Source organism: Mustelus asterias, chromosome 21, assembly GCF_964213995.1.
Source record: "Mustelus asterias chromosome 21, sMusAst1.hap1.1, whole genome shotgun sequence".
Taxonomy (NCBI): Eukaryota; Metazoa; Chordata; class Chondrichthyes; order Carcharhiniformes; family Triakidae; genus Mustelus; species Mustelus asterias.
In genome coordinates this window covers 79,078,702-79,222,880 of record NC_135821.1, presented here as the reverse complement: position 1 = coordinate 79,222,880, position 144,179 = coordinate 79,078,702, and the positions used below count along the sequence as shown (strand labels likewise).

Sequence of the window (144,179 nt, the reverse complement as noted above, 5' to 3'; positions counted from 1 at the left end):
TCTGGATTCACCAATTAGGAAGGACCACCAGAAGACAGGACTTAAATGTGGGCTTTGATTCACCTCCTCTTACTAAGTTCAGGGAAGGCGGTGGCGTAGAGTATTGTCACTAGACTAGAATCCAGAGACCCAGGGTAATGCTCTGGGGATCTGAGTTCAAATCCTACCACGGCAGATGGTGAAATTTGAATTAAATAAAAATCTGGAATTAAAAAATTTAGGGATGGCCATGAAATCATTATCGATTGTTGGAAAAACCCATCTGGTTCACTGATGTCCTTTAGGGAAGGAAATCTGCCGTCCTTACCCGGTCTGTCCCACATGTGCCACAGCAATGTGGTTGACTCTTAAATGCCTCTGAAACTCAGTTCAGGAGCAATTAGGGATGGGTAACAAGTGTTGGCCCAGCCAGCGAAGCCCACATCCCCTGAACAAATAAAATAAAAATCTGATGGAGCAGGTAACTAGGCCACGAAGTCTGAAAAAGACAAATGGAATCATTTTTAGAAATAATGGTTACAGGGAACTTTGGATTGCAAGACTCTGGTTACTACTATGTTTGCACCATGGGGCTAGAATCCTTCCATCATTCTGGGTGTGTACCTCTGTTAAAATCCAGGGAACTTTGGCCCCGTGCCAATTGCAGGAGGCTGGAGGAGGTGCGCTTTGAACTTGCTTCACTTGAACGGCCTGGGCAGAAACATCAGAGTCTACGGACAGAATTTTACCGTCCCGCCCACTACGGGAATCAAAACGGGCGAGTGGCGGACCGTGGAAAGGTCCATTGACCTCGGGCAGGGTTTTATGGTTTTGGGAAGAGCGAGGCCATAAAATCCCGCCCGATATTGAACACAAAATCTAAGATTTAAATCTAATTTTACAGATTTTTGTGGGACAGGAACAGTGAAGCTCAAGGAAGCACAGTGGATTCCAGCCTCAATAAATAACAATGATAAAAGGTCAGTGAATCTCATGTTCTGTGATGTCACAATGACCTGGCTCCGAGTCTCTGTTACTAAGGTGATTGCTAAGAAACAATTATGTTTTTCATTCAGAATCTTTGATACTTATTGGAACATTGCTGTCCCATTGGCGCACTGTCGGTTTCAAATCTTGTGAGGTTTATCTGACTCTTAATCAGTCAATCATTTTTTCACTTAACAATTTAGCATTTACACTGTGCAGCAGGTAAGCTGAACAAAAATTAAACAGAAAAGGAATTTTTTTTCCCCAAAAAGGGGTAAGAACGTAGAACTCCTTATGGAGTGGTTCAACATTTAAAGGGAATCGAAAGCAGCAGGGATAGAGGGTTACAGTAAATAAAAGCAAATTATTCAGATGCTGGAATCTGAAATAAAAACAAAATGCTGGAAAACTCCGCAGCTCTGACAGCATCTGTGGACAGAAAGAAACAGTTAATATTTCGAGTCCAAATGACTCTGCAAAGCACTGAAGCAGAGTCATATTGGACTCAAAATGTTAACTCTGTTTCTCTCTCCACAGATGCTGCCAGATCAGCTGAGTTTTTCCAACATTTTCTGTTTTTTCAGAAGGTTATAGTGATAGGGTTAGATGAGGTCAGTGAGGAGGCTTATGTGGAGCATTACCATTGACCATTTGGGCTGAATGGTCTGTTTCTGTGCTTTATTCTACACAATAATCTAACTCCACTTTATACATTGTGAGTATTTCCTGTTTGTATTTCTTTTGTTACATTTCTGGTGCAAAATATGACTTCCTTGAACAAAATGATGTGGGTGGGAGGGGTGATCTTGAGCCCAATTCCTCCGCGGGAATGATTCCGTGAAACCCTGGAAGTTGCAGATCTCGCCGGTAGCAGAGGCTGGACTGTGTGAAAATGAACAAAGATGAACAAATTCCCCCAACATGTTTGACAGTCAGTTCACTGTGTGCTTTTAACTCATCATCATTGCACAAGGAGTCAGAAAGATTCAATTGGTCAAGCTATCCACCGAACTGGTATATTTGGTCCTCTTGTTAAGTTGTCATTATTTCTGGTGGGGGGGAATTTCCCACCTTTAAGATACTGCATTTGTGATAGGTCCAAGTTGAGAAAATTCAATAAATTCTTCTTCCTCTATCAATTGCACCAGAGAAATTTGAGAGGCATTCCCCTCAACTCCGCCACCTCTCCCCCCCCCCCCCCCCCCCTCCTCCATCTCCATCTCCATCTCCTGACATTTTATTCAGGGATATGAGTCAGTACCTCTGATATTTCATCCAAGTAACCATTACAGCCGCACGCAGAGTGTTAGCAGGCTGTTGAATCATACCGTGCATCACACCCACATCCCATTCCGTCCTCACCCCAGTTACAGTAAGGATCCCTAGATAACAGTTCTGAGTGGGAACGTTGATTGCCCTCCCAGGTACCACAATGAATAGTGAGAAAGGTTTTATGTGTTTGACTCATTCTCCACCCCCCACACCCAGTGATATTGCCTTTGTAGATTTTTATAGGCCATTTGCTCTGTGTTAATATGTGATGGCATCCACATTGGTGGATTCATGGTGCAATGTAGTGATGTTATAACTGGGAAATTAAGTATATCTTTTGGAGAAAAGAAGGTTGAGAGGAGAATTGATTGAGGTATTCAAAATCCTGAGAAAAGTAGACAGAGAGAAACTGTTCCCACTCCTGGCCTGGAGAAGCCACAATTTTAAAGTAATTGGTAAAAGAAGCAAAAGCAACACAAGTTAAAACATTTTCACACAGCCAGTGGTTAAGGTCGGGAATGCGCTGCCTAAGAGTGTAGCGGAGGCAGGTTCAATCGAGGTTTCCAAAAAGGGAATTCAGATTGTTATCTGGGAAGGAAGAATGTGCTGGGTTATGGGGAGAAGGCAAGAGAATGGCACAAAGTGAATTGCTCATTTGAAGAGCGAGTGCAGACACGATGGGCCAAATTCTGCACTATAACTATTCTGTAATTTTTAAACAATGTAAATGCAGCATAGATTTACCCTTGACGTAATAAAAAGCTAATGTCGCCATAGTCCCAGGTGACCATAGTCTGCCTGGTGGTGATTTAAACTGAGGATCACCACACCTCAGGCGAGGGACAAGGTTGAGAAGGCGGGGCCTTCACAAATAACCTCAGCGGGTCCAGGAATTGAACCCGTGCTTTTGGCATCGCTAACGAGCTGCCCAACCAACTGAGCGAAACCGACTTGACGTAATATGTTGGCCGGGATTCTCCCAAGAAAAGTCTAAGTGCCGATTTTGCGTAAAAGCAGGAGTAACTGCCGTTGGTTTTTTCAGCGGGAGTTTCAAAATGAATCTCCCACACTCTGCGCTGCAGAGCGCCTCAGCGGGAGTCACACAGAAATTCAGGGGGTGGGATCTATTCCCGCTGGAGAGGCCGGCAGCATAGCGCTGAGCGGGCCACTGCGCATGTGCTAATCTGTTAGTGCTGAGAACAGCGTGTATGCAGTAGCCCCGCACTGCCGTCCTCCTGATCACTGGCCAGCTCCATGAACCCCATCGCTGGCTTGTAGAGCCCCCCCAGCCACGATCACCAGGCTCCCGGATGTCTCCGGGCCAGCCCCTTTCCCCCTTCCCCGGCAGTCCCGACCCCCGCTCCCCCACCCCGATGGTCAGCCCCAATCAGCTTTTTCCCTCCTTCTGCCACTGATCCTTTTGCAGAGTGGCAGTGGGACCCCCAACGATCGACCCCCATAGACCCCGCCCCTGAATAGGCCCCACCCCCTCTCGCCCTGCCCCATGCCCAGTGGGCAGTGCCAAGATGCCCCTTGAGCAGTGTCAGGGGGCACCCTCCCCTTACCCCCAAACTCCTGGGGCGGCCTCTATGGCCTTCTTTCACTCCAATAGGGTTGGTTCCCCGTTAGTGGGGAGCTGTTGTAAACCCCACTGGAGTGAATCACTCCTGGAGGCCGGGAGAGGTGGGAGGAAAAAGACTAGCGGCCTTCAGACTTCAGTCCCGGACCTGCTAATCAGATTTAAATATTCAAATCAGCTCCGCGCCGATTTCCGGCACAGAGCTGTCAATGCCAGAAATCCGGGGCCCGGAGATACACGGAGGCCATGGCGCCCAGTGGGAAGCCCGCTAAACAGCCTCCGCTGATGTCTGCTGGCTGGGAGAATCATTGTGCATGAATAATGCTAAATTATATAAGGAATAATGGATGATTGTGAGTTTATGGGGCTCGAAACATCTTGAGATTTCAAATAATATCATGGACAAAAGGAGGAAACAATTTATAATCTGGACATTGGGAGGGGATTACTGTCTCAGAAAAACTCTTCTTCCCTCCAGGTTTTTTAAAAGAATGACTGAGGATTCTGCGGATTCGGAACTTCAAGCTGAGCCAGTGGCATTGAACCCAGAGATCAAATCCCTCCCCACGGATTGTGAAGTACCTTCAGTACGTACAAAAGTGAGGAAAGGTATAGAACAGACTAAAAAATACACACGTGAGGTAAATGATTCAAAAACATTTAGTTTATATATATTTAGAATAATAAAGCAAAGTTTCTAGCTTTCTCATTGCAAGAAATAATCTTGAACCTTTATTTGGTATTGGATTTTCTGCTGGAATCAGTGTTGCCTGGAGTGATCCCAGCCAATAAATAAATAATTCACTATTCCATCCCATTTCTATATCGGATCCTAGATTTATCACCTATTCAATGTTTTTCTTTCTATCTCTTTGATCATATAACGATGCTTAATCTGCAATAATTCTGGAAATTCACAATAACCCATAAACTTTAGTGTTTAATATGCCCTAAAGAAGCAACCATTTGTTTCTATGACGATAAACTATCTTCTCTAATGTAGAAATGTTTACATTTCTTCCATAAATCTTTGTTTTTTTGCAAATCTGTCACATTCATAACTCTTAGGAGAAGCAGACGATACCATGACATCGGGAAAACAACACCATTTTCACAAGTCAGATAAATACGTGACTCTGTGTATAAACAAAGATGGATGGATTTCCCTCTGCATCTGAAATCAGCTCAGCTGCCGAGGTGAATAAACCAAAATCCTGTCACTTGCTGTTTCTGCCCAACTTCAATTTATGTTCCCTTCCTTATCCAGCTGTGATCAGCACTTACTTTCCTGACTGCTGGATTCTAAAGTTAGTGTGAGCACAAGGTCCAGAACAAAAGGCCACTCCCCTCCCATCTGCCCCAGTTACTCAGCTTCCTGTGTTTGTAACGTAGAGTCTGATGATGGGTAAGGGGTAGCAATATCACCCTCGAGGCAGAATGTCTAGTCGAAGCTTCCTCTCCCATGCAGGCCCCTATGTCATTCCCAATCCGTGCTAAAGCTGCAAGACCTTAAACTGTGAGATCTTTCCACACTTTTCAAATTGTCACAACAGAACTACTGGGATTTTATGGGCAGACACTGGAGGACTTGATCTCTGAAGTAGATATCTCCCTGCAAATTGTTAGGAACCATTTCAGAAACTCCAAGGTTTATTACGAAGTCAGCCTAGATCCCAACTATTATTGATTTTGGCATTAGTGTGAGCTTAAGGTGAAGTGATCAGATTCCGTGCTGATTGGCTTTATTCCGAAGTCTCTGAGTCCCAGACTTGGGGTCTTGCTGCTTCTTCTGCAGTAGTTGTTCCCAGGTTACTGCAGCCGGTGTCTCCAAATCTCCTTGAGCAGATATTGCTGGCACTGATTATGCTTCGGATCATGTTCTCACACGACAGGTACTAATCAATCAATGTCCCTTTGGTCACGAATGCTGAAGAGTCGTGCCTCTGTCAGGGGTTGTAATTCTCTCGGGAACATGGCACACAGGGTTCTGTATTCAGTCGCTGTCTGTTCAAAGGCATAACAATAGTCACCGTCCAATGAACTCCCATGCTTGCTCTATGGCTGCACATCCTGTTCTTTGCTGCTCTCACAGTCCTTAGACTGAGTTAGCCATTTAACCATCAGGCTTTGCTGTTGTCTTCATTTTGTTGGTGCCTTTATGGATACCCATCAGGCTACAGTGTGGTGGTGAGAGTGAGTGAGAAGCCTGACACAAGGGGCAGGATTTTTCTCCCTCTCCGTGGTGTGTTTGGTGGCAGCAGGAGGTGGCCACTCGCTGGTGATGGTCCTGCTGTTGTCAATGGAATTTCCTGTTGAATGCTGGGAAACCTGTGGTTGGGGTGTGCCATCGGCAGCACCATAGATGCCATCGGCCAGAACCGGAGCAAGATTTTGGCAAGGATGTAAGGCACACTCACACTCACTCCCACACACACTCATTCAGTCACTCACTCACTCCCACACATACTCACTCAGTCACTCACTCCCACACACACTCACTCCCACGCACTCACTCACTCCCACGCACACTCACTCAATCACTCACTCCCACACACTCACTCAGTCACTCACTCACTCCCACACACACTCATTCAGTCACTCACTTACTCACTTCCTCACGCACTCACTCAGTCACTCACTCACTCCCACACACACTCATTCAGTCACTCACTCACTCACACACACCCTCAGTCACTCGCTCCCACACACTCACTCAGTCACTCAGTCACTCCCACACACACTCATTCAGTCACTCACTCACTTACTCACTTCCTCACGCACTCACTCAGTCACTCACTCACTCACTCCCACAAACATTCACTCACTCACTGCCACACTCAGTCATTCACTCACTCCCACACACACTCACTCAGTCACTCCCACACACACTCACTCAGTCACACACTCACTCAGTCACTCACTCACACTCCCACACACACTCACTCAGTCACTCACTCACTCACACACTCACTCAGTCACTCACTCTCTCCCACACACTCATTCACTCACTCACTCATTCCTACACGCACTCACTCAGTCACTCCCACATGCACTCACTCAGTCACTCACTCACTCCCACACACACTCACTCACCCACTCCCACACACACTCACACACTCATTCAGTCACTCACTCACTCCCACACACACTCACTCACTCACTCCCACACACACTCAGTCACTCACTCCCACACACACTCACACACTCACTCAGTCACTCACTCTCTCCCACACACTCATTCACTCACTCACTCATTCCTACACGCACTCACTCAGTCACTCCCACACGCACTCACTCAGTCACTCACTCACTCCCACACACACTCACTCACTCACTCCCACACACACTCACACACTCACTCAGTCACTCACTCACTCCCACACACACTCACTCACCCACTCCCACATAGTCACCACAGCACCATTTCCTCCCCAGGCTCATGAAACTTCGCCCTTCTCAGGCCTGATGTGACCTCATCCTCCCTGGGTCACCAAAACTGTGCGCTCCATGTGCTGGATGTACCTGACATCCCTGGTTGCAGCCCCATAATACCCTGGACAAGCCTGATTGACATCAGAGCAGGCACCTAAGTAATGTTCCCATTCATTACAAGAAGAGGAGAAGCTGGAAGCACTCAGCAGGTCTGGCAGCATCTACCAGGAGAGAAACATAGACTCTTGGTCGGAACTGAAAGGGGGAAGAGTGTTAGAGCTAGAGAAACTGCAACAAAAAGCAGCAACTTTAAGAACAAATGGCAGATTGCCTGTTGTTGGGGAGGAGGGGTGTATTGAGATAATACATTTATGAAATATTTTTTAAAAAGAGAAGAAGCTGGAGGAGATAAGTTAAAATCTAAAGTTGCTGAACTCACCATTGAGTCATTAACTGTGTTTCTCTCCTGATAGACCCTGACACACCTGCTGACATTTTCCAGCATTTTCCGTTGTTGTTTCAGATTCCAGCATCCAGCGTTTTGCTATTTTTAACATCTATTTTTTCCTTTCTCTTTCTACAGAAATGCATTGAATGCAGCAACTGTAAAGGGAACAGTCAGCACTTGAAGAGAAATTACCAGGGAAATAGTGAACAAACTCCAGCAATTAAGTCCTGCAGGTATTTCATTATAAGATGGAAAGCAGCAGAGAGATCTTTGTAAGGACAGGGTCATACTCACACTAACCCGTCACCTTTCAGATTAATTATTCTGAACAACTCAATGTTTCCTTTCTGTAAATAATTTTTTTCCCCATTTTTAATGAGGTCACTTTTAGGTATTATAACAAAAAACTGAAACAAAAAACAATATTCACCTTTTTCTCTGGTGCGGAAAAATAATTTCGAGAAGAGAAATTAAGTGATGTAACGTTAGTCCAAAACTGGACTTAAGTTCAAAACCATTTTAGACAGAAGCTGCTTAACTTCTCCAACAGCTGCAAGGGACTGATGTGGAATTCACTTTGATAACCTTAACCTACTGAACATGGACCCACTGTACAAAAGTGCCCATCTTTCGACGCACATTCTCAAATTGGGCAATTCTCATAGAATAGAATCATAGAATCCCCGCAGTGCAGAAGGAGGTCATTCGGCCCATCAAGTCTGCACCGATCACAATCCCACCCAGGCCCTATCCCCGTGACCCCACACATTTACCCTGCTAGTTTCCCTGACACAAAGGGGCAATTTAATATGGCCAATCAACCTAACCAGCACATCTTTGGACTGTGGGAGGAAATCAGAGCACCCGGAGGAAACCCACGCAGACACGGGAAGAATGTGCAAACTCCACACAGACAGTGACCCAAGGCTGGAATTGAACGCTCTGAGGCTAACCACTGTGCCACCGTGTTGCCCTAATTCTCACAGAAAACGTTACAGGTGCTGCCATAGGAAATAGGAAAACATATGCTGGCACAGAGCTGATCTTCAGTGCTCAGAGTTAAGGCACATTATTCAGTTCAATATATCCCTGGTGATCATTTCTCATTATTGGTATGTGGCAGCAATGTGAATGAAAAATATAATTTGCCATTAGTTGACAGTAGCCATTGGTCCAATATTATATAAGATCCTGAGGACTCTTGACAGGGTGGATGTGGAGAGGACATCTCCTCTTGTGGGAGAATCCAGAACTAGGGGTCACTGTTTAAAAATAAGGGGTCACCCATTTAAAATGGAGATGAGGCAATTTTATTCCTCTCAGAGGGTCACGAGTCTTGGGACCTCTCTTTCTGGAGAAGTGGTAGAAACAGAGTCTTTGAATATTTTTAAGGCAGAAGCAGATAGATTCTTGGTGAACAAGGAGGGTGACAGGTTATTGAGAATAGGCGGGATGCATGATTGAGGTTACTATCAGATCAGACATGATCTTATGAAATGGCCGAGCAGCCTCGAGGGACCGAATAGCCTACTCCTGCTCCTTGTTCATATAATAAAGTCATAAAGTCATAGAGATTTGTAGCATGGAAATAGGCCCTTCGGCCCAACTTGTCCATGCTGCGTTTTTTTTTTAAACCCCTAAGCTAGTCCCAATTGCCCGCATTTGGCCCATATCCCTCTACACCCATCGTACCCATGTAACTATCTAAACGCCTTTTAAAAGACAAAATTGTACCCACCTCTACGACTACCTCTGGCAACTTGTTCTAGATACCACCCTCTGTGTGAAAAAATTGGCCGTCTGGACACTTTTGTATCTCTCCCCTCGCACCTTAAACCCATGCCCTTTAGTTTTAGATGCCCCTACCTTTGGGAAAAGATATTGACTTTCTAGCTGATCTATGCCCCTCATTATTTTATTTCATGTGACTGTAACAAGGAATAGTGTAACAATGATAAATTCCTCCAAAGATATTTTACTAGGTATTATAAGTAGAAGAAACATGAATTTAAGGAGGAGGCTTGTTGAATGTAAAATCCCTACAGTGCAGAAGGAGGCCATTTGGCCCATCGAGTCAGCACCAACTCTCTGACAGAGCATCTTATCCAGGCCCTGTCCCTATTACCCCATGTATTTACCCCACTAAACCCCCTAACCTACACATCTTGGGACACTAATGGGCAATTTAGCATGGCCAAACCACCTAACCTGCACATTTTTGGACTGTGGGAGGAAACCGGAGCATCCGGAGGAAACCCACGCAGACATGGGGAGAATGTGCAAACTCCACAGACAGTGCTGACCACTGTGCCACCGTGCTGCTTGAATATTGTCTTCCCATAAAGGACTATTACAAGTGTTTACATTCACCTGAATCCACGACATTTGAACCGTTGCAAGTTTCTATTCACAAAAGTTTATCATATTTACATCTGATTGTCTCAAAGTTTTAAATTATTAAACATCAGCAAATCACCAGTAAACTAGACAAGTACAATCCAATCAGCAGCAAGCAGGAGTGAAAGCAAGTTCCAAAGGTTTTGAGTTTAAATTTGTCAGTCAGTAAGATCTGTCGATAAAGTAAATGAATCATTCACACTGATCAAAACTTCGTTCGGAAATCCTCTCAGCCATCTTCTTAAATTCTTCACAAAGCTGAAAAGGAGATTTGTAACAATGATAAAAACATAAAAAGTTAGAAGAAAATAATAGAGCTTTCCTGTATTTGAAGCTTAAACAATGATTTTGTGGGATCTCTGTATCTTTCTGACAAGAGGGCAAACCTCAGGCTTAAGGGATGATCCTTTAAAACAGAGATGAGGAGGAATTTCTTCAGCCAGAGAGTGGTGAATCTGTGGAACTCTTTGCCGCAGAAGGCTGTGGAGGCCGGGTCATTGAGCATCTTCAAGACAGAGATAGATAGGTTCTTGATTAGAAATCATAGAAACCCTACAGTGCAGAAGGAGGCCATTCGGCCCATCGAGTCTGCACCGACCACAATCCCACCCAGCCCTACCCCCACATATTTACCCGCTAATCCCTCTAACCTACGCATTTTAGGATTCTAAGGGGCAATAGGCCAATCAACCTAACCCGCACATCTTTGGACTGTGGGAGGAAACCAGAGCACCCGGAGGAAACCCACGCAGACACGAGGAGAATGTGCAAACTCCACACAGACAGTGACCCGAGCCGGGAATCGAACCCGGGACCCTGGAGCTGTGAAGCAGCAGTGCTAACCACTGTGCTACCGTGCCCCCCCAGTTGCAATAAGGGGATCAGGGGTTATGGGGAAAAGGCAGGAGAATGGGGATGAGAAAAATATCAGCCATGATTGAATAGCAGAGCAGACTCGATGGGCCGAGTGGCCAAATTCTGCTCCTATGTCTTATGGTCTTATGGACAAACTCATAAATTCACAGATTTCCCAGAACTTTCAATCAGCTGAAGGAATGACTGAAAATCCCAGGAAGGCCTGAATCTGTGCACTCAGAGTCTGGCCAAGATAAGCTATGATGTGGAGATGCCGGCGTTGGACTGGGAAGTTTAACAACACCAGGTTAAAGTCCAACAGGTTTATTTGGTAGCAAAAGCCACAAGCTTTCGGAGTCTTGAGCCCCTTCTTCAGGTGAGTGGGAATTCTGTTCACAAACAGGGCATATAAAGACACAAACTCAATCTACAGAATAATGGTTGGAATGCGAATACTTACAGCTAATCAAGTCTTTAAGGTACAAACAATGTGAGTGGAGGGAGCATTAAGACAGGTTAAAGAGATGTGTATTGTCTCCAGACAGGACAGCCAGTGAGACTCTGCAGGTCCAGGCAAGCTGTGGGGATTACAGATAATGTGACATGAACCCAATATCCCGGTTGAGGCCGTCCTCATGTGTGCGGAACTTGGCTATCAGTTTCTGCTCAGCGACTCTGCACCGTCGTGTTCGTGAAGGCCGCCTTGGAGAACGCTTACCCGAATATCAGAGGCCGAATGCCCGTGACCGCTGAAGTGCTCCCCAACAGGAAGAGAACAGTCTTGCCTGGTGATTGTCGAGCGGTGTTCATTCATCCGTTGTCGCAGCGTCTGCATGGTTTCCCCAATGTACCATGCCTTGAGACATCCTTTCCTGCAGCGTATCAGGTAGACAACGTTGGCCGAGTTGCAAGAGTATGTACCGTGTACCTGGTGGATGGTGTTCTCACGTGAGATGATGGCATCTGTGTTGATGATCCGGCACGTCTTGCAGAGGTTGCTGTGGCAGGGTTGTGTGGTGTCGTGGTCTGTTTGTGAACAGAATTCCCACTCACCCGAAGAAGGGACTTAAGGCTCCGAAAGCTTGTGTGGCTTTTGCTATCAAATAAACCTGTTGGACTTTAACCTGGTGTTACAAGATAAGCTATCACAGTAATTAATTTTATTTTCCTAAAGATTTTAAACTTTAATACTTTATTGAGGTAAGTTTTCATAGGAAAACTATTTTCACAGGGTGTTTTTCTTACAGGAAGACAAAGGCAGAATCGTGAATTTTTTTTCAAAAAAGTTTCAAAGTGTCTTCTATTGGAGACAGAATTTGACATTCTGTTGTTGTAAATCAGTGGCCCTAATAACACTTGGCACATTATATAACCTAGTGCTTTTGCCATTACAGAACTGTGTCCCTCCTTTTCACATGGCCAACATTGTGGGAGAATATATTTATCATAAAACTATAACAGGAATAGAATAAATAGAGGAATAGTAAAATTGATATTTTGCTTAACAACAATGTGCTTATGAATAAAGTGATAGTATAAGCCATGTTTTACATTTTCCCAGCGAGGATCGACTCATCGATAAGAGACCTAGCCCAACAAATGGAAGAAAATGTTCTAAGAAGACCATGAACTATGATGATGGTAGGTGTGTGTGCACAATCCAATGAAGTTACCCGCCCTAAATCAGCTGCAGATATTCACAAAGAGCTGATAATATGGAATGGACCCAATGCAAAGGGCAGCAGGAAATAGGACACAGCTGCAGCTCCTAAAGACAGCACCTGCTTAGTGGGCGAACGGTATTGTTGTGCACAGTCAAAGAGGTCGCTGAAGCAAGGGGCTCGTCTGCCCCACTTCCTGGGGGTTGCTTCTTTCGAGGTCCCCATGCCAGAAAGGCAATAAAGGTTGTTCCTGATGAATGCCAGTTTATCTTCCCATGTTAATATTGCGTTCAGGTTGCTGGGCAGGTGACGGTTGAATTGGATTAATAGGGTATCTGCCATAAGATACCCTATTAATAGGGTATCTTATGGCTGATAAGAAAACCTGGAAACAGATGTGAAAATAACCTTAGCCAGCATTGCACAACATCAAATTATCCCCCCCACTAACTGTGCACCTTTCATCATATTGACTGAGAATGGCTGCATGGTCCCTGGAAAGAGGTTCTTCATAGGCATTGCCTGCATTCACACACCACAGCGAATTAAACTTCATTACCAGTGAAAATGTGTTCTGTGAACGTTTGGAAAGGTAACCCCACAAAGCAAGCCTAACATGTCACTAACGCACATGCGGCACAATGCAGGGTGACCTGGAGGTTCCCATTAGTCTGTGCGCAGCATCTCATTACTGCTGCTGGCAGGGCAAAGCTGTTAATAACAAAAGAATGTGGAGCTGAATTAGAGGAGAACTCTTGCTGTTCAACCCCCTCACACAGTATGAGTGTTCTTCACTGAATAGAGAGGATCTGGGCCACGGGGAGATGGAAAGCTCCACGATCAGGAAAGTACCATTCTTCTCTTGTGACCTTTCTTCCCCTTGTCCCATACACTCACCCATTCACACACACGCATTGCAGCAAAACATTGTGCACTCAAAATTGACCAATAATCAACTTTTTTTTTAGCCACCACACTAATACATGGTGCTTTTATTTCTATAGGTGTGCGAAAAAAGGCAGCACCTCTCAACACTCAGTGTCACTCACTCTATCCATAGCAAGCGGCAGAACAGATGCACCCAGCCACGTCACTGATTGGAGTACAGCCTGTTCAGATGGACACTTCTCTATCGGCCCTGGCATCACTTTTCACTGTGAGCCACAACCTTTGTATTGCGTGATTTCTGTTAAATTAATCACAGGGAGGCTGAAATAAATTTCTTCAGTTTGGACAGTTGTTACAGAAAAACTCTTTGGTCTAGAGTTTCCACTTGGTGGTTTGTTTGGTCACAATTCCCTGATATCAGCGTAAACGGTGCAAAAAGAATCACTGAATGTCAGGTGCAGATTCGTGCAAATCAAGGCAGCATCGTCCTTTGCACGGATTGAAAAATATTGTCCACCCACACGATTGGCCATCAGGCATTTCTGCAAATTGTGTTTGTTTGCAGATTTTCAAAGAGGCTCCAAAAAATTAAGCTGTAGCTTTTGGGTGGAGGAACTCTAACAGGCAAGTTTTCAAAAGTTAGAACGGTTTTTTAATTCACAAAGGACCTGGGTATTGTGTTCCAATCTAAAGAGAAAATATTTTGGTGTATATTTTTGAAAGCCTGACATGGAATGTATATGGCAAAAAACAAGAGTATTGAGGCAGCTCAGAGTGGAACATGTGCCAGAATGTTACCGCCCCGCCCACCACGGGAATCAGAGCGGGCGAGGGACGGACAATGGAAAGGTCCGTTAACCTCAGGTGGGATTTTACGGTTTCAGGGCGAGCGAGGCTGTAAATTCCCGCCCAGGCTGTCTGGAGAAAATTTAAATTCTATTGCACTTCCAGCAATGTACAATTTGAAATGTTTTGGAACGTACTTCTACTTTGTGAATAAAATACAGTTTGGGGGAAGAGAGTAACGGCAGATTCAGGAGGAATAACTGAACCCATTGGTGAAAATGGAGAGAGAAAATGAACCAAACAGAACATGGGCAGCAGTGTGGTTTAGGTTTACAACCATTGGAATGTGTGTAGCTCACTGCACCTTGATTGACTGACAGCGGCAATGCAGCAACTCTGAGCTTTGCCCCAGAACTTGCCTTGCTCAGGGGTCTGTTCACAGGTTGATCCAGGGACTTGATCCTCAACCGCAGAGTGTGGCAGGCACTACCATCAGGTCCCCCCAGTCACCAAGCTCATGTAACCACCAGCCCTGGGGATGTTCTTACCCTGGTGCCTGTGACAAACAGGAGGTGGGTTCCAAACTGAGACTGGAGAACTTTGTTCCCAATCCATGTTCCTGTGTCGGAGCCAAGTCAGTGTGTAGGTTAAGTTCCCAGTTATACCTCTGCTCTGTGCAGCACTGGCGGTCTGTCACTGCACTGGCGGTCTGTCACTGCACTGGCGGTCTGTCTCTGCACTGGCGGTCTGTCACTGCACTGGTGGTCTGTCCCTGCACTGGCGGTCTGTCACTGCACTGGCGGTCTGTCTCTGCACTGGTGGTCTGTCACTGCACTGACAGTCTGTCACTGCACTGGCGGTCTGTCCCTGCACTGGCAGTCTGTCACTGCACTGGCGGTCTGTCACTGCACTGGCAGTCTGTCCCTGCACTGGCGGTCTGTCACTGCACTGGCGGCCTGTCACTGCACTGGCGGTCTGTCACTGCACTGGCAGTCTGTCCCTGCACTGGCGGTCTGTCACTGCACTGGCGGCCTGTCACTGCACTGGTGGTCTGTCACTGCACTGACAGTCTGTCACTGCACTGGCGGTCTGTCCCTGCACTGGCAGTCTGTCACTGCACTGGCGGTCTGTCACTGCACTGGCAGTCTGTCCCTGCACTGGCGGTCTGTCACTGCACTGGCGGCCTGTCACTGCACTGGTGGTCTGTCACTGCACTGGCAGTCTGTCCCTGCACTGGCGGTCTGTCACTGCACTGGTGGCCTGTCACTGCACTGGTGGTCTGTCACTGCACTGGCGGTCTGTCACTGCACTGGCAGTCTGTCAGTGCAGCAACATAAAGAGACTGTCTGCCTGAGAAATGTTTGAAGGGGGAAGGAACTCAGTTGATTTGAAGTCCAGGTGGAATCAGTGATTGTGGGAGTAGCGGAGCGGTAGCAATGCATGGTCTCAGTATTGATGCTGCTCTGGTTCCAGCTAATGAACTCTCAATATGCATCCTTTCAGAGAGGCAGATCCAGAGTGGAATGCAGGAGTCCAGAAAGCACAGCCCTCCAGTCACTATTGGTACCTTAAGGCAGTCACTCGTCACCTGTGAGTTTGAACAGTAAGAGTTAGCAGACTGTTTGACTATGCAGAACACCAGAGTTGGACCTCAATCTGTCCTCACCCAGCGTTCCAGCAAGTGGGAATAAGCAGCAATCAAAGCTTGAACTCAGAGTATATTGGTTATGGAACCGGGACATTCTGGTCTGTCTTTGGCCATTGCAACATCAGGAGATAGTATCATTTCTGTGGTTCTGAATGACATTTTTCCATTTCCTCACAGATTCTGAGCTTCAGTCTGATAACGGGCATTGCAAAGTACATCAAATCAGATGTTACAACTGTGGCCGTAGAAAGAGTAAGCAAGAGGATGAGTGTTGTGGGGATAGAGGCAGTCACAGTAATCGCTGTGCCAAAGACAGAACAGACGAACACTACTTGGACTCCAGGATAAATGATATTCCCTCAAAGCACCTTCAAGAAAGGAGGTTAGTCATAAGTTAATGATATAAAAATATAAACTAAAGTCTTAAAAATCCAATCATTTGTTTCCCAACTGCAAATCAATTTCCTTGTTGGACCAAGCTATTCCCATGGCGACATCATCACATAACATCCCAGTTATGAAACCACTTTTGTCTCTGAGTCACAAGGTTCCAGGTTCAATTCCCACTCTTGTCCCACAATAAACAAGACTGGCGCTCCAGCACAGTGCCTAGGGAACGTTTCATTGTCAGAGTTGCTGTATTTTGAATCAGATATTAAAATAAAGCCCCATCTGCCTGCTCAGGTGGATGTAAAAAATTCCCATGGCACTACTTTGAAGAAGAACAGATTATCTGGTCATGATGACATTGCTGTTTGTGGGATCTTGCTGTGCACACAAATGGCTGCCACATTTCCAGCACAACAGTAACTACACTTCAGAAAATTCCTCACTGGCTATAATCAGGTGGTAGTCGTGATGTGGAGATGCCGGTGTTGGACTGGGGTAAACACAGTAAGAAGTTTAACAACACCAGGTTAAAGTCCAACAGGTTTATTTGGTAGCAAAAGCCACACAAGCGGGCGATCTGCCCAGTGACACCCAACGGGTGAACTGCCCAGTGACACCCAACGGGTGAACTGCCCAGTGACCTCCAAGGGGTGATCTGCCCAGTGACACCCGGCGGGTGAATTGCCCAGTGACACCCAGTGGGTGATCTGCCCAGTGACACCCAGTGGGTGATCTGCCCAGTTACACCCAATGGGTGAGGCCAAAGGTCCAATACCCAGGAGCACTCACACACTCAGGAACTCACTTCTGGGTCAGTGTATATTGTAACTGGATTATTGAAAGATCCGAGATCCAGGTGACTCACTCTGCCTCACACGGCCACTGATGGATGTCACCAATGGCTACATTGATGGAGGGCAGCTCTGCCCCAGTGCAGGAACAATGTCCTGGACCAAGGTCACCATAGCGACCGCCAACCTGCCAGTGTTCACCTCAGTGCGTTGGCATGCCAACACCATCATCTTAGGCTGAATGCGGACAGAATCCTCCAGTCTGAGGAGTACAGTTGACATCACTTCTTGGTATTCCTGGGATTGTCGTTGCAGCTCCAGCTGATTTAGGAGTGAGTCTGGAAGGTTGTTATCAGACCCGGACTCAGCAGAATCATGGCCTCCAGCTGCCCTCCGAGTCCTGGTGACTCGGAAGTCCCTGCTGTGGATCAGATTGTGACCCCAAGGCTGCTCTAGAACACGGTCTCACTGAGGTGTGTGTCACTGGGCTGGTGGAGGGTGTGGATGAGTCCGAGCTCTGCGATGGATCTCCTGCTGTGTGTCCGACCCCTGGTTCCTGATTCGAGGCGTCCTCGAGACTGGAGCTGAGGGTCTGGTTTGTGGATGTCCTCAGGATCTTTCCAGAGGGGCCAATGAAAGAAAGGAAAGGTTATTCATACATGGCAGGTGACTCTGAAGCAGGACAAGGCGCTCCCAGTGTGGCTGTCTGAGGGATGAGTTGGTGTAGAACCCTCACTTGGGTTTGTGCCCTCACCTCGCTGTCAACACGGGGACGGTCAGTGTCCTCTCCGGCCAGCTCTATGGCTCGGTGTTTGAACTGAGAGGAGCTTGATTTGCGGCACTCCCCCGCCCACCCCTCCCTGCCCCACCCTCGCCCCACCCCTTGTCCCGGCCTGGGATCTCTCCCTGTGATTGCGTGTGAGCTTGGCCTGGATAAAGACAGAGGGAGAGAGTGTGTGCAGGACGCATGCCAGGGCAGATGATAAAGATGGCTGGTGTGTGTGTGGGCAGTGAGTGGAGCCATGGACAGGAAGGGGATGTGATTTCCAGAGCAGGTGAGTCCAGATGGAGGTGTGAACGTTTGTGAGAGAGTGAATGCTGATGTCCCTTAAACTGACTGTGAATGAGAGCCCTGTGAGTGTGCAAGGGGCTGGGCGAGTGTGCGAGGGGCTGGGCGGGTGTGCGAGGGGCTGTGCGGGTGTGTGAGGGGCTGGGCGGGTGTGCGAGGGGCTGGGCAGGTGTGTGAGGGGCTGGGCAGGTGTGCGAGGGGCTGGGCGGGTGTGCGAGGGGCTGGGCGGGTGTGCGAGGGGCTGGGCGAGTGTGCGAGGGGCTGGGCGAGTGTGCGAGGGGCTGGGCGAGTGTGTGAGGGGCTGGGCGGGTGTGCGAGGGGCTGGGTGGGTGTGCGAGGGGCTGGGCGAGTGTGTGAGGGGCTGGGCGAGTGTGCAAGGGGCTGGGCGAGTGTGCGATGTGATAGTTGACTTACCCTCATGGCACGGATGAGATCATCCGTCCTCCTTCTGCACCATGTTGGCACTGCCCACCGCTGCCACTGCCTCTCAAGCCGAATTGGTCACTTGCTGGATGTCCTGCGGGCAGTGAGGGTTAAAGGTCAATGCGGTTGCACCCAGCAGGGGCTCTCGTGAGGCACCACTGAATTTTGGGTCTTTCTGGGTTTTGGAAGTGTGTCTTTCAGAGGAGCAGCCCTGGGCATTGAGAACGCTGCGTGACTGCACTGCTGGAGTGAGGAGGCGGTGAGCTGATGGAGGGGCGGGCACATCAGAGGCCACACCCCCAGTAAATGTTCCCGTGCGTGCATAATTAAATTGTTGTGCAGTGGATGATTTAATGCAAAAACCCGTCATAGCGGCCGGCGGGTAGAGCATTTGCTGAAATCTTGCTGCCGTTTACACCGGTGGTATCTTATGGTCCCGCCAACAGCATACCCCTGCTGTGGGTTTCCCGGCAGTGAGGGGAGCGGTCAGAGGGAAACCCCGTTGACAGTGGCGGCACCATAAGAACCTGCCGCCAGCGAGTGACGCGCTGCCTCCCACTGCCGCAAAATAATCCGCAGAGAGGGAAAAAATCCCACCCACCGTTTTTCACGCCGGCTTCCGCACTCTGGGGGAAAAGCCACCCTCCGTGTGTACATAACAAACCCATTCATATATTCATCAACACCAGCAGCAGAGTATTGCTTGTTTGTGGGATCTTGCTGTGCATAAATTGCCTGCCAGGTTTTTTCACAAAACAGCAGGTGGCTCCATTTGAAGAAGTAATCCATCTGTGGGAGAACATTTTGGGACACCTGGAAATTCGAAAGAATATTTATTTTTCTTTCATCAGATTTCCTCTCATCTCAAAACATTTAATGTTTCAATCAGTTTCTAAATCTGTCCGCTGTGTGCGATCCGATATGTGCAGCCAGGCATCGCCCTCCTTGCTGCTTACCCCCTCTTTTCCATTGTGACTTTGCAGCAATGCATTGGATCGAGAATGCGGTATCCTGGATACACAAACAAACTGAGAGCAAGGTCGGTGAAGAATAAACAAGCTGTGATTAGTGACGTGGCCACTTGAACCAGTTGAAATATTTTGATATAAAATAGCAAATGCAGGGCACGGTCTGAAAAACAAACATATAATTTGGTAAAGTCGGATATCAGGCAGTAACTCGGTGAGGGAGAAGGACAGGGGGTCAAACACATTGTCCCAATTGGATATAGGGTGAAAGTACACCCCTCCTTCGCATTCCTTGGGAAATTCCAATCTCACTGAAAACAAGCAAATATTTAAAAGGATCATAGAATCTCTACAGTGTAGAAGGCAGCCATTTGGCCCATCGAGTCTGCTCCGACAGAGCATCCTACCCAGGCTCTATCCCTAACCCTACATATTGACCCTGCTAATCCCCCTAACCTACACATCTTGGGACACTTATGGGCAATCTAACCTGCACATCTTTGGACTGTGAGAGGAAACCAGAGCACCCGGAGGAAACCCACACAGACACGGGGAGAACGTGCAGGCTCCACAGTCACCCGAGGCTGGTATTGAACCAAGGTTCCTGGCACTGTGAGGCAGCAGTGCCAACCACTGTGCCACCGTGCCACCCAGAGGTACCTTATCTGCATCCTACCTTGATGGTTATTTTGTTAGCAGTATTTCTAAATTTTCCAGTGTGGATTTGATCTGCTTGGAACCAGATTAAGATTTTCCAAATTATTTCTACTTGGGCAAGAGGTTTTTTTTTCCGTAGCCTATTTATTTATCATTGTTATATTCCACTTTTCTAGTCTCTTTGCTTGGAATAACGCAACTCCGGAGAGCCAGACCGGCCGAGCTTGGATAAGAGAAAGCTCTTTGATTCTTCCCTACGATTGGGAGGATGACTGTGAAATGATTGACTGGATAATTGACCAGTATGTGCAGGAGGATAACAGCATTTCCGCCTTCTACAAGGGCAAGATCATTCGAAACTTAAAGGATGCTTTGGGAATCACGTCTGTAGCTGCGAACTCTGAAAATCTCCCAAAAAGACTCCAAAACCACTTGCTGGATACAAACATCCCAGATATCCTGAAGGTAGTCAGCCAATCAATTATTTTCCTCATTCAAATTTAAATACAATGCGAAACTGTTCACCCTTTCCAGTTTCCTTATCTTGTCCTCTGCAGTTGATGTCAAGATTTTGTTTCACCCCCACATGTTACAGCTGCTGTCTGTAATCTAAATGTCCACTTGTCTCGTGTGACTCTGGATAAGGAATGGTAATGGACCAATTAACAGTCAGCATTTTCTCAGCCAAACTTCATCCTACTCTTGTTTAGTGTCAATAGATAAACACTTCCCAACAATACTCACTGGATAATGAGTAGCAGCAGGATCTCGAGTGGTTTATTTTCCCCTGTAACAGCTCCTGTCAACTCTCCCACACCTATTACAACTCCAGCCAAGACCAGCTAACTCTGAACAGAGTGGTTTGGGCAGAGACCTTCCCATTACCCAATAACACTGCAGTCAACAATTAAACCACAGGGGAACTTTACAAATTCATTTTCAACTTTGCATTAGGCAATGCCATCTGAAGTCTGAAGCTCTGATGGCCAAATCAAATACATGGTAAATTTTAGTCAAATAGAATTTTAGAAGAAATATAATTCTTGGGGCATTGAAAGCCACAGTGTATTTGGACATTGGCTTTTCACCTGAAGGTTTGCACTTCTGCCTCACAGCGCAAGGGACACGGGTTCGATTCCAGTTTGCCCTGTGTCTGTGTGGGTTTCTTCCGGGTGCTCCGGTTTCCTCCCCAGTCGAAAGATGTACAGGTTAGGTGGATTGGCCATGAAAAATGGTTAGACTGTTGCCTCACAGCGCCAGGGACCCGGGCTCAGTTCCCGCCTCGGGTCACTGTCTGTGTGGACTTTGCACGTTCTCTCCGTGTCCACGTGGGTTTCCTCCGGGTGCTCCGGTTTCCTCCCACAGTCCAAAGATGTGCGGGTTAGGTTGATTGGCCATGCTAAATTGGCCCTAGTGTCAGGGGGAATTAGCAGGGTAAATATGTGGGGTCATGGGGATAGGGCCTGGGTGGGATTGTGGTCGATGCTGACTTGATGGACCGAATGGCCTCCTTCTGGACTGTATGGATTCTATGCTTCTGTGAAAATGCGCAGGGTTATGGGAATAAGGTGGAGGGGTGGGCCTGGAAAGGATGCTCTTTTAGAAAGTCAGTGCAGACTTGATGGGCTAAATGGCCTCCTTCATTGCTGGAATTCTATGAATCCAAGTTTCAGCTCTGAGGAACTTTGCAAATGTACATATTATGGTTGTCACCTTTTTACCCGTCTGAAGCATAGCTGGGCTCTGGCAGTGGTAAGGGGGATGCGATGGGGGAATGGGGGACACGGGGTGGCATGTACCGATATACTCCACAGAGACACCTAGTCAGCATCAAAACAGAAACTGCTGGAAATATTCAGCGGACCGGGTAGTGTCTGTGGAGAGAGGAACTGAGTTAACACTCGGTTCCAATGAAAGGTTCAGCATTTTCTGTTTTTATTTCAGATTTCCAGCCAGCACAGTTTCTGCTTTTTGATTAGTTACTCTGATTATACTGGTAACTATGGAAACAAGTTCTTCGCTTCTTTCTTGAAAAGAGGCCTGAACAATCCACCACCACTCTCCTCCGCCTGGCTCAATTCGTTCTATCTCTCAACAACTTCTCCTTTAACTCATCCCACTTTCTCCAAATCAAAGGTGTAGCAATGGGTACCCGCATGGGTCCTAGCTACGCTTGTCTATTTATGGGGTATGTGGAACATTCCTTGTTCCAGTCCTACCTCGGCCCCCTCCCACAACTCCTTTACTGGAACATCGATGACTATTTTGGTGCCGCTTCATGCTTTTGTCCAGACCTCCAAAAATTCATCAACTTTGCTTCCAGTTTCCACCCCTCCATCGCCTTCACCTGGTCCATCTCAGACACTTCTCTTCCTTGACCTTTCTGTCTCCATTTCCGGCAATAGACTATCTACCAATATCCACTACAAGCCCACTGACTCCCACAGCTATCTGGACTACAGCTCTTCACACCCTACATCCTGTCAGGACTCCAATCCTTTCTCTCAGCTTCTTCGCTTCCGTCGCATTTGTTCCGATGATGCCACTTTCCAAAGTGATGCTTCTAATATGTGCTCCTTTTTCCCACAACCGTGGTTTCCCACCTACAGTTGTCAACACGGCCCTCAACAGCGTGCAGTCCATCTCCTGCGCCACAACCCTCACCCCCTCCCCTCCCTCCCTCCCAGAAAAAGGATAGAGTCCCCCTTGTTCTCACATTTCACCCCACCAGTCTCCGCATGAAAAGCATAATCCTCCGCCATTTTCACCAACTCCAGCGTGATGCCACCAAACACATCTACACTTCACTCCCTCTGTCAGCATTCCGCAGAGACCGTTCCCTCTGGGATAATCTAATCCACTCCTCCACTACACCCAACACCTCTCCCATCACCCATGGCATCTTCCCATGCAATCACATAAGGTGTAACACCTGTCCCTTTACCTCTTCCATGCTCACCATCCAAGGTCCAAAACACTCATTCCAGGTTTCGCAGTGTTTCACTTGAACTCTTTCAATTTGGTGGATTGTATTCGCTGCTCCCAATGTGATCTCTTCTATATCGGAGAGACCAAGCGTAGACAGGGTGATCGCTTTGCTGAGCACCTTCGGTCTGTGCGCAATCAGGACCCTGACCTTCCGGTTTCTTGTCATTTTAACACACGATCCTGCTCCCATGCCCACATGTCTGTCCTTGTCCTGCTGCAATGTTCTGCAGCTTTATAGGACCCTGGTTAGACCCCACTTGGAGTACTGCGCGCAGTTCTGGTCACCTCATTACAGGAAAGATGTTGAAGCCATTGAAAGGGTGCAGAGGAGATTTACAAGGATGTTGCCTGGATTGGGGGGCATGCCTTATGAGGATAGGTTGAGGGAGCTTGGTCTCTTCTCCCTGGAGAGACGAAGGATGAGAGGTGACCTGATAGAGGTTTACAAGATGTTGAGAGGTCTGGATAGGGTAGACTCCCAGAGGCTATTTCCAAGGGCTGAAATGGTTGCTACGAGAGGACACAGGTTTAAGGTGCTGGGGGGTAGGTACAGAGGAGATGTCAGGGGTAAGTTTTTCACTCAGAGGGTGGTGGGTGAGTGGAATCGGCTGACGTCGGTGGTGGTGGAGGCAAACTCGTTGGGGTCTTTTAAGAGACTTCTGGATGAGTACATGGGATTTAATGGGATTGAGGGCTATAGATAGGCCTAGAGGTGGGGATGTGATCGGCGCAACTTGTGGGCCGAAGGGCCTGTTTGTGCTGTGGCTTTCTATGTTCTATGTTCTATGTTCCTGTGAAGCTCAACACAAACTGGAGGAACAGCATCTCATCTTCCGGCTCAGCACTTTACAGCCTTCCGGCCTCAACATCGAATTCAACAACTTCAGATGATTAGCTCTACTCCACCTCCACCCCTTTGTTTTCATTCTATTTAATTTTTTATTGTTCTCTACCTTTTATTTCTTCATTGTCTTTATTTTTCTTCCCCCGCCATTCTTTCCCCCTATTTTATCCCCCCTTTCCTTACCTTTTCTCCCCCCTCCCTCCCCTTTCCCCTTTTTCTCAATGTTACCCCTCTCCCACCCAATCTTCATCTGTCACAGTCTGTCACAGTTTACCCTCTGATTTCAGCTTCTCTGCCATTTGGCCATTGCACCCGCAGTAATTTGCTTTTAACTATGGAAACAAGTTTACTTGAAATTATTTTTAAGCTTTTAGTATATGCTGTCTGACATGTTTCACACTGAGATCCTGTTGCTGCTCATTATAGAATCACAGAATCACTGAATTATTACAGCCCAAAAGGAGGCCATTCAGCCCATTGTGTCTGCACCAACTCCCTGAATGAACATTTCGCTTCATTCCATTCTCCTGCCTTCTTCCCATAACCCTGTACATCTTATCCTCAGGTCATATCTAATAATGGAGACAGAAGGCTGAGAGGAGATTTAATAGAGGTAAACCATGAGGGGTCAGGACAGAATAGAGAGGAAAATCTGTTCCCACCCGTGAAAGGCCCAAGAATGGGAGAGTGCACAGATTTAAAGTAATTAGTAAAAGATGTTTCTTCAGAAGGAACTCTTCAAAATGCAGCTAATGAAAATACAACAAAACTTACTCCAACTTATAAATCAAAGAAAGGATTTAATAAAGAAACATCATTACTCCAAACTTGGGGCCTCGTCCTGGGCCACTCCAAGCTTCCCACAATTCTACACAGTTCCTTATTTATAGTGGGTCAGCTGACAATTACATCACTCTGCAATTGGTTCCATGGTTTACTGGGTGAGCTGACCCTGACATCTTGTTCCTATTGGTCACATTACATCCAATCAAAGTTGTCACTGGTTACATTCTAACAAAAGAAGCAAAAGTGACAAGAAAATGATTCAGTGACTATTATTGTAAAGTGTTTAACTATTGACATTAAACAAGAATAGGATGAAGTTACTCAGTGGCGATCAGTGGACAATGCATGGTCTTAACTCAAAACTGTCTAGAAATAGCAAAGATTAGAATCATAGAAACCCTACAGTGCAGAAGGAGGCCATTCGGCCCATCGAGTCTGCACCGACCACAATCCCACCCAGGCCCTACCCCCACATATTTTACCCGCTAATCCCTCTAACCTACACATCCCAGGACTCAAAGGGGCAATTTTTTAACCTGGCCAATCAACCTAACCTGCACATCTTTGGACTGTGGGAGGAAACCGGAGCACCCGGAGGAAACCCACGCAGACACGAGGAGAATGTGCAAACTCCACACAGACAGTGACCCGAGCCAGGAATCGAACCCGGGACCCTGGAGCTGTGAAGCAGCAGTGCTAACCACTGTGCTACCGTGCCGCCCTTAGAGTGGAGGAGGTGGTTGTGTCGTGGTATTGTCACTGGTAATAATAATCTAGTAGACCCAGGGTAATGCTCTGGGGTTTGGGTTCAAATCCCACTACGGCAGATGGTGAAATTTGAATCCAATAAAAATCTGGAATTAAAAATCTAATGATGACCATGAAACCATTGTTGATTGTGGTAAAAACCCATCTGGTTCACTAATGTTCTTTAGGGAAGGAAACCTGCCGGCCTTACCTGGTCTGGCCAACATGTGATTCCAGACCCACAGCTTTTAAATGTCCTCAGAAAAAGTCAAGTGAAGCCACTCAGTTCAGGGGCAACTAGGGATGGGCAATCAATGCTGACCCAGCCAGTGACGCCCACATCAGCTGAATAAATAAAAATAAAGTTTGGCGGGGACAATACTGACCGTTAATTGGCCATCACCTGTCATTATCCAGTGTCAAGTGCCAACCAGTGCTGGGGCAGTGCCAGGGGCATGTCCCTTTCCCCCAGGGGCAATACGCACCCCCAGAGGGATCCCTTCGACAGCTTCATGTCTGGGTGAACCTGTTGAAAATACGGCGAGGGAGAAGTTATGGGGGGGGGGCTAATTATTATATTAAAATGTATGTAAATACATTGAAATGAGGTTCTCGCACTTTGTGGGTGGAACCTTGCAACATCCTTGGTGAGGAGTGGGGAAAATCACGGAACGCAATCTCTCTGGAATTGCAGCCTGCGTCACCATTCTGACAGTGAACGCAAGCTGAAAATCGCACCTACGTGTAACTGATGTAGTCTAGCAAAGACTAAAGGGCACAGTTAATATGTCAGACAGCGTCGGAACTCTTCCACCTATACTAAAAGCTTAGAATAATCTCAGATAAGCTTGTTTCCATAGTGACTGTCTGCAGATTATCAGACACTAAACTGATGGAATTGAAGTCAGCTCTGGTCTTTTCATGATGTGATCTGTGAAGAGTTTCAGAACCCTTCACAGGGACCTTTGAATCCTGTGGAATGGCTGCTTCATTTACAAAGCTGATATCAACGGCCCACCTTGAGCTGAGCTGGGTACAGTCTGCTCTGCTTGCTCTGCTGCTCTGTGGCTGCTGTTGATATTCACAGACTGCGAGAATGATTCTGAATTTCTGACAATCTGACCTGATGGACAGAAGAGGAAGAAAATTCATAATGTTTTATTATAACTATATATATATTATATTTCATCTCAGAGTGCTCCTCTGATGAGAAACATTATTACCATGACACAAAAAACAAATAAAATCAGAAATCCAAATGTGAGCAAATGTTATCTTGTCGCTCAAAGTTGGTTTTGTTCAGATGCTTGCTGTTTAGTGAATAATAATATAATCAAATTAAGTATTTAGTAAAAACTATTATTTATTTATGAATGTCACAAGTAACACTGCAATAAAGTTACTGTGAAAATCCACTAGTCGCCACAGTCCGGTGCCTGTTTGGGCGCACTGAGGGAGAATTTAGCACGGTCAATGCACCTAACCAGCACGTTTCTGGATGCCTATATGCCTTGCTCAGGCTTTTGATTGATTTATAATTTTTTAACATGTTACAAGTACATAAACTTACAAAGCAGATTGCTTTGACTGTGAAAAATGATGCTGAAAAAGGTGGTGTAATATTCAAATTTACAGCAAAACCGAGACAAGTCTAATTCAATTTAGTTTGATCAAAGAGGAAATTGAACATCAGTTTTAATCAAGGCAAATCGAAGCTTAATCGTTACTTGTTATAAGACCTCAGTCTGTCACTTCTCTACCTCACTGCGTTACTGCACCATGTTAATGATTTCCTCATTGCCTTTCCTGTAGCTGTGTTCTGAATCAACTGTGACAGATAGCCAGCCACCTGAAGAAGTCTCAGATACAGAATCCCTGAAGCCCCTAAGCTCCAGCCCTCCATCTCCTTGTAGCAGCGCCCCTTCAATCCTGCACACTGTTAGTGAAACAGTCCAGTCTGAGGAAGGCAGCCAGCCAGGTACAGGAGCAAATCAACACGAGTTTATCAGTCGATACCCACAGCTGTGTCTTCCACATACTAATGCTTTCAGCTTGTAAAATGTACAGTAACTAACTGCACTTTTCATGATGGAAAATTTCATGTCAAAACATTATTGTTAAAGTTACACGTTAGGAATTCCCACTCTGCTGCCCATCACATCCGATGCAAATTCCTGTGTCAAATGTTTTAAGAAACTACAAAGGAACATGCAGATAAATGATGCCCAAGGAATAGAAAACCCGAACTGACCTTCTCACCTACAAAGCCACATTTCTGATCTCTAGCCAGAATAGCTACTAACCTTTGAATGAACCCATCCAAACGAGGTTGTGACCATCCTGGGACAGATTTCTCCCAGCTACAGAACAATATATATCGGGTGATTGTAAACAATTGGCCACATTATTTATCTGACCTTTATTCAGAGCAGGGGGAATTCAGAACAAGAGGAAAAGGCAGTAAGGAGAATAAGGAAAGTGATAGGCAGAGAAATCAAGGGCCAGAGTCAGATAAGGACAGAGCAAAAAATAGTAGGAAAGGGAGAAGAAATGTTAAAAGTGCCCACATTAAGGTTTTGTATGTGAATGCTCGGAGCATTCGGAACAAAATGGAGGAATTAGTTACACAGATAAATATAAAAGGGTATGATATAGTTGGCATTACGGAGACATGGCTCCAAGGATGGGAACGAAACATTGAGGGCTATTCAGAGTTTAAGAAGGACGGACAGAAAGGAAAAGGTGATGGAGTTGCATTGTTGATCAAAGACGATATTGATACGATATTGAGGAAAGATATTCGCATAGATGATGTGGAATCTGTATGGGGCGAGTTAAGAAACAACAAGGGACAAAAAACATTGGTGGGGGTGATATACAGAACACCAAACTGCAGTGGTAATGTTGGGAAAAGGATTCGACAGGAAATCAGAGATGCCTGTGTTAAAGGAAATCTGTGATTATGGGCTTCAGTCTTCATATTTGCTTCAGTCTTCACAAAGGAAGACATGAATAATGTACCAGAAGTTCTGCGAGAAACAAGTTTTAGTGAGGAGCTGAAGGAAATCCTCATTAGTAGAAAAATGGTTTTGGGGAAATTGATGGGATTGAAGGTGGATAAATCTCCAGGTCCTGATAATCTTCAACCCAGAGTAACTTAAGGAAGTGGCTCTGGAAATAGTCGATCCATTGGTGGTTAGATAAGGACACCAAAACTGCTACAACATTCCAGGTGTTGCTTCATCAACGCCCTATATAATTTCAGCAAAACATCCCTATCCCTATACTCAAATCCTCTCACTATGAAGGCAACATACCATTTGCCTTCTTTACTGCCTGCTGTACCTGTGCGCTTACTTTCAGCGACTGATGCACGAGAACTCCAAGGTTTCACTGAGTGTCCAACTCTCTCAATTTACACCCATTCAAATAATAATCCGCCTTCCTATCATTGCTACCAAAGCGGATAACCTCACATTTATCCACATTATACTGCATCTGCCATGCAGTTGCCCACTCACTCAGCCTGTTCAAATCATGCTGAAGCATCTCTGCATCCTCCTCACAGCTCACCCTCCCACCCAACTTTGTATCATCTGCAAATGTGGAGATAAAACATTCAGTTCCCTCTTCCAAATCATTATTATATAATGTGAACAGTTGGGGTCCTAGCTCAGATCCCTGTGGAACCCCACTAGTCACTGACTGCCAATCAGAAAAAGACCCATTTATGCCAACTCTTTGCTTCCTATCTGCCAACCAGCTTTTGCTCCACCTCAAGACACTACCCGCAATCCCATGTGCTTTAACTTTACATCGTAGTCTGTTATGTGAGACCTTGTTGAAAGCCTTCTGAAAGTTTAAATATATCACATCCACTGATTCTCCTTGGTCAACTCTACTAGTTACATCCTTACATCAGAACATAGGTCAAAAAGGATTGCGGGGCAGAGGTAGAATGCCGAGGAGGGGGCTGCAGAGCAGGGGCAGGATGCCAGGGGAGGGGGGGGGGTGCTGGGCAGGGGCAGAATGCTAGGGAGGGGGGGGTGCCGGGCAGGGGCAGAATGCTGGGGAAGGGGCAGGGGGAATAGGAAGAAAAGAATCAATTAGATGACGAGCAGAGGCAGTTAAGCCATGGATAATAACTCAATAATTCATGTTATGCTTTGCTATTTCCCCAGGCGAGAAAGACCAACCTTGCAAAGAGAATGCTGAAGTGCGCAACTAGACAAAGCACTTTTAATTATCAGCAAAACAGTACGTTCCCAGGTAAAGAGATAGAGTTTTACCCTGATAATGATTTGACAATTAGGACTTGATTATCCTTAGAATTGGATTTCAGTAGAATCACCTTTAATAATAAACATTTTGCAGAATCACAAGTGTGTTGCACAGGAATCTGAAAACCACACAGTTTTTAAAAAATATTTCACTGAATGTGGGCCAATATTTACTGCTGATCCTTTATTGTCTTGAGAAGGTGGTGATCTTCCTTCTTGAACTGCTGCAGTTTCTGAGGTGTAGGTACACCCTTGGCACTGTTAAGAATGGAGTTCCAGGATTTTGACCCAGTGACAGTGAAGGAACGGTGATATATTTCCAAGTCAGGATGGTGAGTGACTTGGAGGGGAACCTCCAGGTGTGGTGTTCCCAGGTACCTGCTACCCTTGTCCTTCCAGATGGTAGCGGTCATGGGTTAGGTGCTGCCTAAGGAAAGATGGATATGTGTGTCTGAGCCTCCTTTGGTGTGTGGTCAATTTAAAGGACCAACAGTAGACTTTTGTGGCTTTACGATTAAAGAAGGTTATTTATTCATACGAGGCTACACCCTTCATCAATTGCTCAGCACTCACTCACACGTGCATGCATGTACACACACAAGAACACAGGCACACAGACATACATGCACAAACACACAGACACATAAAAATACAGATGCATATGTGCACACACTCGCCTGCATGTTCACGTACTTACAAGCACTCATGCGAGTTGTAGTTTGGATGAGTTCAGATAACTGGAGTCATAGAACATAGAACATAGAACATTACAGCGCAGAACAGGCCCTTCGGCCCACGATGTTGCACCGACCAGTTAAAAAAAAAAAAAACTGTGACCCTCCAACCTAAACCAATTTCTTTTCGTCCATGAACCTATCTACGGATCTCTTAAACGCCCCCAAACTAGGCGCATTTACTACTGATGCTGGCAGGGCATTCCAATCCCTCACCACCCTCTGGGTAAAGAACCTACCCCTGACATCGGTTCTATAACTACCCCCCCTCAATTTAAAGCCATGCCCCCTCGTGCTGGATTTCTCCATCAGAGGAAAAAGGCTATCACTATCCACCCTATCTAAACCTCTAATCATCTTATATGTTTCAATAAGATCCCCTCTTAGCCGCCGCCTTTCCAGCGAAAACAATCCCAAATCCCTCAGCCTCTCCTCATAGGATCTCCCCTCCATACCAGGCAACATCCTGGTAAACCTCCTCTGCACCCTCTCCAAAGCCTCCACATCCTTCCTGTAATGTGGGGACCAGAACTGCACACAGTACTCCAAGTGCGGCCGCACCAGAGTTGTGTACAGTTGCAACATAACGCTACGACTCCTAAATTCAATCCCCCTACCAATAAACGCCAAGACACCATATGCCTTCTTAACAACCTTATCTACTTGATTCCCAACTTTCAGGGATCTATGCACACATACACCTAGATCCCTCTGCTCCTCCACACTATTCAAAGTCCTCCCGTTAGCCCTATACTCAACACATCTGTTATTCCTACCAAAGTGAATTACCTCACACTTCTCCGCATTAAACTCCATCCGCCACCTCTCGGCCCAACTTTGCAACCTGTCTAAGTCTTCCTGCAAACTACGACACCCTTCCTCACTGTCTACCACACCACCGACTTTGGTGTCATCAGCAAATTTGCTAATCCACCCAACTATACCCTCATCCAGATCATTAATAAATATTACAAACAGCAGTGGCCCCAAAACAGATCCCTGAGGTACACCACTTGTAACCGCACTCCATGATGAATATTTACTATCAACCACCACCCTCTGTTTCCTATCCGCTAGCCAATTCCTGATCCAATTTCCTAGATCACCCCCAATCCCATACATCTGCATTTTCTGCAGAAGCCTACCATGGTGAACCTTATCAAACGCCTTACTAAAATCCATATATACCACGTCCACTGCCTTGCCCCCATCCACCTCCTTGGTCACTTTCTCAAAAAACTCAATAAGGTTAGTAAGGCACGACCTACCTGCCACAAAACCATGCTGACTATCACCTATCAATTCATTACTCTCCAAATAACTATAAATCCTATCCCTTATAATTTTTTCCAACATCTTGCCGACAACAGAAGTGAGACTCACCGGTCTATAATTCCCGGGGAAGTCTCTGTTCCCCTTCTTAAACAATGGGACAACATTCGCTAACCTCCAATCTTCTGGTACTATACCAGAGGCCAACGACGACCTGAAGATCAGAGCCAGAGGCTCTGCAATCACTTCTCTTGCCTCCCAGAGAATCCTTGGATAAATCCCATCCGGACCAGGGGATTTATCTATTTTCAGACCCTCCAGAATATCCTGCACATCCTCCTTATCAACTGTAATACTGTCTATTCTACTCCCTTGCAACCCAGTGTCCTCCTCAGCTATATTCATGTCCCCTTGCGTGAACACCGAAGAGAAATATTGGTTCAATGCTTCACCAATCTCCTCCGGTTCCACACATAACTTCCCTCTGCCATCTATAACTGGCCCTAAACTTGCCCTAACCAACCTTCTGTTCTTGACATACCTATAGAACGCCTTAGGATTCTCTTTAACCCTATCCGCCAAAGTCTTCTCATGTCCCCTTTTAGCCCTTCTAAGCTCGCTCTTCAACTCCCTCTTAGCCAATCTAAAGCTTTCTAGTGCACTACCCGAGTGCTCACGTCTCATCCGAACATAAGCCTCCTTTTTCTTTTTAACCAACAAAGAAACTTTTTTGGTGCACCACGGTTCCCTAGCCCTACCAATTCCTCCTTGCCTGACAGGGACATACCTATCACAGACTCGCAGTAGCTGCTCCTTGAAAAAACTCCACATGTCGGACGTTCCCAGTCCCTGTAATCTCCTAGTCCAACCTATGTTTCCTAATTCTCTCCTAATAGCCTCATAATTACCCTTCCCCCAGCTAAAACCACTGGCCCGAGGTTCATGCCTATCCCTTTCCATCACTAAGGTGAACGTAACCGAATTGTGGTCACTATCACCAAAATGCACACCAACTTCCAAGTCTAGCACCTGGTCTGGCTCATTTCCCAGCACCAGATCCAATATAGCCTCACCTCTAGTTGGCCTGTCTACATACTGAGTCAAAAAACCTTCCTGCACGCTTTGAACAAAAACTGACCCCTCTAACGAGCTAGAGCTATAACAATTCCAGTCAATATTAGTCAAGTTAAAATCCCCCATAACAATTGCCCTATTACTTTCACTCCTAAGCAGGATTGACTCCGCAATCCTTTCCTCAACCTCTCTAGAACTTTTAGGAGGTCTATAAAAGACTCCCAACAGGGTGACCTCTCCTCTCCTATTTCTAATCTCCGCCCATACTACCTCAACAGATAAGTCCTCATCAAACCTCCTCTCTGACACTGTGATACAATCTCTGACCAATAATGCTACCCCTCCCCCTCTTCTACCTCCTTCCCTACTTCGACTAAAACATTTGAACCCCGGGACCTGCAGCATCCATTCCTGCCCCTGCTCTATCCATGTCTCTGAAATAGCCACAACATCGAAGTCCCAGGTACTGATCCACGCTGCAAGTTCACCCACTTTATTGCGAATACTCCTGGCATTGAAGTATACACATTTCAAACCCTGCTCCACCCCACCTCTGCAATGCCGTGCATTGCAGTCCCCATCCATGCATCCCTCACTTTTAGCCCCACTACTCAGGATCCCTCCCCCCCCCCGAATCAGTTTAAACCTCCTTGCATGGCCTTAGCAAATTTACCCCCCAGGATATTGGTCCCCTTCTGATTAAGGTGTAGACCATCCTTCTCATAGAGGTCACACCTTCCCCAGTACGAGCCCCAATTGCTTAAGTACCTGAACCCCTCCCTCCTGCACCATCCCCTCAGCCATGAATTCAAACCTTCCCTCTCCCTATTCCTCTCTAAACTATCCCGTGGTACAGGCAAGAGTCCAGAGATAACCACTCTGTCAGTCTTGGCCTTTAGTTTCCACCCCAACTCCATAAATCCCTGCCTAATATCCCCTTCCCCTATCCTCCCTATGTCGTGTGTCCCCACATGTACAATAACTTGTGGTTTATCTCCCTCCCCCCTAAGAATCCTGAATACCCTGTCAGACACATCCCGGACCCCAGCCCCTGGTAGGCAACACACCAACCCTGAGTCCCTACCTTTAGTTCCGACCCTCCTATCTGTCCCCTTAATTGTGGAGTCCCCAATCACAAGGCCCAGTCTTTTACAGCCCCTAACCACCTGAGCTTTCTCACTCGGCTCACCCCCAGAGATCTGCTCTCTATGCTCAGTTGATTCCTCCTCAACTGTAGCCTCCAGCACCGAAAACCTATTATGGAGGGGAACCGCCCCAGGGGATTGTCTTCCCGATTGCTTCTTACCCCTCCTCCTGGCATTGACCCAAGCCTCATTTCTAGGAGTTACTATTTCTCTATAACTCCTATCAACTTCCACCTCCGCCTCCCGAATTATGCGGAGTTCCTCTACCTCCCCCTCCAGCTCCTTTACACGCTCCTCCAGAAGCTGCAATCTAATGCACTTCTTACAACTAAAATCTCCTGAAACACTACTGGATTTCCTCACCACATACATCCCACAGGAGATGCAGCATACTGCCTGAACTGCCATCCCTGAAGCCATTACCAGCAAGAAAAAAAAAAAAAAACAACTTCCCCACACTTCCCCAACTGTCACACTCTACTGCAGCCCGAGCAGCACTCCCTCACTGAGACACCAACTGTCACTCTCCACTGCAGCCCGAGCAGCACTCCCTCACTGAGACACCAACTGTCACTCTCCACTGCAGCCCGAGCAACACTCCCTCACTGAGACACCAACTGTCACACTCTACTGCAGCCCGAGCAACACTCCCTCACTGAGACACCAACTGTCACACTCTACTGCAGCCCGAGCAACACTCCCTCACTGAGACACCAACTGTCACTCTCCACTGCAGCCCGAGCAACACTCCCTCACTGAGACACCAACTGTCAGGTATCAGAATTACTGCAGAATTCCCCCAAAAAACAATGATTGTTCAGCAAATCATGGCGTGAGGCACTTGTAGCTTTAATATCAGGAGGTCTAGTTTCTTTACAGGTGAATTTTGATTTAAGAAGCTAAGGAGTCTTTTTGAAGATGTTATTGCCTATTCTTAAAAGACAAAGATCGCACTCCCTTTTCTGCAGCTATTCGCAGGAATTCTACCACCCTGCCTGTCACGGGAATCGGAGCGGGCAAGGGGCGGACAATGGAAAGGTCCATTGGCTGCAGGTGGGATTTTCCGGTCTCAGGTCGAGCTAGGCTGTAAAATTCCATCCATTGTGTCTTTCGGGGTCTCCTGCAGACTGTCCAAATCTCTCTCTGGATCACTCTCTGAGTCCATCGCCAGCACTATGTAATAGGAGATAGATGGTGGTCTTTCACACTTAACTTTGATATAACTGCCATATTCTCACTAGCTGTGTTTTGTTAAATTGCAAACTTGGGGAGTCGAGAGGTCCATTGCTTTAGTGTTTGGAGTGAACTTCGAATAACGTCAGGTTTGAATGACACAAAGGGGTGCTGTCTCGGCATGTCCATTCCGGGAGAAGACACCCACCCAGGGTGAATCAATTAGAACTTTCCGGAAGCTTTAGATAGTCTGTGTAATATAAGCAAAAGTCACTTGACTGGTGGTAGTCATCTTTGCCACCTTGTGAGTGCCAATTTTAAAATGTACAAGAAAGTTCCAGAAGCTTCCACAGGAATGCATTCCTGTTTGAAGTTATTGATGTGACACTCCATCACTGGGCATAACACCAACGTATCGTTATCCTTTGCCTGGTATTGGGCAATGCTTTCAAATCATTGGAAATTACGCCAGAAAACGTCTCTGAGGAATGGACAGAAATATAACAGGAAGCCCAATGTTTTGCCTCTGCTCACCCAAAGCTACAACAGAAACTCCCCAGTGTAACTCAAGGGAAAATTCTTCTGAGTCGTGTTAATGGAAAACTTTTTTTTTCTGAGACTCTGTGCTTACTCAAGTAATGATTAAATAGTCCAACCTTTACTCTGTACTCCCTGATGAATATGAATGAAAGGGTTTTTCCCAATCAGAATATTCATAAAATAAATACACAATGCAGATTTTAAATAAGAAGTTTAATTTGCCACACTGAACTCCACAGCTGTGCTGTAATACCGGGTGATAGTGAACATGGAAGATCAGATTGTAATTAAGTGCATTTGTAGCATTTTGATCAGAGTTTTATGAAAGAGACAGTAATCGTGTTATAATGTTTAATAAAGAAGAAACTGCTATTAACATTGCGGTATTCCTTCTCATTTTTATCCAAAGCTTGCACTAATCTCTGGAAAGGTTGCAGTCTCTCCAAGCAATTCATTGTTTTAAAAACCAAAATCTTATTTTCTTGTGGTAATTCATTTGGTCACTGTCATAAAATCAGACAAAGGATCAGAGTGAGTCAATCCTTTTGAAGCAATGAAATGTCTGCAAAATAACAGCAAACAAAATAGCATCGCATCATTTGATATTTTATATCTTTCTGTTCTTTCCACAGGGGAAACAAATCCAACACTCCGACATTTATCTGTGACACCGAGAGTGTTAGAAACACCATAATGTGCTAAATCTTACAGCAATTTAGAAATTGAAAATCTCCAACAAAATATTCTGCTGTAACAGCCAAGCTTTTACTTTAAGAAGTGTTGGAAATTAAAACTTCAACATATTCAGATTATTGTGAGAGGATATACATCTGTGAAATTCTTATTTCTAAGCTATTAATTTTTGACAGGTATCAAAGCAGTTTTTTTTAAATCTCTTGTGAAACTTTTCTTTATAGTGTTATGATTTCAGTCGGGACCAGTAATGTTTTTAGCTTTAGTTTAGATTCTGAAAACCCAGGTATTATCAAAAAGAATGGTTTAAACAAAAGAATTTCAGAAACAGAAAAATCAAAGAACATGAACTGGAACAGCTCCATGTTATCTTAAAAAGTCGGTCATTTTAAAGATGATAAAAATAAAGTGAACAGAATTACTTATACTCTAAATCAAATATATTAACCCCACTTTCCATCTACATCCATTTTACTTACACGCCAAAATCATCAACTCAGTTATCAAGAGACCAGGCGATAAACCTGCCACTTCTTGATAACTAACTGAGAAGGGCTGATATTTCTTGGACCTTCCTTTCACTTCCAGCAAGGTTGTCCCTTCAAATCTTCTCCGACCATCCGAAGGTTGCAAGCTCCCCATTCAGTATAGCAACGTTTTTAGGTTTTAGTGTCTTAAACGTAGCCACCTCGGGAAAGAACTCTCCTGGTTCTGATATTTATTAACTCTGGGAGTTTTGCAACAGAAACTCCCTCTCTTCCCTCAGCTTGGTTATACCCGAAATTCAACTCGCTGTTAGTAGATCTTCAGCTAAAACAGGAGTTTAAATTTTTTTCGCCTACACCGAGGGCAGACTTTTCCCATCCCACCTGCCATGGGAATCGTAGTGGGTGGGACACGGATCATGCAACGGTCTGTTGACCTCAGGTGGGATTTTGTGGCCTTGGGGGGAGCTCGGCCAGAAAATCCCACCCCTAGAATTTCAACTGAAAAGAATGTTTCCTTCACCCAGTTTGTTCTGAATTCTAAAACTTATCTGCATGAACCCAGAACAATACCCCTAGAACTAACTTATGTTGACTTTTTTTCCAATATTTCCTGGGCAACCTGGTCGCATGATCGTTCACTTTAAGCCAGAGGCTGTTTAGCAGAAATCAGATCCTTTAGAAACTTAGCTCTTAAGGGGACTATCACTCCAAGATAAGATAACTGTTTTTCCCCAAAGACATATGGGCCGTCACAATGTTGTTTTGCATTGATTGCAAAAGCCTCTGACACACCCATTCTATCTTCTCTGACAGCCGCATTTTTACAGTCAGAGGTTAATTTTCACACACAATATACGGGCAGCTGTATCTATGCTGTTCTGAAAATGATGTCTGCATGTCTATGAGCAAAGCAGACTGAATTCATGAGGTGACTAGAATAACATGAAGATGGGAAAGAAGGAGTGAATAATTTATTAATATCACCAAACTGCCCCATGATTGAGATCTGTCAACTCTATACAATAATCCAACCAGAACCTTTGTGGTGTGTACGATTCCAGAGCACAACTTCCTGTACTCATTTGATGTCTTTTTCACAGAAAATTCTCTTAAGATTATTTTATAAGGGGAAGAATATGAAACTAAAATGGAGATGGAAATATTTTATCACATCAGGTAACGCACTGAGATAGCACAGTCATCAACTTCATTTGTCCACAAGAACCACATATTTACAAATGACAAACTGAAGGATCAATTGACTGTTCAGAGTGAGGTGATGAGAGAACCTAATAGACTGCAACAGAATCACTGAACATCATCTCGAGGAGACTTCAGCCAATTTCTGATAACTTGATATAGGCAAACCGCAAGATAAAGACAAAAGGCACACACAATTATTATCTCATCCCTTTTAGCTTTGACAAAGGGTCATCTGGACTCAAAACATCAGTTCTTTTCTCTCCTTACAGATGCTGCCAGACCTGCTGAGATTTTCCAGCATTTTCTCTTTTGGTTTCAGATTCGAGCATCCGCAGTAATTTGCTTTTATCATCTCATCCCTTCCTTGTTGGTATATCTGTAAAAATGTTACAGATTTTCTAAGTGGCCAGAATAAGTTCTGTCAAAGCTTATTCATAGAATCCCTACAGTGCAGAAGGAGGCCATTCGGCCCATCAAGTCTGCAATGACCACAATCCCACCCAGGCTCTATTTCCATAACCCCACATATTTACCCTGTTATTCCCCCTGACACTAAGGGTCAATTTATCATGGCCAATCAACCTAACCCGCACATCTTTGGAGTGTGGGAGGAAACCGGAGCACCCGGAGGAAACCCACGCAGACATGGGGAGAATGTGCAAACTCCGCACAGACAGTCACCTGAGGTTGGAATTGAACCTGGGTCCCTGGCGCTGTGAGGCAGCAGTGCTAACCACTGTGCCACCATGTCACCCACTGTGCCGTTTTATTTTAATGTGGAAAATGAATAGTAAAGACCAATGGGTATTCTTATTTCTGAAATATTACTCATAAAATAAAACATTACTACAGAAAAAGGAAACACAGGCACTGATGGCCTTTGGACTTTCACCTCTGGACATGAATTTGGATTCAGTACCTTCAATCTGCTCACTGTAAAAAATTTAAAAGGAAATTAATTTTGGAAATCTCAATTTAGTTTCCATCAATTGCTGCTCTGTGGTGTAACTTCTCCCAAAGTTTTATTAATTAAGGTGACCCAGGTTGGGTTTAATGTGTGTTACTGGGGGACAGAGCTTTACTCCACGTCATCCACATGATACTTCACTGAGGAAAGTGATTTTGCTAATGACAGATACAGAAAGACACCTGCCTTTGGACTTCCGTACAACAGTTTCCGGGGAAGGATTTATCCTCAAACAGCAGAACATAGAACATAGAACAGTACAGCACAGAACAGGCCCGTGGGCCCACGATGTTGTGCCGAGCTTTATCTGAAACCAAGATCAAGCTATCCCACTCCCTATCATCCTGGTGTGCTCCATGTGCCTATCCAATAACCGCTTAAATGTTCCTAAAGTGTCTGACTCCACTATCACTGCAGGCAGTCCATTCCACACCCCAACCACTCTCTGCGTAAAGAACCTACCTCTGATATCCTTGCTATATCTCCCACCATGAACCCTATAGTTATGCCCCCTTGTAATAGCTCCATCCACCCGAGGAAATAGTCTTTGAACGTTCACTTTATCTATCCCCTTCATCATTTTATAAACCTCTATTAAGTCTCCCCTCAGCCTCCTCCGCTCCAGAGAGAACAGCCCTAGCTCCCTCAACCTTTCCTCATACGATCTACCCTCCAAACCAGGCAGCATCCTGGTAAATCTCCTCTGCACTCTTTCCAGCGCTTCCACATCCTTCTTATAGTGAGGTGACCAGAACTGCACACAATATTCCAAATGTGGTCTCACCAAGGTCCTGTACAGTTGCAGCATAACCCCACGGCTCTTAAACTCCAACCCCCTGTTAATAAAAGCCAACACACCATAGGCCTTCTTCACAGCTCTATCCACTTGAGTGGCAACCTTTAGAGATCTGTGGATATGGACCCCAAGATCTCTCTGTTCCTCCACAGTCTTCAGAACCCTACCTTTGACCCTGTAATCCACATTTAAATTAGTCCTACCAAAATGAATCACCTCACATTTATCAGGGTTAAACTCCATTTGCCATTTTTCAGCCCAGCTTTGCATCCTATCTATGTCTCTTTGCAGCCTACAACAGCCCTCCACCTCATCCACTACTCCACCAATCTTGGTGTCATCAGCAAATTTACTGATCCACCCTTCAGCCCCCTCCTCTAAGTCATTAATAAAAATCACAAAGAGCAGAGGACCAAGCACTCATCCCTGCGGCACTCCGTTAGCAACCTGCCTCCAATCCAAACATTTTCCATCCACCACCACCCTCTGTTTTCGATCAGACAGCCAGTTACCTATCCAATCGGCCAACTTTCCCTCTATCCCACACCTCCTCACTTTCATCATAAGCCGACCATGGGGGACCTTATCAAAGAACAAAAACAAAAAAGAGCAAAGAAAATTACAGCACAGGAACAGGCCCTTCGGCCCTCCAAGCCTGCACCGACCATGCTGCCCGACTTAACTAAAACCCCTCCACCCTTCTGGGGACCCATATCCCTCTATTCACATCCTATTCATGTATTTGTGAAGACCCCCCTTAAAAGTCACTGTCGTATCTGCTTCCACTACCTCCTCCGGCAGCAAGTTCCAGGCACCCACCAGCCTCTGTGCAAAAAACGTGCCTTGTACATCTCCTTTAAACTTTGGCCCTCGCACCTTAAACCAGTGCCCCCTAGTAATTGACTTCCACCCTGGGAAAAAGCTTCTGACTATTCAACTTCAGAGAAATAGTCTCTGGGAGATCCCAGTCTCCAGGCCTCAGAGACTCAGAGCTATTTCTTCTTTCTACAGCTCCCAAAAAACAGCTGAGCCAGGTTTCTCTCTGTGAGCTTAGTCCCACCCAGTCAATCAACCCAATCAAACCCCACTCTGCAAAACCCCAGGGGAAGACACTAAAATAACAGCAGCATTTGGCCAAATTAAAACAAACATTCAAGCAATTAAGACCAATTATGCTGCTGCAGTAACAACAGGATCCAGACAAAATGGCACTGATAATAAAACAAACTGCTGAAACAGATCCTGCACAAGAAACATGACCCAAATACATTTCTTAAAGGCACAACATCGTCACAAACTTTACACTTGAAACAGAGTCTAGAACTTAAATGGGTTGTAAAATGGCATCCAACTGTGTCCCCACTGGGTGGGATCAGCTATAATGACCTTTCATTCTTTTGAAACAATCTCTCTCACCTTAAAAGGGCATGATATTTCAGCTTAAAAAAGGAAGAAGAAACTTTAAATTCTGTAATCCAATTGGTAGAGAATACATGAATGTGATTCCAAAATAAACACAGAAGCTGCTGTATTATCAATAATTAATATTATCAATTATCATTGTTAATAATTATGAATAATCATTGTTATCGATAAAGCTGTGATACAATAATGCTATCTATTAATCAGGACACAGATTGGAAATAAAGCTTATAACCTGTTAACCAAGACTCCTGTAAATTTTTAATGAATTAGGTTTGGTGATGGGAATCAAGATCAGCGTGTTATCAAACAATTGGAAGATGTGTGAAAAGAATCTTTTGGTACAAATATGCCTCATGTAGCCTTTCACTGGTTTATTTTCTATAGGAACCTAACTACACAATGCCAGCAGAATGTAAGATCTGGGGCTGTTACATTCTGCCACCATTCCAAAGGGATTTGCTCCATTTCGAAGTGCATCACTCTTATTTTCACACAGCAAAAGCTTTGAATAAAATAGATAGTCTCTCCCCTAATATGACACTCAACCAAACAGACCTGCCTTGACATAATTTGTTTGGTTTGATCACAAACAACCCCAACATCCTCTTCCCATATCTCCATGGTAACCAACATCTTGGGATCCGACAACAACAAAGATTTGTCTATTTCTCAGATCACCTGAGGATGCTTAGACCACTAGGATGCCATTAGCAGAATGTCAGTTCAACCCTTATGATGATCTGATATAAATTCCAGATGTGAGCTCTCTGGTGCATTTTTACACAAAATTAAAGCACAACACTTGTGTGATACTCCCCTGCAAACCGAAACTAAACAGCCCTGAATGGAAATTGAAAGCAAATTCTATGATTCTATTTGAATGCATTCAGTTTTGGGACATGGATTGGAGCAGAATGTTGTCCATGTGGGGAATGGGTTACAATTACAACCCTCATTTAATAAATCTCCTTACTCGGGAATGGGAATGTTTCAGAACTCTTTAGAACATAGAACATAGAACAGTACAGCACAGAACAGGCCCTTTGGCCCACGATGTTGTGCCGAGCTTTATCTGAAACCAAGATCAAGCTATCCCACTCCCTATCATCCTGGTGTGCTCCATGTGCCTATCCAATAACCGCTTAAATGTTTCGAAAGTGTCTGACTCCACTATCCCTGCAGGCAGTCCATTCCACACCCCAACCACTCTCTGCGTAAAGAACCTACCTCTGATATCCGTCCTGTATCTCCCACCACGAACCCTATAGTTATGCCCCCTTGTAATAGCTCCATCCACCCGAGGAAATAGTCTTTGAACGTTCACTCTATCTATCCCCTTCATCATTTTATACACCTCTATTAAGTCTCCCCTCAGCCTCCTCCGCTCCAGAGAGAACAGCCCTAGCTCCCTCAACCTTTCCTCATATGACCTACCCTCCAAACCAGGCAGCATCCTGGTAAATCTCCTCTGCACTCTTTCCAGCGCTTCCACATCCTTCTTATAGTGAGGTGACCAGAACTGCACACAATATTCCAAATGTGGTCTCACCAAGGTCCTGTACAGTTGCAGCATAACCCCACGGCTCTTAAACTCCAACCCCCTGTTAATAAAAGCTAACACACTATAGGCCTTCTTCACAGCTCTATCCACTTGACTGGCAACCTTTAGAGATCTGTGGATATGGACCCCAAGATCTCTCTGTTCCTCCACAGTCTTCAGAACCCTACCTTTGACCCTGTAATCCACATTTAAATTTGTCCTACCAAAATGAATCACCTCACATTTATCAGGGTTAAACTCCATTTGCCATTTTTCAGCCCAGCTTTGCATCCTATCTATGTCTCTTTGCAGCCTACAACAGCCCTCCACCTCATCCACTACTCCACCAATCTTGGTGTCATCAGCAAATTTACTGATCCACCCTTCAGCCCCCTCCTCTAAGTCATTAATAAAAATCACAAAGAGCAGAGGACCAAGCACTGATCCCTGCGGCACACCGCTAGCAACCTGCCTCCAATCCGAAAATTTTCCATCCACCACCACCCTCTGTCTTCGATCAGACAGCCAGTTACCTATCCAATCGGCCAACTTTCCCTCTATCCCACACCTCCTCACTTTCATCATAAGCCGACCATGGGGGACCTTATCAAATGCCTTACTAAAATCCATGTATATGACATCAACTGCCCTACCTTCATCAACACACTTAGTTACCTCCTCAAAAAATTCAATCAAATTTGTGAGGCACGACTTGCCCTTCACGAATCCGTGCTGACTATCTCGGATTAATTCGCATCTTTCTAAATGGTCGTAAATCCCATCCCTAAGGACCCTTTCCATCAATTTACCAACCACCGAAGTAAGACTAACCGGTCTATAATTACCAGGGTCATTTCTATTCCCTTTCTTAAACAGAGGAACAACATTCGCCATTCTCCAGTCCTCTGGCACCATCCCCGTGGACAGCGAGGACCCAAAGATCAACGCCAAAGGCTCTGCAATCTCATCCCTTGCCTCCCACAGAATCCTAGGATACATTTCATCAGGCCCAGGGGACTTATCGACCTTCAGTTTATTCAAAACTGCCAAGACATCCTCCCTCCGAACATCTATTTCCTCCAGCCTATTAGCCTGTAACACCTTTGATTTAGAAGCTTGTAACCAAACAATAGGTGTAAATTTATCTTAATGACTTGAGCTACATTCTACTGGCAGCACAACACACAAAGCAACCATTGATGGAAACAGCACCATGGAAACCAAGGTAGCTTTGCATAGCACAGTCACTCAGGCAGTCCATAACTTTAGCAGCGATTGAAGTGTGCAATAAAGGGGACAAAAGCAGGTCTTAACTTTGGAAAATGGCCTCAACGGGTATTACCCTAGCCCCACAGGCAAAGAATGTGGTGGTCTTTAAGAATGGAGATCCTTTCTTTACTGGAAGAAAGCTTGTAGTCAACCAGAGGCAGATTCTAACTTTTGAATCTTTTTTGAATGAAGTAACAAATAACATCGATGCTCCTGTTGCTGTAAGAAATATTTACACACCGAGTGGAGGACATCGAGTCCTTCAGTTAAATGATCTACAGAATGGGTGCCATTATGTAGCCGCAGGATTTGAAAGGTTTAAAAAAATAGAGTAAGTACATTTAAATTGTCCTCATATTGTTTGTGAACTAAAGTTCCTGCTGTTTATTCAGAGTTTGAGAAACTTAATGTTTTGTCAGCAAAATTAAACAGAAATTCAACATAAATTAATCTTAACTATTCATAAGAAGTCTATCTGACAGCCTCTAAAACCCAGTGATATAATCACTTTAATCCTGTTCACTGAAATTCCTTTAAACTTTACCTGTACTTTAGCTCACATCATTGTCGGATAAATCGAAAGAACGTTTCATTTTTTCAGTCTCTTTCTCTCTTCCTACATTTCCCAATCTTGATTCTACTTTCCCTATCTTATTTAAATGTAAATATATTTCCTGTTTCTTAGTTCCTGGTTTGGACTCAGCAAGCGGTATTATTAGCCCCCGATATGGTGGAGTGTGCAGGTGGACAAGCGCGAAAAGCTATGCCACCCCCCCAAGCCAATTCCTTAGAGGCAGGGTTAAGGGTGGGGAGGGAGTTGGCAGTGTGGTTGCAGAGTTGTCTGCCCGTAAGCACATGAATTCAGCTTGTTAAAGGTCTATTCTGTATCAGCAGAGACAGGATTTTTCCAACCAGAGCCAGAGATGTCAGGGAATGGTGGAGCTGCCTAGAGGTGGTCTCTCGATTGCAGACTGGGAATAGCTTATGTTCCACACAGGCTCTGAGGCCTTCTCTGCCTGCCTGGCATCAGCTGCAATTGCAGCAACAAGTTGCCTATTGGAGGCCATCTTGAGGTTCCCTCTCTCACTCTCCCATCTGAAAAGGCAGCCAGCTCTTCCTCGATGCTGGAAGGCCTTTGATTAGTGCTGAAGCTTCAAGAGACAATTCACAACAGGGAACCTTGCCTTTATCCCTGACTTAGGCAATTAAGGAAGGCAGGTAAGTCTCAAAGTAGCAGTAGTGTTCTGCCTAAGGTTAGGTCCTCTGTCTATTTGCCTTTCTGAAGGGCAATTAGGGGTGGGGAATAAATACTGGCCGAGCCAGCGATGCCCACATTCCACAAATAAGTAAAAACATTTCTTCATGCCTCATGCTCTCCATGCTTGTTTCTACACATGTCTCTGTCAGGACTGCCCTCTAGACTTGGGTCATGTGTTCTTTCACATCACTGTATTGGCAGAACTATACCCAGTCCCACATTTACCCTATGGCAGATCATTGTACTATATATAGCGTATATAGATTCTCCCAAAAAATTCCAAGTGTCGAATTCTGGTAAAAACTAGAGTAAATCCTGCTGGTTTTTTCAGCCGAATTTTCAAAATGAATCTCCCACACTCTGTGCACTGCAGAGAGCCCTAGCACGAATCTCGCAAAAAATCAGGGGGCAGGGCCTATTCCTGCTGGAGAGGCCGGCAGCACAGCGCTGAGCGGGCCATTGCGCATACACTGATCTGTCAGAGTGGAGATTAACGCATGCGCAGTAGCCCCCACTGCCGGTCTCCTAATCACTGGCCAGCCCCGTGACACGCGCATCGCTGGCCCTCCAACTCCCCCACAGCCCAATCGCCGGCCTTGACCCACCCCAGCCCACCTCAATCTCCCTCCCACCTCCGCAGTCCCGATCTCTCCCCCCCCCCCCCCCCCCCCGCCTCTCCCGCAGCACCGAACCCCCCGGTAGACCGACCCACCCCCTCCCAACCCGATGGCCAGCCGTGATCACTGGTCTCTCTCCCTCTGTCACCAAGCCCAAGTGCAGAGTGGCAGTGGGACCCCCCACAATCACCCCTGCCAGCAGCCCCACCCCCCAGTAAGTCCCACTCCCTTTGGCCCCACCCCCTTGGCACTGCCTGATGGGCAGTGCCATGGTTCCCCTTGGGCATTGCCACTTTGCCCCTTGGGAAATGCCAGGGAGCCAGGCTGGCAATGCCTAGGAGGCACCGCACTTACCCCTGACCACCTGGGGAGCCTCCGTAGCCTCTCTTCACTCCAGTGGGGTCAGGCTGCCAGCTCCGCTGTAAACCCCGCTGGAGTGAACCACTCTTGGCGGGAGTGGGTTGGCGGGGGGGGAGGGGGAAGACGCCATCGGGTCCAGAGATTTCAGTCCCGGGCCTGCTCATTAGATACAAATTCTAATTTAAATAAATTATACAGAACTCCACGCTGATTACTGGCGCGGAGCTGACGGCGCGAGAACCCAGCACCTGGAGGCCGTGGCGCCCAGTGGGAAGCCCGCTAAACAGCCACTGCTCGAGTCACCCAGCCCACTGCAGGCTGGGAGAATCGCCCCCCCATGTACTGTACACAGCGGAAAGTGGAAATCGCCGCTTGCCACTCCACCAGGCTGTATTGTATGAATTTCACCCTATGCCAGGTGTACAGTTTGGTTTCTTCCCACTAAACCACCGCATAAAAGATAAATAATTCCACAGAAAAATGAGAAATGGAATGAGAAGAGGCTCCTGGGATTATAAATCCAATTGCTTTCAATAGACAAAGTTGCTGGAAATATTCAACAACAACTATATTTATATAGCACCTTTAATGGAACAAAACATCCCAGGATGCTTCACAGGAGTCTCAGAAACACTGAACCACATTCGGTGATATTAGAGCAGATGGTGCAAAGCTTGGTCAGGAGGATAGGTTTTCAGGAGGAGAGAAATATAGGACGGGAGAGAAAATAGAGGGCAGTGAATCAGGCACCTTCCCGACCCACTCGCCGGAATTCTACCAGCCCCGCCCGCCATGGGACTCGGAGCGGGCGAGGGGCGGACAATGGGAAGGTCCATTGACCTCGGGCGGGATTTTTTGGTTTCAGGACGAGCGAGGTTGTAAAATCCCGCCCCCTATCTTCATCGCTGGTAAAAACACTGCCGCCAGTGAGCAACTGGAACAGGTCACAGGAATGGGTGGGGTGAGGTCATGGAGAAATTTGAAAATGAAGCTGCGAACTTTCAAATCAAGACATAACTTTACCATGAGCCAGCGCAGGTCAAGGAGCACAGGGCTAGACGGTGAACAGGACTTAGTGTGAGTAAGGGTCACAGAGTTTTGGATGACCTGATGTTAATAGTGGGTAGAGTGTGGGAGGCCAACCAGGAGCGCATTGGAATAGTCAAATGGAGAGGTGACATGGATATGGGTTTCAGCAGAAGTTGCGCTGAGGCCAGGGTGAAGTTGAGCAACGTTAGAGGTGGAATTCGGTGGTCTTTGTGATTGGATGGATATGAGGTCAAAAGCTCATCCCAAGTTCAAATAGCGCACCAACTGTGAAGGTGCTGGGGGAGGCGATGGCCTAGTGGTATTATCGCTAGACTATTAATCCAGAAACTCAGCTAATGTTCTGGGGACCCGGGTTCGAATCCTGCCATGGCAGATGGTGGAATTTGAATTCAATAAAAAATATCTGGAATTAAGAATCTACTGATGGCCATGAAACCATTGTCATTGTCAGAAAAACCCATCTGGTTCACTAATGTCCTTTAGGGAAGGAAATCTGCCATCCTTACCCGGTCTGGCCTACATGTGATTCCAGAGCCACAGCAATGTGGTTGACTCTCAACTGCCCTCCAAGGGGCAACTAGGGATGGGCAATAAATGCTGGCCAGTCAGCGACACCCATGTCCCTCAAATGAATAAAAAAATCTGATTGAATGTCAGATGGAATCAGTAGCAACAGGACATTGTTTGGAGAATGGATCAAAGACCAATATTGACCAGTGTTTATTCAAAGAATATAGATAATCACATCCATCCATCAACGATTGACAAATATAATGTGCCTCCTTGATTTATGTTTCCAGTTTTGATCTGTACTTCTTAACATTATTCAAATTTAAATCCATCTTCTATTCGTTAACCAATCTGCTAAGTTTGCTTAGACTCCTGTAATTGCTATTTATCTTCTTCAGAGCAATCACCTAACCACAAACTGTGGTTCTATCTGAAAACTTTGTAATATATCATCATTAGAAGTTTCCTCCAACGTATCATTTATGGAGAGTGTAAATAACAAAGGGACACAGAACAATCCCTGTCCTGCTTCACTCATTAATTGACTCCTAGTTAAAGTCTTGTGTACTTCCCTCCTCCAAGATAATATTCAGTCCGGTTAAAAAATGTATCCTTCATTCAAGACACATCAACATTCTCTTTAAAAGCCTCACCTTTGGAACTTTATCAAATACCTTTTGAGATATAATTGTTGTCAATTTCTTTCTCTTTGGTCTAGTTTTGCTATGGTTTATAGTGAATCAGAAGTGTTAATGGAAATGTAAAAATTCCCCTGATAACAAAAGCCATTTATATATTAGCTTTTGATCAATACGAGTGAAATATATCAATGAGAAAACTTTCCAGCCTCCATATGATGGGTTTTCCCATGGTAGCTTGCTATTGGCTGCCACAGGATTTTCTGGTCCTGCCAATGTCAACGGCAATCTTCATGGTGCTTCCACCTCGCTGCAAGGAAGCCAAGACCGCGGGGTGGCGGGACTGGAGAATCCCACTGGCTGAAAGGGACAGAACATCCTGTCCAACATTTTATCTTCATTTTGTTTCAAGTTAAAAGTAATTTTAGTTTGTGTTATCCAGCAGTCTACTAACCGGAATTCTCCATTAACCGGAATTTCATAGAATCGTAGAATCCTACATTGCAGAAGGAGGCCATTCTGCCCATCGAGTCTGCACTGATCACAATTCCACCCAGGCCCTATCCCCATAACCCCATGCATTTACCCTAGCTAGTCACCTTGACACTAAGGGGCAATTTAACATGGCCAATCCACATAACCCGCACATCTTTGGATTTCTGAAAGCACAATTTTTAAAAATGAAGTCATTCACTTTCAGTGTTCAGATAATGTCTTCCTTAAAACAAAGTAAGAAGAATGTATTGTAAATCTGCTGAAGTGGTTCTCAGGTTTTACGTTGCAGTTAGTAAATTATTGGTTTAGTTTTAGTTATTGGATCTGAGCAAAGATTTCCTGTTCAGACAGCTGGATTCTGTTGGAAAAGCTGCTCTGAAGGTCACCGTGCCAGTTTTGGTGTCTGCTTGGTCCTCTGTTATGGTGAAGTCCTGCTGTGCTGGGACCCTGGACTGCCCAGTTGCTTCCCTTCAATCCCTCAAGGACAGAGCAGCACCGTGTCTTGTGTCTGAAATAATGTAACTCACATTCACTGACATTTTTGATTGATTGGTGCCTCCCTTTCCCCGGGCATTCACCCTGCCCAGAAATTGAGGTGAAAGACTGTAACTGTAACCTCTGACGCTGATTGGCTGGCAGCATTTACCTGTGTTCACTTGGCTCACACTGTATCGCCGCTGACATGGTTAGTGTGTGCCCGTTTGTCAATGCCAGGACTGCTTTACGCCTCACTGCCTGCAGTTCACAGGCCTTCCTTTCCACAACCGCCCCACTTGTCCCTCTGCCTCTCACTTCCTTCCTCTTGTTAGTCCTTGTTACCGCTCTCCTGAGCGACAGTCCCTATTTCTCCTGCATTTGTAGACGGTTCCTGAGAGTTCTCTGCCAAAACAAAAGCAGAAAATGCTGGAAAGAGTTAGCAGATCTGGCAGCATTGGTGGTGAGAGAAACAGAGTTAGTCTGTATCAATCTTCTGAGCTCTTCTGAGCATTTGCTGATTGTATTTGCTGATTGCATCTTGCTTTCCAGCCCGGATGAACTCACTACCTCCCCTCTCCCCATCTCTTTGTTTTGCCTGTATTTGCTGACTGTTTAGCCTTTTCCTCAGGGTAAGGTTTGATGAAAGCTATGCCAGTTTTCATGCAGGCAGCGGCTAAGGGTGCTGCTGGCCTGAACACCACAGTCAATGCAACCACATGTGTGGGTAATGTACACTCTGCAAGTCGCAGTGTCACCTGGCTCACCACAGTGAAGATGCTGTATAAATGTTTAGTTGCACCTGTGTGGTACTGATATTAATCGGCAGAGTTTGAAAGGTCTGGATGATCAAGGATCAAACAAACTTACACACCAACAGTTAGTGTTCCAGAAAGTAAAATGGAATTAATTATAACTGTTTTTGAAGAAAGGAATTCAAAATATTTCATTTCTGTGATTGAGCATAGTTTGGTTCAAGGAGACCCAACTAACCACAATGGTCAAAAGCAGTCTTGTAATATTATTATTTTTTAAGTAGAAATTCTAATTGGCAAAGTTTGGTTCCCATTACTTAATGCTGACATACCTCATTTAAGTTTATGCTATTTTTATACTGACGTCAGTTATTCCATCAGAGTTTCTACCCTTATAACCAAAGACTGGTTCTAAAAGTCAACAAGGGAAAAATAAGAAAGGATTTTGGATTTTCATCTTCTGGTAATCAGCTAGAATAATAAATGTTTATGAAGTGACACTTAATTAGCATGATTACACAGGCTAGACTGTGAATACATTTACTCACTGTAGTTACACTGTAAATAATAATGCGTTTGCAATGAAGATCAACACTCGATGAGGATTTTGGTTTGTAAATTATGGTATCGTGCCTTCTGTGAAGCTTAAAGGTAAATCTTGTAAAAAAAAGTTAAAATAATATCAAATGAACAGACCAAGTATATTCAGCAGGATCTTAAAGTCTGTTACAACTCTTATTGCAAATGCTTGGAGAATCACCATTGTTCAAAGCCACAATGGAGGAAATCTTCCTGATCACAGAACAACTGTTCACTGATGTGCCTGTGCCTTGGGCAGACTGCTTCTCAATCAGAAATGGAAGCTCGTTAACTAAATTGTTAAGCAGGGAAAACAGTGGACTAATTTCTTAATTCATTCATGGGACATGGGCGTCTCTGGCTGGCCGGCATTTATTGCTCACCCCTAGTTGCCCTTGTTCAGAGGGCAGTTCGGAGTCAACCACATTGCTGTGGCTCTGGAGTCACACGTAGGCCAAACTGGGTAAGCCATGAGGTGGAGATGCCGGTGTTGGATTGGGGTGAGCACAGTAAGAAGTCTCACAACACCAAGTTAAAGTCCAACAGGTTTATTTGGAATCATGAGCTTTCAGAGCATTCATTCAGGTGAGATGATGAAGGAGCAGCACTCCGAAAGCTTGTGGTTCCAAATAAAACTGTTGAACTTTAACCTGGTGTTGTGAGACTTCTTACTCGACCGGGTCAGGGCAGCAGATTTCCTTTCCTGAAGGACATTAGTGAACCAGATGGGTTTTTCTGACAATTGGCAATGGTTTCATGGTCATCAGTAGATTTGTAATTCCAGATTTGTTTTCTTGAATTCTGCCGTGGTGGGATTGGAACCCAGGTCCCCAGAACATTAACTGAGTTTCTGGATTAATAATCTAACTATAATACCACTGGGCCACCGCCTCTCCTGAATGGAGAACAAATATTTATTTTGAAACATGCAAGAAAAGATGGAATATTTTTGCTGTAAAGCAGCTGTGCAGCATTTTAATAATCACATAAAAGGGAAATCCAGCACTGGGAACTGGATTCTGTGTTCCACCTAACACCGTTTCACAGTTACAACAAATTTCTCTGTGAATAATAGTGCAGTCAGACACATGGAAACATTACTATTTGTAAATTCACAAGAATACAAAGATTAAACTATCTTCACTAAAAGTGTTCAAAAATTTTTAATTGATTGGCAGAGTTTACATAATTCGTATCAAATTATTTAGACCTGATGGGCAGGATTTTTCCCCCTCTCCACAGTGTGTTTTGTAGCAGCGGGAAGCGGCATGTCGCTCACTTGTGGTGGGCCAGACCATAAGGTCCGACAGTTAGATTAGATACGATAGTGATTTTTAAGGGGTGTCTTGACAAATATATGAACAGGATGGGAATAGAGGGATATGGTCCCCGGAAGGTTGGGGGGGTTTTAGTTAAGTCGGGCAGCATGGTCGGAGCAGGCTTGGAGGGCTGAAGGGCCTGTTCCTGTGCTGTAATTTTCTTTGTTCTTTAATCCGCCAGCAAGAACAGCAGCAAGATTTTGGCGGATTTTACAATCATTGGTGAGACCAAGGGATGGGAGGGGAGATCTCGTTAGGGACTAATAACATTTTGTTTTAAGTAGGTAAAGGTTGAGATTTAAGGTATTTGCTTTTGGACTAAAGCCTCAGTTTCCATGGGTTTTGAACAAACAAAAGCAAGATTTGCTCTATAAATTCAGAAAGATTAAAGGATTTACAATAAGCATCTTTCACCCTAACATTCAGGTTAAATATGAGGTACATGTAAATTAACAGATGAACTGTGGTCAAACACACCACTCTACAATGCAACCAAGGCAGAGTCCATGGATTTCTCAAGCAATCATTTTTGTCACATTGTGAGTCAACAATCTCAATAAAATTTCTTCTTTCTCACGAGAGTTTACAATCTCCATCTTTGAAGATCTCTCTCTGGAATTCTCTCCAAATGTCCCTCTCACTCAAACGTCTTTAACAATGGCCCAGTTTACAATCTAGCAGCATTTCAACCTTACCATCTGAAATTCTTTCTCCCTGGATCCAATCAACACTACTAGAACCATAGAACCATAGAAAATTACAGCTCAGAAACAGGCCTTTTGGCCCTTCTTGTCTGTGCCGAACCATTTTATGCCTAGTCCCACTGACCTGCACTTGGACCATATCCCTCCACACCCCTCTCATCCATGAACCCGTCCAAGTTTTTCTTAAATGTTAAAAGTGACCCCGCATTTACCACTTTATCCGGCAGCTCATTCCACACTCCCACCACTCTCTGCGTGAAGAAGCCCCCCCTAATATTCCCTTTAAACTTTTCTCCTTTCACCCTTAACCCATGCCCTCTGGTTTTTTTCTCCCCTAGCCTCAGCGGAAAAAGCCTGCTCGCATTCACTCTATCTATACCCATCAAAATCTTATACACCTCTATCAAATCTCCCCTCAATCTTCTACGCTCCAGGGAATAAAGTCCCAACCTATTCAATCTCTCTCTGTAACTCAGCTTCTCAAGTCCCGGCAACATCCTTGTGAACCTTCTCTGCACTCTTTCAATCTTATTTACATCCTTCCTGTAACTAGGTGACCAAAACTGTACACAATACTCCAAATTCGGCCTCACCAATGCCTTATACAACCTTACCATAACACTCCAACTTTTATACTCGATACTCCGATTTATAAAGGCCAATGTACCAAAGGCACTCTTTACGACTACTGTGGTGAACCATAGATGGTTACCACTATGGGTACTGAACCATAGATGGTTAGCATTATGGGTACTTGTACATATGTTACTGTTGTCACTGTTGGGGTTAGGGTTGGGGTGTTCTACCTGTTGGTATTGTTCTGTGGTACACTCCGGTTGGCTCCGCCTACCTGTAGGAGTATAAAGGTCACTGCACTGCCTGGTGACCCTTTAGTCTGGGATTGTATTGTTATATAGTCTGCTCCATTCTTGTTACTAATAAAAGCCTTTATTTCCCGGGTACGATCCAGCCTCCCGAGTGATTTAATCGCGCATCAACTACTTTACAAGCATGTTTTCAGATCTATGGCTGCGCTATGCAGAACACTACTCCAAAGCGGTAACTTTGCCCCGACAAGCATTGGAACATCATGTACCTTACATGTTATAATTGTCACAGGTGGCTAACTTTGCAGCTCGGGACACAAAATGAATTGAATTCAGGAACACCTTTCTCCTGGGAAGCAAGATCTTCACTATACTGAAAGCTTCTTTATAATGGCTTTATGGGTTTTTTTACAGGAAGTATTTGACATCATAGTTTTTAACAGATAGCTTGCTGCATACTATGCAGATAGACTTCTTGTTTTTCAACTGTACACGTCATATTATAAAATTACAAAGACGAAACTGCAACAAAAATCAATACTTGTAACAAGTCAGATTAACGTGATTTAAGCATCACAGAATTTATCATAACTTGATGCTTGGTGCTTCCTTTGGCTCTTATCCTCAGTCTTTAACTTGGTAACAAATGTTTCACCGAGCACAGCCCAATTATCCTTTCCATTAGCTGGAGGCATGATTCAATCTCTAAGCTCATTCCTCTTTTTACGATGAAGCAGTTCATCAGTCTTGATTTTTAATTATGCGTTTAACCAACTGTTCATCATCACTTCCTTTTCACATGACTGATGCTCGAGTGTTCTCACCTGCTCTTGTTTTCATTAGTTAGCTCATCTTTTAAGTGAGTGGGCACAAACTTGGCCGATGGTATATAATGTAGGAAGTTATGCACTTTGGTAGGAAGAATAAAGGAGCTGAATATTATTTAAATGGAGAGAGACTGCAGAAAGCTGCAGCACGGCGGGGGGGTGGGGGAACTTGGGAATCCTCCTGCATAAATTATTTAAAAAACTAACAAGCAAGTTCAGCAGGTAATTGGGAAGGTAAATGAAATGTCCTCCTTCATGTCGAAGGGAATGGAGTATAAAAATAGGGAATTGTGGTCAAAACAATACAAGACACTAGTTAGACCACACCTGGAATACTGTGAACAGTTTGGGTCCCCTTATCTAAGGAAAGATATACTGACATTGGAGGCAGTCCAGGGAAGATTCACTCGGTTGACCCTGGATATGGAACTAAAATAGGATCAATTCCCACCACAATGATTCTGTTTACTAAATAATTTTGTCAATTGATCTTATGCAAGGAAACAGGTTGATAAATTCCATGGCTATCTCCTGTTAATATCTTTTTCTTCATCTGACAATCTGGGACAGAAACCGCGTCAGCCATCATCAGTGACTGATGTGCCACGGTATTTCTCAAAATATTAACTGGTTTTCTTATTTTGTTGGAGGACTAAGGTAACACTTCTCACTTTGGGATAAAATATTTAGTACCTTCACTCACTTCAGTCAAGAAAGAATTCCCTTGACTATCCTGAGCCACATTCCCCTTTCTAGTAGGTTCTGAGGGCACACCTTCCACCTTCCATTGCTCTGGTTTTCAGACCCATTTCCTCTTCTGGTACAACCTTTTCCGATGATTCTTTAAGCATTATTAGTACTGCCACTGTTTTAACTTTCAGCTTCCAACAATGGGCTTTGAGATGCTCTGTCTTATTGTAATAAAATCTTACCAGTTTATTTTTATTCTGGGTGGCACGGTGGCACAGTGGTTAGCACTGCTGCCTCACAGTGCCAGGGACCCAGGTTTGATTCCTGGCTTGGGTCACTGTCTGTGTGCACAGTCTCCCCATGTCTGCGTGGGTTTCCTCCCGGTGCTCTGGTTTCCTCCCATACTCCAAGGATGTGTGGGTTGGGTTGATTGGCTATTGTCCCTTGGTGTCAGGGGGATAAGCAGCGTAAATATGTTGGGTTACAGGGGTAGGGCCTGGATGAGATTGTTGTCAGTGCAGGCTCGATGGACCAAATGGCTTTCTTCTGCACTGTAGGGATTCTATGATTGCTATCATTTTTGTTGACTGTACATCTTCTGCCTCATCCATAAAGGCCTCTTCCCTGTTCCTCCAATCTCAAATTGAGAACTGCGCCCGAGCAGTGATATATTACACCCATCTGTCTGAACTGCTGCTTCTCATACCTTTGAAACCATCTGGTCTTCCAGGTGTGACTCAATAGCTATTAAGATACTATTTTGAAATTCTTCCATTATCATTAGCTGTCTCACTTTCTCAAATTTTGTTCTAATTGTAGTGATCAAAATCATTGGTCCCAAGACATCTTTTTTCCTGGAAAATTCTACAAATGTTTCATTTGGTCTTTTCTTTAAAGTCCAAAATTTCAACTGATATGCCCCTGGGGCAAGGTCACAAACATGAAGCGCTGCAGCTTTAACTATCTCCTAATCTGAGGACTGTTCTTCTGAAAGACCAGAATACACTTCCGTCAACTTCCCAACCAAAACGTTTTGCAAAATGAGAGTTCATGGGCGGGATTTTCCAGCCTCGCTCACCCCAAAACCGGAAAATCCCACTCAAGGTCAACGGACTTTTGCATGTCTCCCCCTCTCCCCCTCCCCCCATGGTAGGCGGGACGGGAAAATTCCCTCCATGTGTCATTTGGCTATTTTATTTAATTAACTGCCTTTTCAAACAAAATTAAATACCTCTCACCCATTTTCAGTGAATTCAGGCAATCAATGAAGATTCTTTGTTGTATCAAAGCTCAGAATGGGACTTGATTCCACACCTGAGCTTCTAGACTCTCTTTGACTCCGTATCATAAACGTTTCTCTAGCCAGTTCAAAGTGTCTGATTTCTTTCTCTCCTCGAAACTCAAACTCAAGCTTTGACCGTTCCATTTCTTTTGCTCGTTCTCCTCTTTCGCCACCGCAAACCTTTTCATTCCTATTTCTTTTTCCATCACAAGTTGCTTCGTTCCTGTTTCAGTTTCAAGTTCAAGTTGCTTTAACTGCTGCTGAATTCTAGCTCATTCAGCTGAATTGCTATCTGGGTTCATCTTTGCCTCTTCCACTCCCAGATGCTGTGCTATTGCCTCGATTTAAGAGGAGGCGATGGCCTAATGGTATTATCACTAGACCATTAATCCAGAAACTCAGCTAATGTTCTGGGGACCCGGGTTCGAATCCTGCCATGGCAGATGATGGAATTTGAATTCAATAAAAAATATCTGGGATTAAGAACCTACTGATGACCATGAAACCATTGTCGATTGTCAGAAAAACCCATCTGGTTCAATAATGTCCTTTAGGGAAGGAAATCTGCTGTCTTTACCTGGTCTGGCCAACATGTGATTCGAGAGCCACAGCAATGTGGTTGACTCTCAACTGCCCTCTGAAATGACCTAGCCAAGGGCAACGAGGGATAGGCAATAAATGCTAGCCAGCCAGTGACATCAATGTCCCATGAATGAATAAAAAGAAAATTATTTTTGCTTTCTTAGCCCTTGGTTTTGGCAGGTGAATGATGGGAGGAATTTGACTTTGGCTTCAAGCCAGCTAATGGCATTTAAATTAACACTCTTGCCTCATCATTAGGTTCCCACCCACCCGGTGGGGTGGACCCCGTGAATCAGAAATGCTTGGAGGCCTGGCAGCAATCCCATGTTAGCCCCAATGCCCAGTGGGCCATGGGAATTCCCGCCAGCGGCGAGTGGGGCCAGTGAATCCCACCCTATGCGGACGATCTTGAGCTTGCACTCTCCGTTCGTGGGAATGCCAGCAGGGGCTCAAGATCCAGTGAAAGCCAGAAGTCACGAATCCTGGCAGCGAGATTGTGATATCCAATTTTCACAGCCTCTCGCTGGTGATGTAATCAGGCTTGAACATGATTTTAATACATTTAAATTTATGTGAATATTGTTGGCCACCCCGTCGTATATTCACACTGCATCGACGTGACGTCATGTTGCCACAGGTTCACCCAGATGGAGGGGATGTGATGCTGGTGATGTTCAGGGGGGCTGTTCGGGTAGGGGGCTGAGTGTGAAAGGGGGAATGTCGGCTCTGATCACGGGGGCGGGGGGAGGGAATGCCAGACCTAGTGAGATCTTCTCACACTAATGTATTGATGTCATCTCTTATTAACAGTGCTATCCCCCCCTCCTTTTCCCTTGCCCATCCTTTCAAAATGATGAATATCGTAGAAAATTCAGTTCCCAGTCTGAGTCACCCACATCTATGTAATGGCAATTAAATCATAGAACACAGAACAGTACAGCACAAAACAGGCCCTTCGGCCCACGATGTTGTGCCGAGCTTTATCTGAAACCAAGATCAAGCTATCCCACTCCCTATCATCCTGGTGTGCTCCATGTGCAGATCCAATAACCGCTTAAATGTTCCTAAAGTGTCTGACTCCACTATCACTGCAGGCAGTCCATTCCACACCCCAACCACTCTCTGCGTAAAGAACCTACCTCTGATATCCTTCCTATATCTCCCACCACGAACCCTATAGTTATGCCCCCTTGTAATAGCTCCATCCACCCGAGGAAATAGTCTTTGAACGTTCACTCTATCTATCCCCTTCATCATTTTATAAACCTCTCTTAAGTCTCCCCTCAGCCTCCTCTGCTCCAGAGAGAACAGCCCTAGCTCCCTCAACCTTTCCTCATAAGACCTACCCTCCAAACCAGGCAGCATCCTGGTAAATCTCCTCTGCACTCTTTCCAGCGCTTCCACATCCTTCTTATAGTGAGGTGACCAGAACTGCACACAATATTCCAAATGTGGTCTCATCAAGGTCCTGTACAGTTGCAGCATAACCCCACGGCTCTTAAACTCCAACCCCCTGTTAATAAAAGCTAACACACTATGGGCCTTCTTCACAGCTCTATCCACTTGACTGGCAACCTTTAGAGATCTGTGGATATGGACCCCAAGATCTCTCTGTTCCTCCACAGTGTTCAGAACCCTACCTTTGACCCTGTAATCCACATTTAAATTAGTCCTACCAAAATGAATCACCTCACATTTATCAGGGTTAAACTCCATTTGCCATTTTTCAGCCCAGCTTTGCATCCTATGTCTCTTTGCAGCCTACTACAGCCCGCCACCTCATCCGCTATTCCACCAATCTTGGTGTCATCAGCAAATTTACTGATCCACCCTTCAGCCCCCTCCTCTAAGTCATTAATAAAAACCACAAAGAGCAGAGGACAAAGCACTGATCCCTGTGGCACTCCGCTAGCAACCTGCCTCCAATCCGAAAATTTTCCATCCGCCACCACCCTCTGTCTTCGATCAGACAGCCAGTTACCTATCCAATCGGCCAACTTTCTCTCTATCCCACACCTCCTCACTTTCATCATAAGCCGACCATGGGGGACCTTATCAAACGCCTTACTAAAATCCATGTATATGACATCAACTGCCCTACCTTCATCAACACACTTAGTTACCTCCTCAAAAAATTCTATCAAATTTGTGAGGCACGACTTGCCCTTCACGAATCCGTGCTGACTATCCTGGATTAATCCGCATCTTTCTAAATGGTCGTAAATCCCATCCCTAAGGACCTTTTCCATCAATTTACCAACCACTGAAGTAAGACTAACCGGTCTATAATTACCAGGGTCATTTCTATTCCCTTTCTTAAACAGAGGAACAACATAGCCAGCTACCTCTAATTGTGCCTTCAAATCATCTATCTGGTTCCCAATGATGTATGCATTCAGATAGAGTGTTCTTAACTTTCCCTTTTTAACATTATTTCACATTCTTGCCTCCACTTCACCTCCTTCTATTTTCACTTACAACATTTCTACTTCCTGTTCCCAGTTTTGCTTCCTCCCAATCTAAGCTCGCTCTCAGGTTCCCATCCGCCTGCCAATCTAGATTAAACCAGCCCCCAAAACACTCGCAATCCTCCCCGTGAGGATGTTAGGCCCGGTCCTGCTAAAGTGAAACCTTGCACAGGTTCTGACCCAGAACCAATCCCAATGCCTCAGAAATCTGATGGCCTCCCTCCTCCACCAATTCTCCAGCCATGTGTCCAATGCTCATCCCTCCTGTTCCTGTGCTCACTGGCACATGGCATTGGGACTCATCCTGAGGTTACTGCTTTTGAGGTCATGTTTTCTTATTTCTTTCCTAAACCCCTAAGACCTGTTTCCAACACCTCATCCCTCTTCAGCGATGTCATTTCAACCACGATCTCTAGCTTTTACCCCCCCTCCCCCGCCAAGGAAATGTCCCGCAGCCACAGTATGATACTCTTGATCCTGGCACCAGGGAGGCAACACACCATCTTTGAGTTACCTCCACGGTCACAGAATGGCCTGCCTGTTTCCCTAACTAATGACTCCCCTATCACCATTGCTCTTACATTCTAGTTGCTCCTCCTCTGGGCTGCTGAGCCACCCAGGGTGTCACTGACCTGGGTCTTGCTGCATTCTTCTGAGGAACTATCACCCTCACCAGTATCCAGAATAGAAAATGATTACAGGTGAGATCGACTCAGGGGTCTGCTCATAACTTGTCCAGTTCTTTTAGGCTGCCCGGTGGTCACTCATTCCCTCTCTGCATGCTCCTGATCCGTGGTGTAACCACGTTCCTAAACGTTCCTATCCACATATTCTACCACAGTGACTCCAGCCACCAACTGAATTCTGAAACCTGGAGCTCGAGCTTTTGCAGCCAGTGATACTTCCTACAGACATGTTTACCAAATTACGTGGTGCATCCATGACTTCCCACATGCAACAGGACACACATTCGACTTGGCTGAGCTTCCTTGCCATATATTAACTTCACACACAATTTATTCTTACCAGTTACTCACCAATCAGGTTCTTCCTCTGTGCCAAAGTAAGAACCAAATAGCTGAGGCTGAAAAAGAGAGAGAAAGAAAGTATCACCTCTTTCCCCTCTTCACTGAGCTCCCTCACTCTCCAAACCCCCAGCATTCACTCTGTCCAAGCTGCATTCCATTGGCAAGATGCACGGAGAGCCGTGTATTAATACCAGCCAGACTCAGACTCAACTATGGTATAACTATATGTAACTTGGATGTATAACTACATAAAAGTTCTTGAGGGGAATTGACAGAACCATAGGAGCCCTACAGAGCTGAAAGAAGCTATTCGGCCCATCAAGGCTCCGAAGAAGCATCTTACCTAGGCCCACCCCCATGCCCTATCCCCGTATCCCTGCACACTCACCATGGCCAATCCACCTAACCTGCACGTCTTTGGACTGTGGGAGGAAATTGGAGCACACCTGATGGGGGGGGGGGGGGGGGGGACGTGCAGACTCCACACAGACAGTGACCCAAGGCCAGAATCAAACCCGGGTCCCTGGTGCTGTGAGGCAGCAGTGCTAACCACTGTACCACCGTGCCGCCCATGACAGGGTGAATACCAAGAGGATATTTCCCCTTGTTGGAGAAACTAGAACTAAGGGAGACATTTAAAAAACCCATTTAAGATGGAGATGAGGAGAACTTTCCTCTATCAGAGGATGTTTGTTCTGTGGAATTCGCTTCCCCGGGGGAAGGATTCATTGTGGAGTTTTTGAGGCTGAGTTTGATAGATTTTTGATTGATGATAAGGAGTGCAAGTGTGCTCCATCCTTCATCATCTCCAGCCATGATCACTGACATCCAGCCAGCTGTCCAACCTCCCCACTGCCCCTCCAATCGATTGGTCTGGTCTGCAGACATGGCTTCCTGCTGCTAATCTCTCTTTGTCTATCAGCTGGGCTGTTGATTGCAGCTGCCGGGGGGGCGGGGGCGGGGGGGGGGCGGGGGGGGGGGGGGGGGGGGTTGCGGGGTGGGGGGGGGGTTGCGGGGGGATGGTGGCTCTGAAATATGTTAATGAGATTTCTGAGACTGGCAGCACCTCCACCTTCCCGGCCTTGCTGGGATTTCTGCTGAATTTTGGCCTCTTTGCCATCCTGTTGCCCGTCCCAGCTCCACATTAACAGCAGCCATTGTTTCCTCTGATTGTTTTGACACTGATGTGGGTGACACAACTTTCAAATTTTCACATAAAAATAAACTGAAAATACTTTACTCTTTTAACTCAAAGACTTCTAAATTATTTTGAATGAAGATATTAATGGCATTTTGATTCATTAATTTATTCTTGTCTTTTTCCAGTACTGCTTACAAACACATTGAACACTGATTTATGGCAGCGAATTCCACATTCTACATATTTTAAGAATATTTTTTAACAAGTTGCAATATTGTTTCCTCAATTCTTAAGTCAAGAAGTTGGCCTTATTGTTAAATGCCTATTTTTAACTATTGTGTCAACAAATATTTCACAAGAGTGATTTAGAAAGTCATAGCTGACAATGAGTGCGGTTACAAGTGGTGTACCTCAGGGATCTGTTTTGGGGCCACTGCTGTTTGTAATATTTATTAATGATCTGGATGAGGGTATAGTTGGGTGGATTAGCAAATTTGCTGATGACACCAAAGTCGGTGGTGTGGTAGACAGTGAGGAAGGGTGTCGTAGTTTGCAGGAAGACTTAGACAGGTTGCAAAGTTGGGCCGAGAGGTGGCGGATGGAGTTTAATGCGGAGAAGTGTGAGGTAATTCACTTTGGTAGGAATAACAGATGTGTTGAGTATAGGGCTAACGGGAGGACTTTGAATAGTGTGGAGGAGCAGAGGGATCTAGGTGTATGTGTGCATAGATCCCTGAAAGTTGGGAATCAAGTAGATAAGGTTGTTAAGAAGGCATATGGTGTCTTGGCGTTTATTGGTAGGGGGATTGAATTTAGGAGTCGTAGCGTTATGTTGCAACTGTACACAACTCTGGTGCGGCCGCACTTGGAGTACTGTGTGCAGTTCTGGTCCCCACATTACAGGAAGGATGTGGAGGCTTTGGAGAGGGTGCAGAGGAGGTTTACCAGGATGTTGCCTGGTATGGAGGGGAGATCCTATGAGGAGAGGCTGAGGGATTTGGGATTGTTTTCGCTGGAAAGGCGGCGGCTAAGAGGGGATCTTATTGAAACATATAAGATGATTAGAGGTTTAGATAGGGTGGATAGTGATAGCCTTTTTCCTCTGATGGAGAAATCCAGCACGAGGGGGCATGGCTTTAAATTGAGGGGGGGTAGTTATAGAACCGATGTCAGGGGTAGGTTCTTTACCCAGAGGGTGGTGAGGGATTGGAATGCCCTGCCAGCATCAGTAGTAAATGCGCCTAGTTTGGGGGCGTTTAAGAGATCCGTAGATAGGTTCATGGACGAAAAGAAATTGGTTTAGGTTGGAGGGTCACAGTTTTTTTTTTTAACTGGTCGGTGCAACATCGTGGGCCGAAGGGCCTGTTCTGCGCTGTAATGTTCTATGTTCTATGTTCTATGATATAAGATATGGAGGATCATAATGCTGAATCTTTCTTACAGAGGTTTGCAGAGGCTGGGTCGTTAAGTATGTTGTAATCAGTAAGGGAAATAAGGGGTTATGGGATAAGGCAGGAAAATGGAGTTGAGGATTATATCAGATCAGTCATTGAATGGCAGAGCAGACTCAATGGGCTGAATGGCCTACTCGTGCTTCTACATCTTATGACCTCATGAATTAATGATTAGAACAAAGAACAAAAGAACAAAGAAAATTACAGCACAGGAACAGGCCCATCGGCCCTCCAAGCCTGCACCAACCATGCTGCCCGACTTAACTAAAACCCCCTACCGTTCCGGGGACCATATCCTTCTATTCCCATCTCATTCATGTACTTGTCAAGATGCCCCTTTGTGGTGGACTTCAGTTGTGCCTTTGTCCTGCCTGGACCACCGTTGTGTGTTTGTCATGCCTGGACACATCCCCTGCCGGCTCGGCTCCTCCCCTTGTCACCTAGTATAAAGGTGGCTGTCTCCTCCCCCTTGTTCAGTTCGGGTCAGTTACCTGTTGGGATGTGCTCCTGATTCTGTTATGAATAAAAGCCTACAGTTGTATTGGCACACAAGTAGTCTTTTGCCGAATTGATAGTGCATCAATTTTATTCATAACATTTGACCGACATGGAGCAGCTTTTGAAACCCGACAAGTTAACATTAGATCCTCAAGAGGTCGGAGTCTCTGATAAATTTGACCATTGGCTGGACTGCTTTGAAGCATTCATCGACGCCGCTGCGGTCGTCGACTCCGACGGCGATAAGCTCCACGTGCTCCACGCCCGGGTAAGTGATGCAGTCTAAGGTATCTTCCGGGACGCTACCGCATACGTGGACGGTATAGAACTCTTAAAAGGGCAGTTTCGAAAAAGCCCTAACATGGTCTACGCCAGACATCTCCTGGCTACTCGCAAGCAGCAGCCAGGAGAATCGTGCGCCCAATTTCTGCGCGCCCTGCGGGTCCCAGCTTGAGCTTGTGACTGTACGGCTGTTTCAGCAGCTCAGAACACGGAGGACCTGATCCGGGACACCTACGTCGCAGGTGTTGAGTCTACTTACATTCGGCAGCGTCTGCTTGAACAGGATGGCCTGGATCTCCAGAAAACGCCATGATGGCTGAATCGCTAGAAGCGGCCTCCCGCAATCTCGGGGCCTACCCCGCATCCCATTCTGCTTCGGAAGCATGTCCGGACCCATAAGGCAGATCCCTTGGTCGAGGAGGTCCAATTGCTCCACACTAATCCTCAATATGCTTATGTAGCGTACCCTGACGGGCGGGAGGACACGGTCTCTGTCCGCGACTTGGCGCCCGCAGGTGCCCCTGAGGCCACCACGTCCCTCCGCCCCACTGTCCCTTGTGTTGTGCGCCCAGAGACCGTTACACCCCTCCCCCCCTTCAGTCCCAGTCTCCCATATTGTGCGCCCAGAGCCCACTAAGGCCCTCCACCCCCCAGCCCCAGTTCCCACTGTTCCCCATACGCCACCAGGGCCACAGCTCACTCCCCTCACCCCTATGTACAGCTCGCTTGAGTCGCCGGTGCCATCGCCACGCAGTACCCGACTACTGGACGGGACAATGGATGGGTCCGCCTCACACCACCTGGCACCTCCTCTCGACGCTCAGTGCCTGGAGCCTGGACTGACACCGCTCCCTGCTCGGACGACTCTGCAACCTGCCCTATGACGATCACGACGGTGGATCAAGCCACCAGATCGTCTGGACTTGTGATATTGTTTCCGCTTCACCCCGTGTTGTTTTTTTAAAGGAGGGGTGAGTGTGGTGGACTTCAGTTGTGCCTTTGTCCTGTCTGGACCACCATTGTTGTGTTTGTCATGCCTGGACACATCCCCTGCCGGCTCGGCTCCTCCCCTTGTCACCTAGTATAAAGGTGGCTGTTTCCTCCCCCTTGTTCAGTTCGGGTCAGTTACCTGTTGGGATGTGCTCCTGATTCTGTTATGAATAAAAGCCTACAGTTGTATTGGCACACAAGTAGTCTTTTGCCTAATTGATAGCACATCACCCTTAAAGGTCACCACCATATCCGCTTCCACTACCTCCTCCGGCAATGAGTTCCAGGCACCAGCCATTCTCTGTGTAAAACATCTGCCTCCTACATCTCTTTTAAACCTTGCCCCTCGCACCTTAAACCTGTGCCCCCTTGTAATTGACTCTTCCACCCTGGGAAAAAGCTTCTGACTATCCACTCTGTCCATACCTCTCATAATCTTGCAGACTTCTATCAGGTATCCCCTCAACCTCCATTGCTCCAGTGAGAACAAACCAAGTTTCTCCAATCTCTCCTCATAGCTAATGCCCTCCATACCAGGCAACATCCTGGTAAATCTTTTCTGTACCCTCTCCAAAGCCTCCACATCCTTCTGGTAGTGTGGCGACCAGAATTGAACACTATATTCCAAGTGCGGCCTAACTAAGGTTCTATAAAGCTACAACAAAACTTGCCAATTTTTAAACTCAATGCCCCGGCCGATGAAGGCAAGCATGCCGTATGCCTTCTTGACTACCTTCTCCACCTGCATTGCCACTTTCAGTGACCTGTGTACCTGTGCACCCAGATCCCTTTGCCTATCAATACTCTTAAGATTTCTGCCATTTACTGTATATATTTCCTATCTGTATTAGACCTTCCAAAATGCATTACCTCACATTTGTCCGGATTAAACTCCATCTGCCATCTCTCCGGCCAAGTCTCCAACCGATCTATATCTGCTATATCTCTCCTTACAACTCAAACATCAAGTCCCGGTAGCATCCTAGTAAATCTTTTCTGCACTTTTTCTAGTTTAATAATATCCTTAGTCTGTGGAATTCTTTTCCCCAGAGAGCGGGGGAGGCTGGATCATTGAATTTATTCAAGGCTGAGTTAGAGTTTTGATCAGCAAAGTGAGTGAAGGATTACGGGGCAGGTAGGAAAGTGGAGTTAAGGCCACAGTCAGATCAGCCATCATCTTACAGAATGGCAGAGCAAGCTTGATGGGCTGAATGGCCTACTCTTGCTCTTATTTCTTTTGATCTAATGATTTAGTCTGTTTAAGTTGCTGATGTTGAAGAAACTTAGTTTGCGATTGAGAGCAGACTAAGAGGCGATATTAAATGTTGCTGAACACAGATGATTTGTCAATGTATTTCCTTTCTGGTCACGTGTGGGTTCTCCAGTTTCTTCCCTCATTAACTATGTTGATTTTTCTTTTATTAGCTATTTACAAAATGGAATCCAAAAACCTAATGGAAACAGAAGAAAAATTGGCATAATGGTGAGTACCTTTAAGTAACACATACAGAATGTTATTATAATAATGTTCACTCTTAAATCCCTTCTGCTATATAATACCATTAACATATCAATGGTTCCTGGTGCAATTAGTGACAATACATTAATGCATTTAGATCACATTCCCCTGTCTTATTGTAAATGAGTTAAAAGAGTTGATAAAGGAATGTCCTCGGAATGAGTTAAAGTGCTAATCCATTAATAACGCCAATAGAAATAGCTACGTCACTGTGTGATTGTCCTGTGTTTAAACTTTCTCTATTTGGTATCTCAGCAACATACAACATCGTGTTTATGATTAAATGCCTGTGATTGATTGTTACTTTATATTTTGGTCAGTTTTGATGCGTGAATGAATCATAAAATAGACTTTTGTTGGAAATATTGCTTAGTATAAGAATTAATTATCTGATAGGTCCATAGGAGTGCCATTTGAAATGTATTTTATGAAAATAAGCTTGGCTGGGTCAGAAACGTCAGTGAGAATGTCTGGACTTGGTTCAGAGGGGATGCTGCTCATGGGCTCGATGGGCTGAATGGCCTCCTTCTGCACTATAGGGTTTCTCTGATTCTATGATTCTATGTATTGTAAAAGATGACGAATTGTAGAGGCATAACTTGCTAGAACTGGATTAAAGTGAGGGAGTGAATTATAGTGAGAAAACCTATATCATGGAGTATGTGATGAATATACAGTTGGAGGATTAACTTCCTACAATCTTTAGATAAAGTCTTGAAATGGCTCTCAGAGGTATACTTTGTTCCATATTGTTCCTGTGTGTTGGCTGGGACACTCCTTCTGAGATTGTTCAATGTGGTTTGTAGTCTTCACAATAAAGTTCTGTTTCTGTGTCTGGTAATTCAAATATTGGACCTTGAAATTACACTGTAAATATATGGTTTGATGCTTAATGCATTTTTATACATTACCTTTCTGTATAACCTTTACAGAGACAGTAAATCTTTTGTTTTAAATAAATTACTGTCTTTGTTAAAAGATGTCCAAAGATGTGAGGGTTAGGTTGATTGACCATCCTAAATTGCCCCTAGTGTCAGGGGGACTAGCTAGGTTAAATAGGGTTATGGGGATAGGGGCTGGGTGGGATTGTGGTCGGTGCAGACTCAGTGGGCCAAATGGCCTCATTCTGCACTGTAGAATTCTCTAATTCCATGAAAATAGCAATGCAGAAATTGCGAACAAACTTGATGAATATTTCTACAATTGCCTTAATACAGTCATTTCATACTTACATTTTGATAAGAATTGTGTTAATTGTGAATGTTAAATTCCTGATCTCATTTTAATTGGAAAGATTGAAACTATTGTACCCATCCTCCACAAACTCCATTTCGTAGCCACCAATTCCATCCCCCACCCTCGCAACTGTCTCAGTTTCAAGCAGGTAGTTTGTACCTCTCTGGACCCTCTCTGCTGCTGAAATCGTCATCCACACATTCCTTAGATCAGATTGAATATTCCAATGATCTGTTGGTTATCCTGCATCTTCAACTCTCCATAAACTTGATCTTAACCAAACTTCTGCTGTCCATATCCTAACTTAAGGACTGAGGAATTGCAAATGCTATACCCTTGTTCAAAAAAGGTTGTAAAGATAGCTCCAGCAATTACAGACCAGTCAGTTTAACTTCAGTGGTGGGGAAGTTTCATGTGGTGCACAAGGACTTTCAGAAGGCACTTGATACAGTGCCACACAACAGACTTGTGAGAAAAGTGTGTTGATGAAGGTAGGGCAGTTGATGTCATATACATGGATTTTAGTAAGGCGTTTGATAAGGTCCCCCATGGTCGGCTTATGATGAAAGTGAGGAGGCGTGGGATAGAAGGAAAGTTGGCCGATTGGATAGGTAACTGGCTGTCTGATCGAAGACAGAGGGTGGTGGTGGATGGAAAATTTTCGGATTGGAGGCAGGTTGCTAGCGGAGTGCCACAGGGATCGGTGCTTGGTCCTCTGCTCTTTGTGATTTTTATTAATGACTTAGAGGAGGGGGCTGAAGGGTGGATCAGTAAATTTGCTGATGACACCAAGATTGGTGGAGTAGTGGATGAGGTGGAGGGCTGTTGTAGGCTGCAAAGAGACATAGATAGGATGCAAAGCTGGGCTGAAAAATGGCAAATGGAGTTTAACCCTGATAAATGTGAGGTGATTCATTTTGGTAGGACTAATTTAAATGTGGATTACAGGGTCAAAGGTAGGGTTCTGAAGACTGTGGAGGAACAGAGAGATCTTGGGGTCCATATCCACAGATCTCTAAAGGTTGCCACTCAAGTGGATAGAGCTGTGAAGAAGGCCCATAGTGTGTTAGCTTTTATTAACAGGGGGTTGGAGTTTAAGAGCCGTGGGGTTATGCTGCAACTGTACAGGACCTTGGTGAGACCACATTTGGAATATTGTGTGCAGTTCTGGTCACCTCACTATAACAAGGATGTGGAAGCGCTGGAAAGAGTGCAAAGGAGATTTACCAGGATGCTGCCTGGTTTGGAGGGTAGGTCTTATGAGGAAAGGTTGAGGGAGCTAGGGCTGTTCTCTCTGGAACGGAGGAGGCTGAGGGGAGACTTAATAGAGGTTTATAAAATGATGAAGGGGATAGATAGAGTGAACGTTCAAAGACTATTTCCTCGGGTGGATGGAGCTATTACAAGGGGGCATAACTACAGGGTTCATGGTGGGAGATATAGGAAGGATATCAGAGGTAGGTTCTTTACGCAGAGAGTGGTTGGGGTGTGGAATGGACTGCCTGCAGTGATAGTGGAGTCAGACACTTTAGGAACATTTAAGCTGTTATTGGATAGGCACATGGAGCACACCAGGATGATAGGGAGTGGGATAGCTTGATCTTGGTTTCAGATAAAGCTCGGCACAACATCGTGGGCCGAAGGGCCTGTTCTGTGCTGTACTGTTCTATTCTATGACCACTCTAAAAGTTATAGCTCATGGGATAAAAGGGACAGTCACAACGTGGATCCAAAATTGGCTGAATAATAGGAAGCAGAGAGTAATGGTTAATGGATATTTTTTGGGGTTGAAGGAAGGTTTGTAGTGGTGTGCACAAGGTATTGGGATCCTTGCTATTACTGATATATGTTAATGATCTGGATCTTTTATGCAGGGGACAATTTCAATGTTTGCAGATGACACAAAACTTAGAAATATTGTAAACTGTGAAGAGGACAGTGTAGAACTTCAAAAGGAGAGAGACAAGATGGTGGAGTGGGCAGACAGGTAGCAGATGAAGTTCAATGTGGGGAAATGTGAAGTGATGCATTTCGGTAGGAAGAACATGCAGAGACGATGCAGAATAAGGAATAATTAAGTAATTCTGAAGGGGTGCAGGAGCAGAAGGACCTGGGTGTAGATGTACATGGGTCAGTGATGGGCAACCTAAGCTCGTGAATGGGCCGCTTAAGGGGCCCTCCATCTCCGTGGGCCACAAGATTGAACTCAGGCTTGTTCACTAACCGTGATGCTCTAATAAGATTAAATACATTTAATACATGCCAAATATTTCATAACAAGTTATGGAAAATGCTTCATCATTTATAAATTAATAGAACTTTGGTCATTTTAAATGGTGAAAATAAAAGAAATATTTACGCTTTGGGCACAGAGGGAGCGCACCTCTCATAGACAGTGTTGTGAGCAATCAGCACGCACCTCACTTCACACGTCCTTGCTTTGCATACGAATCACTTCAGTCACATCGGAAGGAAAAAAACTACACGGGGGAAATCAGCAGAATGTGGCAACTCTGCACCTGGACAATGGTCAGCAAAACGTCTTGTGGGCTGCACTCAGAATCCAGGTGGGCCACATGTGGCCCCTGGACTGCAGGTTGCCCATCACTGGCTTAGATCATTGAAGGTGGCAGGTCAGGTGGAGAGAGCAGCTAATCCTGGGCTTTATTAATAGCAGCATTGAACACACGAGAAAGGCGGTTATGCTGAACTTAAACAAGACTCCAGTTAGACCTCAGCTGGAATATTGTGCACAGTTCCGGGCGTCACACTGTTGGAAGGGTGTGAATGCATTGGAGAGAGTGCAGAAGAGGTTGAGAAGAATGGTTTCAGGGATGAGAAACTTCAGTTATGAAGCTAGTTTGGAGAGGTTGGGACTTGGAGAGAAGGTGATTAAGAGGAGATTTGTTGGACATGTTCAAAATCATGATGGGACTGGACAGAGTAGATTGGGAGAAACTGTTCCTGCTTATAAATGGGTTGAGAATGAGAGGGCACAGATTTAAAGTGACTTACAAAAGAAGCAAATGTGATGTGAGAAAAAATGTTTTCACCCAGCGAGTGGTTTGGGTCTGGAATGCACGTCCTGGAAGTGTGGTGGAGGCAGGTTCAACGGAGGCATTCAAGAGGGCGTTAGAGAATTATTTGAACAGAAACAATGTGCAGGTGTACAGGGAAAAGGCAAGGGAATGGCACTAAGTCATAATGCTCATTTGGAGTGCTGGTACAAACACAATGGGCTGAATGGCCTCCTTCTGCACCATAACAATTCTGTGATTCTGTGAACGTGCGCCAAATCCCATTCACCTGTCCCCCTGTACTTGCTGACCTATTTAGTTCCTGATCTGGCATTGACTCAAAATTTCCATCTTTGCATACAGATCTCTCCATGTTCTCACCCAGAACTTTCTCTGCGTTCCTCCTGACTGTCCTGACTGCCTTTGTTCCGCTATGAACAGCAGTGCCTTCAGATACCTCTGCCGCTAGCTCAGAAATTTCCTCCTTAAACATTCCATCTCTCCATCTCTTTCTCTGCTCCTTTGGGATGCACTTTAAACCCTACCTCTTTCTGTCCTTATGTGCCTCAGTGTCATGCTTTATTTGACAACGCTCAGATTGAAACACCTTGGGATGTTTTGCCTGTTAAAGGCACTATATAAATACAACAAGTTGTTGTTACATAAGAGCTCAACTTTCATAAACTATTCAGACACCTTTCTGTTTTCAGTAGGAGAGCTAGTCACTTACAGGTCTGTTCCAAAAATGGCAATGGCCGGGCCTTGGCTGGAATGATTCAAATAAATTTATCTTTACTGTTTGTCTCTCAAAAGCAGCGAGATAGAGGCAGGAAATGTCCCCTTTATCTTCGCGAATGAAAATGTGACGCTCATCAAAGCCCCTTCCCTCCCCCAACACCCAGAAGCAACTTCAGCGCAAGGGAAGAAAATTGGAAGAAAGAAATAAGTACTCTTCGAAATGATCTTGAAGCTGATTGTCGCTGTGTTAACTACAACATGTTCAAACATGTTTCCTCATAATGTGAACCGTGTCAGACTGTAGAAGATAACAAACTATTTTACTTAGTCAGCTATAATTAAAATGGTTTTTTCCTGATTTCGAAAGTGTCTCAGTTTATCTCTACTTTCTTGAATTGAAATATAAATATGGCCCTTGGATCCTTTCATAAACGCGCTCCTCTTCACAGTGCCCTGCTATTATATTCTCACTCCTGTGATCTGTGGCATTGCCTTTCAGGTGAATTCCACATGTACCCATAGTTTCTGCGCTTATCAGATATGACAGCCTTTAGCACTCTGGAGCAGCTAAAGGAGAATTATAATTATAAAGGAGAAAGCGTTCAAGTGAGCAATCTTTCAGCGCAAATATTCAATTAAAGAAAATCTGATTTTTTTCTCAAGTTCCTACATGTAGATTTCAGAAATAATCAGAATGGCAAGTGCAGATTGAGTCTCCCTTATCCGAAACCCTTGCGGTCCATTACATCCTGATCTCAGATCATTCCAGTTTATTGACAGTGATCACCAGCACTGTAATGGTACCGTCACCAAAGGATTTATGTCTGGAACACAGATTGGCATTGTTTGGTTTGCCAGAGAGCACACATGGATATGATGCCTTTTCTTCTTGTTTGGAATTTATTAGATTACTGGGAAGTGGAATAATTTTCTTTGAATGTACAGGGGACAGAGGCAGAGGGGTCTTGGCTCTCCAAATTCAACAAGTTGGCTGTGGGGCTAACTGAGGCCTTGGGCTTGATGTGGGGTCTCCTGCCCTGGAAATGAGAAGCAGACATTTTTTTAGTAAATGATGTAATTGCAGCCCTGACACACTGGCCCAATGAATGCAGCTTCTTCTTGAGCTGGGGTGTGGGGTGTGGAGAGGATGTTGAGGTGGGGGCAGGGGGCTGGACGGGGTGGGGAGTGGGATCGAGGCAGTGTTGGCTAGGGCCATTCCCAGGCTGTACACATTGAGTAGATTTCGGGATGGGGCTGCCTCGGATGTTCCCATTGCCCCTCAAAGGCTCATGACCCAAAGGTTAAAATATAAAGAAATGACACCCCTCCCTGCGTCCCCCCCCCCCCCCCCCCCCCCGCCCCCCCCGCCCCCAATCCTAACATCTTCCAAAAATATCATAGGCCTGGTGTGTTGAACTCCTCTGTTTTCAGAGGAGCAGCTGAGGCAGAACATTTCTCCTCACCAATTCAAATCTGTCCTTAATCATTAGAGAACACAAATGTGGTGAACAATGTGGGCAGCTTTGCTCTGGTATGCAGTTTTCAAATCTATAACTTGAGCAGTGCATTGGAGCTTTGGAGAGTGTTCAGTGCCGTGATCGAGATAATTTCAGAATCTTGGGCTCTGGATTATGAAGGAAGAGCCGGAACTGAATTTATTTTTATTACAGAAAAAAGATTGAGGAAAGATCCCCAGATTTTCAAAATATTGAGCAGATGGGACAGGCCTGATGTAATGAGGTTATTTTTAACTTATACAGTCAGCGCTGAGCTACAGGATATATATATATAAAATGATCGAGCCTCAGGCAAGGATTTTGAAACAAGCTCTTATATTCCTCACAGAAGAGCGAAAGTGTGAATTGGGCTGTCAAACTGAGATACAAACATGCTGCTGACTAGAACCCTTTTAAAAAGAGCTTGATGAACTTTAAGGAATTAATTGATCAAACAAGAGACTAAATGTGAATTTAAAATTGCAAAATTATTCTCACAGCTATAATCTATTTCAAAGTTTAATCGAATGAAATCTGTATAAATAGTCAAACTGAACTCACTGGCATCTTTTTCATGAGATGCATGCACAATGTTTCATTAATCAATTATTGTCACAACAACATTCACAGCAGGTACTTTTATCTCGACGCTCAGGTTCTGCAAGAACAATGTTCAAATGAAGGCTCATTGCGCACTGAAGTTATTTTGACCTTTTGACCCTCTTAATGTTGATTTATAGAAGTTGTCAATAAACTGGGAATCATTGAATTGTGTTCTCCAAATGTGTTAGAATCATAGAATTCCTACAATGCAGAAGGAGTCCATTTGGCCCATCGAGCCTGCACCAACAACACCCAGCCCATTTCCCCATAACCCCACGTATTTACCCTGCTAATCGATCTGACACTTAGGGCCCTATTTTGCCATTGCCTCCGGGCGCGAAAACGTGGTAAAGTCGGGTGAGAGGCCATTATCGTGATCCGCACCCGCGCCCGCGCAGATGGCCACTTTACCGAAACCCGGGAATAGGGGCGGTCCGCTTTGCGCCCAAAACGGGCGCAACGGCGATTTAAATGCATTTGCATGCATTTAAATTGAATTAATGAACTGCCCGCCCAACTTTATCAACATTTCCCCCTTTACCACCACGTTCACCAATCCGGAACCGTGCCGTAATGGACCTGCTAAATAAAAGTCTGAATCGGGCGCTCCAGCTGCTGAAGAGCACGTTCAGTGTTTCCAACGGCTCCCTGACTCAGATCAGTGGTGGGGGGGAGGAGGGAGGCGGGTCAGATCATTCTCTGGTTGGTGGGGGGGGCAAGTGAGGCTAGATCGTTGTCTGGTTGGGGAGGAGGAGGAGGAGGCGGGTCAGATATATCTCTTGGGGGGGCGGGGGGCGAGAGGGCCGACCGTTGTCTGGTGGTGGGGGGGAGGGCTGATCGTTGTCTGGTGGGGACGGAGGAGGAGGCGGGTCAGATGTTCCTCTGGAGGGGAGGGGGAGTGAGGCCAGACCATTCTCTGGGGGGGGGGTAGTGAGGCCAGTCCGTTGTATGGTGGGGGGGGGGGGCGGGGGGGAGGGTGGGGTGGGTGAAGCCATACCATTCTCTGGCGGGGGTGGGGGGAGTGAGGCCAGGTCGTTGTCTGAGGGGGGGAGGAGGGAGGCGGGTAGGATGTATCTCGGAGGGGGGGGAGGCCCAATCGCTCACTGGTGGGGGGAGGCAGATGGATCTCTGGTGGGGGGGCAGATGGATCTCTGGTGGGGGGGCAGATGGATCTCTGGTGGGGGGGGCAGATGGATCTCTGGTGGGGGGGGCAGATGGATCTCTGGTGGTGGGGTGGGGCAGATGGATCTCTGGTGGGGGGGGCAGATGGATCTCTGGTGGGGGGGCAGATGGATCTCTGGTGGGGGGGGCAGATGGATCTCTGGTGGGGGGGGCAGATGGATCTCTGGTGGTGGGGTGGGGCAGATGGATCTCTGGTGGGGGGGGGCAGATGGATCTCCGGTGGGGGGGGGCAGGGGAGTCTGCTGCCACTCTGCGGGCGATCGGTGGGGAGGGGAGGGTGGCAGGGGTGGTAATCAGTCTGGGTAGCGGGGGGGTAGATAAGGGGGACAGTGATGTGTGTGGGTAGTGGGGGGGGTGGATAAGGGGGACAGTGATGTGTGTGGGTAGTGCGGGGGGGTGGATAAGGGGGACAGTGATGTGTGTGGGTAGTGCGGGGGGGATAAGAGGGACAGTGATGTGTGTGGGGAGTGGGGGGGTGGATAAGGGGGACAGTGATGTGTGTGGGTAGTGGGGGGGGTGGATAAGGGGGACAGTGATGTGTGTGGGTAGTGGGGGGGGTGGCTAAGGGGAACAGTGATGTGTGTGGGTAGTGGGGAGTGGATAAGGGGGACAGTGATGTGTGTGGGTAGTGGGGGGGTGGATAAGGGAGACAGTGATGTGTGTGGGTAGTGGGGGGGGTGGATAAGGGGGACAGTGATGTGTGTGGGTAGTGCGGGGGGGAATAAGAGGGACAGTGATGTGTGTGGGTAGTGGGTGGGGGGTGGCTTAGGGGGACAGTGATGTGTGTGGGTACTGGGGGTGTGGATAAGGGGACAGTGATGTGTGTGGGTAGTGGGGGGGTGGATAAGGGGACAGTGATGTGTGTGGGTAGTGGGGGGGTGGATAAGGGGGACAATGATGTGTGTGGGTAGTGGGGGGGTGGATAAGAACATAAGAACATAAGAAATAGGAGCAGGAGTAGGCCATCTAGCCCCTCGAGCCTGCCCCGCCATTCAATAAGATCATGGCTGATCTGAAGTGGATCAGTTCCACTTACCCGCCTGATCCCTATAACCCCTAATTCCCTTACCGATCAGGAATTCATCTATCCGTGATTTAAACATATTCAACGAGGTAGCCTCCACCACTTCAGTGGGCAGAGAATTCCAGAGATTCACCACCCTCTGAGAGAAGAAGTTCCTCCTCAACTCTGTCCTAAACTGACCCCCCTTTATTTTGAGGCTGTGCCCTCTAGTTCTAGTTTCCTTTCTAAGTGGAAAGAATCTCTCCATCTCTACCCTATCCAGCCCCTTCATTATCTTATAGGTCTCTATAAGATCCCCCCTCAGCCTTCTAAATTCCAACGAATACAAACCCAATCTGCTCAGTCTCTCCTCATAATCAACACCCCCTCATCTCTGGTATCAACCTGGTGAACCTTCTCTGCACCCCCTCCAGGCCAATATATCCTTCCGCAAATAAGGGGACCAATACTGCACACAGTATTCCAGCTGCGGCCTCACCAATGCCCTGTACAGATGCAGCAAGACATCTCTGCTTTTATATTCTATCCCCCTTGCGATATAGGCCAACATCCCATTTGCCTTCTTGATCACCTGTTGCACGTGCAGACTGGGTTTTTGCGTCTCATGCACAAGGACCCCCAGGTCCCTCTGCACAGCAGCATGTTGTAATTTCTTTCCATTTAGATAATAATCCAATTTGCTATTATTTCTTCCAAAGTGAATAACCTCGCATTTGTTAACGTTACACTCCATCTGCCAGATCCTCGCCAACTCACTCAGCCTGTCCAAATCTCTCTGCAGACCTTCTACGCCCTCCACACGATTCACTTTTCCTAAGGGTGACAGTGATGTGTGTGGGTAGCGGCGGGGGGGGGGGGGGAGTTGATAAGGGGGACAGTGATGTGTGTGGATAGTGGGGGGGTGGATAAGGGGGACAGCGATGTGTGTGGGTAGTGGGGGGGTGGATAAGGGGGACAGCGATGTGTGTGGGTAGTGGGGGGGTTGATAAGGGGGACAGTGGCGTGTGTGGGTAGTGGGGGGGGGTTGATAAGGGGGACAGTGATGTGTGTGGGTAGCGGGGGGGGGTTGATAAGGGGGACAGTGATGTGTGTGGGTAGCGGGGGGGGTTAATAAGGGGGACAGTGATGTGTGTGGGTAGTGGGGGGGTGGATAAGGGGGACAGTGATGTGTGTGGGGGCCATCACTCCCGCTTGTCGCTCCCGGGCCGCTTTCTCCGCTTTCTGCGGCCCGGGAGCGATCTGACACGGGCGCGCTTTTTCAAATTTTTTTCCAACTGCGCATGCGCAGTTCAGAGCTCCGATCGTTTCGGCCGCGCTAAGCCCCGCCCACAGCACGAATGGGACTGGAGATGACTGAGAGCGAATGGGGGCGCCTGAAAACAGATTTCTAAGTCGGATCTGCATTACGCCCAGATTCAGCACTTAGAATGAAAATGGTAAAATCAGGCCCTAAGAGCCAATTTAGCATGGCCAATCCACCTAACCCGCACGTCTTTGGACTGTGGGAGGAAACCGGAGCACCCGGGGGAAACCCACGCAGACACGGGGAGAACGTGCAAACTCCGCAAGACAGTCATCTTAGGCTGGAATTGAACTTGGGTCCCTGGCGCTGTGAGGCAGCAGCGCTAACCACTGTGCATCATAATTGTTGTCCAATGTGCAAAAGGAGAGTTAAATGAATTCTAAAAATTCAGGCTGGAATTTTCCAGCTGTTCGCACCCCGCTGCCGCTGCAGGTGAGGACAGAGAGTTTGGTGCTCAGCCAAATCTCCGTTCACTGTAACGGGACAGGAAATCCTGCCAGCGGAATGCTCTTTGGAACAAACATGAATGAAGGAATTGATTTGGAACATGTTCAATACATCAAAAAACTTGGCGCTGATGGAAATGAGAGTTATTATGCAAATATTCAGATATTCAATGAATGGTTTCATACATTTTGTGGTCAGGAGCAGAGGGGATCTAATCTGATCACTGCTCACAAGAACTCCTCTGGTTGTCAAGAATTTATATTTGTCCGTGTTGATCAAGCCAAGGGAACCACGTGCCGACTGTCCACAGATCTGTATCAAGCTAAAAGTGCTACTATAGTAACTGGCTCTGCTCCAGGAATGTTACTTAAAACCACTTCTTCAGTCACACCAGTTGTTACCATGCCAATATCAAATTAACAAGCTCAGCATTAAAGTCAAGCTGCCGAGGAAAGGTTTCCAGGCCCCAGTGAGTGGGACAGGCACTGGCAGATGTGTTACTTTCCAGATGCCATTTCCAGCGCAGGTCACTTTAGGGGAGATGGGTTCAGGTGCTGTACATGGACCTTATCTCGAACTATCTAACTGTACATGGACCTTATCTCGAACTACGCATTTGCATTGCACTGACATTCAAGGATTATATTTCTTTGAATCAAGTCTGTTTTGTTTGTTTTAAAGATTGTTTTAGTGTCACAAGTAGGCTTACATTAACACTGCAATGAAGGTACTGTGAAAATCCCTTAGTTGCCACACTCCGGTGCCTGTTCGGGTACATCGAGGGAGAATTTAGCATGACCAATTCACCTAACCAGCACGTCTTTCGGACTATGGGATGAAACCGGAGGAAACCCACGCAGACACGGGGAGAACATGCAAACTCCGCACAGACAGTGACCCAAGCCGGAATCGAATCCAGGTCCCTGGCGCTGTGAGACAGCAGTGCTAACCACTGTGCCACCATGCTGCCCTATGATATTATCTCCAAATCTCCACTCCTGTGTGCTCTTCCTCACTTTTCCATCCATGTTGAAATGTACCCTCTTTGGGGCAATATTCAGGACTTATTTTACCTCCCCAAAGTGGGATAAAATGAGAGAATTGCATCTCATTCCCAATGCAATCTCAACACCTCACTGTCTCACTGATCTGACTCCAGGGGCGGCGGGGGGGGGGGGCGGGGTGGGGAGGTTGCGGGGGTGGTGGTGGTGGTGGTGGCGGGGGGGGCTGGTGGTGGTGGTGGTGGCGGGGGGGGGGGTGGTGGTGGTGGTGGGGGGGGGGGGTGGTGGGGGGGCGGGGGGGGTGCTGAAGATGAGAGCTGCCTTCATTTAAACAATTAATTCACATCCTGATGATGCCTTATGGGATGTTCTTGGTATTTTACTCCAGGCCTGACTAACACGTGCATCACCACTAACCTGCTGGTAAAAGCTGAATGCAGCAAGTCTCTCAAATGAGGCATAAGATTCAGCCCAAAAACACACCGGTGCCACTGGTGGGAATCATTCCGTTTTTCACGCTGGTACCAACACTCTGCCATTTTTGGGTACGATTTTGCCCGGAGTTAAGGGTTTGATCTAATACGACTCCTAGGAATGTGGTAATTGACCATTTTATGCGTTTTGAAAGGCACCTTGTGGGTCAGAGGAGCAGGAGTGTAAAGTTGTCGGTCTTCATCCTCTCTTCCCCATCATGACATTTAAATACATTGTTCAAATTCCTTCCTAACAGCTACAGACATTGCACTCACAACCTCCATCCTTCTTTAATCAAAATCCCAACCTTGGTGCCACTGAGTCATTCACTCCTGATTCACCTTGCCTTCTGTTCTATCATCACAACCTTGGCAGCGCCTGCAATATTTCTCTTGATCTTACAGAAGAATCTCAACAACAAATGAACCAAGGTAACCAAACTAAGTTCAATTATTAAAAGCTTACGTCCATGACATCTTTGTCAACCTCTCCTTCGCTCCGACCTATCACTGAGTTTCCATTCTGCCCAGCCCCCTCTCCAAGTAAATAATTCATCACATTTCTATCCCTCTTCAGATCTGTAGAAGGGTCATAGAGTCTCAAAATATTAACTCTGTTTCTTTATCCACAGATGCTGCCAGAATTCACCCAGTATTTTCTGTTTTTATTTCAACTATTAAAATATATTTTCCCGTTCAATTTGTTTTCAGATGAGGGCTGTTTATTCCAACAGAGTAATCTCTGCTCGATGGAGAAAATACATTCCAATACCATGTATTATTCAGTGAGTATTACAAACTGATCTGTCTCATTTACTTGATCACAACTGGCTGGATCTTTAGGTATTAACCATTCACTCTCTGCCACCTTTTAGACACGTGTTGGAAATTTGATAAGCAGTGTTTGCCAGATTCCCCTCTGCCCCACACCCTCCCCCACCTCCCCTCACTCCCCACCTTTCTCACCCTCCCCCCACTCCCCACCTTCCTCACCCTCCCCTCACTCCCCACCTTCCACACCCTCCCCTCACTCCCCACCCTCCACACCCTCCCCTCACTCCCCACCCTCCCCTCACTCCCCACCCTCCCCTCACTCTCCACCTTCCACACCCTCCCCTCACTCCCCACCCTCCACACCCTCCCCTCACTCCCCACCCTCCACACCCTCCCCACCCTCCACACCCTCCCCTCACTCCCCACCCTCCCCTCACTCCCCACCCTCCACACCCTCCCCTTACTCTCCACCTTCCATACCCTCCCCTCACTCCCCATCCTCCTCATCCTCCCTTCACTTCCCATTATCCCACCATAATTTTTAGAAATTCCTATAGGGAGTGATTGAATAGACTTGCCCATTTTTGAATATTAATGATGAAATTCAGCCATCTGAGCTACTTCTAAGATTAATATCTCAGTGACACGGTAAATCCAGAATATTGTCAATTTCAAAGCCGAGATAGAATTTCACTACAATCAATCATAGAATTTACTTTTTAAAATTCCGACTTTGCTTCGACCAGTATTGTCAACCCTACTGCAGCAATTGCACTCCTCCTGACCCCTCCCTTACAACCTTCTCCACCACCACTTCCCCCAGCTCTCCCTTGAAGTGTCGAATAAAGCAGGATCAGAGCTACAGCTTAAAGCCCAATTATTCAAATTAGTTTGACCCTGGAAGGTGGGCTGGAGTCAGGGCAGGGCAGTTTTTAAGTCCACTCGATCGCCAATCCAATTGGGGGACACGGACATTAGATTTTATCCTCCTTCCTCAGGGAACCGAGTTTGAGAGGGTTGATGCAAATCTGAAGATAAATGGCTTACACAGACATGAACCAAACACAAAGGATCAAATCCAAAACCTCACTAATAAAACTCAAGACCATACCATGGCCCAGAACTTTCTGGAAAATTTCATTATAATGCTGACATAAGATTGCAGTTGTACCATTTCCTATTGGGAAGACACAGCATTGGGTTCATGAAAGGCAGGTCATGTTTAACTAAGTAAGTGGAATTCCTTGAGGACATTACGAGTGCCGTGAACAATGGGGAACCTGTGGATGTGGTGTAACTGGATTTCCAGAAGGCATTTGACAAGGTGACCAAAGACTGCTACATAAGATAAAGGTGCACAGTGTTATGGGTAATCTATTAGAACCATAGAACCATAGAACGTTACAGCACAGAAACAGGCCTTTTGGCCCTTCTTGTCTGTGCCGAATCATTTTTCTGCCTAGTCCCACTGACCTGCACCTGGACCATATCCCTCCACACCCCTCTCATCCATGTACCTGTCCAAGTTTTTCTTAAATGTTAAAAGTGAGCCCGCATTCACCACTTCATCTGGCAGCTCATTCCAAACTCCCACCACTCTCTGTGTGAAGAAGCCCCCCCTAATATTCCCTTTAACCCCTTCACCCTTAACCCATGTCCTCTAGTTTTTTTCTCCCCGAGCCTCAGTGGAAAAAGCCTGCTTGCATTCATTCTATCTATACCCATCATAATTTTATACACCTCTATCAAATCTCCCCTCATTCTTCTACGCCCCAGGGAATAAAGTCCTAACCTATTCAACCTTTCTCTGTAACTCAGTTTCTCAAGTCCCGGCAACATCCTTGTAAAGCTTCTCTGCACTCTTTCAACCTTATTAATATCCTTCCTGTAATTAGGTGACCAAAACTGCACACAATACTCTAAATTCGGCCTCACCAATGTCTTATACAACCTCACCACAACATTCCAACTTTTATACTCAATCCTTTGATTTATAAAGGCCAATGTACCAAAAGCACTCTTTACGACCCTATCTACCTGTGACGCCACTTTTAGGGAATTATGTATCTGTATTCCCAGATCCCTCTGTTCTACTGCACTCTTCAGGGTCCTACCATTTACCTTGTATGTTCTACCTTGGTTTGTCCTTCCAAAGTGCAATACCTCACACTTGTCTGCATTAAACTCCATCTGCCATTTTTCAACCCATTTTTCTAGCTGGTCCAAATCCCTCTGCAAGCATTGAAAACCTTCCTCACTGTCCACTACACCTCCAATCTTTGTATCATCAGCAAATTTGCAGATCCAATTTACCACATTATCATCCAGATCATTGATATAGATGACAAACAACAATGGACCCAGCACTGGCACACCACTAGTCACAGGCCTCCACTCAGAGAAGCAATCCTCCACTACCACTCTCTGGCTTCTTCCATTGAGCCAATGTCTAATCCAATTTACTACCTCTCCATGTATACATAGCGACTGAACCTTCCTAACTAACCTCCCATGTGGGATCTTGTCAAAGGCCTTACTGAAGTCCATGTAGACAACATCCACTGCCTTCCCTTCATCTACTTTCCTGGTAACCTCCTCGAAAAACTCTAATAGATTGGTTAAACATGACCTACCACACACAAAGCCATGTTGACTCTCCCTAATAAGTCCCTGTCTATCCAAATATTTGTAGATCCTATTTCTTAGTACTCCATCCAATAATTCACCTACTACTGATGTCAAACTTACCGGCCTATAATTTCTCGCATTACTTTTTGAGCCTTTTTTAAACAACGGAACAACATGAGCTATCCTCCAATCATCCGGCACCTCACCTGTGGATACCAACATTTTAAATATATCTGCCAGGGCCCCTGCAATTTCAACACTAGCCTCCTTCAAGGTCCGAGGGAATACCCTGTCCAGTCCTGGGGATTTATCTACTCTGATTTGCCTCAAGACAGCAAGCACCTCCTCCCCTTTAATCTGTATAGGTTCCATGACCTCCCTACTTGTTTGCCTTATTTCCATAGACTCCATGCCAGTTTCCTTAGTAAATACGGATGCAAAAAACCCATTTAATATCTCCCCCATTTCTTTTGGTTCTATACATAGCCGACCACTCTGATCTTCAAGAGGACCAATTTTATCCCTTACTATCCTTTTGCTCTTAATATACCTGTAGAAGCTCTTAGGATTATCCTTCACCTAGTCTGCCAAAGCAACCTCATGTCTTCTTTTAGCCCTCGTGATTTCTTTCTTAAGTAGTTTCTTGCACTTTTTATACTCCTCAAGCATCTTATTTGCTCCCTGTTGCCTATACATGTCATACATCTCTCTTTTCTTTATCAGAGTTCCAATATCCCTCGAGAACCAAGGTTCCTTATTCTTATTCACTTTGCCTTTAATCCTGACAGGAACATACAAACTCTGCACTCTCAAAATTTCTCCTTTGAAGGCCTCCCACTTACCAATCACATCCTTGCCAGAGAACATAGAAACATAGAAACATAGAAAAACTACAGCACAAAACAGGCACTTCGGCCCCACAAGTTGTGCCGAACATATCCCTACCTTTTAGGCCTACCTATAACCCTCCATCCTATTAAGTCCCATGTACTCATCCAGGAGTCTCTTAAAAGACCCTATTGAGTTCGCCTCCACCACCACTGACGGCAGCCGATTCCACTCGCCCACCACCCTCTGTGTGAAAAACTTCCCCCTAACATTTCCCCTGTACCTACCCCCCAGCACCTTAAACCTGTGTCCTCTCGTAGCAGCCACTTCCACCCTGGGCAAAAGCCTCTGAGAGTCCACCCAATCTATGCCTCTCAACATCTTATATACCTCTCATCTCCTCTCATCCTACGTCTCTCCAAGGAGAAAAGACCGAGCTCCCTCAGCCTATCCTCATAAGGCATGCCAACCAATCCAGGCAACATCCTTGTAAATCGCCTCTGCACCCTTTCAATCTTTTCCACATCCTTCCTGCAATGAGGCGACCAGAACTGAGCACAGTACTCCAAGTGGGGTTTGACGAGGGTCTTATATAGCTGCATCATTATCCCCGGACTCCTAAACTCAATCCCTCGATTGATAAAGGCCAGCACACCATACGCCTTCTTAACCACCTCCTCCACCTGCGGGGCCGATTTTAGAGTCCTATGGACCCGGACCCCAAGGTCCTTCTGATCCTCTACAGTACTGAGAGTCTTTCCCTTTATATTGTACTCCTTCATCCCATTTGACCTGCCAAAATGGACCACTACGCATTAATCTGGGTTGAAGTCCATCTGCCACTTCTCCGCCCAGTCTTGCATCCTATCTATGTCCCTCTGTAACTTCTGACATGCCTCCAGACTATCCACAACCTCACCAACCTTCGTGTCGTCGGCAAACTTACCAACCCATCCCTCCACTTCCTCATCTAGGTCATTTATGAAAATGACAATCAGCAAGGGTCCCAGAACAGATCCTTGGTGCACACCACTGGTGACCGACCTCCATTTAGAAAAAGACCCATCTATACCCACTCTCTGCCTCCTTTGGGCAAGCCAGTTCTGGATCCACAGGGCAGCAGCCCCTTGGATCCCATGCCCTCTCACTTTTTCTAGAAGCCTTGCATGGGGGACCTTATCGAACGCCTTGCTAAAATCCATATAAACTACATCTACCGCTTTCCCTTCATCAATGTGTTTAGTCACATTTTTGAAGAACTCCACCAGGTTCGTAAGGCACAATCTGCCTTTGACAAAGCCATGCTGAGTATTCTCGAGCATACTAAAACTCTCTAAATGCTCATAAATCCTGTCCCTCAGGATCTTCTCCATCAGCTTACCAACCACTGAGGTTAGACTCACCAGTCGGTAATTTCCTGGGCTATCCCTATTCCCCTTCTTGAAAATAACAGCCTGTCCCAATCCACGCTTTTTAGATCCTTTCTCATTTCTTCAAATTTGGCCTTTTTCCAGTTTAGAACCTCAACCTGAAGACCAGATCTATCTTTATCCATGATCAAGTTGAAACTAATGGCGTTATGATCATTGGAACAAAAGTGTTCCTCTACACACACTTCCGTCACTTGTCCTAACTCATTTCCTAATAGGAGATCTAATATTGCATCCTCTCTAGTTGGTACCTCTATATATTGATTTAGAAAATTTTCCTGAACACATTTTACAAACTCTAACCCGTCTACACCCTTAACAGTATGGGAGTCCTAATCTATATGTGGAAAATTAAAATCCCCTACTATCACAACTTTATTTTTCCTGCAGTTTTCTGCTATCTCTCTGCAGATTTGCTCCTCCAATTCTCGCTGACTATTGGGTGGTCTATAATACAACCCCATTAATGTGGTCGTACCTTTCCTGTTTCTCAGCTCCATCCATATGGCCTCGGTAGACAAGCCCTCTAATCTGTCCTGCCTGAGCACTGCTGTAACATTTTCCCTGACTAGCAATGCCACCCCCCCCCACCCTTCATCCTTCTGCCTCTATCACGTCTGAAACATCGGAACCCTGGAACATTGAGCTGCCAGTCCTGCCCCTCCTGTAGCCAAGTTTCACTAATGGCTATAATGTCATAATTCCATGTGTCATTCCACGCCCTCAGCTCGTCTGCCTTCCCCACAATACTCCTGGCATTGAAATAGACACACCTCAGAAGATTATTACCACCACACACAACCCTTCTATTTGTGATTTTGCATGAACTATTAACATCATTTATTTTCACCCCCGCTCCACTATCTGCTCTGGCACTCTGGTTCCCATCCCCCTGCAAATCTAGTTTAAACCCTCCCCAATAACACTAGCAAATCTCCCTGCAAGTATATTGGTCCCCTTGTAGTTCAGGTGTAACCTGTCTCTCTTGTACAGGTCCCACCTGCCCCAGAAGAGGTCCCAATGATCTAGAAATCTGAAACCCTGCCCCCTACACCAGTTCCTCAGCCATGTGTTCAACCACCCGAGCATCCTACTCTTACCCTCACTGGCACGTGGCACAGGTAGCAATCCTGAGATTACTACCCTCGGGATCCTGCTTTTTAACTTCCTACCAAGCTCTCTATACTCACTCTTCAGGACCTCCTCACTCTTCCTTCCTACGTCATTGGTACCGATGTGCACCATGACATCTGGCTGATCACCCTCCCACTTCAGAATGCTGTGCACGCGATCAGAGACATCCCTGACCCTGGCACCCGGGAGGCAACAAACCATCCGGGAGTCTCTGTCACGACCACAGAACCTCCTGTCTGTACCTCTGACTATCGAGTCCCCTATCACTACCGCTCTCCTCTTCTTCCACCCTCCCTTCTGCGCTGCAGAACCAGACTCAGTGCCAGAGATCCGGCTGCCTCAGCTTGCCCCAGGTAAGGCATCCCCCACAACAGTATCCAAATCGGTACACCTGTTGTGGAGGGGAATGGCCACAGGGGAACCCTGCTCTGCCTGCCCTTTCCCTCGCTTGACGGTAACCCAATTACCTGGTGCTCTGTGTCTTTGGCGTAACTGCCTCCCTGAAGCTACTATCTATAAACTCCTCATTCTCCCGAATGATCCGGAGGTCATCCAGCTCCTGCTCCAGTTCCCTAACGCGGTTTGTTAGGAGCTGCAGCTGGATGCACCTCCTGCAGGTGTCGTTGTCAGGGACACCAGAGGTCTCCCTGACTTCCCACATCCTGCAAGAGAAGCATTCCAACATCCTGCCTGGCATTCTTTCTACTCTGAAGAAACAAAAACAACTTACCGGAACCTACCCTCGCCTCTGCCTGTTCACGCCAAAGCCTGTTTGAGCCAAAGCTGTCCCACTCTGCTCCTCTCACTCCGCTGCCTGCTGGATAGAGCGGCCTGCTTTTTAAACCTTCCGCGTGCTACTGGCTGACCTCAGGCGCCGGCGCAGTCTCGTGTTCCACTCGCTGCCTCCCTTGCTCCGACTCAAAAAATTCACTGGGGCCGACTTCCGGTTTAACACTCCCGGCTGCCTTACAGAAAAAGAAACTCTGAAAAAAAGAGTAAGTTAAAAATACCTCTTACCTACTAGCTCTCCTCACTTGAACCACCACTCTTCCATAATCTTGTAGACCCTCATGGTACCCTCATGGTCGGCTGGTGCAAAAGGTTGGATCTCATGGGATAAAGGGGGAGGTGGCTAGATGAGTGGAGAACTGGCTTGGTCACAGAAGACAGAGGGTGGTAGTGGAAGGGTCTTTTTCCGGCTGGATGCCTGTGACTAGTGGTGTTCCGCAGGGCTCTGTATTGGGACCTCTGCTGTTTGTGATTTATATAAACGATCTGGAAGAAGGTGTAACTGGGGTGATCAGTAAGTTTGCGGATGACACAAAAGTGGCAGGACTTGCAGATAGTGAGGAGCATTGTCAGAGGCTATAGAAGGATATAGATAGGCTGGAAATTTGGGCAAAGAAATGGCAGATGGAGTTCAATCCTGATAAATGCGAAGTGATGCATTTTGGTAGAAATAATGTAGGGAGGAGCTATACAATAAATGGCAGAACCATAATGGGTGTAGATACGCAGAGGGACCTGGGTGTGCAAGTCCACAGATCCTTGAAGGTGACGTCACAGGTGGAGAAGGTGGTGAAGAAGGCATATGGCATGCTTGCCTTTATAGGACGGGGCATAGAGTATAAAAGTTGGGGTCTGATGTTGCAGATGTATAGAACGTTGTTTCGGCCGCATTTGGAATACTGCGTCCAGTTCTGGTCGCCACACTACCAGAAGGACGTGGAGGCTTTGGAGAGAGTACAGAGGAGGTTTACCAGGATGTTGCCTGGTATGGAGGGGCTTAGTTATGAGGAGAGATTGGGTAAACTGGGGTTGTTCTCCCTGGAAAGACGGAGGATGAGGGGAGACTTAATAGAGGTGTATAAAATTTTGAAAGGCATAGATAGGGTGAACAGTGGAAAGCTTTTCCCCAGGTCGGTGGTGACGTTCACGAGGGGTCATAGGTTCAAGGTGAAGGGGGGGGAGGTTTAACACAGATATCAGAAGGACATATTTTACACAGAGAGTGGTGGGGGCCTGGAATGTGCTGCCAGGCAAGGTGGTGGAGGCAGACACACTGAGAACGTTTAAGACTTATCTAGATAGCCACATGAACGGAGTGGGAATGGAGGGATACAAAAGAATGGTCTAGTTTGGACCAGGGAGCGGCACGGGCTTGGAGGGCCGAGGGGCCTGTTCCTGTGCTGTATTGTTCTTTGTTCTTTGTTCAGTCTAGCTGCTCCTCTGGAACAATGCAGGATTTGAAGGATTAGCATGGATAGAGGATTGATTAACTAACAGAAAGCAAAGAGTGGGGGTTAATGGGTGTTTTTCTGGTTGGCGATCAGTGACTAGTGGTGTGTCTCAGGGATCAGTGTTGGGACCGCAATTGTTTACGATTTACATAGATGATTTGGGATTGGGGGCTAAGTGTAGTGTGTCAAAATTCACCGATGACACAAAGATGAATGGCAGAGCAAAGTGTGCAGAGGACGCATAAAGTCTGCAAAGGAATATAGATAGTCTAAGTGAGTGGGTGAGGGTCTGGCAGATGAAGTACAATGTTGGTAAATGTGAGGTCATCCATTTTTGTAGGAATAATAGCAAAATGGACTATTATTTAAATGGTTAAAAATTGCAGCATGCTGCTGTACAGAGGGACCTGGGTGTCCTTGTGCAGGAATCACAAAAAGTTGGTTTGCAGGTGCAGCAGGTAATTAAGAAGGCAACTGGAGTACTGTGTATAGTTTTGGTCTTCTTATTTGAGAAAGGATATACTGGCACTGGAGGGGGTGCAGAGGAGAATCACTAGGTTGATCCCGGAGTTGAGAGGGTTGGCTTATGAGGAGAGACTGAGTAGACTGGGCCTATACTCATTGGAATTCAGAAGAATGAGGGAGGATCTTATAGAGACGTGTAAAATTATGAAGGGAATAGATAAGATAGAAGCAGGGAGGTTGTTTCCACTGCCTAGTGAAACCAGAACTAGGGAGCATAACCACACAATAAGGGGGAGCAGATTTAGGATTGAGTTGAGGAGGAACTTCTTCACACAAAGGGTTGTGAATTTGTGGAATTCTCTGCCCAGTGAAGCAGTTGAGGCTACCTCATTGAATATTTTTAAGGCAAAGATAGATAGATTTTTGAACTGTAAAGGAATTAAGGGTTATGGTGAGTGGGCGGGTAAGTGGAGCTGAGTCCACAAAAAGATCAGCCATTATCTTATGGAATGGCGGGGCAGGCTCGAGGGGCCAGATGGCCAACTCCTGCTCCTAGTTCTTATGTTCTTATGTTCCTCCAACGATATTCCTAAATAACTGATTTACGTCAGTTTTATTCCAGAACTATTGTGCACAGATTTACTCGATTATATTCCCTGCTCCAAGTGTTACAGCTGTGAAATCCCCTCTTATCTTATCAATATGGGACTACCTCCATGAGAATGATACACAAGTTTCCTGCATTTACTTCAATTCTGGACAGGTGATAATTTCCACACACAAGTTCAGATGCAGCATAATCTGTAGTCAGTACACTGTGATTTCCCCAAGTCATCTTTGTAAATACTGATCTCCCCGAGTATTATGCTGCTTTTTATATTCCAATATCGACTAATCAGATACGCAGTAAATTGCAGCAAAAGTGCAGTTTGCACAATTGCTATATAAACAAGTGTAGCTGGTTCAGCTAATGTGTTACAGACAGGAGTCGAGTCCGGTTGACCTGAGTTATGGAATTATGAAACGCAGATGGCCTTTGTATAGCTCTTTTTGAATTTGGTCTTTATGGCCCACAATCTGTCCCCAGTGGCTCTTCAGAGATAACGAGGTCCAAATCTTTGCTGATACTGTCAGGGAGCTTCTTTTGTTCAAGAGTCAAAGACAGGTATTTTAAAAGGACTCTGTCCAGTTTTCAAAGTTGAGGATATCTATATATATTTTATAAAAATACCCAGAGTGTGGTCTTGGTCCCCTCACACAATGTTAGTCCTTAGTCTGACAGGTTAAGGTGAGGCCATTGTTTGAGTTCAAAGGTTTAATAATTTGATCCAACTTTGACCAAATATTTGCTTCTACTTTATTTAAACGTAATATTTACAATGGGATTTTGTTTCATAACATCTCACCTTTAATTTACATCCCAAAGAAAGGTTTAGCAAGGGCACGAGATAACTGTAGGTGTCTGTTTCCTGGCGACTGTGTCGTATTTAGACTAAATAATGCAGGTCAGTATTTCAGTATTTCGCTGCCATGCCATGGATTTCTGGCATGTAAACAATTATTGCTGAAAAATCTAAACAGGTTTGCGATAAACTCGGTTTACAAACTGAAAATGTTGCTTTGATAGTTGCATAATTCACTAATTTTGACTCAACAAATTGAACAGCAGGGAGATGCAAACATTACCACACACCTGAACGCAGGGATGGCGGGGGGTGGATTCTCCGAGGCCGCTAGCCCCAGGCGGTATTCACGATGCCCTGTTAAATTGGGCGTGAGGGCCAAACTCTCGCCAGACGTCAAACCCATTCCCAGTCTCCCAGCACGCTGAGCCTCCCCCAGTCCGGTTCTCACCCAGAATGGGTAAATCATTACTGATTTAAATACATTTAAATATAATTACCTGGTTAGTGGCTGACTACTCTGGACTCACAGCACAAATGCTTTCTAATATCTTTTTCTGTTATATTGGTTTGTTTTCTTGCCTCCAAAACCTCTCACAGAGTCCAGAAGCTTCACCCTTAACACTTTTCATTCCAACTGTGTCCCTTTGCCAAGCTCCAAGATTAGAAATGCTGAGGTTTTTATCTCTGAGATACAGGAGGCCGAGAGGTTTCACTGAGGTGTACAAAGTGATGAGGAGATCTTGGCTGATTGGCCATCAAAGGAGCTGTTTACAAAAGCACAGGAGGCAACAGGGAGCGATGATTAAAAGTGAAAGGCTGAAGGAGTGATGAGGGAGTTGAGAAGTTGAACCCGAGAATGAGGTGGGGATGCGAGGGGGTGGACAGGGGGGGTGGGTCGAGGCAGAAAGTTTGTAAAACCATGCAGAGCATGGTTAGCCATTCGAAGAACCAAGATCTATGAGTCATAGTCATAGAGGTTTACAGCATGGAAACAGGCCCTTCAGCCCAACTTGTCCATGCCGCCCTCTTTTTAAACCCCTAAACTAATCCCAATTGCCCGCATTTGGCCCATATCCCTCTATACCCATCTTACCCATGTAACTATCTAAATGCTTTTTAAAAGACAAAATTGTACCCGCCTCTACTACTACCTCTGGCAGCTTGTTCCAGACACTCACCACCCTCTGTGTGAAACAATTGCCCCTCTGGACACCTTTGTATCTCTCCCCTCTCTCCTTAAACCTATGCCCTCTAGTTTTAGACTCCCCTACCTTTGGGAAAAGATATTGACTATCTCGCTGATCTGTACCCCTCATTATTTTATAGACCTCTGTAAGATCACTCCTCAGCCTCCTACACTCCAGAGAAAATAATTCCAGTCTATCCTTATAACTCATGGGATCTATGTTCTTTAGGGAAGGAAATCTGCTGTCCTTACCTGGTCTGGCCTACATGTGACTCCAGAGCCACAGCAATGTGGTTGACTCTCAACTGCCCTCTGAACAAGGGAAGCTAGCAATGGGCAATAAATGCTGGCCAGTCAGCAGTGCCCATTTCCCATGAATGAATTTTTTTTAAATGCCAAGGGTTGAAAAATGAATCCCTTTCAGCCGGCAGATACCTGATGGACTAAATGGCCACCTCCCCTGCTGTTATTTTCTGTGAATCTATAGCTAATCTCCTCACTCCATCCAATGAGACCCTCAGAAGGAGCATTCATATTAATTAAATCAGACATCAAACTAAGTTTGCCATTGACGTAGGGGATGATGCAGAATCTTGCCTATTTGCACATTGGCTCCCAGCTTGTCAAGTTCAAAAATCTGCCAGCTGAAGGTGTAAGTCTGGCCTCTGATTGCGCTGGAAATCTGTGAACTACTTATGTCATATTTGTCTACAACAGTCAGTCTGTGTGGGTGTAAACAGTATTTAAATCCAGGACAGATTTATTCTCCCAGAATGTGGAAGGTAAGAAATGAGCTAATGATTTTCTAATCAGAAGAACAGGCTGTGAAGTTTGCAAACTGTCTGTCTTTTGGCCCATAACTTCCTCAGAGTGGCCATCTCTGTTGGATTGACCCTCCCAACAGATTTACCCACACTGTAATTCCCAAGCTCCTGTCTGGCCCAATCTTCCTCACTCACACTGGGTGAGACAAGAGCAGCGAAACGTGCCCCCAGCTGCATTGGCTGTAACTGGAGCACAGAGAGGTAAAACACACCCCCTTTTTACAGCAGTCGCTGCCATGAAGGGGATGTTTAAAGGGACAAGGGAGCAGGTCAGTTTGACTGGTAAGTGGTTCAGGCAATCGGGGGGGAGCTGGGTGGGTTGGGGGGGGAGCATTGGGACAGATTGAGGGGTAGCAGAGTGGGGGTTCGATCAGGCAGGGGTAGTGTGGTGCTTGGCTTATAAAAGAGGGGTGATGTGGGGAATCCATTCGGGAGTCGTGTGCGTGTTGGGTGCCCCATGCAAGGCTGGCTCTGGGTATTTAGAAAGTTATTTTGGGATTAGAAGTGATTTTTTCTTCCTAACTCTTTCTGGGCTGTTATTTCTAACATTTACTGGAAATCCTATGCTCCTTTAAACAACAATGCTGCTTTTTCAGTATTTTTAGAAATGGAGACCTGCTGAATCCACCTTTTCGATTAATTATTCCCAAACATGTGATGTCAAATTGGGATAAGATTCTTGCCATGATTACTGAGAAAGCAAACATCCGAACTGGAGCTGTCCGCAGGTCAGTGCTACTGAAAAATGGTCCATGTTATCACCTTGTTTTCTGTCTGCACTCTTCCAAATGTTATATATTGTGAAAGTGCTGATATATCCACATGTATATAATTAAATATTCCACATCGTTCAGTATTATTCTGGATTATTTGCATTGGCACTGATAGAACTGAACTCCCACTGTGTCTGACAGTAAGAATTCTTTGTCCTGAATTTGCATCCTTGTGGTGGGCACCAGGAATTGGGAAAATTCTGAGCTCTGCCCGCCTGCCTCAGGAGACAGTGGCCTCAAAAGGGGTATCTTCACTGCCAGATGGGTTGCAGGCTGGAGTCAGGCCAGCCAACCCAGGAAGAAGTTGGGAGGCAGCCACAGGAGATGTCAGGTGTGGAGTTGAGCTGTTTTAAAGACCCACCTCAGCGCTGTGCAACTTCATCCCACTTAAAATAAAAGCACAAAGACCCTCACCCTCACACCCACCCACTCACCATCCCCACATGCTCCCTGTGCCCTAGCTATGCCACCTCCATGGCCCCATGCCAAGCTATGACATCCCATCCATCCCTCATGCCCCCTATTTCAATCTATGCCACTCCACCCACCCTTATAACCCATCATGTCTTCATGCCAACTGTAGCACTCCCGTGCCCATTTTTCAAGACTTTATTTTATGGGGCATGAGCATCGTTGGCTGGGTCAGCATTTATTGCCCGTCCCTGACTGCCCCCCATTTCAGAGGGCATTTAAGAGTCAACCACATTCCTGTGGATCTGGAGTCGCATCTAAGAACATAAGAACATAAGAACTAGGAGCAGGAGTAGGCCAACTGGCCCCTCGAGCCTGCTCCGCCATTCAATAAGATCATGGCTGATCTTTTTGTGGACTCAGCTCCACTTACACGCCCGCTCACCATAACCCTTAATTATTTTACTGTTCAAAAATGTATCTATCCTTGCCTTAAAAACATTCAATGAGGTAGCCTCAACTGCTTCACTGGGCAGGGAATTCCACAGATTCACAAATCTTTGTGTGAAGAAGTTCCTCCTCAACTCAGTCCTGAATCTGCTTCCCCTTATTTTGAGGCTATGCCCCCTAGTTCTAGTTTCACCCGCCAGTGGAAACAACTTGCCTGCTTCAATCTTATCTATTCCCTTCATAATCTTATATGTTTCTATAAGATCTCCCCTCATTCTTCTGAATTCCAATGAGTATAGCCCCAGTCTACTCAGTCTCTCCTCATAAGCCAACCTTCTCAACTCCAGAATCAACCGAGTGAATCTCCTCTGCACCCCCTCCAGTGCCAGTATATCCTTTCTCAAGTAAGGAGACCAAAACTGTACACAGTACTCCAGGTGTGGCCTCACCAGCACCTTATACAGCTGCAACATAATCTCGCTGTTTTTAAACTCCATCCCTCTAGCAATGAAGGACAAAATTCCATTTGCCTTCTTAATTACCTGCTGCACCTGCAATCCAACTCCTTGAGATTCCTGCACAAGGACATCCAGGTCCCTCTGCACAGCAGCATGCTGCAATTTTTTAACATTTAAGTAATAGTCCATTTTGCTGTTATTCCTACTAAAATGGATGACCTCACATTTACCAACATTGTACCCCATCTGCCAGACCCTCGCCCACTCACTTAGACTATCTATATCCCTTTGCAGACTTTCAGCGTCCTCTGCACATTTTACTCTTCCACCCATCTTTGTGTCATCGGTGAATTTTGACACACTACACTTGGTCCCCAACTCCAAATCATCTATGTAAATCGTAAACAATTGCGGTCCCAACACTGATCCCTGAGGCACACCACTAGTCACTGATCGCCAACCAGAAAAACACCCATTTACCCCCACTCTTTGCTTTCTGTTAGTTAACCAATCCTCTATCCATGCTAATACATTACCCGTAACACTGTGCATCTTTATCTTATGGAGGCCAGACTGGGTAAGGATGGCAGATTTCCTTCCCTAAAGGACATTAGTGAACCAGGTTTTTAACCATGATCGATTCATGGTCATCTTTAGAGGTTTATTCAATTAAAATTTCACCACCTGCCATCTGGGTCCCCGGAGCATTACCCTGAGTCTCTGGATTACTGGTCCAGTGGCAATACCATTACACCACTGCCTTGCAGAACCAATTAATTCTATTGTGACAGAAGCATGTGTAAAAAGAGCCTTACAAAAAGTCATTAACTCATTAATTACTTTTCATAAGTTAAAAGAAAATCACTTCACTCCAAGGAGAGAACGATGTTAATTATCTGGACTCTTTAAAATATCAATAACCACAAACCTTCGAAACCACTTAAACTTTGCAAAAGAACACTGGAATGAATAATAAATATTTTTCTGCATTATTGCCCATTCTTAAGTTATGAAGTTTTGAAAATAAATATTTCAGTGAGAAATTATTCCGGTCGATTTCAGACTGAATGAAAAGTGGTTTATTTTCCTCAGACTTTGTGCGTTGGATGGGCAGTTAATAAACAGCGGCGCTCAGTTAGAAAGCGGGCAGTACTACGTCGCTGTTGGATCTGAAAAGTTCAAAAATCTTCCATACCTTGAACTCCTCGTCTGCAAAATGCCATCACAAAATGCCTGCAGGTAATTTCAGCATTAGGTTTTGGATTTATATTGTTCTGTCATGTGATGCATGTTGGTAGATCTAATGCAGGAGGGAGCTATACAATAAATGGCAGAACCATCAGGAGTATAGACACACAGAGGGATCTGGGTGTACAAGTCCACAGATCCTTAAAGGTGGCAGCACAGGTGGAAAAGGTGGTGAAGAAGGCATATGGCATGCTTGCCTTTATTGGATGGGGCATAGAGTATAAAAGTTGGCATATGATGTTGCAGTTATATAGAACGTTGGTTAGGCCACATTTGGAATACTGCGGCCAGTTCTGGTCACCGCACTACCAGAAGGATGTGGAGGCTTTGGAGAGAGTGCAGAGGAGGTTTACCAGGATGTTGCCTAGTATGGAGGGTATTAGCTATGAGGTGAGATTGAGTAAACTAGGGTTGTTCTCCCTGGAAAGATGGAGGTTGAGGTGCGACCTAATAGAAGTTTATAAAATTATGAAGGGCATAGATAGGGTGAACAGTTGGAAGCTTTTTCCCAGGTCAGAAATGACAAACACAAGGGATCACAAGTTCAAGGTAAGGGGGGCAAGGTTCAATACGGATATGCGGGGGACGTATTTTACACAGAGGGTGGTGGGGGCCTGGAATGCACTACCAAGCAAGGTGGTTGAGGCAGACACGCTAGGATCATTTAAGACTTATCTAGATAGCCACATGAACAGACTGGGAATAGAGGGATACAAACAGATGGTCTAGTTAGGAACACATGATCAGTGCAGGCTTGGAGGGCCAAAGGGCCTGTTCCTGTGCTGCATTGTTCTTTGTTCTTTGTGCCTGATTACTGAAAGACATGCTGGTTACGTGCATTGGCCGTGCTAAATTCTCCCTCCGTGTACCCGAACAGGCGCCGGAGTGTGGCGACTTGGGGATTTTCACAGTAATTCATTGCAATGTTAATGTAAGCCTACTTGTGATAATAATAAATACACTTTATGTTCTCTCACTTTGATGAGAATCACACTGAAAGCACTAATTGGGGCTGAGATTCCACTTACTTTGATATATGGATAAATAGCTGTTTCTCTTCATAACTCTTGACTATCAACAAAATTGTATTCTCATAAATCACACCAAGCTCCGCATTGCCACAGTTCTAAGTTGAACTGGGATCAGATCACATTGTTCACATTAAGATCACTAACCAGAGAGTAATGGATGTCAGCCTGATCTAATCAAGGGAATGAACTGACATCATGAATTACATGAATAGATAGTGCTTCAACTAAACCTTTGTGTTTACACCATGAACACATTTGCTGCTGGATGCGTGTTTTACATTATGCCACACTCACTGCATGTTTGATTCCATTCCACCTGTGAAAAGGCTAGAACACCTTGACATTTTACAATCTCAGCCATATGCAGCACAATAGAAAGCATCAACTCTCTCATCTAATGGAAACACAGGAAGCAAGTTGAAATGAGCTGAAATGGACTTTGGTGACGTGAGTGATTCCTATGATGGAAGCTACAGGCCAAGCATTGACTATGAACAATAATGGAACATGGTGACACATGGGGCTGACTTGTCTTCACTTGTAGCTAAGTGTGTTCTTAGTATGTACTTTCCTGGCTATCGCTAAGCAAAGGAAGTCCAGCAGGAGAGGTCCCGCTCCTCTATTTCTGTCAGTACTATTGTACTTTGAGTCAGTTTCTAGTGAACCTCAGAAACAACAGCCCTCTATTCTCAGCCCTCAGTGAACACGTGTTTAGTTTCTGCGCACGCCTCACCAGTATATTGCACTGGTAGCTAAGATATTGGCAGCAACAGCTGTGTCACTACCTCTGTCGTTCCAGACTGGCTCTCCAATGGGAAACACTGTGCACAGTGTGTAACAATGGGCTATTTGAGTCAGTGGGACACCACCTCAGCATGTGTCTGACTAACAGCACTGACCTACAGCTTTTCTGCTCCATAAGTGCAGGTAACGGAGAGAGACAAAAAGATACAAATAATTCATAAATTAGAAATTATTCCAGTTTCACAACACATTTATAGATATGAAGAGAGTAGATAGCTGCAGTCACATTGTTGGAATTACAGAGAAGTCACTCAATGAGATCACAATCATCGCAGACCTCACATATAACTTTGCTGCTGTTTTCTCTGAAGTGAAGACAAGTCAGCCCCATGGTATAATCACCGGTATGTGTCAGGATATTTAATTCGGTGCAGGAAGGCTCCTCACTTCCTTGTTAGTCTGGGCAGAGTTTAGATTTAGTTTATCTCAGCCAGGACGGTGATGTTGTTCTGTAAACGGCTCCTGTATGAGGGAAGTTTAATAACATTCCTTCTCCTCACTCTCACTGTGTGGATAGTGAGTTACCACAAGTTGCTCAGAATTTTCTGCATCTGATCTCAAACCCAAAAGCGACAAGTGTCAGAGCTCTCTACTGTCTCAGAGTTACTTTCCACAAACCTCTCTGCCAATGTCTCAGCTCCAGCCTCTCTCAGACTTTTAAAACATAAACCATCTCCTCAAACGTGTTCTTGGTCGCCTCTCCTCAGTTTGCCCAAGTCTTTCCATCAGTTCCTATTTTCTTCTGATTTGTTTTGAGATTTTGTTTTCTGTATTAAATGACATGGAATGGAATGGTCTGCCATATACGGTGACACAGTGGTTAGCACATGAGAAGACTTTGGCGGATAGGGTTAAAGAGAATCCTAAGGCGTTCTATAGGTATGTCAAGAACAGAAGGTTGGTTAGGGCAAGTTTAGGGCCAGTTATAGATGGCAGAGGGAAGTTATGTGTGGAACCGGAGGAGATTGGTGAAGCATTGAACCAATATTTCTCTTCGGTGTTCACGCAAGGGGACATGAATATAGCTGAGGAGGACACTGGGTTGCAAGGGAGTAGAATAGACAGTATTACAGTTGATAAGGAGGATGTGCAGGATATTCTGGAGGGTCTGAAAATAGATAAATCCCCTGGTCCGGATGGGATTTATCCAAGGATTCTCTGGGAGGCAAGAGAAGTGATTGCAGAGCCTCTGGCTCTGATCTTCAGGTCGTCGTTGGCCTCTGGTATAGTACCAGAAGATTGGAGGTTAGCGAATGTTGTCCCATTGTTTAAGAAGGGGAACAGAGACTTCCCCGGGAATTATAGACCGGTGAGTCTCACTTCTGTTGTCGGCAAGATGTTGGAAAAAATTATAAGGGATAGGATTTATAGTTATTTGGAGAGTAATGAATTGATAGGTGATAGTCAGCATGGTTTTGTGGCAGGTAGGTCGTGCCTTACTAACCTTATTGAGTTTTTTGAGAAAGTGACCAAGGAGGTGGATGGGGGCAAGGCAGTGGACGTGGTATATATGGATTTTAGTAAGGCGTTTGATAAGGTTCACCATGGTAGGCTTCTGCAGAAAATGCAGATGTATGGGATTGGGGGTGATCTAGGAAATTGGATCAGGAATTGGCTAGCGGATAGGAAACAGAGGGTGGTGGTTGATAGTAAATATTCATCATGGAGTGCGGTTACAAGTGGTGTACCTCAGGGATCTGTTTTGGGGCCACTGCTGTTTGTAATATTTATTAATGATCTGGATGAGGGTATAGTTGGGTGGATTAGCAAATTTGCTGATGACACCAAAGTCGGTGGTGTGGTAGACAGTGAGGAAGGGTGTCGTAGTTTGCAGGAAGACTTAGACAGGTTGCAAAGTTGGGCCGAGAGGTGGCGGATGGAGTTTAATGCGGAGAAGTGTGAGGTAATTCACTTTGGTAGGAATAACAGATGTGTTGAGTATAGGGCTAACGGGAGGACTTTGAATAGTGTGGAGGAGCAGAGGGATCTAGGTGTATGTGTGCATAGATCCCTGAAAGTTGGGAATCAAGTAGATAAGGTTGTTAAGAAGGCATATGGTGTCTTGGCGTTTATTGGTAGGGGGATTGAATTTAGGAGTCGTAGCGTTATGTTGCAACTGTACACAACTCTGGTGCGGCCGCACTTGGAGTACTGTGTGCAGTTCTGGTCCCCACATTACAGGAAGGATGTGGAGGCTTTGGAGAGGGTGCAGAGGAGGTTTACCAGGATGTTGCCTGGTATGGAGGGGAGATCCTATGAGGAGAGGCTGAGGGATTTGGGATTGTTTTCGCTGGAAAGGCGGCGGCTAAGAGGGGATCTTATTGAAACATATAAGATGATTAGAGGTTTAGATAGGGTGGATAGTGATAGCCTTTTTCCTCTGATGGAGAAATCCAGCACGAGGGGGCATGGCTTTAAATTGAGGGGGGGTAGTTATAGAACCGATGTCAGGGGTAGGTTCTTTACCCAGAGGGTGGTGAGGGATTGGAATGCCCTGCCAGCATCAGTAGTAAATGCGCCTAGTTTGGGGGCGTTTAAGAGATCCGTAGATAGGTTCATGGACGAAAAGAAATTGGTTTAGGTTGGAGGGTCACAGTTTTTTTTTTAACTGGTCGGTGCAACATCGTGGGCCGAAGGGCCTGTCCTGCGCTGTAATGTTCTATGTTCTATGTTCTACTGTTGCCTCATAGCGCTAGCGACCTGGGTTCAATTCCGGCCTTGGGTCACTGTGTGGAGTTTGCACGTTCTCCCTGTGTCTGCATGGGTTCCCTCTGAGTGCTCCAGTTTCCTTGCACACTCCAAAGATGTGCAGGTTACATGGATTGGCCATGCTAAATTGCCCCATGTCCTCAGATGTCTAGGTTAGATGGGTTAAGAACATAAGAACTAGGAGCAGGAGTAGGCCATCTGGCCCCTCGAGCCTGCTCCGCCATTCAATAAGATCATGGTTGATCTTTTCATGGACTCAGCTCCACTTACCTGCCCACTCAGCATAACCCTTAATTCCTTTACTTTTCAAAAATGTATCTATCCTTGCCTTAAAAACATTCAATGAGTGTAATTAAGTGTAAGGAGGATAGGGCAGGGGAAAGGGTCTGGGTAAGATATTCTGTCAGACAGTTGGTGCAGACCCGATGGGCTGAATGGCCTCCTTCTGCACTGTAGGGATTCTATGATCTTCAATGCAGTATACACCAACAAAGGTGCAAACGGTTTTACCGACCTGCAAATATGAATATGCAGTAAGCTTCAGAAAGCAGACACGCCACATTTCAATTATTCTTTTAATAAAATTTTAAATGGGGAAACCAGAAAGTAATTGTTGTCCGAATATTCCTTTTTCAGGCGTCAACAAATGACCAGGCACAAGAATCACAGCAAAGAGGTAAATCATCTCCTGCAAGGATGATAGTGAAGAAGTGGAGCTGATCTCTGAGACACAGAGAGCCCAGTAACAAAGTCATTGTAATTTCAGAATGGCAGTTTCCACTCATTATAGGCCAACAAGTTAGTGTTAGCATAAATACTGCGACCTTACAACATTACAATATTTCTTTCAATTTGCTACAAGATGTATTGAAGAATCCAATACATCTTATAGCAAATTGAAAGAAATATTGTAATTTTGAGTTGGAATCTCCTGTGGGTGTTATTTTTAGTAAACTGATTTATGCATTTTGGTGAAAAATGGTCTGTTTGCCTTTTTAACAAAACCAATAACGTGACAACATTTTCTAAGTCAGTTGTTGACTGACGGTCAAAGTTTTTCATTCCTTGTGGTGACAAATGGGGTCCATTCAAACTCCTCCCATGCTCAAAGAACAGGCACTGAATTCTATTTGTGATGCGGTTGTCATATCTGAATTAACTTATTTTAAAATCTAAGTATGATGATGGATGGATCTGTTAAAATGTCGCTTTGGAGTCCTAGAATCGTAGAATCATAGAATCCCTACAGTGCACAAGGAGGCCATTCGGCCCATCAAGCCTACACCGACAACAATCCCACCCAGGTCTATCATAGCTACTATGTTGATGTAGGCTGTGTCCCTTTCTTAATGGCTCTTACTAAAAGTCATTCGCTCAGTAAATGTGAGGGTGGGCCCTTGGGTTCAATTCGAGCCAAAACGGAGAGTCAAAGGGCATTCTGTAATGCAGCAAATTTAGTCCAACATTTGCACACATTGAACAGAAATGTCCCCAGTCACATGTACAAAACTCATCCACATCATGTTGGCTGAGCAGAATAATTCTGTAGACAGAGTTACAGTCTTGGGTATTTAACAAGCCACATGTCAAATATTGAACAAACATTTTTATTTCTGTTATTCTTGAAACGTTAACTTCACCATTTTCAAATGATCATCCACATAAAACACCAGTATTTACAAAACATATTAGCATTCCAACAGTACACAGACACATCATACATGACACATCTACAAACACACAGCCATAACTCAGAATTCGTTACAATACAACATAATCAGATTCCTGCTTCTATAAATTCCCAGTTTGTGTTTTCTTCTGTTTCTATTATTTGTTCCATGTGGAAATAATAGTTACTGATCAAACATTGATGCCTCCAATATCTTACCCACGATTCTGATTTGCATCTGTGAACCTTAAGTTATTTTCTGTGGTAATTACATGACTGAAAAAAGTATGTTTGAAAAGCTTGGGAAAGAACTTCAGTACAAAAATAGGTAAATGTCTCACAACTGCTATACAGATTGAGACAGTGGTCTTTGAATTTAAAATTAAATTATATAAAAAAGACTTGCATGAACAATGGTGGCACGGTGGCGCAGTGGTTAGCACTGCTGCCTCACAGCACCAGGGACCCAGGTTCAATTCCTGGCTTGGGTCACTGTCTATGCGGAGTCTGCACATTCTCCCCATGTTTGTGTGGGTTTCCTCCGGGTGCTCTGGTTTCCTCCCACAGCCTGAAAGACATGCTGGTTGGGTGTATTGACCTGAACAGGTGCTGGAGTGTGGCGACTAGGGGAATTTCACAGTAACTTCATTGCAGTGTTAATGTAAACCTTACTTGTGACTAATGAATAAACGTAAAAATTGTGCAACTAATTCTTTTCAATTATTTGCTTCCATTGTATGAGACAGTATGTCCTATCCCAGGATGGAGTCAGTGATTCTGCGCTTCTCTCTTCACCTGCTAAGGTAATTATCATGATGTGGAGATGCCGGTGTTGGACTGGGGTAAACACAGTAAGAAATCTCACAACACCAGGTTAAAGTCCAACAGGTTTATTTGGTAGCACAAGCCACTTGTGCTACCAAATAAACCTGTTGGACTTTAACTTGGTGTTGTGAGACTTCTTAAGGTCATTATCACACAGACTGGCTAAATAAAACCCTCCATCCTCTCACCCGTTACAATGAAGGATGGTAATCTTCCAGCAGACATCTCCTTCCACTGAGAATCTGTTTACTACCAAATCCATTTTATTGAGCAGTATTTATCATGTGATGTAATCACAGTACAGGAGTGTAAACTGCATCGTAACAATCACCAGAGGGAGCCAGCGAGCTCATTTCAAACATAAAATTGGAATTATTCAGAGACGAGCATGTACGTGTGAGGCTTATAATTAAAAATGGCTTTGTGATCTTATGACATTTACCCTGTGCTGTCCTGAGAATATCCTCACACTTTCCTTTCCTTCTCATATCCAAAAGATAAGAGTGAGTTTTCCCGATGGATTGGTTGATAAATTTAATCTTCCTCAGTATGGGACTCAGCAGATACCCCTGGGAGATTCCTGCTCTCTGTTGAATCAGGACAATGAGATGGGTGTCCCAGTCAATTCCAACATCACTGGGCTAAAATGAGCAAAGATAATCAGCCTCTTTCGGGACCAATATGACTTGTTTTTAAAGAACTCATATTTGGATAGATGAAAGGCCAGAACCAGGTGTCCTAGTCTTCCTGAATGGGGCCTAGCAAAGGCTTCTCAGTGGTGAAACCTTCAGGAATGAGGATTAATTTAAGTCTCAGCTAGATAGGTACATGAGGGAGAAAATAATAGGATGAGATCTCTCCTAACAGCACTGTGGATGTACCTACACCACATGGACTGCAACAGTCGGCTCACCACCACCTTCTTGAGGGCAATTAGGGATGGGCAATAATTGTGAAGATGGAGGAATGTTGTAAGTACAATTTAAATGAAGATCTGAATCCATTTCCAGTCAGACAAGAGGAGAGTCCAGTCCACAGGAGACACAGCTCAAGTCCCAGTGTCATCACAGATGATGAGAGGGAAACAAAGAAAGAACAACGCAGAAACACACTCTATATTCTTCGCAAAACCAGTTAAAGTGAAGCCAAATCGGAATCTGCCAAAGAATTCACAGTTTGGGGATGATACCAAAGGTAACAATTCTCATTTTTAAAATTGAAATTTTGTTGAACACTCATCAGGACATTAGCAAAGTTTACAGGAACTGAAATTCATTTTCCCTCCCAATGTTACCGCACAGCCACAAGGTAATGAGTGAGTGAGTGAATGAGTGCGTGAGTGAGTGGGTGCGTGAGTGAGTGAGTGAGCGAGTGCGTGAGTGAGTGAGTGAGTGTGGGAGTGAGTGAGTGAGTGCATGAATGAGTGAGTGAGTGAGTGAGTGAGGGAATGAGTGAGCGAGCGAGCGAGTGAGTGTGAGTGAGTGAGTGAGCGAACGAGCGAGTGCGTGAGTGAGTATGTGAGTGAGTGTGAGCGAGCGAGTGAGTGAGGGTGAGTGAGTGAGGGAATGAGTGAGCGAGTGCATGAGTGTGTGAGTGAGTGAGTGAGTGAGCGAGTGTGAGTGAGTGATTCAATCTGCCATTGTGGTCATGTTTCAGGTTATTTCATGTCATTACATAAAGTTACAGTAGATGGAGTCCAGTCAATACTTTCATCCATTTGTCAAACTACTGGGACAAGATGGAGAAAATAACCAAATGGGAATACACTGCTGAAGGAATAAATGGAGGAGCGTGGCTTGTAAAAAGAATGCTTTCCCTTCAATTTTATTTAAATTCCAGCTACCTACACTCAAACTTATACTCACACACTCAAAGACACACTCACACACACATACACACTCACACTCTCTCACACACACACACACACACTCAAAGACACACTCACACACACACTCAAAGACACACACACACACAGACTCACACTCACACACACACACTCACTCGCACACATACAAACACACACTCACACTCTCACTCTCACACACACACACACAGACTCACACACACACTCAAACACACATACACACTCACACACACACACTCAGACACTCACTCGTACACATACAAACACACACTCACACACACTCACTCACTCTCACACATACAAACACACTCACACACACACTCACACACTCTCACACACACTCACACACACACTCACACACACACTCACTCGCTTTTACACACACTCACACACACACTCACACACACACTCACTCGCTTTTACGCACACTCACACACACTCTCACAGCCACATCCAAACACACTCTCACACTCATACTTAAACACAAACTCACAATCGAACACTCACACACATTGACGTTCGAGGCAGGATTTATCCAATGAGCCTCAGGAGCCCACAATCAGTCTGAAATGGGGTTTGCAAACACTCACTGTGTGGAGATCAGGAATTCACTGCTGATTTCCCCTGAATTAGGAATTGGCCAATTAATGGCTGGTGGGTGTACTCACTGTCCAATTAAAGCCAGCAAGTGGGCACTCAATATTGGAGGGCCAAGCATGGGGCCCTCCAGCCCTGAGGAAGCAGCAAGTGAGGGAAAGAGACATTGGGTGGAATTTTCTGGCATCTTTCCAAAGTGTTGTCCCAGTGGGAAAAGCAGTGTTCTGCCTGTGCAGTTGGCATTTCCGGAGGAATTCTTAACGGAGACGAGTCAAAAACAGGGGAATTCATAACAGGGAACAAAGAAATGGCCAAGGAACTAAATTCCTACTTTGCTCCAGTCTTCACAAAGGAAAACATGAATAATGTACCAGAAGTTCTGAGAGAAACAAGTTTTAATAAGGCACTGAAGGAAGTCAGTATTAGTAGAGAAATGGTTTTGGGAAAATAATGGGATTGAAGGTGAATATTTGCTATGGAGGGAGTACAGCGAAGGTTTCCCAGGCTGATTCCTGGGATGGTAGGACTTTGATTTTAATTTGATTTGATTTACTATTGTTACATCTATTAGTATGCAGTGAAAAGTAATGTTTCTTGCACGCTATACAGATAGAGCATACTGTTCATAGAGAAGGAAATGGGAGAGGGCAGAATGTATTGTTACAGTCATAGCTAGGGTGTGGAGAAAGATCAACTTAATGCGAGGTAGATCCATTCAAAAATCTAATGGCAGCAGGGAAGAAGCTGTTCTTGAGTCGGTTGGTATGTGACCTCAGACGTTTGTATCTTTTTCCCAATGGAAGAAGGTGGAAGAGAGAATGTCCGGGGTGAATGGGGTCCTTAATTATGCTGGCTGCTTTGCCGAGGCAGCAGGAAGTGTAGACAGAGTCAATGGTTGGGAGGCTGGTTTGCGTGATGGATTGGGCTACATTCACGACCTTTTGTAGTTTCTTGCGGTCTTGGACAGAGTAGGAGCCATACCAAGCTGTGATACAATCAGAAAGAATGATTTCTATTGTGCATCTGTAAAGGTTGGTGAGAGTCGTAGCTGACATGCCAAATTTCCTTAGTCTTCTGAGAAAGTAGAGGCGTTGGTGAGCTTTCTTAATTATAGTGTCATCATGGGGGGACCAGGACAGGTTATTTGTGATCTGGACACCTAAAAACCTGAAGCTCTCGACCCTTTCTACTTCGTCCCCATTGATGTAGACAGGGGCATGTTCTCCACTACGCTTCCTGAAATCAATGACTATCTCCTTCATTTTGTTGACATAGAGGGAGAGGTTATTGTTGCCGCACCAGTTCACCAGATTGTCTATTCCTGTACTCTGTCTCGTCATTGTTTGTGATCCGACCCGCGACGGTGGTGTCGTCAGCAAACTTGAAAATCAAGTTGGAGGGGAATTTGGCCACACAGTCATAGGTGTATAAGGAGTATAGAAGGGGGCTGAGAACACAGCCTTGTAGGGCACCAGTGTTGAGGATGATCGTGGAGGAGGTGTTGTTGCCTATCCTTACTGATTATGGTCTGTGAGTTAGGAAGTTCAGGATCCAGTCACAGAGGGAGGAGCCGAGGCCCAGGCCACAGAGTTTGGAGATGAGTTTTGTGTTATCTAGGTGTTCCAGGATTGAGTGCAGGGTCAGGGAAATGATTGCTGTGGACCTGTTGCGGTGATAGGCAAACTGTAGTGGATCCAGGCAGTCCAGGAGGCTGGAATTGATTCGTGGCATGGCCAGCCTTTCGAAGCATTTCATAATGATGGATGTCAGAGCCACCGGATGATAGTCATTAAGGCACGCTGCTTGGCTTTTCTTAGGTACTGGGATGATGGTCGTCTTCTTGAAGCAGATAGGGACATCAGATTGGTGTAAAGAGAGGTTGAAGATGTCTGTGAATACCCCCGCCAGCTGATCCACGCAGAATCTGAGTGCTCGTCCGGGTACCCCATCCGGGCCAGTCGCTTTCCGTGGGTTGACCTTCGAGAAAGCTGCTCTGGCATCTGCAGTGGTGACCTCGGATGCAGGTTCATCCAGGACTTCCAGGGTGGAGGGCATGCTCTCACTGACCTCTTGCTCAAAACGGGCATGGAATGCATTGAGCTCATCAGGGAGGGGAGTGTTGGAGCCGGCGATTTTATACGCCTTTATCTTGTAGCCTGTTATGTCTTGCAGACCTTGCCATAGTCGGCGGGGGTCGGTGTGGCGAGCCGAGGACTCTAGCTTGGTCCGGTACTGTCTTTTGGCATCTTTGATGGATCTCCTTAGATCGTATCTGGCTTTCTTGTACAGGTCAGTGTCGCCTGACTTGAACGCCTCAGACCTGGACTTCAGCAAGCAGTGGATATCCCTGTTCATCCATGGTTTCCGGTTGGGAAACACACGGATTTGCTTCTTTGGCGCACAGTCTTCTACACACTTACTGATGAAGTCAGTGACTAATGACTAATGACTGTCGTATGGGGAGAGATTAATTCGGTTAGGATTATATTCACTGGACTTTAGAAGAGTGAGAGGGGATCATATAAAAACTCATAAAATTCTAACAGGATTAGACAGGGTAGATTCAGAAAGAATGTTCCCAACGGTGAGGGAGTCCAGAACTAGAGGTCATAGTTTGAGGATAAAGGGTAAACCTTTCATGGGAGAGGTGAGGAGAATTCACCAGTGAGCAGTGAATCTGTGGAATTCATTACCACAGAAAGTAGTTGAGGTCAAAACATGTGATTTCAAGAAGGAATTAGATATAGTTCTTGGGGCTAAAGGGATCAAGGGATATGGGGGAGGGGGGATCAGGACATTGAATTTAATGATCAGCTATGATCAAAATGAATGGCGGAGCAGGCTCCGAGGGCCGAATGGCCTACTCCTGCTTCTTGTTTCTATGTATTCCTGACCCACTCCCAAATCCCATCCCCAAATCCCACCCCTCCATTCACCCAAATCCAACCTCAGCCAATCCACCCCCACCCACCCCCCGACACCCTTACCAACCGGAAACCCAACCCCAAACCCTCTCGGCTTGGCACTTAAAGTGGCAGGCAGAGCCAAAAGGAGACAACACAGGGCCCTCGGTGGCTCTGCAGCCACCAGGTATGACCCCATCACCTCCATTACACAGTGAATCAGGCTCATGTATCTGAGCCTGGTTGTTATTTAAGGAAAATAAGGGAATATGTCAATCTATATTTAAATATCTAACCAGGTAGTTAATATCTGCCAGTGCCTCGCTACAAGCTGGTTACATTGACAAAGCTGAAAGATTGCTCAAATATAGCTTTCTTGCTGAAAAAGCTCAGATTTTGAATATGGTTTAAATTTGTTTTTAGTTAAACACAACACAGGAACAGGCCCTTCAGCCTTCCAAGCCTGCGCTGATCATGATGTCTGCCTAAACTAAAACCGTATGCACTTACAGAGTCCGTACCCTTCCATTCCCATCCTATTCATGTATTCGTCTCGTTGCCCCTTAAATGTCGCTATCGTACCTGCTCCCACCACCTCCCCGGGCAGCGCGTTCCAGACATTCACCACCCTCTGTGTAAAAATCTTGCCTCGCACATCTCCTCTAAACTTTTCCCCACGCACCTTAAACCTATGTCCCTAATGCTTGACTTTTCTACCCTAGGAAAGAGCATCTGACTATCCACTCTGTCCATGTCACTCACAATCTTGTAAACCTCTATCAAGTCACCCCTCAACCTCTGTCGTTCCAGTGAGAACAAACCGAGTTTATCCAACCTCTCCTCATAGCTAATACCCTCCAGACCAGGCAACATCCTGGTAAACATCTTCTGTACCCTCTCCAAAGCATCCACATCTTTCTGAGTGTGGTGGCCAGAATTGTACAAAATGTTTCAAATGAAGCCTAACTAAGGTTCTGTACAGCTGCAGCATGACCCGCCAATTTTTATACTCAATACTCAGGCCGAGGAAGGCAAGCATGCCGTGTGCCTTCTTGACTACCTTATCCACCTGCATTGGCGCTTTCAGTGATCGGTGGACATGTACGCCCAGATCCCCCTGCTTGTCAATACCCCTAAGGGTTCTACCATTTACTGTATAATTCCTATATGCATTGAACCTTCCAAAATGCATGACCTCATACTTGTCCAGATTAAACTCCATCTGCCATTTCTCCGGTCAAGACTCCAACTAGTCTTTATCTTGCTGTATCCTCTTCACTATCCACAATTTCCTAAATATACACTGATTGTTTAATCAAAGCATTGATTAAGGAACATTAGACGCTCTGGTCTTTTTTTTTTAGTTCTTCATTTATCTGAATCAGATATCAGATCCTGTTTGAAAATTCTTTTGCCGATCTGATACGTTTGGTCTCAATGGGATAACCTTAAACATAATATATTATATCATAAGATCTCAACATACTTCAACTGATAGATAGATGTGGGCACAATGACTGTGGCAGAGAAGGGGCAGAAAGACACCGACATCCACAGCAACATTTAATTTCCAGTTTAGCCAGACTTCACCCTCCCTGGCATCTACCAATGACGTTCCGGCTGATGTCGTTAATCTGATTTGGCGCCATCCAGTTCAACACATGCTGGCACAATTCCAATTGGCAGAGGTGTTAGTAGGAATTACTAATATCTTGCTGCACTCCAGTGATTTTAATAGTGAACTAACTGGGATAATGTTGCTTCTTATGTGCACTCTATCTGAAATACGCTGATCTTTTCTTTCACTCACTGCTGCAGTCAATTTAATAAACTTTCTATCCATCAGAAGACAGGAGTGTTTTTAAAGTGAATGAGAAACGGGCTGAGCTGCAAGGAGCTCGGGAAATTCCTGATGATGAAAACACCAAGGTGGAACTGCCAATCGATAAGGTGGGGAATGATTTTAATTGGTTTATTATTCGAGGTTAATCTTCAATAGTTATCTCACCATTGGCACAATTTCTCATTTATCTGCGGGTTGGGTGGTGGTGGGAACTTGCGGGGCAGGTTTTGTTGTAACCACATTAAGTTTAAATGGATTTCTCCCTCCTCGTGGAACTGGCTTGAAAAATGCAGAATCTAAACGATTTCCCTGTGCCCTCCCGGCCCCATGCCATCCTCATGTGACCTATAAACGGGTCGAGTAGGCTTTGGGTGCAAAACATGTCGGCACCTCTTCCAAGGTCAGGGTTTCCACTGTGAGGATAACAGAAACATTGGAGTTCATTCCTCATGCCATTTTTGTGTGCTGGTGTGAGTTTTGGAAGTTCCCTAAAAAAGACCTCCTTCTGGAGTTCAGGACCATTGCAGGAAGTCTGCTGAGAAATGGAAAACATTCTGACGAGTAAGTGTAGAATGGTTCAACTCCTTCAGATGTCACTATTAAATGTTGTATTTTAACGTAGACATGTTTTTCATGCGACATAGGCCTCAGTCCTGTCCTGAATAGATAAGTTGCCGCTTACATTAACCAGCATCGTGTAATTGCTCACACACGTTGCAATACATTTCCCAATGCAGAAAGTGCTATAATGCATTCAGAAGTGCAGAAAAATATACTGGGAAACTCTCCTGTCAGCTTTTGGGCAACGATTTTAATTCCCTTACTGTTGGATGTTTAAAATAATCTCAGCACCTCCTCCATTTCACTTGTTGACTGGAAATGTGCTTTGAAATAGAAATGTGACACAATTGGTTCTTGCAAATTCAAGGTCTTGTAGCCACAATTGTTTGTTTTGATAGCTTGTCTGAGTTCTAAAATCTGAAAACAGCCTGATTTTAGCAGGTGGCCCATTGACACAATGGCTCAGAGGAATGATTGACAGTTTAAAGAGAATGTAATATATTCTACCTTTGATGTGGTTTCTTAATACATGGTTATTTGTTTGGCTACTTAAGGGAATAAAGATTTTTTTGATAGGAGTACAGTTTTTTTTTGCAGTATCAATGATGCTGAGATTTTTGAATGCGAGTTTTATTAAATTGTCACAGATTTAATTTTTTACACCTGCATTTAAAATAATTTAGTAAGAAGTTTAACAACACCAGGTTAAAGTCCAACAGGTTTATTTGGTAGCAAAAGCCACACAAGCTTTCGGAGCTCTAAGCCCCTTCTTCAGGTGAGTGGGAATTCTGTTCACAAACAGAGCTTATAAAGACACAGACTCAATTTACATGAATAATGGTTGGAATGCGAATACGTACAACTCATCAAGTCTTTAAGAAACAAAACAACATGAGTGGAGAGAGTGGCAATGGAGTGGCAATGGAGGCACTCTGATATTCGGGTAAGCGTTCTCCAAGGCGGCCTTCGCGACACACGACGGCGCAGAGTCGCTGAGCAGAAACTGATAGCCAGGTTCCGCACACACGAGGACGGCCTCAACAGGGATATTGGGTTCATGTCACACTATTTGTAACTCCCACAGTTGCGTGGACCTGCAGAGTTTCACTGGCTGTTTTGTCTGGAGACAATACACATCTTTTTAGCCTGTCTTGATGCTCTCTCCACTCACATTGTTTTGTTTCTTAAAGACTTGATTAGTTGTAAGTATTCGCATTCCAACCATTATTCATGTAAATTGAGTCTGTGTCTTTATAAGCTCTGTTTGTGAACAGAATTCCCACTCACCTGAAGAAGGGGCTTAGAGCTCCGAAAGCTTGTGTGGCTTTTGCTACCAAATAAACCTGTTGGACTTTAACCTGGTGTTGTTAAACTTCTTACTGTGTTTACCCCTGTCCAACGCCGGCATCTCCACATCTTTAAAATAATTCCCATTGCTATTGTTTGACTCATGTGGACTGTATATAATTAATACTGGTGAGCGGCTATGGAGGATACAAGAAGGGGCATTGGGAATGGAGAAGAGGCAATGGCCTAGTGGTATTATCACTGGACTATTAATCCAGAAATGTTCTGGGGATCTATGTTTGAATCCCGCCACGGCAGATGGTGGAATTTGAATTCAATCAAAATTATCTGGAATTAAGAATCTACTGATGACCATGAAACCATTGTCAATTGTCGGAAAAACCCATCTGGTTCACTAATGTCCTTTAGAGAAGGAAATCTGCCGTCCTTACCCAGTCTGGCCTATATGTGACTCCAGAGCCGCAGCAATGTGGTTGACTCTGAACCGCCCTCAGGAAACCAGGGATGGGCAATAAATGCTGGCCAGCCAGCGACACCCATGTCCCACAAATGAATTTTAAAAAAGATCGGAGGGGATAAGGAGGGGCGACTGGAGATCAGAATGGACATGGGGTCAGAGTGGATGGGAGGGGTGAGGTTTAGGGTGTCGTTAAACAATGGTAAGAGTTGGACTGCTGTCTCCAAGAGGCAAAGTGGGCCTTTTACCCAGCTCACCTCCGCACCCACAGCACTCCCTTCATCTCAACTCAGAAACTGCACACAAACCCGAATCCTATGTGAAAGTGTGGCAATCCTCGGCAAAGTCAGTCATGAGTCTTGCGTGCGTTTGGAAGCCACAAACCTGAGGGGAAGATCTCAGCCTTGGAGTTTGTTGGTTGGGCCGCTTCTTGAGACAGAGCTTTCTTTCAGCATTGAGAAACTTCCCAATCCTTCAAAAGCTCACATGTCTGAGTGAAGGAGTCAGGTTCAAAGGGCTGACATTGGGATTTGAATTAGTGTGCTAAAATTGGAATTGTTGGAAATGAGTTAGTTTACAAACTTGCTGTATGTGATAAGTCATGTATTAAGGATGGTCATTAGAAAGTGTGGGAGGAAATTCCATCCAGCCCAATGCAGAAGGAAACATGATGGCCAGGCCGACAAGTCAGGCCAGAGTCCACAGGGCAGTCAACCATCAGTGGGAAAACCTCCCCCAGTGAAGTCAGGGGAAGGGGAAGGGGCAAATGCCCACAACTTGCATGTTTGTGGTGGGATTTGTTAGGCTCATTCATAAACCATTTGCCTCTAATTATCCTTGAGCCCACCAGAACTTTCTGAATTTCATTTCGAGAATTCCCACTTGGAAATAAGTGGACGTATTAGTGAGAGGCAACATGGTTTTGTGAAGGGGAGGTCGTGTCTCACGAACTTGATTTGAGTTTTTCGAGGAAGTGACGAAGATGATTGATGAGGGTAGGGCAGTGGATGTTGTTTACATGGACTTCAGTAAAGCCTTTGACAAGGTCCCTCATGGCAGACTGGTGCATAAGGTAAAATCACATGGGATCAGAGGTGAGCTGGCAAGGTGGATACAAAACTGGCTCGGTCAAAGAAGTCAGAGGGTAGCAGTGGAAGGGTGCGTTTCTGAATGGAGGGCTGTGACAAGTGGCGTTCCTCAGGGATCAGTGCTGGGACCTTTGCTGTTTGTAATATATATAAATGATTTGGAGGAAAATGTAACTGGTTTGATTAGTAAGCTTGTGGACGACACAAAGGTTGGTGGATTTGCGGATAGCGATGAGGACCATCAGAGGATACAACAGGATACAGATCAGTTGGAGACTTGGGCGGAGAGATGGCAGATGGAGTTTAATCCGGACAAATGTGAGGTAATGCATTTTGGAAGGTCTAATACAGATAGGAAATATACAGTAAATGGCAGAACCCTTAAGAGTATTGATAGGCAAAGGGATCTGGGTGTACAGGTACACAGGTCACTGAAAGTGGCAATGCAGGTGGAGAAGGTAGTCAAGAAGGCATATGGCATGCTTGTCTTCATCGGCCGGGGTATTGAGTTTAAAAATTGGCAAGTCATGTTGCAGCTTTATGGAACCTTAGTTAGGCCGCACTTGGAATATAGTGTTCAATTCTGGTCGCTACACTACCAGAAGGATGTGGAGGCTTTGGAGAGGGTACAGAAAATATTTACCAGGATGTGCCTGGTATGGAGGGCATTAGCTATGAGGAGAGGTTGGAGAAACTTGGTTTGTTCACACTGGAGCGACGGAGGTTGAGGGGAGACCTGATAGAAGTCTACAAGATTATGAGAGGCATGGACAGATTGGATAGTCAGAAGCTTTTTCCCAGGGTGGAAGAGTCAATTACTAGGGGGCATAGGTTTAAGGTGCGAGGGGCAAAGTTTAAACGAGATGTACGAGGCAGATTTTTTACACAGAGAGTGGTGGGTGCCTGCAACTCGTTGCCGGGGAGAGGTAGTGGAAGCAGATACGGTAGTGACTTTTAAGGGGCATCTTGACAAGTACATGAATAGGATGGGAATAGAGGGATATGGTCCCCGGAAGGGTAGGGGGTTTTAGTTAAGTTGGGCAGCATGGTCGGTGCAGGCTTGGAGGGCCGAAGGGCCTGTTCCTGCGCTGTAATTTTCTTTGTTCTTTGATGTGTGTGTCACTAGCTAGGTCAGCATTTATTGCCCATCCCTACTTGCCCTTGAGAAGGTGGTGGTGAGTGCCTTCTTGAAACAATGCAGTCCATGTAGTGTAGATACACCCATGGTGCTGTTAGGGAGGGAGTTCCAGGATTTTGACTCAGCGACAGTGAAGGAACAGCGATATATTTCTACTTCAAGGCAGTGAGTGGCTTGGAGGGGAACCTCCAAGTGGTGGTGTTCCCAGAATCTGCTGACCTTGTCTTTGTAGATCACAGTGGTTGTGGGTTTGGAAGGTGCTGCCTAAGGAGCCTTGGTGAATTGCTGCAGTGCATCTTGTAGGTGGTACACGCAGCTACCACTGTTTGTCAGTGGTGGAGGGAGTGAATGTTTGTGGATGGGATGCCAATAAGGTGAATTGCTTTGTCCTGGATGGTGTCAAACGTTTTGAGTGTTGTTGGAGTTGCACTCACCCAGGCAAGTGGGGAATATTCCATCACACTCCTGACTTGTGCCTTGTAGGTGATGGATGAACTTTGGGGAGTCAGGAGGTGAGTTAATCGCCTCAGGATTCTTAGCCTCTGAACTGCTCTTGTAGCCACAGTATCTGTATGGCTAGTCCAGTTCTGCTTCTGGTCAATGAGAATCCCGGGATGTTGACAGTGGGGGATTCAGGAATGGTAATGTCATTGACTGTCTTGGGGCAATGGTTTGATTCTATCTTGTTGGAGATGGTTATTGCCGGGCACTTGTGTGGCACAAATGTTATACAGTGGCTCAGGGATTAAATGGGAGGCATTTTCCTGAACTTCCCAAAAGTTTCAACTTTGCGGGTGGTGGCGGGGGGGGGAACGACTCTCGTTCACTGACATTCAGTGAATGATTGAAGGACAGAGCTTTAGGAAGGGAGTGGGTCTCTGAAAGCCATCTCTTGACCTTGCTGTCAACCCATTGACCCTTTGTCTCTGATGACCCCCTCCCTGCAATCCCTGTCCCTGCACTGACCTGTGCCCAAGGCTTACAGCAACATTCCCTGGTGTGTCGAGCTTCATCAGCTCCAGTCACACTGTCAGCAACGGAGTTGCCAGCCTCTGATTGGCTGATGGCAGGGTCTCTGGGATCCAAGTTCTAGTGGGAGACCCAACATTAGCCAATTAAGTGGCTGACGGTCACTGAAGTACGTCAGGCCTCATCGACAGAAGCAAAGTGGGGATCCCTCTGGTTCTCCAACAGGAGTTGGGCCCCCTTCACCCACATTAAATCCAGCTGTGTTGTAAGGTTAATTCTCGCAAGTTTATCAAATGATCTTACGGAAGAGAATGTGTTCCGACCTGCACCGAAGCAACAGGCAGAGATGTTTATCTCGACAGTTACTTTCTGGTATATCTCAATCAGAGTTTTCACTCTGGTGCTGATTCTCCCTCCCAATGCTTCACTTCCACGCATCCTGTACACCAGCTTTTCAATTTAGTTTGTAACTGAGTCTAAATTAAAACGACAGAAAACAATTTACAACCAAAGTATTATCAAAACAAAACAGCTGCAATTTCTACTCACTTGTCACTTTGCCTGAAGGCAAACTGTATTGGGTGTGTTTGGAAATGCATGTTTATAACATAAGTAATTGAAGAAAATTACGTCTGACTTCAGGTTATTCCTGAATTTGAGATTGAATTTAATTGTGTGATGGGATGAATGTTGTAAATGTGAAGGTTAAAGGAATAAAACCGGCAGTCAGGTCTGTGTTCAACCAATCACTTTGATGTTTTGTAGAGAGTGGCTGAAATTGTTGAAGATGAAGTCATTTCTGAAGAGGAGACATATCACATTGAAGAGGTAACAACCGCACCAACATCTTTTACTGATTGTTACATTCTCTGGTCATTTCATCATGTGATAATCCTTCACCAACTACAAGACTAGGCAACAAAAGCTCCCAGTCACACTCCTGCTCTACCACATTCATTCTCACATAATATGTAGATAAATAAATGCATTCAAAGAGAACAAAGAACAGTACAGCACAGGAAACAGGCCCTTCGGCCCTCCAAAATCCTTGGAGACAGCCAGGCATAGCAGGAAGTTTTCCTTGGAGACATTCCTTGGAGACAGCCAGGCATAGCAGGAAGTTTTCTTGGGAACCCTTGGGAATTATGCCAAGTTAACTCATCTCAGCTGGGTCAAGAATATGGGTGCTTCAATTAGCCTCAGTGCTCATGTCACAGGGAGGAGAAAGTTCAGAAAAGTCCCTGTTCCTATTTGCTATTCCGTGGCCAATACAGGGGGCCAGAATTCTCCGACCTCGCCCTGCGGCTGGGATTTTCCAGTCCCGCTGCTGTGAATGGAAATCTCACTGAGCGCCAAATTCTCCATTCTCGCAGGCAGCGGGAATGGGTCGTTCAACATCGGAGAATTTCAGCCTAGGTGTCAAAGGGAGGAGACAGGATGAGACTCAACTGTAACACCAGTGATTAAACAAATTCATTTTCTCAGTTTAAATATGGAGAATTAATATTTAGACAATGTAATGTAATCCGTTCATCAACCATAACATTCTAATCCTCTGAGATAGTGCCTTCGGAGAACAGGAAAGAGAATTGGGAGAAAATATACTTCAGTCACTAAATAAATAACTTTATTCCTTTTAGTGAATTTACAATCTCTTTCAGACTCATTTCCATAGAAACTCAGTGTTAACAAGATTAAATTCCACAGCTGTGTAAGACCACAATAACAATATCACATCCTTGAAATTAAAATAATTACTTGATCCTTTATTCTCACATATTTGATTTGATTTGATTTATTATTGTCACATGTATCAAGACTGTGAAAAGTATTGTTTCTTGCACGCTGTACAGACAAAGCATACCGTTCATTGAGAAGGAAAGGAGAGGGTGCAGAATGTAGTGTTACAGTCATAGCTAGGGTGTAGAGAAAGATCAACTTAATGCGAGGTAAGTCCATTCCATTCTGACAGCAGCAGGGAAGAAGCTGTTCTTGAGTCAGTTGGTACGTGACGTTTGTATCTTTTTCCCGAAGGAAGAAGGAGGAAGAGAGAATGTTCAGGCTTCTGATTCAATGTTCATACTTGCTCTCCCTTATGTCAACTCAAATTTTACTCGACACAACCTGACCTCTCAGCAATAAGGAGCAAACAATCTCCACCATGTTGAATGTAGCTTCAGTCTGCCATATTCACTGGCCAATATAGGCAGCACAGTGACACAGAGGTTAGCACTGCTGCCTCAAAGCGCCAGGGACCCGGGTTCAATTCCAGGCTCAGGTGACTGTCTGTGTGGAATTTGCACGTTCTCCCCGTATCTGCGTGAGTTTTCTCCAGGTGCTCCGGTTTCTCTCACAGTCCAAAGATGTGTGGTTTAAGTTGATTGGCCAGGATAAATTGCCCCTTAGTGTCCTGGGATGTGTAGGTTAGAGGGATTAGCGGGGTAAATGTGTGGGGGCTGTGGGGATAGGGTGTGGGGTGGGACTGTTGTCGGTGCAGACTCTAGGGGCCGAATATGATTTTATGATATTCACTCAAATACCTGCCCAAACCAGTTTGTAGAAAATAAGGTAGATCGTCAATATCTTTTCCCAAAGGTAGGGGAGTCTAAAACTAGAGGGCATAGGTTTAAGGTGAGAGGGGAGAGATACAAAAGTGTCCAGAGGGGCAATTTTCTCACACAGAGGATGGTGAGTGTCTGGAACGAGCTGCCAGAGGCAGTAGTAGAGGCGGGTACAATTTTGTCTTTTAAAAAGCATTTAGATAGTTACATGGGTAAGATGGGTATAGAGGGATATGGGCCAAACGTGGGCAATTGGGACTAGCTTAGGGCTTTAAAAAAAAGGGGGTGGCATGGACAAGTTGGGCCAGAGGGCCTGTTTCCATGCTGTAAACCTCTATGACTCTATGAATCCAAGTGTCTGTACAAAACCGTGACAGGAAATGATTAATGACTGTTGCTGCAATAGACATGTCGAGGTTGATTAAAAACAATAAGTGCTGGAAAAACACAGCATGTCTGGCAGCATCTGTGAAGAGAGAAACAGAGTTAATGTTCAAAGTCCAATCTGACTTTTCTTCAGAACTGAAGAGAGGTAGAATGAGTTTGATGCAGTTAAAAAAGCAGAGAGGAGCAGGTGGAGCAAAGGCGAATATCAGTGATCGAGAACAAGGATGATAAAGTAACAAAGATATGGAACCCAGGATACAGAGTGGTTATGATAATATTAAAGACACAAAGCTTGGTCAGAGAAGGTGTTAATAGCAAAATAAAGATTAGCGAAGGAGGGCAAAAACATGAGAATATATAGACTGGCACTAGAGTGAAAAAGTTCAAAATGGAGGAGAGTTCATGGCTTGAAGTTGTTGAACTCAGCGTTTGGTCCTGAAGACTGTAAAGTGCCTAATCGGCGGATGAGGTGCTGTTCCTTCACCTTGCATCAGGCTTGACCAGAACATTGTAACAGACCAAGGACTGGCATGTGGACATGAGAGCAAGGTGCTGAGTAGAAATAGGAAGCAACAGGAAGGTTGTGGATGGAGAGAAGGTGTTCCAAACGCGGTCACGCAGTCTGGGTTTAGTCTCCCCAATGTAGAGGAGACTGCATTGGCAGCAGCAAATCCAACAGACCAAATTGAAGGAGGTGCAAGTGAAACATTGCTTCACCTGAAAGGAGTATTGGGGCCTTGGACAGTGAGGAGGTAAAGGGGCAAGTGTTACACATCCTGCGATTGGATGGGAAAGTGCCGTGTGAAGGGGGTGTGGTATCAATTTCCCAATGTCCTGTGCAAAGAATCATATGATAACATTTCATGTTTTAAGGGTTTTATTGTAACAAACTAAAAATCAGCATTAAGTTGTCGTCAACACCAAATGACAGTAAAGGGATTTCCCTCATAGAAATCATAGAAACCCTACAGTGCAGAAGGAGGCCATTCGGCCCATCGAGTCTGCACCGACCACAATCCCACCCAGGCCCTACCCTCACATATTTACCCACTAATCCCTCTAACCTACGCATCTCAGGACTCTAAGGGGCAATTTTTAACCTGGCCAATCAACCTAACCCGCACATCTTTGGACTGTGGGAGGAAACCGGAGCACCCGGAGGAAACCCACGCAGACACGAGGAGAATGTGCAAACTCCACACAGACTATTACCCTATTACCTTCTTAACACAACCAAAAAGCCAACATGGTGTTTATACATCACACTGCACTCTCCACAGAAATGTGGTCTAGTTTGAAAATCCCAAGCTGCTCCTGGCTCTAACAGGGGTCTCCTTGCCCTGCCCCACAAAGATGAATCCTCCAATGCCCTTTCAAACAATGGGCGGGATTTTATGACTTCACTCATCCCAAAACCGTAAAATCCCACCCGAGGTCAACGGACTTTTCCGTGATCTGCCCCTCGCCCGTTCCGATTCCCGTGGTGGGTAGGACAGTAAAATTCCAGCCAAAGTCCCATTCACTCAATCCTCTGAGTGTAATGGAACACACTTACAGTAAAAAGCTACCCTCTGGTGATTCCTTGGTTTTTAACTCTCCACAATCTTTGTTTCGACCAATAGGGTTTCCATCTTCACCAGCCCTCCACTTGCTGCTCTTTTTCCTCGATCTGGCATTGCAGCACCAGCTGTTAGTCTCCTCCACCAGACCCCTCGGTCTAATGGCCATGTGCCTGAGATTCTGGCAGCAACAAGACATCTCCCTCCTCCTTTGTGCCCAGGTGTTAATGTTTGCATCTGACTTTGAATAAGTTTCAATCTGAGTTTCTGACTCCATAAATAAGCAGGTCATATGTTTGCCCCTGGACAGATCCAGTGCGAGGTTCCACCTCTGCTCCCAGATGCTCCAGTTTACCTTGAATTAAAGGAGACAGTTTAAAACATAACCATCTTATAACATCCAACAGTTAGAATAATTGGTAAATTGTCAAATACTAGCCATCCCGAGCCCGATTAAACGGCAGCCTGAAGCTTCCTGCTTCTTGGGGGTATTATTGAAGGATCTTGGCAGGAGCACCTCTGCCCATCAGGCACCAGAAAGAGATCACACCAAACTGCTCAGCTCGTCAGCACCCGAACCTTGACCCCAGCACGTGGCTGCAATGTGGGATAAAGTTTAATCATTTAACAGGGTTTCTAAGGTAAGACACTTAACTATAATTTTACAAAACTCTACATAACTACTCACTACTCGAGGCCCCAACAGATAAAATTCCCTCACCCGATTCGCAGCTCCTCCTCTGTTCACTGCCTTACCTCTCCGCTTTCTTCTGCTCCTAATGTCACACTCTGTACCTTCCACTCCCCTCACTATTGCTGTTTTCATGTCCTTAAACCCCTGCCATCCGACACACACAAGCACCACGACTCCATCTTCATTACAAATCCTCAAATCATCTCATTAATCTATCATTGGTATTCTGGATTCTTCAAATCAGGACCATATCACACACACACGTGTGCACACATGCACACATGCTCGCACATGTACACACACATGCACAGTCATACACACGTGCTCACATACACACACATGCTCATGCACACACAATGCTCACACACATGCATGTACACACACAGGCACATGCGCGCGCACACACGTGTGCACACATGCACACACACACATGGACACACACAGTCATACACACATGCTCACACACACGCACGCACACAGATTTTCCAATTCTTCTTGTCAAAAACAAATCATGCAAAAACTCAGGAAAGAGGCTTTAGCATCTGACATTCGATTTTCCGATTCTCATGAGTGCACACGCTTCCTGTCTGCACAACTGAATGTTCCATTGTCACATTTGTTACAATTTGTGAGTCTTTTTTTACCATTACAAATTCCTGTGTCCATGGTTACGATGGGTTTTGCCTATGTAAACATGTAACACTCTGACTATCCAATCTGATAAAAAAAACACTCAAAATGCTTGACATGGGATTACAAATAGTGATTTGGGAGTTCCAGAACTTGAATATTTCTGAAAAAAGACATTGTTGAAGCTTTTTTCTTGGACCTGTCAGGACAATTCACAATTATAAACAGAACAACAACTTATTCTTCATGAGAAGGGGATGTTGATTGGTTGGCAAGTGGACTCTGATTGGTAGAGGTGTTGCCTTGGAGAACTCCTATTAAAAAGATTATTTGAAGTTCTCAGTCTCTCGGAAAAGTCTGACTTGGGCTTGATAGTTTTGCCCCGAGTTCTGATTCCCAGTTTGGACTGCGCAATCTGAGCAAGTGTGGGGTACCTATACTCCAAGCTGCAGCAGTGTCACTCGGTTATCTGTACTCATGGAATATTTTTCTTCAGCTTCTCAGTTTCCCTGCAAAAGGTTTTGAGAATTATTTGAAAACAATCTTGAGGGCAAATTTGAAAATCTTTATTCAAGTAACATTTATAGAATGTCTATGTGGTGTAAGTACACCCACAGTGCTGTTAGGGAGGGAGTCCCAGGATTTTGACCCAGCAACAGTGAAGGAATGGCGATATATTTCCAAGTCAGGATGGTGAATGACTTGGAGGGAATCTCCAGGTGGTGGTGTTCCCAGGTATCTGCTGCTCTTGCCCTTCTAGATGGTAAAGGTTGCGGGTTTGGAAGATGCTGCCTAAGGAGCCTTGGTGAGTTGCTGCAGTGCATCTAAAGATGGCACCTACAACAATGCAACAGTCTCTTAGAACTTCACTGTGATGTCAGTCTCCATAATGGCTTAAAAATGGGATTGTACTGTGCCCATTTTGTAGGTGTGAAGTGAGTCCAATACGAGCTATGCTGACCTGTTTCCCACTATTGATGGTTGTGCTTTCAGTTGTCTGGAGAAGTATCTTCACATTTACCAGGACATTGCCCAGACATTGTCTGGGCCCTAAGCTTCCTGAACCTGTCTGCTTCTCCATATTTCACACCTCCTTTAAGACTCTTCTTGAAAACTATCTCCTTAAAAAGGTTTGACAAACCTGTCCTAATGTCTTTTCTTCAGCTGAGTGCCTGTTTTGTACGAGAAACTCAGTTGAAGCATCCTGGGGCCTTTTACCACTTCTAAGGCGCAGAATGATGGAATCCCGACAGTTCAGAATGTGGTGAACCATTGTTGGTTCCCACCAGGTAGTGCTGAGCCAGGGTCTGGCCAGTACTATGAGTCTGTATATATGTTACTGTTGGGGTTAGGGTTGGGCTGTTCTACATGTTACTGTTGGGGTTAGGGTTGGGCTGTTCTACCTGTAATATAGTTCTTATGGTACATCCCAGTTGGGCTCCGCCTCCTGGGAGAGGTATAAAGGTCACTGCTCTGTCTGGGACCCTTTAGTCTGGGATCGTGTATTATATATGGTAGCTCTATTGTTGTAGTCAATAAAAGCCTTTATTTCCCCGAGTACCTCTAGCCTCGTGAGTTATATCGCGCATCAATTTTATTGACTACAATTGAACTCTCTTCGTTGAAAAAAAAACGACACAGAGAACATGGAGCAAATGCTTAAACCCGAACGGCTTACGTTGGACCCACGTGCGGCGGGCGCCTCGAAAACCTTCGACCACTGGTTGAAATGCTTTCAGGATTACCTCGAAGCCTCCGCAGCGGTCACCACCGACGCCGACAGACTCCGGGTCCTCCACGCGAGGGTAAGCGACGCTGTATACTTAGCGATCCGTGCGGCCACCGACTACAAAGGGGCCCTCGAGCTTCTTAAGAAGCGCTACATTAAACCGCTGAACGAGATGCATGCTCGATATCTCTTTGCCACTCGACGGCGGCAGCCCGGCGAAACGACGGAACAGTACGCGTGCGAGCTCCTACAGCTAGCCAGGGGCTGTAACTGCAAAGCAGTGTCGGCAGAACAGAACATGAACGACCTCGCTCGAGATGCGTTTGTGGCGGGAATCGGATCGTCTTACATCCGCCTTCGGCTGTTGGAGCAAGGTAATCTCGATCTCACTAAGTCCATAGAGCTAGCGGATGCGCTAGAAACGGCCTCCAAAAGTCTGGCGATGTATCCCGACGACCACGTGGAGACAGCGTGGCAGGGGCAGTCACAGACCCCACTTCATCCAGCGGGACCGAAAAACTGCGTGATTGCGTTCCCACCCTCGGGCCTGATGACGGCAGCAGCTCCAGGCGGCCCGCGGTGTTACTTCTGTGGGGGAGTGAAGCACCCTCGGCAGCGATGTCCCGCTAAAGCGGTGTTGTGCTCCGCTTGCGGCAAGAAGGGGCATTATTCGAAGGTATGCCGATCCAAACTTCCATCCAGGAACAGCAGTGCGGCGTGTGACTCCCCGGAGCCGGTTTCCTCGTCGTCGGCATCGTCAAGGACTTCTTCCACGTGCGAGGCCAGGACGTCGCCATTCCAGACGACGGAGTCGCAAGAGACGCGCGACCACCAGGGGCCGCTGGTTTTGGCGCCATCGCCCACGTGCGACCTATGGGGGCAGCCATTTTGGTCGGCACCGACCGCGAATGACCAGCAGGGGTCATCATCATCCATCTCAGCTACCTGCAGTGGCGCCCACGAACCAACGGTGGCGTTGATCATCCTGGACCAGGCAAAGCCTCACAGACTCGACAAGTCCATGATGGACATACAGGTAAACAAACGCACGATTTATTGTCTGTTTGACAGCGGGAGCACGGAGAGCTTCATTCACCCAGACGCCGTGAAGCGGTGTGGCCTCCGGATTCAGCCTGTCAAGCAGACAATTTCGATGGCGTCAAGGTCCCAGTCTGTCACCGTGCTAGGGAGTTGCGTGGTAAATCTGACGGTGCAGGGCACGGTTTACGAGCGCTTCAAGCTCCTGTTGTTACCGCACCTTTGCGCGCCAATACTCCTAGGACTAAATTTCATGGTCCACTTGAAGAGTGTAACCCTACAGTACGGTGGGCCACTCCCTCCACTTTCAGTGGGAGACTCACAGCCTCTAAATTGCCCAACGCGCTCCATCTGTAGCCTCTCGACGCTTAAGATTACCACACCCTCTTTATTCCAGAATCTCGTGCCAGGCTGCAAGCCTATCGCGACTAAGAGTAGGCGTTACAGCGCTGAGGATCGGATCTTCATTCGATCTGAGGTTCAGCGGCTCCTCAAGGAAGGGATCATACAACCCAGCGCTAGTCCTTGGAGAGCGCAGGTCGTGGTGGTCAAGAGTGGGAACAAACTCCGGATGGTCATAGACTATAGTCAGACCATTAACAGATACACGCAGCTGGATGCGTATCCCCTCCCGCGCATATCTGACATGGTCAACCAGATTGCGCAGTACCGGGTGTTCTCCACCATCGACCTAAAGTCTGCTTACCACCAGCTCCCCATTCGCCCAGAGGACCGACAATACACGGCCTTTGAGGCGGATGGTCGCTTGTACGATTTTCTAAGGGTTCCTTTTGGTGTCACGAATGGGGTCTCGGTCTTCCAGCGTGCTGTGGACCGAATGGTGGACCATAACGGACTGCGGGCTACCTTCCCGTACCTGGATAACGTCACCATCTGCGGCCATGACCAGCAGGACCACGATGCCAACCTTCTTAGATTCCTACGCACTGCACCTCGCCTGAATCTGACCTACAACAGGGAGAAGTGTGTATTTCGCCCGCGCCGCCTCGCTATCCTCGGATACGTGGTGGAAAACGGGGTCATTGGCCCTGATCCAGACCGTATGCGTCCCCTCCTTGAACTTCCCCTGCCCACTAGCGTAAAAGCACTGAGAAGATGCTTAGGCTTCTTCTCTTACTACGCACAGTGGGTTCCCAATTACGCGGACAAAGCCCGTCCGCTCATCAAGTCTACCTCTTTTCCCCTAGCACCAGAGGCTCGTTTGGCCTTTGAAAAACTAAAAGCCGACATCGCGAAAACCACGATGCACGCTATCGATGAGTCCATCCCCTTCCAGGTGGAGAGTGATGCATCGGATTTCGCCCTGGCCGCCACACTTAACCAGGCGGGCAGGCCCGTCGCCTTTTTCTCTCGCACCCTCCAAGGCCCTGAAATATGACATTCGGCAGTGGAAAAGGAGGCCCAGGCCATTGTGGAGGCCGTCCGGCATTGGTGCCATTACTTGGCGGGAAAACGGTTCACCCTGCTCACGGACCAGCGGTCCGTGGCGTTCATGTTCAATAACACGTTACGGGGCAAGATCAAGAACGATAAGATCTTGAGGTGGAGAATCGAACTCTCCACCTATAATTACGACATCATGTATCGTCCAGGGAAACTCAACGAGCCCTCGGATGCCCTGTCGCGTGGAACATGCGCTAGTATGCAGGAGAATCGATTGCAGGCTCTCCACAATGACCTCTGCCATCCGGGGGTCACTTGGCTCTTCCACTTCATAAAAGCCCGGAATCTACCCTACTCGGTGGAGGATGTCAGGTCCATAACCAGAAGCTGCCGGGTATGCGCGGAATGCAAACCGCACTTCTACCGACCTGACAGGGCACAACTCATTAAGGCCACTCGTCCATTCGAAAGACTGAGTGTAGATTTTAAGGACCCCCTTCCCTCGACAGATCGGAACGTGTACTTCCTCAATGTGGTTGATGAGTACTCACGATTCCCCTTTGTCATTCCTTGTTCTGATATGACCGCTGCCACGGTTATCAAGGCATTTCGTGATCTTTTCACCCTGTTCGGGTACCCCTGTTACATCCATAGCGATAGGGGCTCGTCGTTCATGAGCGATGACTTGAGGCAATTCCTGCTCTCATATGGAATTGCCTCTAGTAGAACCATGAGCTACAACCCTAGGGGTAACGGACAGGTTGAACGTGAGAATGCTACAGTCTGGAAGGCTGTCTTACTGGCGTTGAAGTCTAAAGGCCTTCCAGTCTCTCATTGGCAAGAGGTGCTCCCTGATGCGCTCCACTCCATACGCTCACTCCTGTGTACGGCAACCAACGCTACTCCCCATGAGAGACTGTTTTCATTCCCTCGGAAGTCTTCCTCTGGGACCTCATTACCGTCTTGGTTAACGTACTCAGGACCTGTCCTCCTGCGGCGACATGTTAGGACCCGCAAGTCCGACCCTTTGGTTGAACAGGTCCATCTCCTCCACGCCAACCCTCAGTATGCCTATGTGGCATACCCTGACAGGCGAGAGGACACGGTCTCGATTCGAGACCTGGCGCCAGCAGGGGGCTTGGAAACCCTTGTCGCTCCCATACCTCCTGTTAGAGACCCCCCAACTATTGTTTCCCCTCCTGACACGGCGCGGGCAGCATCGGGACCATCACTTAACCCTTTTACTCCCGTGTACAGCTTGCCTGAGTCCAGGAGATGGTCGCCACTTCAAGGCGTGCCCGAGTTCAGCGGGTTGTCACCACCTCGGGGTCTACCGGCCCGTGAGACATTGGAGGTGCCGTTGGACACCGCCTTGGGGAGAACGCCACCGCGAGTGCCTACACCGGTGTCATCGCCGGTGTTGAGGAGGTCACAACGACGGTGCGGTCCCCCTGACCGTCTGAACTTATAGACTGATGAACAATTGTTCTGTGTTTTGTACCCCGCCGGCCTTTGTTTTCAAAGGAGGGGTGAATGTGGTGAACCATTGTTGGTTCCCACCAGGTAGTGCTGAGCCAGGGTCTGGCCAGTACTATGAGTCTGTATATATGTTACTGTTGGGGTTAGGGTTGTGCTATTCTACATGTTACTGTTGGGGTTAGGGTTGGGCTGTTCTACCTGTAATATAGTTCTTATGGTACATCCCAGTCGGGCTCCGCCTCCTGGTAGAGGTATAACGGTCACTGCTCTGTCTGGGACCCTTTAGTCTGGGATCGTGTATTATATATGGTAGCTCTATCTTTGTAGTCAATAAAAGCCTTTATTTCCCCGAGTACCTCTAGCCTCGTGAGTTATATCGCGCATCACAGAAGAAGGCCATTTGGCACATCAAATCTGCACTGACTCTCCAACAGAAGATCCCACCCAGATGCCACCCAGACCCTATCCCCGTAAGCCCACATATTTAATCCCCCGAACCTACACATCTAAGGGGCAATTTAGCATGGCCAATCCACCTAACTTGCATATCTTTGGACTGTGGGAGCAAACCGGAGCACCCGGAGGAAACCCATGCAGACACGGGGGAGAATGTGCAAACCCCACACAGTCACCCAAGTCCAGAATCGAACCTGGGTCCCTGGCGCTGTGAGGCAGCAGTGCTAACCACTGTGCCACCGTGTCGTCCTATTGAATGTTGTTGCTCTGAGGATATGGGTTAGGGATGCTCGGTAATTGCAAGGTGCGTGCCTGAAACTGCAGCCAGAGCTCTGCTGTACATGAAATCAAGAAGCTAATGGTGTCTTGAGGTTCCTGTGGCAGACTGACCTCTGGTTGAGGACAGGGTGCAGAGTGAAAGCTGCTCAGATGCTCAGCAACTAAACCAACTTCCCTGAAAGGAACCAAAAAGCCAAATTAAACTCACTTCACTGTTCCTATCCCCAGCTCCACATTAAAACCGCCATCCCCCGACAGAGGAGAGATTGGGTGAGACAACAAAAGAGAGAGATGGAGAAATATCTTTACATTTACCAGGACATTGCTAAAACGATATTTACAGTGTTCCTTCAAAACTCAAAAAATAATTGTGAGATTCAATTCACAAAGCAGGAGCAAAAAATCCTGAATAACATCTAATAAAACTCGATCTTGCTTTATTCAGCCATTGGCATTGGTCATTTCCTCTCCTTGATAGAAACAGTCCCTATTATAAAGTAGTGAATCTTGGAGCAGTGTTTCAGGAGCTGTGCTGGTATATTATTAAGCATCTTGTTTTGTTATACACAAACCTTAATTCTTGTTGTTGCAACTTTAAGTTGACCTTTCCTCTCGACAACTCTCATTGTAAATTGGTGTGTAACATTTCCCATTCGGTTTTAATGCCAAACTTCCAATTTAGGTGCAGTTTCTGACCAGTAGGTAACCTTTGGACTGTGTTTCTGAACTCTCCCTACTGTGTTGTAACACTGTGTGAACAACACTGTAGATCATTTGCTTGTCCCTTAATTATATTAAAAAATTAATTATGGGTTCTCCAAAAATCCTACTGAGTAAATGCAGCAAGCTTTCTGCTCTGATCTCCATCAAAATGATATTTTGGGCACTAAATCAATCTTTGGGGATTTCCAGCGGCTCTTCTGCTAATGTTTCAATAAGAGGACAAGATAATTTCTGTGTGAATTCTTCATCTTATTGATTGGCTCATTGTCCAGCATTAAATAGAGGACAAAATCCACTAGCCTATAGTAATATTCAGTATTTGCCCAATTGGACAGTTGGAAAGTACACATGTGAATGTTCGTCAATGACATGTTTGGACTCAGCTATGATGCCTCTGTGTTTGGATAGCTTGCTGATATTCTCATTTCCCGGCTGGCATGGGAGGAATAAGCAGAGATGTGTCCGCAGTTAGTGAACAAGTTTCCTCACCCATCACCGCCTTCAGTAAAAGAGGAGTTGCCGGCGTTGGACTGGGGTAGGCGCAGTCAGTAGTCTTCAACAGGTTTATTTGGTAGCACAAACTTTCGGAGCGTTGCCCCAGGGCTCCGAACGCTCGTGCTACCAAATAAACCTGTTGGACTTTAACCTGGCGTTGTGAGACTTCTTACTATTCAGTAAAAGAGCAAAGAAAGAAGAAACTGGCGGCAAAAGAATATCAAATTTCCCATGAAAAAAAGCTCATAATTAATTTTGCACTTTTAGTGTTATCTTTCTCATGAACTTGTTTAAATGTATGAGGACCTCTGCAAATGAGCTTTTGAAAGTTTAAAAGTCAGCCAAGACCCAGCTGCATTTAGAGTGAGAAATGATTAGATAAAGCTTCAGATGTTAAAAATCAACATTGAAGTCAAGTATAGAGTTCCACTTGTTGTTACGGTGTTTATAGGCCGTAGTCTGACTTCACATGGAGCTGATCACAGTTTCTATTTTTTCCCTACAGGGTTTTATAGCTAAACCTTAGTGAAGTCTTCAGAGAGGCAGAAGATTGAGAACAAGGCAAATGTCCGCTGACACAGTATTCCGATGGAAGACAGGCTTATTCAATTCTCCTAGTTGGACACAGACACAGAGCGATTAGCCAGCTATCTATCTGATTTTCCCATTGCAAGTTCTATTGCAGAATGACCCCGGAATCTTTGCTCGAAGTGGTATGTTTATTCCAGCCAATGATAACACCAAGGCGACAAATAATAGAGATTGTTCTGAACTCCATCTGCCATTGTATTTCAATTAATAACAACCACTTCACAACACTGGTGGTGTTTTTAACAAAATTAAACTAAAAGAATTGAATTATAATGAATGTAAAATGGTGATCAAGATTTTTTTTCTGGAAATCAATGGAATTGGGTACAGATTATATGTTGTCCTTTCCTGAAGCAGCCTGAATTTAAATCAATCATGTTCCCTTGCCTTGAGATGATGTTTCTCCTTGTGGCAAGAGAAACAATTCTTGTTGCAGAACTTTGCTTATTTGGTCATGGGATGTGGGCATGGCTGGGATTTATTGCCAGCATTTATTGCCCAACCTTGAATTTATTTCAGAGGGCATTTAAGAGTCAACTACATTGCTGTGGATCTGGAGTTACATGTAGACCAAACCACATGAGGATGGCAGATTTCCTTCCCTAAAGGCCATTAGTGAACCAGATGTGTTTTTACGACAATCAACAATGGTTTCATGGTCATTATTAAGCTTTTAATTCCAGATTTCTATTGAATTCGAATTTCACCATCTGCTGTGATGGGATTCGAATCCAGGTCCCCAAAGATTACTCTGGTTCTCTGGCTTACTAGTACAATACCATTAGGCCACTGTCTCCCCATCTCAATAAATAGCTGGCAGAATTATTCAGTCAGAAAACTGCCATTCACTACTAACACCAGTCCTGAGATAGTCCCAGTGCTTGTCACTGGGGTTAGGTAGTCATGATCCAACTGTTCCCACCACTTTCTCCAATTAACACTCCTAATCCAGCATTGGGAAACAAAGTCAGTATATTGGTGATGATTGGTGATGATTGAAAGAGCAAAGCCTGATGCGGATACTGAATAGAAGAGACTTCCATTCGAGAAATGTATTGAATGTTTCTGGAGATTTACTTGAAAAGCAATTCTTGATTTTTCCTTTCAAGACAATTTTTTAGATGAGTTTCCAGGAGGAGAGATTGAGTAGAATGGACCTGTATTCTTTGGAGTTTAGAAAAATGAGAGATGATCCCATTGAAATATTTAAAATCCTTACAGAGTTTGACAGGGTAGATGCTGAGTGACTGTTTCCCTGGACTGGAGAATCTAAAACTATGGACCTGAGATGAAGAGAAATTAATTCACTCAGTGGGATGTAAATGTTTGGAACTCTCTATCCTGGAGAATTGTGGATGTCCACTTGTATATTCAAGACAAAGGTGGATGGATTTTGGGCCACGAAGGAAATCTTGAGATATGAGGAAAGGCTGGGGAAGTGAGGTTGAGAATCAGTCACAATCTTATTGAATGGTGTCGCAGGTTTGAGGGGCTGAATGGCCTCATCTTGTTCTGATTCCTCCTGTTCTTATATTACCTCCACTGAGCCTGGACATCATGAGCTTCGATTGATTGGTGCTGAATTGCTGGGTCCTTCACTGAATTTCAGCCAACACTATCTCAATGAAGATTATCTTAATGCAGGCTTGGAGGATGAAAGAAACATCAGCTTCAGGTATTGTAAGTGTCCAAAACATAAACCTGGCAATAAATCTGGGAAACAAGAAATTCTAGTCTATCCCTGCAGGGTTATGTTTTCACAATTACCTGAGTCCTCCAGTATCATAGTGGCCACTCTGTGTGGGTGAGCCAAGGCTTTTTGGCTGAAGAGAGCATTACAAAGAACAAAGAGCAGTACAGCACAGGAACAGGCCCTTCGGCCCTCCAAGCCTGTGCCAATCATGATGCCTGCCTAAACTAAAACCGTATGCACTTATGGAGCCCGTATCCTTCCATTCCCATTTGTCTAATTGTCCCTTAAATGCCACTATTGTAACTGCTCCCACCACCTCCCCAGGCAGCTCGTCCCAGACATTCACCACCCTCTGTGTAAAAAAACTTGTCTCGCACGTCTCCTCTAAACCATTCCCCACGCATCTTAAACCTATGTCCCCTAGTACTTGACTTTTCTACCCTAGGAAAGAGCATCTGATTATCCATTCTGTCCATGCCACCCATAATCTTGTAGACCTCTATCAGGTCGCCCCTCAACCTCCATCGTTCCAGTGAGAACAAACCAAGTTTATCCAACCTCTCCTCATAGCTAATGCCCTCCATACCAGGCAACATCCTAATAAACCTCTTCTGTACCCTCTCCAAAGCCTCCACATCCTTCTGGTAGTGTGGATGCTTTGGGGAGGGTACAAGTTCCAAAGAATGTTCAATATGAATAATTTAATCCTCCACTCCCACTTAATAAAACCAAAAACACAATCTTGCTGAATTAAACTCTTATCCTTTAACGTTGATCCTTCAATAAAACTATTTGAGGGTCTACATGCAAATCCATCTTTACAAAGAAACCCAAATTTATTTTCCTTAATGCTTACACTCTCAACATCTTCACCAAGGATTGCAATGAGGAACAGGAAGCTTCTCCAATATTATTGTCTCTAAACCAGAAGTATGGATGCCAGTTATATTTCCCTGGCTGATACCAGTTAACTAGCTCAACACACACAGAAAATAAATGCTGAGAATTTACTGATTTGAATCTTCCTGAATAAACTGGATGATACAGGGGAAGGTCTGTGTGGGTAATGTATTACCTCCTGGTGAGAATAGCAAAGTTAGCGGAAGCCTAAACACAATTCTCTGTTATATTGGAGAATACTATTGAAAGTGGTTCCTTTCTAATGCTGTTCATTACAAACTACTGGCTCAACCTCACAAGTAACTGGATTTTATCAGCTCCAAAGCTATTCTCCAACCTCCACGAAAGAAAGAATGACCACATCTACACTATCAATGGTGACACAGTGGTTAGCACTGCTGCCTTACAGCACCAGGGACCTGGGACCTGGGTTCAATTCCCGGCTTGGGTCACTGTCTGTGTGGAGTTTGCACATTCTCCCTGTGTCTGCATGGGTTTCCTCTAGGTGCTCTGCTTTCCTCCCACAGTCCAAAAATGTGCGGGTTAGGTGGATTGGCCATGCCTAATTGCCCCTTAGTATCAAGGGGGAACTAGCTAGGGTAAATATATGTGGTTATGGGGATAGGGCCCTGGGTGGGATTGAGGTCGGTGCAGGCTCGATGAGCCGAATGGCCTCCTTCTGCACTGTCGGATTCTATGACAATGCAACATGCTTGATTCAGCAATAAACACTAATTGCAGGCGCCTGCCAAGATCTGGCTTCTATCTTGATAAGCTGAAATAGAACAAACTGTATAACAGGCTGAAACATTCCAAAACTTTGCTTTGAAAGTTCCAAAGAATGTTGAATATGAAGAATTTGATCCTCCATTCTCACATAATAAAACTAGGAACACAATCTTGTTGAATCAAACTCTTCTCCTTTAATGTTGATCCTCCAATAAAACCACGAGAAGGTCTATGTGCAGACTCATCTTCACAAATTACTGTTATAAACAAAAATTCTCTCTAAATAATTGAGGTTCAGGGATTTACGAGAAGACAAAGCAAAGTAATTTTCAATTCTTCCTTCACGACTCATCCATCTGTATCAATCACAAGCCACATTTTAGTTTTATGATTGAATTAGTATAGATGTTATCATAGAGTACTTAATGTCCCTAACCGAGTTCTTAATGTTACCACACACAAGGCATCCATCACATCTTATAAAACAAGAACAGTTCAAACATCGTCAAAGATATTACCACACAGCCAGAGCAAGTTACCTCCAGTTCATTCCCCTTTCTAGTCCAGTATTTTACTTCATTATCCATTCCACTTATAAAACTACTTTAATATCAGACTTTTACAGGATATGCTGTATTTCAAAGCTTCCATGTGAATTTTAGCCTGAGGGCAATTAATGGACACAACATTGTATAGCAGCCATCACGGATCAATGTCAAACAGTCTTTGACAAACCCAGCTGCTTCATTCAATGCTGATGTAATTTTTGTAATAATGTCTCCCTTTCTGTTCAGGATTCTAGCGGCTGGGCAGGACTCAGAGTTTACAGCTTAGCTGGAGCTGCTTACCAATAAAGCACTGACGGAACGGGGGATGAGACTGACTTGTATTTCAGCAGTGACTACAGTTAATCAGGAGGCGTGGATCGAAATAGCAGAAGCAGCAGATTATGAAATGTAGACATATAGTAATATAGACCATTCTCTTCCTGTCTCCTTCACAATCCTTCACCCAAATCCTTCACCCCATTAGCGGGTGATGGTGGCCTAATATTAAGCGGCCCAGGCTAATGCTCTGGGGGCACAGGTTTGAATCCCATCACAACATCTGGTGGAATTTAAATTCAGTTATTTAAAAAAAATCTGGAATTGAAAGCTAGGCCAGAATTTTACCGGCACACCTGCCCCCAATTCCGGCTCGGAGAACAGCATTCTCTGTTGGCCTCAGGCGGGATCGTACGAACCTCGGGCAGATGTGCCGACAAAATTCTGCCCCTAGTCTCTGTAATAGTGACCATGACAATTATCATTGATTGGGGAGGTAATTGTCTAGTGGTATCATCGCTAGACTATTAATCCAGAAACTCAGCTAATGTTCTGGGGACCCGGGTTCGAGTTCCGCCACGGCAGATGGTGGAATTTAAATTCAATAAAAAATATCTGGAATTAAGAATCTACTGATGGCCATGAAACCATTGTCGATTGTCAGAAAAACCCATCTGGTTCACTAATGTCCTTTAGGGAAGGAAATCTGCCGTCCTTACCCGGTCTGGCCTACATGCCCTCTGAAATGGCTATTCAGATTAAAGGCTACAAATGCTGTCCCAGACAGTGATGCCCACATCTCTATGAAAGACTTTTCAAAAAATAGTCACATTTCATGTTGAACTTGGAATGGTTACTTGGCCACAGAAACAATAACTCACTCCAAAGCCATCTTATTCCAACAGGATCTATAAGTAGGAAAGTAGCAGGAGTTGTGGCTAAGTGCTTTCCATCTTCACCTGGAGCACTTTAATTATTTAACACCAGGAATTAGTGGAGAGTGCACTGTTAATGTTACGGTCAAGTCGATTCTCTCTGATGGGACAAACATATTACATTCTTAAACAATAAATGTATGAGGGCTGACATTTTATATTTTTCTGCACAATAAAACAGCAAAATAAATCAAGTTGATGTTATTGAGTGAATTTTGATACATACCAACTTACTCTTCATGTGGCACCTACCATTACATTTTCTACAAATATTTCAGGCAGCGTAAGTTCAAAGCATCCAAGCAGATTACTGGAAAGTTTTAAGTTTTATTTTTGCAAATAAAGTATGTAAAGCATCATGTTTTTGAGACACTAAAATGTGTTGCCAGATGTTCACTAATTCAGCAAAAAGCTCAAGCCACTTGGTCAATTTGATGGTTCATTAACAGCTTCGTCTGGTTATCCTGATAGACCCAGATAAATAAAGCCAGATACCATTCCGACTCAAACTATCTCCTGCAAGATGAAACTCTGACAGTTGATTAATGCAGTAAACACTTCCTCGAGTAAAGTCTTTTTAGGTAGACTGACTTGTCATCTCAACATCATGTTTTGTTCTCTGGTTTTGTCTTTATCCCATCGTTGCTGCTCACACAGAGTCATGCTGCAATATAATCCAACTGTTTTTACTCTTTCATAGGGATGTGGGCATCGCTGGCAAGGTCAGCATTTGTTGCCCATCCCTAATTGCCCTTGAACTGAGCGTCTTGCTCGGCCATTTCAGAGGGCAGTTAAGAGTCAAATGCATTGCTGTGGCTCTGGAGTCACATGTAGGCCAGACCAGGTAAGGATGGCAGATTTCCTTCCCTAAAGGATATTAGTGAAACAGATGGGTTTTTAATGGCCATCAATAATAGTTGTCATGGTCACCATTACAGAAACTAGTTTTCAATTCCAGATTTTCTTTACTCCCTAAAGGTCGTCAGTGAACCAGATGGGTTTTTACAATAATGGGTGACAGTTTAGAGTTATTTAATTGAATTTAAATTCCACCAGCTGCAGTGGTGGGATTTGAACACAAGTTCCCAGAGCTTTAGCCAAGGCTTCTGGATCACTAGCCCACTGGCAAGGTGGGCCCATGACCTAGGGGATGCACACAGATTATTTGACTTTGGGTTGTGATTACAATTAAGTGTATTCCTGTCTCTCCCAATGTCCTTACACTCAAGATAGAAGCAGGGAAGTTGTTTCCACTGGCAGGTGAAACTAGAACTAGGGGGCATGGCCTCAAAATAAGGGGGAGCAGATTTAGGACTGAGTTGAGGAGGAACTTCTTCACACAAAGGGTTGTGAATCTGTGGAATTCCCTGCCCAGTGAAGCAGTTGAGGCTACCTCATTAAGTGTTTTCACGGCAAGGATAGATACATTTTTGAACAGTGAAGGAATTAGGGGTTATGGTGAGCGGGCGGGTAAGTGGAGCTGAGTCCACGAACAAATCAGCCATGATCTTATTGAATGGCGGAGCAGGCTCGAGGGGCCAGATGGCCTACTCCTGCACCTAGTTCTTGTGTTCTTATATGTTCTTAAAGCTTGTGGCCTGTTTTTAGTATAATTCTCAGATCTCTTTCCAGATTTGTTGCTATTGTAGAATTCCTCTGCTTATTTTGTTTATCCAAATTAATGAATTTAAACTTATTGAACTGTGGCTGCTAACTGTCTGCCCATCGCCCCAAACTCTCTAAGACAACCCTCATCTGAGCCCCATTTTTCAGCTTGTTAATCACCATCATGAGGTGCCAAGTGTAGGTCCCGGGGTGAAGATACCCATGCACTCTTCAAGGTCGTTAATGAAAATGTTGAAGCTTTAGTCCGGACATCGAACCTTGTGCTGCTCCAGGTCACACTCTCTTGCTGAAACCTTGCTGCTGTTACTGCCGGTGGGATCTTGTGGTCCCACTGATGGCGCACCCCTGCCACAGGTTTCCCGCAGCGAGGAGTGTGCTCGACAGGAAACCCTGTGACAATGGCAGGACCATAAGATCCCAGTGCCAGCAAGCAATGTACCACCTCCCAGCACTGCAATACACAGCGCAGAGAGGGAGAAAAATCCTGCCCAATATCCAGAATTTTACCAATTTATTCAATATTCATCATTTGGTTCCTATTGGTCCATTTGAACTATAGAAATGTTGGAAATACTCGGCCAGCCAGGCAGCACCTATGGAGAGAAACTTCCAGTGAAAGGTCATCAAAACTCTCGCTCCACAGAAGCTGCCTGGTCTGCTGAGTATTTCCAGCATTCTCTGTTTTATTTCAGTTTTCCAGAATCTGTGAACAGTTTTGGTCCCCTTATCTTTTTAAGAAAAACTTGGACGGGTTCATGGATGAGAGGGGTGTGGAGGGATATGGTCCAAGTGCAGGTCAGTGGGACTAGGCATAAAATGGTTCGGCACAGACAAGAAGGGCCAAAAGGCCTGTTTCTGAGCTGTAATTTTCTATGGTTCTATGGTTCTATCTAAGGAAAGATATACCGACATTGGAGGCAGTCCAGGGAAAGTTCACTAGGTTGATCCCGGGTATGGAGGGATTTCCTCATGAGGAGAGGTTGAGTAGGTTGGGCCTGTACTCATTGGAGTTGAGAAGACCTGAGTGAAACATGTCGGGTTCTCAGGTGGCTTGACAGGGTTGATGCTGAGAGGTTGCTTCCCCTTGTTGGAGAGTCTGGGATCAGAGGGCATAATCTTAGAGTAAGAGGGTCACCCATTTAAGATAGAGATGAGGAGGAATTTATTCTGTCAGAAGGGAATAAATTTGTGGAATTCTTTACCACAGAGGGTTGTAGAGGCTGGGTCATTGAGTATGTTCAAGGCTGAGATAGACAGATTTGTAATCAGTAAAGGAATCGAGGGTTATGGGGATAAGGCAAGAAAGTGGAGTTGAGGATTATCAGATCATTAATGATCTAATTGAATGCCACAGCAGACTTGATGGGCTGAATGGCCAACGTCTGCTCCTTATGGTCTTATGGTCATCTGCAATAATTTTGCTGTTTTATAATTGAATCTGATTAGGCATGCGGCCACCACTAACATGGCTGTTAATTTAATATCAATAGAACATAGAAAAACTACAGCACAAACAGGCCCTTCGGCCCACAAGTTGCGCCGGTCATGTCCCTACCTACCTAGGCCTATATATAGGCCTATCTATAACCCTCAATCCTATTAAATCCCATGTATTCATCCAGAAGTCTCTTAAAAGACCCTATCGAGTTTGCCTCATGAATGAATCATGAAATCAGGCAATTTTTCTCTTGCAGTGACCTTGAGGCTATCTGTACCTCTGGTAAACTGATAGGTCAGGGATCAAACCTGGGGTTATCCTGTTCAGTATGATTCAGACCCAAACTTCTGAGTGCATTGATCCACTGACACTTGGGGGAATTTTCACGGTTAATATTGCTGTACGCTGTTTCATATCTGAAAACACACGTCACAGTTGATGGAAGTAGGACCAAGAGAAAATCAAGGAGCAGGTACAGCACGTGGTTAGTGTGGTGAACCATAGTTGGTTACCACTATGATTACTGAACCATAGATGGTCAGCACTATGGGTACTTGTACATATGTTACTGTTGTCACTGTTGGGGTTAGGGTTGGGGTGTTCTACCTGTTGATATTGTTCTGTGGTACACTCCAGTTGGCTCCGCCTACCTGGAGGAGTATAAAGGTCACTGCACTGCCTGGTGACCCTTTAGTCTGGGATTGTATTGTATATAGTGTGCTCCATTCTTGTTAGTAATAAAAGCCTTTATTTCCCGGGTACGATCTAGCCTCCTGAGTTATTTAATTGCGCATCAATTTTATTACTAACAAAATTTTGGTAAAAAAAAAACCATGGAGCAAATGTTGAAACCTGATCGGCTTACTTTAGATCCACGTGCGGCAGGAGCGTCGAACACTTTCGACCATTGGTTAAAGTGTTTTCAAGACTACATCGATGCCTCAACAGCCATTCAAAACGACGCCGATAGACTGCGGGTCCTCCACGCGAGGGTAAGCGACACTGTATACTCATCAATCCGCGATGCCCAAGACTACAAAGGGGCCATCGAACTACTTAAGAAACTGTACAACAAACCGCCAAACGAGATCCATGCCCGACACCTTCTAGCCACTCGACGGCGGCAGCCCGGCGAAACGACAGGACAGTACCTGCGCGAACTTCAGCAGCTAGCCAGAGCCTGCAACTGCAAGCCAGTGTCAGCGGCCCAGTATATGAACGACTTGATCCGAGATGCGTTCGTGGCGGGAATCGGCTCATCGTATATTCGCCTTCGGCTGCTAGAGCAAGGTAACCTAGACCTCGCTAAGACGGTGGAATTGGCTGACACGATGGAAACGGCCTCCAGAAGTCTAGAAACTTACCCCACCGACCACGTGGCAACATCGTGGCAAGTACAGCGGCAGCTCCAGGAGACCCGCGGTGCTATTTCTGTGGATTGGCGAAACACCCTCGGCAGTGATGTCCAGCCAGAACGGTATTTTGCTCCGCGTGCGGAAAGAAAGGGCATTATGCCAAAGTCTGCAGGGCCAAACCACCCTCCAAGCATAGCAGTGCGGCGTGTGATTCTCCAGAGCCTGTCTCCTTGTCTCCAGCTTCTTCAAGGTCTTCCACCACGTGCGATTCCAGAGCGCCGCCATTCCTGACGACGAAGACGCAAGACACGTGCGACCTGCAGGAGCCGCCACTTTTAGCGCCACCGACCACGTGCGATCCATGGGTGCAGCCATTTTAGTCGGCACTGACCGCAGACGACCAGCAGGGGTCATCATCATCAACCATCTCAGCTGCCTGCAGTTGCACTCAAGACCCAACAGTGGCGTCAATCATCCTGGACCAGGCCAAGCCTCACAGACTCGACAAGTCCATGATGGGCATAGAGGTAAATGGACGCCTAATTCATTGTTGGTTTGACAGCGGGAGCACGGAGAGTTTCATTCACCCTGACACCGTGAAACGGTGCGGTCTCCGGGTATGGACTGTCAGACAGACAATTTTGATGGCGTCGAGGTCCCGGTCTGTTACCGTGCTAGGGAGCTGTGTGGTCAATCTAACGGTGCGGGGCACAGTTTACGAGAACTTCAGGCTCCTCGTGTTACTGCACCTTTGCGCTCCAATACTCCTGGGACTAGACTTTATGGTCCACCCGAGGAGTGTAATCCTGCAGTACGATGGGCCACTCCCTCCACTTTCAGTGGGAGCACAGCAGCCTCCAAATTGCCCAGCGCGCTCCACGTGTAGCCTCTCGACACTCAGAATCACCCCACCATCTTTATTCGAGAATCTCGTGCCAGGCTGCAAGCCCATCGCAACCAAGAGCAGGCGTTACAGCGCTGAGGATCGGATCTTTATTCGATCTGAAGTTCAGCGGCTCCTCAAGGAAGGGATCATTCAACCTAGCACTAGTCCATGGAGAGCGCAAGTCGTGGTGGTTAAAACTGGAGACAAACCCTGGATGGTCATAGACTATAGTCAGACCATTAATAGATACAGGCAGCTGGATGCGTATCCTCTCCCGCACATATCTGACATGGTCAACCAGATTGCGCAGTACCGGGTGTTCTCCACCATTGACTTGAAGTCAGCTTACCACCAGCTCCCCATTCGCCTAGAGGACCGAAAATACACGGCCTTTGAGGCGGATGGTCGTCTTTACCATTTTCTAAGGGTTCTCTTTGGCGTCACGAATGGGGTCTCGGTCTTCCAGCGTGCAATGTACTGAATGGTGGACCATAACGGGCTGCGGGCTACCTTCAGAGAGGAGGTTTGATGAGGACTTATCTGTTGAGGTAGTATGGGCGGAGATTAGAAATAGGAGAGGAGAGGTCACCCTGTTGGGAGTCTTTTATAGACCTCCTAAAAGTTCTAGAGAGGTTGAGGAAAGGATTGCGGAGTCAATCCTGCTTAGGAGTGAAAGTAATAGGGCAATTGTTATGGGGGATTTTAACTTGACTAATATTGACTGGAATTGTTATAGCTCTAGCTCGTTAGAGGGGTCAGTTTTTGTTCAAAGCGTGCAGGAAGGTTTTTTGACTCAGTATGTAGACAGGCCAACTAGAGGTGAGGCTATATTGGATCTGGTGCTGGGAAATGAGCCAGACCAGGTGCTAGACTTGGAAGTTGGTGTGCATTTTGGTGATAGTGACCACAATTCGGTTACGTTCACCTTAGTGATGGAAAGGGATAGGCATGAACCTCGGGCCAGTGGTTTTAGCTGGGGGAAGGGTAATTATGAGGCTATTAGGAGAGAATTAGGAAACATAGGTTGGACTAGGAGATTACAGGGACTGGGAACGTCCGACATGTGGAGTTTTTTCAAGGAGCAGCTACTGCGAGTCTGTGATAGGTATGTCCCTGTCAGGCAAGGAGGAATTGGTAGGGCTAGGGAACCGTGGTGCACCAAAAAAGTTTCTTTGTTGGTTAAAAAGAAAAAGGAGGCTTATGTTCGGATGAGACGTGAGCACTCGGGTAGTGCACTAGAAAGCTTTAGATTGGCTAAGAGGGAGTTGAAGAGCGAGCTTAGAAGGGCTAAAAGGGGACATGAGAAGACTTTGGCGGATAGGGTTAAAGAGAATCCTAAGGCGTTCTATAGGTATGTCAAGAACAGAAGGTTGGTTAGGGCAAGTTTAGGGCCAGTTATAGATGGCAGAGGGAAGTTATGTGTGGAACCGGAGGAGATTGGTGAAGCATTGAACCAATATTTCTCTTCGGTGTTCACGCAAGGGGACATGAATATAGCTGAGGAGGACACTGGGTTGCAAGGGAGTAGAATAGACAGTATTACAGTTGATAAGGAGGATGTGCAGGATATTCTGGAGGGTCTGAAAATAGATAAATCCCCTGGTCCGGATGGGATTTATCCAAGGATTCTCTGGGAGGCAAGAGAAGTGATTGCAGAGCCTCTGGCTCTGATCTTCAGGTCGTCGTTGGCCTCTGGTATAGTACCAGAAGATTGGAGGTTAGCGAATGTTGTCCCATTGTTTAAGAAGGGGAACAGAGACTTCCCCGGGAATTATAGACCGGTGAGTCTCACTTCTGTTGTCGGCAAGATGTTGGAAAAAATTATAAGGGATAGGATTTATAGTTATTTGGAGAGTAATGAATTGATAGGTGATAGTCAGCATGGTTTTGTGGCAGGTAGGTCGTGCCTTACTAACCTTATTGAGTTTTTTGAGAAAGTGACCAAGGAGGTGGATGGGGGCAAGGCAGTGGACGTGGTATATATGGATTTTAGTAAGGCGTTTGATAAGGTTCACCATGGTAGGCTTCTGCAGAAAATGCAGATGTATGGGATTGGGGGTGATCTAGGAAATTGGATCAGGAATTGGCTAGCGGATAGGAAACAGAGGGTGGTGGTTGATAGTAAATATTCATCATGGAGTGCGGTTACAAGTGGTGTACCTCAGGGATCTGTTTTGGGGCCACTGCTGTTTGTAATATTTATTAATGATCTGGATGAGGGTATAGTTGGGTGGATTAGCAAATTTGCTGATGACACCAAAGTCGGTGGTGTGGTAGACAGTGAGGAAGGGTGTCGTAGTTTGCAGGAAGACTTAGACAGGTTGCAAAGTTGGGCCGAGAGGTGGCGGATGGAGTTTAATGCGGAGAAGTGTGAGGTAATTCACTTTGGTAGGAATAACAGATGTGTTGAGTATAGGGCTAACGGGAGGACTTTGAATAGTGTGGAGGAGCAGAGGGATCTAGGTGTATGTGTGCATAGATCCCTGAAAGTTGGGAATCAAGTAGATAAGGTTGTTAAGAAGGCATATGGTGTCTTGGCGTTTATTGGTAGGGGGATTGAATTTAGGAGTCGTAGCGTTATGTTGCAACTGTACACAACTCTGGTGCGGCCGCACTTGGAGTACTGTGTGCAGTTCTGGTCCCCACATTACAGGAAGGATGTGGAGGCTTTGGAGAGGGTGCAGAGGAGGTTTACCAGGATGTTGCCTGGTATGGAGGGGAGATCCTATGAGGAGAGGCTGAGGGATTTGGGATTGTTTTCGCTGGAAAGGCGGCGGCTAAGAGGGGATCTTATTGAAACATATAAGATGATTAGAGGTTTAGATAGGGTGGATAGTGATAGCCTTTTTCCTCTGATGGAGAAATCCAGCACGAGGGGGCATGGCTTTAAATTGAGGGGGGGTAGTTATAGAACCGATGTCAGGGGTAGGTTCTTTACCCAGAGGGTGGTGAGGGATTGGAATGCCCTGCCAGCATCAGTAGTAAATGCGCCTAGTTTGGGGGCGTTTAAGAGATCCGTAGATAGGTTCATGGACGAAAAGAAATTGGTTTAGGTTGGAGGGTCACAGTTTTTTTTTAACTGGTCGGTGCAACATCGTGGGCCGAAGGGCCTGTTCTGCGCTGTAATGTTCTATGTTCTATGTTCTATGTTCCCGTACCTGGATAACGTCACTATCTGCGGCCATGACCAGCAGGACCACGATGCCAACCTCCTTAGATTTTTACGCACTGCGTCTCGCCTGAATCTGACCTACAACAGGGAGAAGTGCGTATTTAGCAAGCGCCGCCTAGCAATTCTCGGATACGTGGTGGAAAACGGGGTCCTTGGCCCTGATCCAGACCATATGCATCCCCTCCTTGAATTTCCCCTGCCCACTAGTATCAAAGCACTGAGAAGATGCTTAGGTTTCTTTTCATACTATGCACAGTGGGTTCCCAATTATGTGGACAAAGCCCGTCCGCTCATCAAGTCTACCTCTTTTCCCCTAGCAGCAGAGGCTCGCTTAGCCTTTGAAGGGATAAAAGCCGACATCGCGAAAGCCACGATGCACGCTGTTGATGAGTCCATCCCATTTCAGGTGGAGAGTGATGCATCTGATTTCGCCCTGGCCGCCACACTTAACCAGGCGGGCAGGCCCGTCGCCTTTTTCTCTCGCACCCTCCAAGGCCCTGAAATTCGGCACTCCGCGGTGGAAAAAGAGGCTCAGGCCATTGTGGAGGCCGTCCGGCATTGGCGCCATTACTTGGCGGGAAAACGATTCACCCTGCTCATGGACCAGCGGTCCGTGGCGTTCATGTTCAACAACACGTTACGGGGTAAGATCAAAAATGATAAAATCTTGAGGTGGAGAATCGAACTCTCCACCTACAACTATGACATCATGTACCGTCCGGGGAAGCTCAATGAGCCCCCAGACGCCCTGTCGCGTGGAACATGTGCAAGTGTGCAGGAGGATTGATTACAGGCCCTCCACAATGATCTCTGTCATCCGGGGATCACTCGGCTCTTCCATTTCGTAAAGGCCCGGAATCTACCCTACTCAGTGGATGATGTCAGGTCCATAACCCGAAGCTGCCAGGTATGTGCTGAATGCAAACCGCACTTCTACCGACCTGACAGGGCACACCTCATTAAGGCCACTCGCCCTTTTGAAAGACTAAGTGTGGACTTCAAGGTCCCCCTTCCTTCGACAGATCGGAAGTGTACTTCCTCAATGTGATTGACGAGTACTCACGATTCCCTTTTGCCATTCCCTGTTCAGACATGACCGCTGCCACGGTTATCAAAGCATTACGGGATCGTTTCACCCTGTTCAGTTACCCCAGCTATATCCACAGTGATAGGGGCTCGTCGTTTATGAGTGACGACTTGAGGCAATAACTGCTCTCAAAAGGGATTGCCTCAAGGAGAACTACGAGTTACAACCCCAGGGGTAACGGACAGGTTGAAAGAGAAAATGCTACAGTCTGGAAGGCTGTCTTACTGGCGTTGAGGTCTAGGGGTCTTCCAGTCTCCCGTTGGCAAGAGGTACACTCTGATGCGCTCCATTCCATCCGCTCCCTCCTGTGTACGGCAACCAACGCTACTCCACATGAGAGGATGTTTTCCTTCCCGAGGAAGTCTTCCTCTGGGACCTCATTACCGTCTTGGTTGATGTACTCAGGACCTGTCCTCCTGCGGCGGCA

At 45.7% G+C, this 144,179-nt stretch overlaps 1 protein-coding gene across 1 annotated transcript; it reads left to right on the top strand.

The window, feature by feature from the left end:
* Nucleotides 1-44,247: 44,247 nt before the first annotated feature.
* On the top strand, nt 44,248-133,283 carry dcdc2b (doublecortin domain containing 2B). The gene is made up of 10 exons (XM_078237129.1): nt 44,248-44,525; nt 79,796-79,846; nt 92,573-92,704; nt 95,161-95,307; nt 100,497-100,536; nt 102,276-102,332; nt 103,365-103,548; nt 109,565-109,668; nt 115,848-115,910; nt 133,224-133,283. Exons 1-10 carry the CDS (start codon nt 44,248-44,250, stop codon nt 133,281-133,283), a joined length of 1,116 nt encoding a protein of 371 aa, XP_078093255.1.
* The last annotated feature ends 10,896 nt before the right edge of the window (nt 133,284-144,179 follow it).

What these genes read in the sequence shown, in the direction of transcription:
- dcdc2b (XM_078237129.1), top strand. Translation starts at nt 44,248, where the DNA reads ATGGCCTCAACGGGTATTACCCTAGCCCCACAGGCAAAGAATGTGGTG. An exon ending in CCAATACCATGTATTATTCA is followed by an intron (nt 79,847 to 92,572) that starts GTGAGTATTACA and finishes CTGCTTTTTCAG; the next exon opens with TATTTTTAGAAATGGAGACC. An exon ending in GTTTGGGGATGATACCAAAG is followed by an intron (nt 103,549 to 109,564) that starts GTAACAATTCTC and finishes TCTATCCATCAG; the next exon opens with AAGACAGGAGTGTTTTTAAA.